Genomic DNA, 135,642 nt, shown 5'->3' with positions numbered 1-135,642 from the left:
TCATGTAGGTAGAGCAATACAAATCAAAATATTTTTTCACTGTGTAGAGAATCGTGATGTGACAATATTGGTACAAGCTGCAGATACAGATGTCTTAATAAAGCTTTTGTCGAACGTCCATTGAATGAGGTGCACAAAATTATAGATGAAAGCTCGAACTACAAAGAAAAGATGGTGCATTCCATTCCACACTCTTCTGAAGTTTTGGACTTTTTTTTTTTTTTCCATAAATTCATGAACTGAGACTGATTTTTTTTTTCAAAAACCGATCATATCTTCATTCATCGATTTTGAAACAAAAACAAGTCTTTATCCCAATATGTGAACAGTGCTCCCTAAGCTGTAATTATATTGTAAAATGTGTTTAATTCGGTTGTAGACCTGTTGTACCAAACATAACACGCACCAAGATACATTGTATGAAATAGTATATTCCTTTGATGTTTACACATGTTGTGTACTCCCTGATAATAGCGACGATATAGTTTGATCAATGACATCACGTGTTCACATTTGATTTACTAATTTTATTTGGTATTGGCAACTTTGCAAGGCTTTAACCGCGAGAGACGTCCCTGGTAATCACGCGAGTTTATGAGAGAGCTTGTAAGTCTTTGTAAGAGAAGTGGCTCGCTAAGGCTTTACCTCGGATGAATAAAGCTGCGCTATCTGCAATGAAATAATGTGTATTCCTAGAAATACAGTATATTCAAATTGGAAATAATTGCTGGCCAACTAAAAGATGTGTAACTTCGACGGATCTTTGTATATTTTGTTTTTGTCATGCTGGGCATAATCTCCAAAACAGAACTTGTCGAGATTCAGTCTCAATCACGAAGAGAACTTGTCCACAATTATCTACCGATGATGGATGAACTGAACATGAAATATCATCCGCATACATTACTGGCTTGATAAAATCATTATAGAAAGTAATGCCTTCAATAGCAGAATTACGTTACGGATCATAATTTCAAGCAGGTCAATGGCTGAAACGAATAGGTAGAGAGATAAAGGCAGGCACTGTGCCAGGCTGTGAAACATTTTGTATGGCCGTAGTAAGAAGACGGTAAAGTGGGTTTCCAAACAAATGTATTTGTAAATTATTGGCGTTGGTGAAATTACAGAGAGAGCTATAAAAAATGTTTATTTGTAAATTGTACACTGTCCCAAATGTGTCTAACATTGATGAAGTAAAACTGTTGTTCATTATGTCACACGAGTCTTTACCACCTACACGTGACTCACTACCCATTCAAACGAGCACACTATCTGGCATCCGTGTGGAGGCAATCTCGGCTGAATTCCCCTTCTGTCAAATTACCTGCCTTGGAATCAATGGGATGGAAAATACAAGTAGATGTATCGTTATCAATCTTCAGGTTTTTCCCACCGGTTCCATAGTTCTGTACTGAATTGGTATCTTGCACTAGCAAAACCGGATACAGAAACTTGCACTATAAATGCAGAAAGTCCAACCTTCCATGCACAGGAGCATGTAATTGGTCTGATAGAGGTTGTTAGACTATTCTAGAAAAAACACATCTGATACAAAAACAGCGTTCACGGATTTGACCAACATGCAATACTACAGCTTACAAATGTATTGAAAAATTACAGAACAAGAAACCATACTTTGCCACAAGGCAATTCTTTATTACACGTTCTCTTTTGATTTGTTCAAATATTGCAATAGATTGAGACTCTGCAGTGCAATTGCTCTGCCAATGTGATAGTATTACTCCTTCAGTACCTTCAGTCCCCACTTCCAAAACATCCAAAATGCGGAATAGATACCCTTTATAGAGAAGATTTCTGTGATTCGGACCATTTGAACATTACCTTTTTGGTTTTAAGGGAGTATTGCCAGCTGCACGTGTATAATGTAAACCCTATTGACACTGAAGCCTGAAAACAGATTCAAGACTCAATGGCTAAAAAAACGAACACTATTTAGTGACACATCCCTACGTGAGGTAACCCACCGACCCCATCCACTGGAACCATGGAATGATTCCCTGTCAATTTCCTGACATCTGAGTGTCAACGTTTGACAATTTTTACATTTTGATTTTAAATTATTTTTCGAAACAGTGTGCCAGGATATTTTATATGTTCCAGATATTTATAGTATATCAGTATAATGTACTATTTTTGTCAGTTTCAATGCTCTATACTGCTGCGTTTGCTTGACAACCTGCATCAGAAATGCTTTGCTATTTTACACGTAGTCACATGTACCGTATGTGACACTATTATCAAATATGTTTATTTCGTGACAACAAATTTAGATTTAATTTTAGTGAATATTGTTATTTATTAACAAATTCTGTAGTATTGTGATAGAACATTGCCACCACAGCGCTCTGGATTCTTTCAGATTTGTTTTAGTGAATAAATTTGTTCATTCATTCATTCAAACAAAAATAAATGTTTAATATTAATATGATATTCTGGTTTCAAAGAAACATGTCACAAACCGATAATACCAGTAAATATAATTCACTCTCATGCATTAGCATATTTTAAAAGAAATTTGAAGGTGACCCTGGTCTAAATCTAAAAAAAAATATACTCCAATTTTACTGACATTTTACCACGTTTGAATACGATTTTCAATTCTTTTTTCGGATATCTTTATTATCCAACTTTAGTATTTTCAAGCAGTTTAGTTCAAGCTGCTGAATTAATACTTAGAGTGCCCGTGAAATGGCTGCCATTTCCATGCCTAAAATCATTCATTGGTACATTAATATTATTAATTTTTATGTTTCTAATCATAAACTATTTTGTAAAGTGAAAAACTGCGTTTCAAACTCAGTCTAGGGCAACTTTATTTTTGTGTATTTTAAAACGAGACTCCTCCTTAACTTTCATTTGCATACAGAAATTCACAAGGGGAACTTGTTAGGCAGCATGCATTGCTGATACGTGTATATAACGCACATTTCTTGTACAGTTTTCTCATCTTTAACTGAATTGTCACTTATGTACTTGTTCGTCGAAGACGACTGGACCATAATGAATGCATAGTATCAAGTTTGTCGCATAGGGTTGAGTTAGATGCGAACTATGTTCTTTCTGGCGTAGCTGGTCACCGTGATCGTCACCGTCATCGGCGCTCGTTTATACACTAGTACCACAGGAAGCCCAGGGGGGTTATCGGCTGGTATCTTACACTAGATACCAGCCGATACCCCCGCCCCGCTCATAGGGACTGCGTACAGTTGATTATAGTCCCTGGGCTCCCTGTGGTTAGATTGGATAACAAAAATAATGGAGAACGACACATAATAACTTTATTGACATTATTCATTTTGAATAGAACATAGTCAAATACTATTCTAAGAAAAAAAAAGAGATGAAAATAAATATACTGTTGACACTGGTTTAGAAAATGTCACTTTCGTTAATATAAACTGTCATTTCTATATGTATGTTGCCCATAATATATATATATATATATATATATATACTTTGCTTCGTTATCTAACATATTGAAATGATGATTTGAGGTTTGTGCTAATTGAAATAATCTCATTCTCATATTAAAAATTTATTTGGTGGAAACACATTGACATCCTATACCCGTATTCTTATTCCATAAATTTACGCAGATCAAGCTACAAGTAAAGTAACAGAGGTGTGAATTCAACAACAATCACTAAACAATTCAGAAAATTCTAGCCTGCGAAATTGAAAACAATCAGCTTTATTACCAAACGCTTCAGCGTGGTATTAAGAGTTTGTTTTCAGAGGTGGGTGATACCAAGGTGGGAAATGGATGCACATATGGGGTTAATTCCTTGAATTGCAATATAGAGGGTTCAGGCTGAAATACAATATATAGTGTTTTCATGTTTCGTCTGATATTTCTGTGGTATTCGGCTGCTGTAAGTAATGCACGATTTGTTCCGAAATTCAGTATATTGTGTGTATTCCAGGGTTATTCGTTTTTTGCTGAAAACACCCCTATTTTTTAGTGGCAGAGTTTGAATAGTCTCACTCCCACTGGGAAATCTGCATTGTTGCTTGAATGTGAGTTAATTAAACACATTTTCCAGACCGGCGAAAGAGTATGCAACAGCCAATTTTAACAGCCTGTCACGTGATTTTAGTCTGAATGTCAACATGAAGAGGCTAGTCCATTTTACGCAGGAGTAATTGGGAGTAGAATATGTGAGGGATAGTATCAACAGAGATGTGTATAGTGAAAAGTAATATCTATCCTTCATTTACATCTCTGAGCATTTCTGTTTTAGTATATTGGTTTGAAAATGTTGAACTTGCATGATTTGCAATGTGTTTTTTTAATGGGACTCCCCTATTGATCGAATCCCGGGTTTGAACGAGAACGGCACACCACGTGATTCGTTTGAATACAATGCTGATGGCAAACATGCCGTGTTACTGCGGTACTCCACTGACGGGATGACTGCATGCTACAACTTCGCTTGTGATGTTGCTTGTTAGCCATGGATTACATGAATCTTGATTACCAGTCAAATGTTGCTCATTTGACGTTGGTAATCTTTATTTGGAACTGAGTAACTTCCTGGTACTTCGTACTATGATAAAAATCAGTCAACATACATCAAGTTCTCTCAATCGTAGTATTCCATGTGATGTACACCTAATATGCCAAAAATGTTGCTGAACGATTTGAACTGAATAAAAATAGCAGACGAAAATTTGTTTACAAAATAAAAATACTTCGGTTGCCAATGAAAACCGGTAAAAAACAAGCAATATGTTTTCGACTGTTATCATGGAAGGGACATGAACGTGAAGCTAACGTCTGTTTATAACTAAAACCGGGCACCTTATACGAGGTTTGCAAAATAACATGGCAGTCATTAGAAGTCACTTTATTTTATTGTTAGGACGTATTCAACCGTTAAATGTATAATTTCCAATCGTTTTGCGATAGTATTTTCTAGATTGGAAGCAGCATTTACATTTTATTCAAAGTTCAAAGCTGCGTTGGGATTCCGTTGACAGTGGTAACAATGTCGGCGCCGGTGATCTCTTACCAGTGCGCAACGTAGCCAAAATAAAAGGCATGATCATTTGGGCATTGCTATTACAAGACTTTGGCTGTTGCCATGGTAGCGGTGGGTCAGGATTGTTTTTCCAATTAGTGATGGTACGACCTGCCTGTCAAGTATGAACCGTGACAAAATCAGCCAAGCCAAAAAAAAAAATCACAGAAGAGTTAAAAAGCCATTCCTGCTGAACAGTTACTCTAACTTCGGGGTCAACTTTCTCATTAATGAAAAAAGATATCAAAAATTCAAATAGTAACTTTTTGCCCACACTCCAGCCGAGTACAATGAGCTATGTCTGAGGTGTTGTATCACAGGGAGTTGGACAAACTTGTGTATTTTAATAAATTATTGAATAATAAAATGTTATATAACTTTTCTTTTACCCCCCCCCCTTCCTGGTATCTATTTCAAGTATTTTTGTCAGGTTCAAATCGTTCACCAGCATTTTTGGCATGTTAGATGTACATCACATAGAATACTAGGATTGGGAGAACTTAATGTTTGTTGACCACCTGGAATCTGAGTTTTATAAATCTTGAAGGGCTCTCGGAAGAAATCACCCGCTGCCTGGACCCGCAGTAAAATCTCCGATTAATATGGAGCCGCAACCATCAACATCGATATACCCACAGGGAGCCCAGGAACTATAATCAACTGTATACGCAGTCTCTATGAGCGGGGGGGGGGGGGTATCGGCTGGTATCTAGTGTAAGAAATAGACAAGGGATGAAGGCTCCAGCCAGCTCACATTTTATAAACTCAAAAAAACAGACGAAAAGAATGAAAAATAAAATCTAAAAAAAATACCAGGTTGAAGAATATTAGTTGCTTCTTTAAATTTCGCCAAAGCCATACCTATATTTTACCGATATCTGCAGAATAAATCAAGAAAACTACACAAATTTACTCCATTTAGGAATTCCTAACGGTTTGCCCGAACGCACGGCACAGTTGGAGGCGTGGCCTGTTCAGCATTTGTCAACAACCAATCACAAGACTGGTTACGAACCACATCGAGGTCACGACTCGGTTAGCCTTGCTCAACTGGTTCGTAACCAGTCTTGTGATTGGTTGTTGACAAATGCTGAACAGGCCACGCCTCCAACGGTGTCGTGCGTTCGGACTAACCGTTAGGAATTCCTAATTGGAGTCAATTTGTGTAGTTTTCTTGATTTATTCTGCAGATATCGGTAAAATGTAGGTAAGGCTTTGGCGAAATTCGAAGGAGCAACTAATATTCCATCGTCCGCCTGCACGGTGTTGCTCCGTTCGGACATTCCTCCCTCTACAACACCGTGCGGTAATTCTATTCATAACCGTGTATGTCACGTGGTTGCGCAATAGAAAGTTTACCGACCAATAGAAAGCTTTGTTACAATGACTACCAGTAAGCCCTTGAAGCTTTGCGTACCCGATGTCTTTGGCTTCATTTCTGCCAATATATGTTTGCAGTGACATCATGGGCTTTGAGATATAACACCTACTCTTCTATATTACTCAGCAGTGACAACAACACTATTACCACGCTCGATGGTCGAAAGACCGGTAAACCATAATAACATAAGGATTTACTATTTCCAGTGCGACAAAAAACGAACACATCAGACTCGGCACTAAGTATAGTTTGAATAGCTTTGGTCTGAATATCTGTGAGTTGCATGATGTATGGACGTCGTCGCTGTATTGCCTCGACATCCAAGCCAAAAAAGCTTCCACTGTGCGCAGCGACATTCATTCTCAGGTCAGGCATTTTCACCGCTGGCAGAAAACGGTATTTTGGGACGGTTGTTGACACCCCCTGAACAGTGTAACAAGATTATCCCTACATATGCAACATATTTAAATTTGGTTGTTTAGGATTTCTTCAAATTTATGTTTGTGCTGTTTCCTCGATTTTAGCTATTTTCACCGGCTCGCACAGAGCTAGCCCTGAGTACAGTCCTGTAGGTTGGCCTCCTTCCGCTGATCATTCGGCCCCCACAGTCCTGAGAAGTCGCATAGATTCGACACTATTGTGAAGGAATGTATTGGGCGATTTAAGAGGCATTCAGCTTTGCAGTTAAAAAATAAGCAGGTCGTCACGTCTAGCTATTCTGAATGCCTTAACTGGAAGTGAAATTACATAAGATTTCCCACTCTAGTCGATCAAATCGACATTTTCCAACGTCAACCGAAAGTATACGCCGCCATCTTGTTCTTGACGTATTTATAAACAAAACGTTGTTTCGTTGCGTAAAACTAGTTTTTGCCAACGTTCCAGTGCTGTAGGTTCGTTTTTCGGCCACAAAAAGGGTATTTGTGATCGCTGGATTTGATCGATAGATGTTTTAGCTGGTTACAATCATGTAAACTGCAGAACGGTTCTCCGCCATAAATTTGTAGGCGGGTGTCGAATCCCTGGTCTATGCGACTTCTCAGGACTGTGGGGGCCGAATGATCAGCAGAAGGAGGCCAACCTACAGGACTGTACTCAGGGCTAGCACAGAGCCCATAGAAATACACGGTAGAGTGGTGCGCGTCTCGTGACTTTGCTCCGCCTTGAAGATTTTGAGAGCTTTCTAAGCGCGTTGTAGAAAGGAGCAATATGATTGGCTGTTGGTAAACTGATTCTAAACTGTGAGGGCATTGTCACATACACATAGTTCTAATGAAATACTTCAAGGTGATAGTGGAGTGCTTCGCCGGAACATTCACCTTGAAAATTCAAGATGCTTATAACACATTTTATCAACTCTATTTTAAAATAAACAAAAACTAAGCAATATAACTATTTAACCATCTTGTATGAATCCAGTGCCCGCCTACCTGTACTCTACTTGGAATCGCGGTAAAGGACGTGAATGACTACATAGTGTACAAGTGATTTCTTTCAAGGATATTACTAAGTGATCTGACTTTCAATGCGTCACCTGCTCCTGGAGATTGTATTGGCCAATCATGTTCAATTGGTTCTGTTGGTGTACACGTGTTTGGCTTAGTTTCCAATGTTAACACAAGATTCATATATCAAATATCGTAAGTGGATGACGATGTATTACAAACGTGGAATTTGAATTTGTGTTCATTTTGTAACCAAGTGGAGTGCGAGAAAAGAGATACTATCCATCACCTGGAAAATCTCAAGAGAATGTCCGTGCACTATTAAAGCAGAGAGTTTCTATTTTGCTTTGAAGCAAACTACAATGTTAATAACAGAGAAAGACATGGCCAAAAAAAATGTGCCAAATAAAACTGTTAATGCTACGTGATGAACAACTACCGAAATATACATAGATTTCGAAATAGAATCCAGAAGTAAAACTTGAGTGTAATCACATAAGTGACATTCAATGCAAGAAACTTACTTTATTACAAATATTTATCATACGTATAGGCAGAGCCAATACAATTGTACTTTATTACAAATATTTATCATGTAGGTAGAGCAATACAAATCAAAATATTTTTTCACTGTGTAGAGAATCGTGATGTGACAATATTGGTACAAGCTGCAGATACAGATGTCTTAATAAAGCTTTTGTCGAACGTCCATTGAATGAGGTGCACAAAATTATAGATGAAAGCTCGAACTACAAAGAAAAGATGGTGCATTCCATTCCACACTCTTCTGAAGTTTTGGACTTTTTTTTTTTTTTTTTCCATAAATTCATGAACTGAGACTGATTTTTTTTTTCAAAAACCGATCATATCTTCATTCATCGATTTTGAAACAAAAACAAGTCTTTATCCCAATATGTGAACAGTGCTCCCTAAGCTGTAATTATATTGTAAAATGTGTTTAATTCGGTTGTAGACCTGTTGTACCAAACATAACACGCACCAAGATACATTGTATGAAATAGTATATTCCTTTGATGTTTACACATGTTGTGTACTCCCTGATAATAGCGACGATATAGTTTGATCAATGACATCACGTGTTCACATTTGATTTACTAATTTTATTTGGTATTGGCAACTTTGCAAGGCTTTAACCGCGAGAGACGTCCCTGGTAATCACGCGAGTTTATGAGAGAGCTTGTAAGTCTTTGTAAGAGAAGTGGCTCGCTAAGGCTTTACCTCGGCTGACCGTTTGGATGAATAAAGCTGCGCTATCTGCAATGAAATAATGTGTATTCCTAGAAATACAGTATATTCAAATTGGAAATAATTGCTGGCCAACTAAAAGATGTGTAACTTCGACGGATCTTTGTATATTTTGTTTTTGTCATGCTGGGCATAATCTCCAAAACAGAACTTGTCGAGATTCAGTCTCAATCACGAAGAGAACTTGTCCACAATTATCTACCGATGATGGATGAACTGAACATGAAATATCATCCGCATACATTACTGGCTTGATAAAATCATTATAGAAAGTAATGCCTTCAATAGCAGAATTACGTTACGGATCATAATTTCAAGCAGGTCAATGGCTGAAACGAATAGGTAGAGAGATAAAGGCAGGCACTGTGCCAGGCTGTGAAACATTTTGTATGGCCGTAGTAAGAAGACGGTAAAGTGGGTTTCCAAACAAATGTATTTGTAAATTATTGGCGTTGGTGAAATTACAGAGAGAGCTATAAAAAATGTTTATTTGTAAATTGTACACTGTCCCAAATGTGTCTAACATTGATGAAGTAAAACTGTTGTTCATTATGTCACACGAGTCTTTACCACCTACACGTGACTCACTACCCATTCAAACGAGCACACTATCTGGCATCCGTGTGGAGGCAATCTCGGCTGAATTCCCCTTCTGTCAAATTACCTGTCTTGGAATCAATGGGATGGAAAATACAAGTAGATGTATCGTTATCAATCTTCAGGTTTTTCCCACCGGTTCCATAGTTCTGTACTGAATTGGTATCTTGCACTAGCAAAACCGGATACAGAAACTTGCACTATAAATGCAGAAAGTACAACCTTCCATGCACAGGAGCATGTAATTGGTCTGATAGAGGTTGTTAGACTATTCTAGAAAAAACACATCTGATACAAAAACAGCGTTCACGGATTTGACCAACATGCAATACTACAGCTTACAAATGTATTGAAAAATTACAGAACAAGAAACCATACTTTGCCACAAGGCAATTCTTTATTACACGTTCTCTTTTGATTTGTTCAAATATTGCAATAGATTGAGACTCTGCAGTGCAATTGCTCTGCCAATGTGATAGTATTACTCCTTCAGTACCTTCAGTCCCCACTTCCAAAACATCCAAAATGCGGAATAGATACCCTTTATAGAGAAGATTTCTGTGATTCGGACCATTTGAACATTACCTTTTTGGTTTTAAGGGAGTATTGCCAGCTGCACGTGTATAATGTAAACCCTATTGACACTGAAGCCTGAAAACAGATTCAAGACTCAATGGCTAAAAAAACGAACACTATTTAGTGACACATCCCTACGTGAGGTAACCCACCGACCCCATCCACTGGAACCATGGAATGATTCCCTGTCAATTTCCTGACATCTGAGTGTCAACGTTTGACAATTTTTACATTTTGATTTTAAATTATTTTTCGAAACAGTGTGCCAGGATATTTTATATGTTCCAGATATTTATAGTATATCAGTATAATGTACTATTTTTGTCAGTTTCAATGCTCTTTACTTCTGCGTTTGCTTGACAACCTGCATCAGAAATGCTTTGCTATTTTACACGTAGTCACATGTACCGTATGTGACACTATTATCAAATATGTTTATTTCGTGACAACAAATTTAGATTTAATTTTATTGAATATTGTTATTTATTAACAAATTCTGTAGTATTGTGATAGAACATTGCCACCACAGCGCTCTGGATTCTTTCAGATTTTTTTTAGTGAATAAATTTGTTCATTCATTCATTCAAACAAAAATAAATGTTTAATATTAATATGATATTCTGGTTTCAAAGAAACATGTCACAAACCGATAATACCAGTAAATATAATTCACTCTCATGCATTAGCATATTTTAAAAGAAATTTGAAGGTGACCCTGGTCTAAATCTAAAAAAAAAATATACTCCAATTTTACTGACATTTTACCACGTTTGAATACGATTTTCAATTCTTTTTTCGGATATCTTTATTATCCAACCTTAGTATTTTCAAGCAGTTTAGTTCAAGCTGCTGAATCAATACTTAGAGTGCCCGTGAAATGGCTGCCATTTCCATGCCTAAAATCATTCATTGGTACATTAATATTATTAATTTTTATGTTTCTAATCATAAACTATTTTGTAAAGTGAAAAACTGCGTTTCAAACTCAGTCTAGGGCAACTTTATTTTTGTGTATTTTAAAACGAGACTCCTACTTAACTTTCATTTGCATACAGAAATTCACAAGGGGAACTTGTAAGGCAGCATGCATTGCTGATACGTGTATATAACGCACATTTCTTGTACAGTTTTCTCATCTTTAACTGAATTGTCACTTATGTACTTGTTCGTCGAAGACGACTGGACCATAATGAATGCATAGTATCAAGTTTGTCGCATAGGGTTGAGTTAGATGCGAACTATGTTCTTTCTGGCGTAGCTGGTCACCGTGATTGTCACCGTCATCGGCGCTCGTTTATACACTAGTACCACAGGAAGCCCAGGGGGGTTATCGGCTGGTATCTTACACTAGATACCAGCCGATACCCCCGCCCCGCTCATAGGGACTGCGTACAGTTGATTATAGTCCCTGGGCTCCCTGTGGTTAGATTGGATAACAAAAATAATGGAGAACGACACATAATAACTTTATTGACATTATTCATTTTGAATAGAACATAGTCAAATACTATTCTAAGAAAAAAAAAGAGATGAAAATAAATATACTGTTGACACTGGTTTAGAAAATGTCACTTTCGTTAATATAAACTGTCATTTCTATATGTATGTTGCCCATAATATATATATATATATATATATATATATATACTTTGCTTCGTTATCTAACATATTGAAATGATGATTTGAGGTTTGTGCTAATTGAAATAATCTCATTCTCATATTAAAAATTTATTTGGTGGAAACACATTGACATCCTATACCCGTATTCTTATTCCATAAATTTACGCAGATCAAGCTACAAGTAAAGTAACAGAGGTGTGAATTCAACAACAATCACTAAACAATTCAGAAAATTCTAGCCTGCGAAATTGAAAACAATCAGCTTTATTACCAAACGCTTCAGCGTGGTATTAAGAGTTTGTTTTCAGAGGTGGGTGATACCAAGGTGGGAAATGGATGCACATATGGGGTTAATTCCTTGAATTGCAATATAGAGGGTTCAGGCTGAAATACAATATATAGTGTTTTCATGTTTCGTCTGATATTTCTGTGGTATTCGGCTGCTGTAAGTAATGCACGATTTGTTCCGAAATTCAGTATATTGTGTGTATTCCAGGGTTATTCGTTTTTTGCTGAAAACACCCCTATTTTTTAGTGGCAGAGTTTGAATAGTCTCACTCCCACTGGGAAATCTGCATTGTTGCTTGAATGTGAGTTAATTAAACACATTTTCCAGACCGGCGAAAGAGTATGCAACAGCCAATTTTAACAGCCTGTCACGTGATTTTAGTCTGAACGTCAACATGAAGAGGCTAGTCCATTTTACGCAGGAGTAATTGGGAGTAGAATATGTGAGGGATAGTATCAACAGAGATGTGTATAGTGAAAAGTAATATCTATCCTTCATTTACATCTCTGAGCATTTCTGTTTTAGTATATTGGTTTGAAAATGTTGAACTTGCATGATTTGCAATGTGTTTTTTTAATAGGACTCCCCTATTGATCGAATCCCGGGTTTGAACGAGAACGGCACACCACGTGATTCGTTTGAATACAATGCTGATGGCAAACATGCCGTGTTACTGCGGTACTCCACTGACGGGATGACTGCATGCTACAACTTCGCTTGTGATGTTGCTTGTTAGCCATGGATTACACGAATCTTGATTACCAGTCAAATGTTGCTCATTTGACGTTGGTAATCTTTATTTGGAACTGAGTAACTTCCTGGTACTTCGTACTATGATAAAAATCAGTCAACATACATCAAGTTCTCTCAATCGTAGTATTCCATGTGATGTACACCTAATATGCCAAAAATGTTGCTGAACGATTTGAACTGAATAAAAATAGCAGACGAAAATTTGTTTACAAAATAAAAATACTTCGGTTGCCAATGAAAACCGGTAAAAAACAAGCAATATGTTTTCGACTGTTATCATGGAAGGGACATGAACGTGAAGCTAACGTCTGTTTATAACTAAAACCGGGCACCTTATACGAGGTTTGCAAAATAACATGGCAGTCATTAGAAGTCACTTTATTTTATTGTTAGGACGTATTCAACCGTTAAATGTATAATTTCCAATCGTTTTGCGATAGTATTTTCTAGATTGGAAGCAGCATTTACATTTTATTCAAAGTTCAAAGCTGCGTTGGGATTCCGTTGACAGTGGTAACAATGTCGGCGCCGGTGATCTCTTACCAGTGCGCAACGTAGCCAAAATAAAAGGCATGATCATTTGGGCACTGCTATTACAAGACTTTGGCTGTTGCCATGGTAGCGGTGGGTCAGGATTGTTTTTCCAATTAGTGATGGTACGACCTGCCTGTCAAGTATGAACCGTGACAAAATCAGCCAAGCCAAAAAAAAAATCACAGAAGAGTTAAAAAGCCATTCCTGCTGAACAGTTACTCTAACTTCGGGGTCAACTTTCTCATTAATGAAAAAAGATATCAAAAATTCAAATAGTAACTTTTTGCCCACACTCCAGCCGAGTACAATGAGCTATGTCTGAGGTGTTGTATCACAGGGAGTTGGACAAACTTGTGTATTTTAATAAATTATTGAATAATAAAATGTTATATAACTTTTCTTTTACCCCCCCCCCCCCTCCTTCCTGGTATCTATTTCAAGTATTTTTGTCAGGTTCAAATCGTTCACCAGCATTTTTGGCATGTTAGATGTACATCACATAGAATACTAGGATTGGGAGAACTTAATGTTTGTTGACCACCTGGAATCTGAGTTTTATAAATCTTGAAGGGCTCTCGGAAGAAATCACCCGCTGCCTGGACCCGCAGTAAAATCTCCGATTAATATGGAGCCGCAACCATCAACATCGATATACCCACAGGGAGCCCAGGAACTATAATCAACTGTATACGCAGTCTCTATGAGCGGGGGGGGGGGTATCGGCTGGTATCTGGTGTAAGAAATAGACTATTTCTTACACTAGATACCAGCCTATACCCCCCCCCGCCCCCGCTCATAGAGACTGCGTAATAATAATAATAATAATAATAATAATAATAATCTTTATTGAAACCGTATCCCGGAGTGGGATCTTAGTTGAAAATATAATAAAGTAATACAAAAAAGATAGCAAACAAAAAAAAACAAAAAAACACAAGACATTCAAAGACAATAGAAAATAAAAAAAAAAAAAAAATTATTTGGCGGTTGGTTGAGGCAACTGGCATTTTAAGATTTTTTCTTGTCGTATTACAGTTGATTATAGTTCCTGGGCTCCCTGTGATATACCATGAGGTTTCTGCTGGCGACGTTGCGGCGTTACTCAGTTCCAAATAAAGATTACCAACGCCAAATTAGCAAAATTTAACCGGTAACCAAGACTCAGTCTATCCACGACAAGCAAGCAACATCACAAACGAGGTTGTAGTGTGCAGCTCACGAGTCAGCGACGACCGATTTCAACGAAAGTCATTCCGTCAGTGGAGTACCGCAGTTGCACGGCATGTTTGCCAATGTACAGATCTGTGGAGGAACTTTTAACTTCAACATCAACCGTGTATCGTAGTCGCCCAGTTTAAGTTCTGGTTCTGTCGTGGTCCCAACTAAAGGGCGACAGTCGTCGTGTCGCGTCCTGTTCGATATGGGACTCACAGCGACGTATACAACGCGTGTAAAATACATTGTTTATTTACATGAAATTCGAACACGCGCTGTGCTCTGACCACCGCGCTTTAACATCCACGAGTTATTTATTCGGACAATGACTTAAATTAGACGTCTGGTTATTTTATTTTCACACGCACAGCGACACGCGTTCTACACTGACAAGCGTTGCTAGGTCGCAGCACTGTCTTGGAGCATATTAATGGGCAATTGGGTTCCCCGATCTAAATTTCTATCCCGGTTTGTTGCACGTTCTTTTTTTAATATGAAATAATCAAATATGGGACATGTGTATAATAACAGAACCCCACACCCTCCCCGTGGCTTCGCTCGTGAAAGTACGGCAGCAGGATACACCGCATCACTCGTGAAAATAACTTCCATACGCAATGAAAGCCACGGGGAGGGTATCTGTTATAATACTTCATTATCACTGAAAACATTTTTCCCCTGAAATAAATTCCAGTGAATATGCCATTTCCCTCATACTATATTGAGACACAGCGCAGTGAAAATTAGATTCACATGTAATGCTTGAAAACATGTCAGCAAAAATAAATTAAGTGAAATTCTACCTGACTTCATAATAGTTGGAAATGAACACATTACACCCGACCCTACCACTCCATATACAATGTAAACTACACCCCAAAACATCCTTTCACCCACAGTCACTACCGTCTTTCACCAGTGTATTCTATTTGACGTCAGGAGAAATTGAAATAAACAAATTAATTATAATTTCAGCCTCTAGTTGACCACTGATTAAATAAACTACCTCGTCTTTATGTCAACTTGCAGTCATTCGTTGCCTACATCAGTGACTTCAAAATATATGTTTCAATCCCAGGAATTTCACTCGCTGTTAATTGCATGGGAGTGGCAGTCTTTAATGAATTTCTATTGTCATGTCAATTTCTTGCGATTACTCGAACATTAAGCTGTAACCACATACCGCCTAGGTGCTGTAATTAAATCCTGGTGTAAGCACCATATGAACTATGAACAATGCATGTGAAGCCAGCTGTGGGGTATATTCAATCCTATAGATTTCTCATTGTTTGGTAACTATTTGCTGCAAATGCAACAAAAATCAATATAAAAAAATATTACCCACACAGTATTCTACAGGTTACTTGTACTTACTAAGTATTTGCTAATCCCGCGACAGCGCCACCAATGGCTGCCTTGATCAATGCACAAGAGAATGCATTTCAAAAGTTTCAATCTTCGAAGCAAGTTATTTTGGGGATTTGAGTATAATTTTCTTATTTGTATTTACCATACAAATTGTCTACGTTTTAAAAGTGAACATAAAATCGCGAGCTTCGAACTTGGTCTCGTCACTGTAAGCAAACGTATTCAAGATTACTTCACAAAGTACTATGACAATTATTCGCCAGCACAGATTAATTTTATCGGCCCACGTGTATGATTAACAGCAGCCAGCAGTGAGTAACTCCACTTATGTATCTTTGGGTGTAAACGAGTGGTTATCTGCTTCCCAACCAATCATTGCGCTCATGTGCGAAACTTAAGTTACAACTAACACTTGGACATTTTAAGGTCGTACAAAATGACTAAGTTAGATGAAAACAGTTGAACAAATTAAAACAAAATCAGAGCAAAAAGGAATTGGATTTTAAATTATGCAATATCTTCTCGATATCATGATTTGTAGTAGCCAGACACTTCCATGCAGGTCTGCAGTAGCCTGTCACTTCTATGCAGGTCTGCCGTAGGCAGTTACATCCAAGTAGGTCTGACGTATCCAGTCACTTCCATGTAGGGGTGCAGCAGCCAGCCATTCCTATGCAGGGCTGTCGTAGCCAGTTACTTCCAAGTACGTCTGCAGTAGCCAGACACTTCCATGCAGGTCTGCAGTAGCCATTCACTTCCACACAGGTCTGCAGAAGCCTGACACGTCCATGCAGGTCTGCAGTACCCAGTCACTCCAATGCAGGTATGTAGTAGTCAGTCACTTCCATGCAGTACTCAGTCACTTCCATGCAGGTCTTCAGTAGCCATCCACTTCGATGTAGGTCTGTCGTAGTTGGTCACATACATGCTAGTCTGCAGCAGCCAACCACTTCCATGCAGGTCTGTCGTAGCCAGTCACTTCCATGCAAGTCTGTAGCAGCCAACCACTTCCATGAAGGTCTGCATATCTAGTCGCTTCCATGTAGCTCTGTAGTACCCATTCACTTCCATACAGATCTGCAGTAGCCATTCACTTCCATGCAGGTCTGTCGTAGCCAGTCACTTCCATGCAGGTCTGTAGTATCTAATCACTTCCATGTGGCTCTGTAGTACCCATTCACTTCCATACAGATCTGCAGTAGCCATTCACTTCCATGCAGGTCTGCAGTACCCAGTCACTTCCATGCAGGTCTGCAGTACCCAGTCACTTCCATGCAGGTCTGTAGTAGTCAGTCACTTCCAAGCAGGTCTGCAGTAGCCAGACACTTCCACACAGGTCTTCAGGAGCCATCCACTTTCATGTAGGTCTGTCGTAGCTAGTCACATCCATGCAGGACTGCAGTAGCCATCCACTTCCGTGCAGGTCTGTCGTAGCCAGTCACTTCCATGCAAGTCTGCAGTATCTAGTCACTTCCATGTAGCTCTGTAGTACCCATTCACTTCCATGTAGCTCTGTAGTACCCATTCACTTCCATGCAGGTCTGTAGTACCCATTCAATTCCATGCATGTCTGCAATAGTCAGTCACGTTTATGCAGGTCTGCAGTAGCCAGACACTTCCATGCAGGTCTGCAGTAGCCTGTCACTTCCATGCAGGTCTGCAGTAGCCTGTCACTTCCACACAGGTCTGCAGTAGCCAGTCACTTCCATGCAGGTCTGCAGTAGCCTGTCACTTCCATGCAGGTCTGCAGTAGCCATCCACTTCCATGCAGAACTGCAGTAGCCAGTCACTTCCATGCAGGTCTGCAGTAGCCAGTCACTTCCATGCAGGTCTGCAGTAGCCAGTCACTTCCATGCAGGTCTGCAGTAGCCTGTCACTTCCATGCAGGTCTGCAGTAGCCTGTCACTTCCATGCAGGTCTGCAGTACCCAGTCACTTCCATGCAGGTCTGCAGTAGCCATCCACTTCCATGCAGAACTGCAGTACCCAGTCACTTCCATGCAGGTCTGCAGTAGCCAGTCACTTCCATGCAGGTCTGCAGTAGCCAGTCACTTCCATGCAGGTCTGCAGTAGCAAGACACTTCCATGCAGGTCTGCAGTAGTCAGCCACTTCAATGCGGGTCTGCAGTAGCCAGTCACTTACATGATGGTCTGCAGCAGCCAGTCACTTCCATACAGGTCTGCAGTACCCAGTCACTTCCATGCAGGTCTGCAGTAGCCAGTCACTTCCATGCAGGTCTGCAGTAGTCAGCCACTTCAATGCGGGTCTGCAGTAGCCAGTCACTTACATGATGGTCTGCAGCAGCCAGTCACTTCCATACAGGTCTGCAGTAGCCAGTCATTTGCACGCAGGTCTGCAGTATACAATCACTTCCATGCAGGTCTGCTGTAGCCTGTCACTTCATGCAGGTCTGCAGCAGCCAGCCACTTCTATGCAGGTCTGCAGTAGCAAGACACTTCCATGCAGGTCTGCAGTTGCTAGTCATTTGCACGCAGGACTGCAGTACCCAGTCACTTCCATGCAGGTCTGCAGTAGCCAGACACTTCCATGCAGGTCTGCAGTAGCCATTCACTTACATGATGGTCTGCAGCAGCCAGTCACTTCCATACAGGTCTGCAGTAGCCAACCACTTCCACGCAGGTCTGTCGTAACCAGTCACTTCATGCAGGTTTGCAGTATCTAGTCACTTCCATGTAGCTCTGTAGTACCCATTTACTTCCATGCAGGTCTGCAGTACCCAGTCACTTCCATGCCTGTAGTAGTCAGTCAGTATTTTCTGTAGAAGCTGGTTTAAGCAATTCACAATTAATTGAATGTTCTCGTATATTAAAGGAATTATAAATGTGTTTCGCCATATCATACATGAACAAACTGCTTCTTTCCTCGGTGTATAATTGACAGCACGAAATGTTGCTCGTTCTGAATTTCTTTGATTTACCAACCTGAACATTTTCTATCAAAGATTGGTACAATACTGTACCTTATCTGTAAGTGATGGGCACTTATCCTCAGTTTGGGCATTATTTGCATGTATTTTTCTAATGAAAAATATGTTTTTAATTCTCTGTAAGTTCTCAGTTTATTTTTATGATTTGTGCCTTAGTCGCAATCGTACATAAATTCTTTACATCTTACCTTGTATTGAGCTTCAAGTTTTCAAAAAATATCTTTTATTAAAGCTTCACTGTATTTATAACAATCTGTTTTTTTTTCTTCAAATATTCAGTTTTTTCAAACCATCCAAACGTAACGAGAACAGAACTGACTGGTAACTTTGTAGTTTCTCTCGTCCACTGAAAATATGCTAATAACCGCAATCCCCTTGAGATTCAATAAAATAATAAAACATCCCAAAATGAAAATAAGATTTTGATTTTTACCGTTAATGAAAACAAAATGTCGCCACCGCAAGTATAACTTCAAAAATAAATTTAAATTACTTGCCGCCAATTCATCAATTGGAATTATTATTAATTCATTAGCCACGAACCTTTAAACAGTATCACTGGAATTATTATTAAGTTATCAGCCACGAACCGTTAAACGGTATCACTGGAATTATTATTAAGTTATTTATAGCCACGAACCGTTAAACGGTATCGCACAATACAGGACGACTGGTTTAATTACTGCATCAAACATCTCCGGGTGTTTTCGGAATGTGATACGTTATTCCGAAAAAAAAGTACTTGGTGCTATTTGAAGCATGTCTTATCTATCTGTTATATTCAATTTTATGAAATCTGAAATATAATTTTGAAAGGACGTTTCCATTCTATATTATTACTTTTGATTTGTTACAGTGTGATTACGGGGCGCTTAAAGCATAGTATTCTGTAGACAAGGTTTTGTCTTCGAGAGTAAAAACAAGTACATACAATAGAAATGAATGTCGATGGGTCATTGTGCGAGGAATTTATTTGTTCTGTAATGTCATTTATGTATATATTTTAAAAAATCACCCTGTTTAATAATGCATTTCTCAATATGGAAAGTATTAGCCAAACCATTTTAACTTTCCCAATCCCACAGAATTAGTATAAATACCTTTTATAGTGTTATAAAATTGTTTATTGACTCCATCTTTGTTTGCTGGTTAATTGTTTCCGTTAATTGAGATATGTACACTGTATATAGTATTTTTCATGTCCACCATCCATGTTCCTGACACCTTTGTCGTTGGGATGCACTCTGTCCTCGTATAAACACTTCTTTATGTTCCTACCTATTTCATGGTAGTTATTGTGCATTTTTTGAACTCGTAATAGTAGTTTATAAATAAATAAACGCTGCTCGGACTGATAAATATGATATTTAGAAGATAATATTTGGTAATCGTAATCCTAAATATCTATTAAAAATAGCTAGACGTTTCGAGCAATGGCTCTTTATCGATAGCATGGAAGAAAATGTCTACATATATTATCTTCTATATATCGTTTTTTGAACTCATTCAGTGGACCGTGAGTTTTGATTTTGATTTAGACAATGCCCTTGCTATATATAAATAAATAAATAAATAAATAAATAAATAAATAAATAAATAAATAAATAAATAAATAAATAAATAAATAAATAAATTAATTAATTAATTAATTAATTAATTAATTAATTGAAATGTCACGATGACACTGCAGTCGTCGTTGTGTCGTCACCGGAAGCGCTGTCCCAGCACAAACGTAGAAGACCCGACCTGCAGCGTCAATGTGCAGTCGTGGGATGTCAACAGCGCCACCACATGACTGTTACGTTACAATGAAAAAATAACGTTCGCATTTTCCTGAAAAAAATGAGTCATTCGTAGACAAATGTTAAAACATTTTACAAAGCAAAATTGTTTCCGAATTATTCAATAAGCTATCGAAGGTACCAGTCAGGTTGCGAAGATCATCGCTAAAGAGTATTTAAACACCAAACAAACTAACAATTGTATGAATCCGGAAGTGAATCGAACACGTTTTTAAATAATTGGCACGAGTAAGTTGTATAAACGTTGTTTCTTTTCCTCATAATTATCATCATGAAACTTACTGTAACAATGCTGACGGGAGAAATTTTCCCTTTGGAAGTGTCAAGCGATCTAGAAGTCGAAAATTTCAAAGCTTTGTGTGAATTTGAGTGCGGCTTTCCAAGTAGTGAAATGGTGGTGATGTTCAACGGGATTCCGTTACTCGAAGACAAGAAAACATTGCAAAGTTACGGTGTTAAGGACGGTGACGTTGTACTTTTACAACACATGGTTAACCCTCCACATTCCCCATCGTCAGTGACGTCACCACAACCCACTACAGGTAAGAATACTCTAAGCTCTACTGATCGTTTATATACCGGCAGTGACGTAGCTGCATGGTTACCTTTCTATTATTTTGTGTATCCTCGTCTTGGAGGACGGACGAAACAGTAGGAGGGTAACCAGGCTAACACTTGCCACATCATGCCTTGGTACAATTAATAGAAGAGTAACCAGGCTAACACTGACCACATCATACCTTGGTACAATGAGAACAATAGAAGAGTAACCAGGCTAACACTGACCACATCATGCCTTGATACAATGAGAACAATAGAAGAGTAACCAGGCTAACACTGACCACATCATGCCTTGGTACAATGAGAACAATAGAAGAGTAACCAGGCTAACACTGACCACATCATACCTTGGTACAATGAGAACAATAGAAGAGTAACCAGGCTAACACTGACCACATCATACCTTGATTTCCAGTTTCTAGTTCTGTATTCTTCAGCATTAATATTGGATTATTTGTAAGCTTAAGATTGTATTGTGAATTTCGTTCATTAATGGTATACTGTCTTCAGGGCCTACCTGTGGTTCAGAGTCCCATATTGACTACCGGTATGTCCTGGATCGTTTACTAGTACTTGTCGGTGTCTGACTGGTACTTGTACATGTATATACAAAATGTGACCAAGAACACAGAATAGTCAAAGTAGTAAAAAAATAGTAAAAATATGGTATACATGAACATGAACCCTAACATAATTATCAAGAGTGATTTTGAATTAGTTAAAATTTTGCAAACATGCTGTGACATTATATATAATTGGTGGTAGGAATTGCCAAGTCAGTTTATAAAATTGTGAACAAATATTATCGTAATCCACACTAACCAGGAAATACACCCATCATTGTCGCTGTCGACTTTGTCGAGCGGAGCTTATCATATGAGTGATTGTCCGTCGTCGTCCGTGTCAATGTTTTACTTTTTTGACTTCTTCTTGAAAACTACAAGCCTGAATGCTTTGATACTTGGTGTATATGTACCTTGGGCAGACCTCTCTTAGGTTTGTTCATTTCATGTTGATATCTTCAATTCTCTAATTTTGGTGAATATTTTTGTCATTTTTGGTAAAAAGTGATATTTTCGACTTCTTGTTAAAAACCGCAAGTGCAATTGCTTTGATATTACATATATAGGTACTACATGTGGACCTCTCTCAGATTTGTTCATTTTGTAATGATATCTTTAATTCTCTAATTTTGGTGAATATTTTTATCATTTTTGGTAAAAAGTGATATTTTCAACTTCTTGTTAAAAACCGCAAGTCCAATTGCTTTGATACTACATATATAGGTACTACATGTGAACCTCTCTCAGATTTGTTCATTTCGTGATGATATCTTCAATTCTCTAATTTTGGTGAATATTTTTGTAATTTTTGGTAAAAAGTGATATTTTCGACTTCTTGTTAAAAACCACAAGTCTGATTGCTTTGATATTACATATATAGGTACTACATGTGCACCTCTCTCAGATTTGTTCATTTTGTGATGATGTCTTCAATTCTCTAATTTTGGTGAATATTTTTGTAATTTTTGGTAAAAAGTGATATTTTCGACTTCTTGTTAAAAACCAATAGTTCAATTGCTTTGATATTACATATTTAGATACTACATGTAGACCTTTCTCAGATTTGTTCGTTTCGTGATGATATCTTCGATTCTATAATTTTGGTGAATATTTTTGTCATTTTTGGTAAAAAGTGATATTTTCGACTTCTTGTAGAAAACCAATAGTCTGATTGCTTTGATATTACATATATAGGTACTACATGTGGACCTCTCTCAGATTTGTTCATTTTGTGATGGTATCTTCAATTCTCTAATTTTGGTGAATATTTTTGTAATTTTTGGTAAAAAGTGATATTTTCGACTTCTTGTTAAAAACCACAAGTCTGATTGCTTTGATATTACATATATAGGTACTACATGTGCACCTCTCTCAGATTTGTTCATTTTGTGATGATGTCTTCAATTCTCTAATTTTGGTGAATATTTTTGTAATTTTTGGTAAAAAGTGATATTTTCGACTTCTTGTTAAAAACCAATAGTTCAATTGCTTTGATATTACATATTTAGATACTACATGTAGACCTTTCTCAGATTTGTTCGTTTCGTGATGATATCTTCGATTCTATAATTTTGGTGAATATTTTTGTCATTTTTGGTAAAAAGTGATATTTTCGACTTCTTGTAAAAAACCAATAGTCTGATTGCTTTGATATTACATATATAGGTACTACATGTGGACCTCTCTCAGATTTGTTCATTTTGTGATGATATCTTTAATTCTCTAATTTTGGTGAATATTTTTATCATTTTTGGTAAAAAGTGATATTTTCAACTTCTTGTTAAAAACCGCAAGTCCAATTGCTTTGATACTACATATATAGGTACTACATGTGAACCTCTCTCAGATTTGTTCATTTCGTGATGATATCTTCAATTCTCTAATTTTGGTGAATATTTTTGTAATTTTTGGTAAAAAGTGATATTTTCGACTTCTTGTTAAAAACCACAAGTCTGATTGCTTTGATATTACATATATAGGTACTACATGTGCACCTCTCTCAGATTTGTTCATTTTGTGATGATGTCTTCAATTCTCTAATTTTGGTGAATATTTTTGTAATTTTTGGTAAAAAGTGATATTTTCGACTTCTTGTTAAAAACCAATAGTTCAATTGCTTTGATATTACATATTTAGATACTACATGTAGACCTTTCTCAGATTTGTTCGTTTCGTGATGATATCTTCGATTCTATAATTTTGGTGAATATTTTTGTCATTTTTGGTAAAAAGTGATATTTTCGACTTCTTGTAGAAAACCAATAGTCTGATTGCTTTGATATTACATATATAGGTACTACATGTGGACCTCTCTCAGATTTGTTCATTTTGTGATGGTATCTTCAATTCTCTAATTTTGGTGAATATTTTTGTCATTTTTGGTAAAAAGTGATATTTTCGACTTCTTGTTAAAAACTGTAAGTTCGATTGCTTTGATACTATACATATTGTTCATTTTCTAATGATGTCTTCAGTTCTTTAATTGAAATGTGCACTGCTAACAGCGGAGCTATCTCAGCCGATAGGCTGCTTGTTTTATTTTGTTGTATTGCAACACATTAGTGATACAGTGACCCCTTGCGGGTGTCGGGATCCAAAAACTGAGACTTATCGGGGTTCGTGACTTACTGGTGGGGCCTTGTGAAGTGAAGTGGGAGTCATGTGTTGAAAACGGATAAAAAGCAAATATACACACATAGGTTTGTAGTAAGTTTTCTTTATTGAAAAACATCACAGCTTCCATCATGTTCGCATAGATTCAACTAATTGTAGTGAATTTTATAGAGCTACATCAAAGGCGGAGCATCAACAAAATATATAAAGTCGCGTCGTCAACACCTCGAGTCAGACGGGTGTCACCCTTTGTATCTCAGTATGTGTTTGACGAACAATGAGTGTTAAGTTGTCTCCTCTAGCCAATTAAATAATATATATATTATATATGTATGGTACATGTATGTCACTAAGCAGTTGAACAAAAATGCTATAAATGGTTAAATATTTCTCTGTCTAAGTAAGGGGACAATATTAGAGCATGGGTCTTATTTAGGAACTCCTGGCAAAGCAACTGCACAAATTACAGTATAAGGACAAATTAACAGCTCCTAAGGATGGTATTTGCAGATTAACACCAGTTGTTAATGACACAATAAACATTAATTAATTCTCCTAAGGATGGTATTTGCAGATTAACACTAGTTGTTAATGGCACAATAAACATTAATTAATTCTCCTAAGGATGGTATTTGCAAATTAACACCAGTTGTTAATGACACAATAAACATTAATTAATTCTCCTAAGGATGGTATTTGCAGATTAACACTAGTTGTTAATGGCACAATAAACATTAATTAATTCTCCTAAGGATGGTATTTGCAAATTAACACCAGTTGTTAATGACACAATAAACATTAATTAATTCTCCTAAGGATGGTATTTGCAGATTAACACTAGTTGTTAATGACACAATAAACATTAATTAATTCTCCTAAGGATGGTATTTGCAGATTAACACCAGATGTTAATGGCACAATAAACATTAATTAATTCTCCTAAGGATGGTATTTGCAGATTAACACCAGTTGTTAATGGCACAATAAACATTAATTAATTCTCCTAAGGATGGTATTTGCAGATTAACACCAGTTGTTAATGACACAATAAACATTAATTAATTCTCCTAAGGATGGTATTTGCAGATTAACACCAGTTGTTAATGACACAATAAACATTAATTAATTCTCCTAAGGATGGTATTTGCAGATTAACACCAGTTGTTAATGACACAATAAACATTAATTAATTCTCCTAAGGATGGTATTTGCAGATTAACACCAGTTGTTAATGACACAATAAACATTAATTAATTCTCCTAAGGATGGTATTTGCAGATTAACACCAGTTGTTAATGACACAATAAACATTAATTAATTCTCAACTCAGATGATTTAGCCACCATCTCCCATCTACACTTTCCTCCTTCATTTACAGGCATGCCACAGATAGACTTTAGTGGTATCCAGGTTCCTGGTCCTTCTAGTGGAGCATCAAGACCACAAGAACCTCAGAGAAACGATGATCCAGTTAAGCTACGTGAGATGCTGTTAGCGAACCCACATCAGTTGGCGCTATTAAAAGAAAGGAACCCACCTCTTGCTGAAGCATTACTGACAGGAGATATAAGTATGTCTTTCATTATATTTTGACAGATCTCTCTGAGTTACAGTTATTCCTTTTGGTATGTTTGTTCAACAGCAGCTATATTTATCTTCAAATATGAATGATAAAGACAATTGATTTCCAGTGTTGTCACAAAACATTTACCATATTTATCCGGGTAAGCGCCCAGGGTTCTGAACATGTAAAATTGACAAAAAAATAGGGCTGGGCCTATGCCTAGATATCCCCTGCAAAAAATAAAATTCAACAGTGAGGAATCATTTGAATTAGGATTTCCCCGCCGACGAACACACCCAATATGCGTCAACTCAAAATGAACTAAAATGTCAGGCGTTAAACTGCGTAAAATGATTAAAAAAAATTCGTCAAGGAAGGGGTTCGAATCCACATCAATGAATGGAGGTACAAGGCCGAAAAACTCACTCAAAGGTGTAGGTTTCAAGATTATAAATCCACAGTTTTATAATTGCTCTTGGGCTGGTTCAAAACAGTGGGTTTATTACTGTAAGCTGGTACTTTCTCGTGGTGTTTCTAATACATATTCTGAGTAGGGCTTCTGTTTGATATAAGGGGTTTCCATTTTCACATTTTGGTGTGTCAGAAAAAGTTTTTATTTTGTGAATACTACCTTCTTTGCTTAGTTTCTTTTCATATATTATTATATTATAGAGAAATTTACTGATGTGTTAAAGAAACAACAAAATGAGAGGGCAGAGCGTGAGATGGAGAGAATACGACTTATGAATGCAGATCCTTTTGATGCTGAGGCACAACAGAATATTGCTGAAGAAATTAGGTGAGCTATAAATGCACATTTTTGGTTAAATCTTTATAAATGACACTTTGTCTTAAATTAGGTGAGTTATAAATGCACATTTTTGGTTAAATTCTTATAAATGACACTTTGTCTTAAATTAGGTGAGTTATAAATGCACTTTTTTGGTTAAATTCTTATAAATGACACTTTGTCTTAAATTAGGTGAGTTATAAATGCACATTTTTGGTTAAATTCTTATAAATGACACTTTGTCTTAAATTAGGTGAGTTATAAATGCACTTTTTTGGTTAAATCTTTATAAATGACACTTTGTCTTAAATTAGGTGAGCTATAAATGCACATTTTTGGTTAAATTCTTATAAATGACACTTTGTCTTAAATTAGGTGAGTTATAAATGCACATTTTTGGTTAAATCTTTATAAATGACACTTTGTCTTAAATTAGGTGAGCTATAAATGCACATTTTTGGTTAAATCTTTATAAATGACACTTTGTCTTAAATTAGGTGAGCTATAAATGCACATTTTTGGTTAAATCTTTATAAATGACACTTGGTCTTAAATTAGGTGAGTTATAAATGCACATTTTTGGTTAAATTCTTATAAATGACACTTTGTCTTAAATTAGGTGAGTTATAAATGCACATTTTTGGTTAAATTCTTATAAATGACACTTTGTCTTAAATTAGGTGAGTTATAAATGCACATTTTTGGTTAAATTCTTATAAATGACACTTTGTCTTAAATTAGGTGAGTTATAAATGCACATTTTTGGTTAAATCTTTATAAATGACACTTTGTCTTAAATTAGGTAAGCTATAAAGACACATTTTTGGTTAAATCTTTATAAATGACACTTTGTCTTAAATTAGGTGAGCTATAAATGCACATTTTTGGTTAAATCTTTATAAATGACACTTTGTCTTAAATTAGGTGAGCTATAAATGCACATTTTTGGTTAAATCTTTATAAATGACACTTTGTCTTAAATTAGGTGAGCTATAAATGCACATTTTTGGTTAAATCTTTATAAATGACACTTGGTCTTAAATTAGGTGAGTTATAAATGCACATTTTTGGTTAAATTCTTATAAATGACACTTTGTCTTAAATTAGGTGAGTTATAAATGCACATTTTTGGTTAAATTCTTATAAATGACACTTTGTCTTAAATTAGGTGAGTTATAAATGCACTTTTTTGGTTAAATCTTTATAAATGACACTTTGTCTTAAATTAGGTGAGCTATAAATGCACATTTTTGGTTAAATCTTTATAAATGACACTTTGTCTTAAATTAGGTGAGCTATAAATGCACATTTTTGGTTAAATCTTTATAAATGACACTTTGTCTTAAATTAGGTGAGCTATAAATGCACATTTTTAGTTAAATCTTTATAAATGACACTTTGTCTTAAATTAGGTGAGTTATAAATGCACAATTTTGGTTAAATCTTTATAAATGACACTTTGTCTTAAATTAGGTGAGCTATAAATGCACATTTTTGGTTAAATCTTTATAAATGACACTTTGTCTTAAATTAGGTGAGCTATAAATGCACATTTTTGGTTAAATCTTTATAAATGACACTTGGTCTTAAATTAGGTGAGCTATAAATGCACATTTTTGGTTAAATCTTTATAAATGACACTTTGTCTTAAATTTGATCATCTCAACATTCTACCAATGTGTGTTCATTTAGTACAACATATGTTATTCTGGATAGTATTACGTTGATTATAAAATTAACTTGTATGTTTATTATTTATCAGACTTAGAAATGTTGAAGCCAATATGGAATCTGCCATGGAATATAATCCGGAAAGTTTTGGTCAAGTAATTATGTTGTATATAGATTGCCGAGTGAATGGACATCCTGTGAAGGCATTTGTTGATTCAGGTTAGTCATTTCATTGAGGTTAATTCAGATTAGTTATTCTGGTTAGTTAGAGGATTAAACAGCCAGTACCACTAACTGCATTCCTTGATAGGTTTCCTCTACACTACATCAGATGATTGTTGCCACAGCAATGTAAGCACAGCTGGCTCATTATTTCTGACATTGAAACTAGCAAACTAATATCAGCTTTACCAGATGCTGTGGAGAGGTTGAATCAGCAGAACACAAGTCATGTACACAGGCTATATGAACTAGCATTCCCTGTATTAAAGATAACTGGTATATGTGTACTTGAACTAAATTTTCTAGACATACCGTATTACCCCAGGCACGCGCCCAGGGGCCTAAACATACAAAATCAGGAAAAATTGGGGGTGGGCGCTTACCCAAGGACCACCCCAAAAAATATTTTAAAAAGTTGTTTTTGTGATCGTATGATAAGGTCAAATAAAGGAATGCTTTCGTACACTTTGTACACGTACTTATTTTTTGATTTATGCGAGGTTTCAATAAACGTGAGAACTGTGGGAACACTAAAACACAGGGTCGAATTTCAAGAATAAAACTTGTTTTATGTCAGCAAATGAAGTTGTATGTATTACTCACTGAAATTGGCTACAATTATGGTAAGTATTGTAATCACTGCACGGTTACTTTCTTAATAACCGTGATCAGTGCAAGTCGAAACGGCCGGGAAAAACTACCACTTGTAATCCAAGATGGCGATGACCTCAGTAGCATAATTTTGTTCACGCACGTATTGATACATCGCATCGTAATTACTGAAGAATAGCAGACAGTGTTATGAAACAAATAAACCTTTTATTACTGAACAGATGTGAAATATTTACAAACTATTGTGAATACATAAACATATCCAAATGGCGATACATAAAAAACAGACTGAAAATAAACTCTGGTCGACCTCATTAACATGATTTATTCACGCACCCACACACACGCTAAAATTATAATTGCAACAAGTTCCCACCGTCGGCATGCCTCATTATGGTTATCATAATGGACTTGAGGTCGGCAAAATGTTTTTTCTTCAACGACAGAAAAATAATCCACATGACCGTAATGCCATAGCTGTGATGAAGGATGGAAAGAAAGTAGCAAGTATACGACGTGATGGCTCAAAAGTGCTAGCTCCCGTTCACAGTCAGCTGGCATCGGTGTCGCTGGGTGTAGATGATGAAGGGAAGTTGTGCAACCAAATTTGCCAAGTTCACAGTTTTTCGCCAATAAAAAAATAACTAAGGCTTTTTGCCAGGTTTTCAGCATTTTTGTAATGAAGAAATTATTCTCTATCAATAATCCCAAAACAGGAACATTTCCACTAATTCTTGTGTTTTTTCGACGTTTTTTGAAAAACCTGTGATTAGGCTGCAAAAGTAGAACATTCCGGAGGGGGTGAAATGGAAGAGCCAAACTTAACGCGTAAAAATAGAACGCGTATTTTGACCTCTACGTGGCCAAGCAATGGCTGGACACGGATACGTTTGCGGTCATTGCCAAAAAGCCCAGCGTCCATCGCCTGACGATGCTCTTTCGTTATGGATTCAGTCAGCGAAGTGCTACGTTTTGAAACCAAAGCTAAGTGCTTCAAACCACTCACCAAAGTATGGATTATTGCAATATTGGATTCATCGTGAATGAAGAGAAAGCGGAACGTGTGCGCCAACATGCTGTGTGGTTCATCTTACGTCGTTAAGTTCCAATGAGTTTTACGTAAAAACATAAACAAAACGGCCCTTTTCAGGGCCACCACACACTCCAAAAAGAGAACTACCGTAACAAACACACTATTTAAATAAATCAAACGCGTTCGTTTTTGACAAATAAAACTTTATTGTTGACCCCATTCTTGGCTAAAAATCACCCTGGGCGTTTAACCGAGGATGTCCCCAACATGTAACTTTTGTGAAAACAGGGGGGTGGGCGCTTGCCCAGGGAGGGGCGCGTGCCCGGGGTAATACGGTAGTTGCACGTTTCATGTAAATAGGCCTGATACACCAAGAATGCAGAAATTTCTATAATTTGGGTTCAGTGTTTCTGTCCAGTAAGTTAGTGTATATCAGCTAATTTACATAACAATAGAATATTTCAATTACCTCTATTGTTTATCCAGAATTAGGGAAGGATGTATTTTTGACAAACATTGTAATATTTGATTATTCTGAAATTGTACATCCATGAGAATACTTTCACGTCCTGCTCCTCATCTGGGTGACCTCTCCTCCATCTGAGTTACCTCTCCTCCATCTGAGTGACCTCTCCTCCATCTGAGTGACCTCTCCTCCATCTGAGTGACCTCTCCTCCATCTGAGTGACCTCTCCTCCATCTGAGTTACCTCTCCTCCATCTGAGTTACCTCTCCTCCATCTAGGTGACCTCTCCTCCATCTGAGTGACCTCTCCTCCATCTGAATGATCTATCCTCCATCTGAGTTACCTCTCCTCCATCTAGGTGACCTCTCTTCCATCTGAGTGATCTCTCCTCCATCTGAGTGACCTCTCCTCCATCTGAGTTACCTCTCCTCCATCTGAGTGACCTCTCCTCCATCTGAGTGATCCCTCCTCTATCTGAGTGACCCTCCTCCATCTGAATGACCTCTCCTCCATCTGAGTGATCTCTCCTCCATCTGAGTGACCTCTCCTCCATCTCAGTGACCTCCCCTCCATCTGAGTGACGTCTTCTCCATCTGAATGATCTCTCCTCCATCTGAATGACCTCTCCTCCATCTGAATGACCTCTCCTCCATCTGAGTGACCTCTCCTCCATCTAGGTGACCTCTCCTCCATCTAGGTGACCTCTCCTCCATCTAGGTGACCTCTCCTCCATCTCAGTGACCTCTCCTCCATCTCAGTGACCTCTCCTCCATCTCAGTGACCTCTCCTCCATCTCAGTGACCTCTCCTCCATCTCAGTGACCTCCTCCATCTGAATGACCTCTCCTCCATCTGAGTTATCTCTCCTCCATCTGAGTTACCTGTCCTCCATCTAGGTGACCTCTCCTCTATCTCAGTGACCTCTCCTCCATTTCAGTGACCTCTCCTCCATCTGAGTGACCTCTCCTCCATCTGAATGACCTCTCCTCCATCTGAGTTATCTCTCCTCCATCTGAGTTATCTCTCCTCCATCTGAGTTACCTCTCCTCCATCTAGGTGACCTCTCCTCTATCTCAGTGACCTCTTCTCCATCTGATTGACCTTTCCTTCATCACAGTGACCTCATCTCCATCTCAGTGACCTCTCCCAACATCAATAAACCGCATGACAACCGCAGACTGACTGTTTAAAATAGAATTGTTTGTGAAATAAGAAGTATATTTTTTAAAATTTTAAATTTAAAGAGGTGATTACTCACATTAGTTTTTCCTAAATATTGAACATATTTTCAAATTCAAGTTGATATTAGGTTGGCTGAATAAATAAATGTTATCACTAGATTTCATACTAGTATCTCCTGGTACAGTTTCTTTGTGGTGAGTGACAGTAACGGGCAAAAATAGAGGATGTGACATCCACATAAACAGTTAGTGTATTATATGTATGTAGGAGACGTGGGGAGGGCATCAACAATCCAGTTTGTCCCATCCCCCTTCCTAAAGAATTATATATTTTTACTATAAATAACTTTGCCTAGAAAATATGGCGCAACTACATATACCATATCTGTTCTATTAATAGCGCAATGTGCTTATGTATGTCTATGGTCAAAATAAGTCATATTTTAAGTCATGTGTACTTGTATTGAAAATGTGCTTCTAATAGAGCAAATACAGTATGTGGTATTTGGTGCAAAACTTGTTATCTCAAACTCTGTGTAAATCATTATTATTAATGTACTCACCTTGTACAGTGTTTGATTTCATCTTATACACAACCTTAACAACATTTAATGATTTCAGGCATGTAGTGCTACAGTCTGATTGGTGAATCTAATCACCTGACTGTCACAAGGTAAATCTGTCAGCTGCCCTCTATAGGCCTCAATAGTAGATATATAACCAATACATGCAAAAGAAAATTGAATCAACAGGGCCCGCAGCTTTCGTAATATTGAACTGTTGGGTAGTATAAGATTCATACAGTTTTTTATAACAGATTTATGTTTTTTTCTTGACTTGGCCATATCATTGTAGTTGTCATGGTGATTAATGTGCTCCAGTATGAATCATTTGTTAGTTTTGATATGTTATAAAGTTTTGATCAAATATGCTATGTGTGTTCATTCAGTAACATTTAAATCAAACACTATCGACTGTGGGTTTACTTGGTATTTAAAGTTTAAAGCATGGTCTTTTATATCGTGTTGCAATTCAAGTCAAGAAGTTTCAAAATTTCCAACATATGGGATTGATCTGTATAATTTTTTGACAAGACAACCTACAATCATATCAACAAATTTTGCTTCTGGTGTCTGCTAAATGCATTCTAGAAAAGGTTTGTATTTTTTTTTAAATGAAGTGCCAAAATGAGTTGAACTATTTTATAAATTTTTAAAAAGAGCTTCACTTTGTATCAATTAATAAGGTTTTCCAATATGTGCATATTTGTCTTAATGAGCTCAGTTGATAGCCTTGGATGTTAATAATTATTCTAGTTTAAAAATAGAAGTGATAGTTTACAGTATTAACATTCATCATGCAATCTGGCAAATTGTTTTACATGTACATGTAATGTAAACTAATATTTTGTACATTGAGATGACAACCATGCTTATATTAGGCTCTATGAGTCTGAGAAAGTTCCAATGAGACACTGCATTAATTAAGTACATTTAGGATTTAAAAAATCTGAATAATATCACCTTGAATCAGCAGTTTTCAATGGTTATCAGTTAAGATGGTTCTATCTTTCTTCATGAGAAACTTCCTAATACCAGGTAGTAGGTCTCTTCCAGCTGCAAAATATCTTGTTGTAACCAAGGTTACCATGACTGCACTGCATATTCTAAAAGTCTGTTGAGAAATTTGTATAAAGGTGTGATGATTTTAGGCTATGAGTAAGTTTAGTCATTGATAAATTGTATGCAACATTTCATGAGGATTTTGACTCAGTTCCAGGCATAGCAGTTGAGTAATAAACATCTTAGTTTCATGTGCTCCTCTCTAGTGTGTTATTCTCCTTCCGGATTTGGTGACCAATGCTCACTTGGTTAACTCTGCTATAAGAAGTCAGCTCTCGATCTGTTTACAAATGGCAACACAATATCTTCATTATGACCTTAAGATACTAAAACTTGATCACAAATGAATAAAAAGAAATGCTTGGCTGCTATTTGCAAGAAACTTCTGATCCAAAGATCTTGTGAATACCATATTGCTTACACTTTGGTATTTAACACAATTACTTGTATTAATGGCTTCAAGGATGATGACTTTACTTATTTGTTCAAAATAAAGTATTGAATTGTTGACCTGTTCCAGGAGCTCAGATGACTATCATGAGTGCAGCGTGTGCAGAAAGGTGTAATATTAGGAGATTAGTTGATAGGAGATGGGCTGGTATTGCTAAAGGAGTCGGAACACAGAAAATAATAGGACGTGTACATCTAGGTGAGTAAGTAAGTAAGTAAGTCAGCTTAGAGTCTATCTTTAATAGTGTAGTTATTGCTACACCACATTATTACTCGATAGATCCAGAGTTTAAATCCTAACTGCAATGAACACCAAAATATAGTTGACTCTAACCTGGGTGAGTATGCCACAGACCCTATGGGTAGGTCAATTTAATGTGTTTCATTCACACACACACTCACTCACTCACTCACTCAGTCATCCCCAAATGCACACTTGTCATGTGGGGCGGCAACAAGGGTTCGCCACTTCTGCCTGTCCCAGGCTGGCTTCTGCATAGTTTATGTTTGAAGCTCCTCAACTCTGCTTCAGTAGTTCATCGCCAGGTGTTCTTGGGTTGTCCCCGATTAAGTCTTCCTTCTGGTGTCCAATGCCTTCTGATGATGTGACCAGGCCATCTACATCACCTTCACAAGATGATGGATTTCACACTGTCCTGGTTGCAGTGAGCGAGCAGTTGTTGGTTATAGATTATTTCAGGCCAAAATATCCGCAAGATTCTACTGAGGTTCTTGGTGAGGAAGGTGGACAGTTTGTTGAGGTTCCTTTACTTCATCCTCCAGCATTCCAATCCACAAAGCAAGGTGGAGATTATGCAACTCTGGTACAGTCTTAGTTTGGTCTTGGTGCTGTACTGGAATAACTTCCACACATTGTTCAGCATTCTGAAGGCATTTTGTCTCTAGCTGAGGCTGTTTTTGATGTCGCTGCCTGCAATAGGTGAACTTATCTGTCGTCGGTAGATCTTCTTCGTTCACTGTGAGAGGTGAGGGGTTCTTAATGTGGAGCAACAACACCTGTTTTCTTCCTGTTGATTTTCAGAGCCGCGTCGTCTTCTCCTGCATGTGTTGATACGTATGCCAGACCAATTCTAGATCGTCAACGAAGTCCAGTTCTTCAAGTGTTGAGAAAAGGGTCCATCTGATGCTTCTTGGTAGGTTCTCTGTCTTTCTTCTCATTACCCAGTCAGTTGATATGTTGAAGAGCATCACCAACATCCTTGTCTGATGCCAATCTTCACTTCAAAGCTTGATTCACTATTTCCAACTTTGAAGTTCCTGTAAAACTTTTAATGACCAGTACAATCTGCTGTACATGTGGAATTCCATATGCCTTGAGGATACACCATAGATTTTCTTGGTGTATGTTGTCAAAAGCCTTTCCAAAATCCACAAATTTGATGTACAACTGTCTCTGCCACTCTGTACACTGCTATGTTCTGTAAGGTGAAGATCTGGTCTATACACCCTTTTCTTCTTGAATATCTGCTTTTTCTTTCCTGAGCTTCTGGTTCTTTGCTAAGAAAGATCCTGGTCTTACTTGGAATTGACAGTAGTGTTGTTCCTCTCCAGTTGTTACAGTTGTTTAGTGATACTTTGGGATCTTCACAACTCCTTCTGTCCAGTCTTCTATTATTTGTTTCTCGTTCCATATGGCTGTGAGTAGTGGCTGAAGAACTTGTACAGCAAACTTTGGACCTACTTTTGAACAGCTCTGCATTGAGGCTGTCCTGACCTGGTGCTTTAGGAAATAGGAAACATAAATGTTAAAATACTGAGTAATCACAACTGTCTGGTGGCAGATATTATACATTCAGTTACCGTTTATTAAATGTTCTATGTCCACACTGAATGTTACACACAAAAAAAGCCCCAGTATGTCTTATTAGTCCCCGTTCGGACGAAGTCCGAAAACGGGGACTTATAATTCGGTCTCCGTGTGTCCGTCCGGAGTCATATCTCAGAATCCCTTGGACCGATTCCGTTCATTCTTTGCATGTGCCTAGTACTTTATGTGGGACATATGCACATGCAATGGTTTAGCGATTCGATTCAAAATGGCCGACTGGCAGCCATCTTGTTTTTTGAAAATGTTGTATTTTGGACATGCTTTGTCAGTTTTCATTCAAACTTGGTACATAGATTATACATGTTAGGATACATGTCCATGATGATTTATTTCACAATTGGATCAAACATGGCCGACTGGCAGCCATCTTGTTTTTTGAAAATGTCGTATTTTGGACATGCTTTGTCAGTTTTCATTCAAATTTAGTACATAGATCATACATGTTAGGATACATGTCCCCGACCATCCGTGAGTTCCTGAGGAAGTCCGTTCGACCGTCCGTGTGTCTGTCTGTCCATGCGTCAGTCTGTCCAACGTCATATTTCAGTATCCTGTGGACCGATTCCGTTTATTCTTTGCATGTGCCCAGTACCTTATGTGGGACATATGCACTTGCAGTGATTTCGCAATTGGATCAAAGATGGTCGACTGGCAGGCATCTTGTTTTTGTTTTTTTATGCGGTATCTTGGATGTGCTCTGTCAGTTTTCATTCAAATTTGGCACATACATGTACTTTATACATGTTAGGATGCATTGCCATGACAATTTGTTTCAAAATCTGGTCAAGGATGGTCGTTTGACAGCCATCTGACTTTTTGGCCTTACTACTATATTTCCACAATTTATGTACCATTTTCATTTGTATTTGGCACATACATCATACATATCTCTGTGTTTCATAATCAGATCAAAGATGGCTGAATAACGACTGTTTTTATTTTGGCCATATTACTATGACACGAAACACGTGTTTTCATGTAAATAAACAATCTGTTGTATACGCCACTTGGAACTCAAGTTTCAAGGACACGCTTGCGACAACCCCTCCGCTTTAATATGACAAGCACAAAGAGAACTTAACGAGGACTGTGTCATTTTCAATGACTTATTTATACATATAATGTCTTTATATAAAATTTAAATATTATTAAATACTAAAATTTATGTTTGAAGTTTTATGTTCTGTACCGTAAACTTATGTGTACACCACAGTAAAACTTATGTGTACACCACAGTAAAACTTATGTGTACACCACAGTAAAACTTATGTGTACACCACAGTAAAACTTATGTGTACACCACAGTAAAACTTATGTGTACACCACAGTAAAACTTATGTGTACACCACAGTAAAACTTATGTGTACACCACAGTAAAACTTATGTGTACACCACAGTAAAACTTATGTGTACACCACAGTAAAACTTATGTGTACACCACAGTAAAACTTATGTGTACACCACAGTAAAACTGGAGCTTTAAATTTATAAGTAGAGTCCTTTGTATTTTGTTTTTTTTAATATGTAATGTACAAATTTTTCTACTTTATATCCTGCAATAAAAAATTAATAATAATAACTTATGAATAGTAGATTTTGATGTAAAGCAAAATTGCATAGAATGGAATGCGCCAAACAAGCCACTAATGGCATAGAATGGAATGCGCCAAACAAGCCACTAATGGCATAGAATGGAATGCGCCAAACAAGCCACTAATGGCATAGAATGGAATGCGCCAAACAAGCCACTAATGGCATAGAATGGAATGCGCCAAACAAGCCACTAATGGTATAGAATGGAATGCGCCAAACAAGCCACTAATGGCATAGAATGGAATGCCCCAAACAAGCCACTAATGGCATAGAATGGAATGCGCCAAACAAGCCACTAATGGCATAGAATGGAATGCGCCAAACAAGCCACTAATGGTATAGAATGGAATGCGCCAAACAAGCCACTAATGGCATAGAATGGAATGCGCCAAACAAGCCACTAATGGCATAGAATGGAATGCGCCAAACAAGCCACTAATGGCATAGAATGGAATGCGCCAAACAAGCCACTAATGGTATAGAATGGAATGCGCCAAACAAGCCACTAATGGCATAGAATGGAATGCGCCAAACAAGCCACTAATGGCATAGAATGGAATGCGCCAAACAAGCCACTAATGGCATAGAATGGAATGCGCCAAACAAGCCACTAATGGCATAGAATGGAATGCGCCAAACAAGCCACTAATGGCATAGAATGGAATGCGCCAAACAAGCCACTAATGGCATAGAATGGAATGCGCCAAACAAGCCACTAATGGCATAGAATGGAATGCGCCAAACAAGCCACTAATGGCATAGAATGGAATGCGCCAAACAAGCCACTAATGGCATAGAATGGAATGCGCCAAACAAGCCACTAATGGCTCATTTATACAATACTGTCTAAAGATCATATGGAGAACTTGTAGTTGAACTCTGACCCATAGTAAGTGTTTTAATTTTATTGTTTCCTAGGTCAAATTCAGATTGGTCCTGACTACTTGCAGTCTTCATTCTCCATCTTAGAAGATCAACCAATGGATATGTTGTTGGGTTTGGATATGTTAAAGAGACATCAGGTATGGTATAAAAAACATACTCCAGTGCCATCTGTGTTGGTGGCAATCAATTACTGGTAAAACCTATATAAACTATTTTCTCTATTAATGTCAACAGTCTTCAAAGCATACTATTGGTAATGTCATGCACTTTTACAAGTTTACATGCTCTTCCACAGTCTATGTATTGTTCTCTGCATGTAGGCATAATAATAGGGGTACATTTCCTAGTTTTTAATTATTCTGATCTGTAAATAACTTGAATTCATTGAACACAAAAAAAGCATATCCCTTCATCAATTGTATATGATATATGTAAAATGGTTGGATATATATACATATACATATGACGCCTTACTAAACGATTTTGGCTAAAAATCCGTTCCGCCGCCTCTTTACAACAGTGTTTATACGCGGAACTTGATATTGCTTTTTACAATTTGGGTTGCCTTTGAATCACATATTTTAGTGAAATATTGTTTATAGAGTGAAATATTATTGTCATACATAATTCAATCTTTGAAACAACAGAAACTAACACATAATAACGATAATCAAATTTGTGTTTGAAGTTCGAAAGTAGTTGCGTTATTTCCAGTTTCAACTAGTTCGAAAATAGAACGTCCTTGAGCGCAATAAAATCACGCGTAGAACTCCATCGGAACCAGCGTAAACTTATTGCAATTTGCGCGATTTGGGCCCAGTTTGTTCTTACAAGCTTTCTAAGTTTCATTTATCATTATTTAGTAAACAGGTCTCTGAAACGATTTAATATATCCGTAAATCACGTGGCAATCGACAATTGGCTTCGAAACGTTCGAAATTTCGAACAAACTCCCAGCACACCAAGCGCGATATGCAGCGTCAATGATTGTTGGAGTTCTTCATCTCGTGATCAGTCAAGCCACATAGAAATATGGCGTTGAGTTCGATCGTCAGCATTTTCTCCGCATTCGTATTCGCACAGAGATCGATGTAAATTTTATTATAACAGGAGATAAGTAATTTCAAAGATAAATGCAACAAGTTTTCAACCCCAAATAGTTATTTAGAACGCCGTTAGAGACGTTTTCATTACAGCTACCGGGCCTTTAATGATTTCAAGCATGTAGTGATACAGTCTGATTGGTGAATCTAATCACTGTCACAAGGTAAATCTGTCTGCTGCCCTCTATAGGCCTCAATAGTAGATATATAACCAATACATGCAAGAGTAAATTGAATCAACAGGGCCCGCAGCTTTCGTAAAATTGAACTGTTGGGTAGTATAAGATTCATACATTGTTCTTTGCAAGTTACACATGTATCCCACAGAAAATGGTTTTGCTTAATGTTAGGGACGACGTCAAAAGATCGATGTTGGATAAAAAACTTATTTCCTTTAGTTTGGGGGTGGGGGGTTTTAACCTCAAAAAGTTTCCATCCTACAAAAACAATTTTATTTTTTAATGAAGTCAAAAAAATCTTATAGTATTTGTCGTTCGTTTTTTTTTTTCTATCCAATCATGGACAGAAATAACCGAAAAGGGAAAAAAACAGAAAAATGGTTTGGTTCGAGTGTAAATCTGTGCGTCAAATGAGGTGCATTTGTAAAATCTTTTTACACCCACCCGAAAACCAACGTCTATGCAATACTACTGTCCGTTTATCAATTTGTATTTAATGGTGAATGTAGTCCGACGCCATGACCAATATTTATCAATTAAGTTTCAGTGGGGGTAGGGGGGTTTGGAAAAAAACTAAAGGAATTAAGTTTTTTATCCGACATCGATCTTTTGACGTCGTCCCTTAAGAAAATTGAAAAATTATACAGTGAATTTTTTACCTTGTCTGTATCATTATAGATGCAAGGTATATAAGAGGGGAAATAATTTTCATTTGTACTCTGAAAAGTCAATATTGGATCGTCTAACATATTTATTTACTTGTTAGTGTACTATAGATTTAAAAAGAAATGTCCTGTCAATAGGAACAACTGGGAAAGAGACTCCTTTCCTTAGTGAGAGTGAGCTGCCGGAGTGTGCTCGATTAAACCGGAGTTTATCAGTGAGTGAAGAGGATGACAAAGCACTAGCAGAAGCAATGCAACAATCAGCTGAAGAAGCAGGTATGTATCCATGGCAACAAGACATATGCAACATCCATTGTAAAATGGTTATTTTATTTGTTTTTGAGATCTAGTGGATATATTTAAAAAGTAAATAGTTGAAATCTGAATAAAAAAACCTCAACTAATTTATTGAGGTAATAGTGTCTGTAATCATTTTATATGTTTTTAGGAATGTCTTAATAGGAACTGCAATGGTAAGACATGGATTGTGAAGTTAGCTGAAAAGATTGTGAAGTTAGGCATGAAGATTACAAAGTTAGATAAAGTGATTGTGAAGTTAGGTGAAAAGATTGTGAAGTTAGGCGAAAAGATTGTGAAGTTAGGCGAAAAGATTGTGAAGTTAGGCATGAAGATTACAAAGTTAGATAAAGTGATTGTGAAGTTAGGGGAAAAGATTGTGAAGTTGGGCATGAAGATTACAAAGTTAGATAAAGTGATTGTGAAGTTAGGGGAAAAGATTGTGAAGTTGGGCATGAAGATTACAAAGTTAGATGAAAAGATTGTGAAGTTGGGCATGAAGATTACAAAGTTAGATAAAGTGATTGTGAAGTTAGGTGAAAAGATTGTGAAGTTAGGCATGAAGATTACAAAGTTAGATAAAGTGATTGTGAAGTTAGGTGAAAAGATTGTGAAGTTAGGCATGAAGATTACAAAGTTAGATAAAGTGATTGTGAAGTTAGGTGAAAAGATTGTGAAGTTAGGGGAAAAGATTGTGAAGTTAGGCATGAAGCTTATTTTAGTCTATGCACCTAGGTTTAGCTGGCCTCAAACCATCAATTGTGTGACACCCATAAATTAAATTAAGTACTATTATTGAATTATTAGTAAACTTGTTATTTTAATGTCGTTTAAGGTAGAGATGCAGTTTACCTGACAGATATGTTAATTAGTTATTTAGAGAACCAAGATGACCTCCCTTGTCCACAAAACTATATATTTTCGAAGAGCTTATTGTATGAATTATAAAATTTTGTTAGTATTTTTTTTATGAACACTGTAGTTTGAAATATGCACAAAAATATGCTTTTTTGGTCAAAAGTGATTGAAAAAAAAATAGCTTCTAAACCATGCTTCTGTTCCCTGTCAAAATTGGTTTATGGGTACATCTGTTTGCTATGAAGAAAGTGGTGTCTTGAAAAAAAGTCAAAGCATCTAGGAGCTATTTTTTTAAAGTTCTGGGATGTGCACTAAAAAGAAGCTGAGATAATTGCTAATTTGCATAACAATACTCTCGGTAAAAAGTTTGCTAATGCTCATAATTAAAATGGCTGTAACAGTTCCACATTTGAATGTATTATCGTTTTGTTAAATAATAAATATTGTGCATAATATGGAGATCTCGTCATTTCTTTTTTTCAACATGTTTCTTTTTTATTATTTATGTACAGCCTTGCTAAATCTTGCTAAGCATTCAAAAGAGATAATGTTTGCACCTGTTATCTATATTTTAAAATTGTTTTTTGAGTATGTTCCTCTATTCACAATTCTACAAAATTGTAACAGTCTATAGCCAAGACTGTTTGGATAATAAAAAGCAAAAAAAAAAAAACTCACTCCCAAGTGCCCACGAACATGCATCTCTACCTTAAGTAAATTCTTGAATAAAAATATTTGATATAGGCAAAATTTAGTTAGTTAATTAGTTTTCATTATGCTCATTTCTCATGCTTCAATTTCCCATCTTGTACTATTAATTTGAAATTACCTTTTTGAAGTACTAGTATCTTAGTTTACTGATTTCAAAATTCAAATATTGCAGAAGTTTATTAGAATGAGGGTGATTGATTTGAGTAGCCTGCTGTAGCAATACTACTGTATGTAGACATAACAAATTATGTCACTGTACTTGTCATAATAGTAAATAAATCTGTATAAGTGTTAGTTAGGACACCTACAGTGGTAGCTAATAAAGAAGTTATTACTGCAAAGTACATGTGAAGACAGAACAGTGATTGTATTGACTAAAACAGATCAGAGGTTGATCCCATACTTCAATATATCGTTTGCAGTCAGTGATGTGATTATGTGCTACATTGTTGCTGTGTTTGATATAAACAAAGGAATACATTTGAATTTGATGCAAATATAGTTCAAAATAATGTATCAAACACGTCCATACATTATTTTACAGACAAATGAATTCCATTGTTTTTGCTGCCAGTTGTATGCATTGTCCTTCATTCCTGATTACCAACTTCATCTCTAGTAGCTTTGAAAACAGAATGCATTGTCCTTCATTCCTGATTACCAACTTCATCTCTAGTAGCTTTGAAAACAGAATGCATTGTCCTTCATTCCTGATTACCAACTTCATCTCTAGTAGCTTTGAAAACAGAATGCATTGTTCTTCATTCCTGATTACCAACTTCATCTCTAGTAGCTTTGAAAACAGAACAAAGATAACTTTATGAATTGTACCAAAATTTTATATTATGCATAATTGTTCCTGATGTTCCTAATTTTATTTAAGTGGAAAATGTTTTTAAATAACAATTTTCTGAAATTAGTCTTTTTCTGTGTGTAAAGTAATGAACAAGCCGATAATTCCTTTCAACAGCCGGGCCTAGTTCCAGTGACTCTCAAGAAGCTGACATCAAAAAATTAACAGACATGGGTTTTTCAAGACAAAATGTTTTAGAGGAGCTAAGACTATGTGGAGGAGATGTGAACAAAGCATCAGTCTCATTACTTGCAAAGACTTTACATGGACCTTGATGGTGTGGACTTTTATAACTAGTTTATATGTGAAATAATTGACATCACTTGAATGCTTGCATCCAGATGAATTTTGGAAACTTATTTCCATGTTTGTTCAAATTTTTATTAAAATTTACTGTCAATTTAGAAGTGACTAAATATAATATTGTGTGAAGAATCATTATCAAAGGTCACATTTATCAGTATTTTTTGCAGAAACAAGCAAGACAATTCTTTGCACAACACAATGTTACCATTTTGTCAGATAATATAAAACACTGCGACTCAAACACACTTGACTACACAAATTCATTTTGCCTGTTTTGGGGCTTAGTGTAATCTTACGTACATAGGTATTGTTTTGTCTGTCAAAATTGTACATGAAAAAGAAATAACCTTTACACAGTAGGGTGCCATATATGGTCAAGCATTATATTTAAACCTGTCTTAACTGAATGGGTTGTACACAAAGTCCTTGGTGTTCAGTATAGACAGGTTGCACTTGATGTATTTGCTCTTAGTTTGTGTCTCCAAGGACTGGTATAATTTTAATACTTTTGTCACCTTTAACAAAATAAAAATCACATATTTTTCTTTATCAATTTTTTTTCTGTAGCCAGTAAATAAGACGCATCATACTGGAAAATTGTCAATGATTTTGTAAAACTGTATCAATAATCTTTTGTTATAAATTAAAAAAAACAAAAATAGATGAAGAAAATGATGGTCCTCATAAGGGTTAAGTATACACAGAAATGATACAGCTATATAGGCCGCTGTACTATGTTAATTTTTTTTACATTTTGCCAATCAGCATGGTCAATGTCTGAATATATATCACTCATTGATCACTTGTGATCTGATGTGATGATATACGTGGAACGTAAACTAATGCAGCGGCCTATAGCAGCTGGTTGTTCGCCATACTGCTATTGAACATAATCTCATAGTATGTATGCATTACTGTGTTTTTCATGGAAAGTGGGAATGTCATTTTGCTAGGAACAAATCTACTCACAATGAAGTTGCACATAAAGTTGTCTCAGGCATCAAAAGGTTCATTTCTTAAGTAAATTTCACCAAAATGGTTTTGTTTTGCCAGCTTATGCAATTATTAATGGATGTCAGAAATATACAAGGTAATTGCATTAAAGGGTAGTGGTTGCACCATGTGTATGCATGTGTGAAATATTGGTCCCATATTAACAAAGAAGTCAACTTTGATTGCACACAAAAAACTGAAGGTTTAACTTCTATGATTGGAACTAACACCACCCTTTAAGTCCTTCATGCACTGCCATTTGTTTAGATTATATTTACACAAAACTCCAGAAAATTGTGAAGTGAAAATTAAGACATTTGAATGGAATTCACAGAACCAATTTCTCCATTCTGATCATTCTTGAGTGAACCATCTAGCTTGTTCTAATATAAACTGTGATATTTTTTCTTGTTAAGTGTTCTCATTTTATTTTTATGTTGCACATTATAAATCTATCTTGAGTTAATGTAGTCATTTATGGCACCCAGCAATTAGGATATTGTCGTACAGATTGGGCAGCAATGGTAGATTTAGTAAATATATACCGGTAAATAACATTTATCTCACAGGAACTGTGGTGGATTTGGTAGCAATGCAGGTGTTGACTAAAGTTAAATACAATGTTTGGATTATGTGTCGGCAAAATGTGTTTATACTGATACACCAACAAAAATTTAGCATTGTTCTTTCTCCCTTAAATTGCGAACAACAAACAATCGTGATGTAGAAACTATCAATTATCTTAAAAACAATGCTACCAATAGTAATAGGATGCACCATTATAACTGGGGGAGGGGGGTGTCAAAATATTTACTTGCTCCCTCCATTTTTAATGGTTGAATCCATATTGTCTGGCTTGATTGTTAATTCTAATCACAAATGCTTGCTACTCTTATGCATTGTTAAATATATTGTTCAAAGATGTATATCTGTTTTTTGAAAATAAATTTTTATTAAAATCATACAATGTAATGCTGACTTTATTAGTCCTCATTCGGAAGCAGTCAGGGACTTGTGGATTGGTGTTTGTGCATCCATGCGTCCAGACCTATATCTTGGACATGCCTGGACCAATTACATTCAAACTTCACACATACATCTGTCATTGTAACGTAATTTTGTGGTATTGCACTGGGCGTTTTCGCAAATTTCACATATGGAATGATTAAGTGCATAAGCGTCCTCTAATAAACACAAACATGGCTGACCCCACACAAAGAAGTTCGCTAAATCTGTTCTATACTTTTTGGATTTCGGCATTCCTATTATGTATTCCTGGTAGGCACATATGTTTCACTATCTAATTCATGATGGCCGAATAGTGGCCATTTTGTTTTAACAAATGCTGTTCTAGAGATATACAGATGTATTGGGTTGACTGTCGACTGGTGGCCATTTTGTTTAAAGTAATGCCATTCCAGAACAATATCTCTCAATATGGACTTGTTTGACGATCAGATACAAGATAACTGAATGTCATTTTAATGTTGAAAAAGCATCATAATCAAACATCAGCTTCTGGATCCACATTTCTATTACTATAAAAAAAACTATACATCTTAAATTTGATATCTGGGACTGTGCGATGCATGGCTTCTTTATCTATGTTTATATATTAAAAACATAGTATTACTTGGAAATCGGGGACAACACAAGCCTGACAAGTGAGCAGAATTTATTATTTTAACCGCTCACCAGTCTGATCTTGAAGACACTAGGAATACTAATCATTTGAGAATACATATGTACAGAGACCAATAGATTATCAGAAGATATTTTTATTTAAATGCTGAAGTTTAAAATAAAAATTAACTGCTAGGTTTTCAGTTTTATACTTTTGATGACACCAGCTCGAATTCCGGATATTTCACCGCCATATCGATCAACCTCCTTACGAACCTCTCTAACCTGTAATACAAGAATAGTATAAAAAGTTTGAACAAAGTTACACATTCAATTTAATTGCCATTTTTTATTGGAAAATTCTGATTTCCTAGTGTAGAAAGAAGAGATGCTGAAATGTTTGAGTTACGGATATCAAGTTACACAAATTACCATGCTTATATTTCAGAAACCACACCCAAATTTTAATTTATGTTCAGTTAACCGAACTTTGAGTTACAGGCAACATACATTTTTTGTTTTGTTTAACATTCAAATTTTAATTATCAGTTAACCGAACTATGTATATACAACTCTATATTCGTAACTTGAACACAGCATCTTGATTTGAATAATGTGTACCTGTCCTTTTCGTCTTATTTTGGCTTTCCTGTACTTTTCCCTGTGCTTTACTCTTGGGTTACGCAGAGACTTCTTTCTTTTTGGCGTCAAGCCTTTATTTTTTGCCATCTGGAAATGATAATATGAAATTAAAATTTGGCACCCATGTCCAGTCTCGGACCACACCGTCTCTGACCATGTCCAGTCTCAGACCACACCGTCTCTGACCATACCATGTCTCAGACCACACCGTCTCTGACCATACCATGTTTCAGACCACACTGTCTCATGAATCACTGTTTTCTGCTGTCTGGAAATCCACTAATTCGACAAATGTAAGTGGAATTGTTTAATGGACACTGAAGACGGGTACAGCATACAAACCATCAGTTTTATCATCACCATTGGATATGACGCCATGGTTTTAAATCTATGCACACATTACAGCGAGCACAAGATATTTACATACACTTAACTGCCGCACCTGGTGGGCAATTCCCGCTCATGTGACAGTTAATCAAAACACCGGATTCCCGATCACGTGACGCTTTTGATGTGTGGTCACAAGGGACGAGGGGTAGTTGGACTATTCCATTGCTTTGTAGGAACAAAAGTCATTGCTGTGTAACTCTCTATATAAAATATATGCAATAATACAAACATAAAACTGTGAATGATTAATAACATGAAATGATAAATGTAAATTCCTTTGATTGGTAGTTTGTTGAGATGTTGTAAATGGATTTATATTAATAATATTGGCATTGTCAGTGTCGCGTTCAATTTCTCGCATAATGGCATGTCTCATTGTCAGTTTGCCAGAACACTCATCACCCAGAGTCCATCTTTCCTGGAATATTCTACTTACCGTATTACCCCGGGCACGCGCCCCTCCCTGGGCAAGCGCCCTCCCCCTGTTTTCACAAAAGTTACATGTTGGGGACATCCTCGGTTAAACGCCCAGGATGATTTTTAGCCAAGAACGGGGTCAACAATAAAGTTTTATTAGTCAAAAACGAACGCGTTCTATTTATTTAAATAGTGTGTTTGATACGGTAGTTCTCTTTTTGGAGTGTGTGGTGGGCCTGAAAAGGGCCGCTTTGTTTGTGTTTTTACGTAAAAACTCATTGGAACTTAACAATGTAAGATGAACCACACAGCATGTGGCGCACACGTTCTGCTTTCTCTTCATTCACGATGAATCCAATATTGCAATATTGCAACGATCCATACCTTGGTGAGTGGTTTGAAGCACTTAGCTTTGGTTTCAAAACGTAGCATTTCACTGACTGTGAATCCATAACAAGAGCTAGCACTTTTGAGACATCACACCGTAAACTTGCTACTTTCTTTCCATCCTTCATCACAGCATGTGGATTATTTTTCTGTCGTTGAAGAAAAAAACATTTTGCCGACCTCAAGTCCATTACGATAACCATAATGAGGCATGCCGACGATGGGAACTTGTTGCATCATCGTTATTTTTGTAATTTTGTCACGTGTGTGAGTGCGTGAATAAATCATGTTAATGAGGTCGACCAGAGTTTATTTTCAGTCTGTTTTTTATGTATCGCCATTTGGATATGTTTATGTATTCACAATAGTTTGTAAACATTTCCCATCAGTAATAAAAGGTTTATTTGTTTCATAACCCTGTCTGCTATTCTTCAGTAATTACGATACGATGTATCAATACATGCGTGAACAAAATTATGCTAATGAGGTCATCGCCATCTTGGATTACAAGCGGTAGTTTTTTCCGGTCGTTTCGACTTGCACTGATCACGGTTACCGATACTAAAAAAGTAACCGTGCATTGATTACAATACTTACCATAATTGTAGCCAATTTCAGTGAGTAATACAACTTCATTTGCTGACATAAAACAAGTTTTATTCTTGAAATTCGACCCTGTGTTTTAGTGTTCCCACAGTTCTTGACCAAGTGCTCACGTTATTGAAACCTCGCATGAATCAAGAAATAAGTTTGTGTACAAAGTGTACGAAAGCATTCCTTTATTTGACCTTATCATACGATCACAAAAACAACTTTTTAAAATCTTTTTTGGGGTGGTCCTCGGGTAAGCGCCCACCCCCAATTTTTCCCGATTTTGTATGTTCAGGCCCCTGGGCGCGTGCCCGGGGTAATACGGTAGTTTCACCTCCACACCGTCACTGTACAGGCCTAATCACCATATACCATTTTCTAATATCCTTCAGATCTGAGACAAAATTCGATAAACTCATGATTTATTGTGTAACCTGTCAGAACGTATCCAACCGATGCGACAGAATTGCCGCACAATCCCTTGAACTGTTGCTCTCGCCTCACAGGAAGCGAATAATCTCCATCTCAGTGTCTTCGTCTACACGCTTTGACATAATAGCAATAATTGTTCAAAATCAGAAACTGCATTCAAGACTAAACTGTTCTCATGAAGTTAATTTAGGTAATTTCATTATATATTACGGGCATTTTTAAATATTTGTGTCAACTAGGTTTATTATTTGCGTGAAACGTTCAAAATAGAATTTATTAAATGAACGAGCCTATGTATGCATGAAATAATAGAATGTCCGATATCAACAATGAGTAAAACATAATTGTTTGATGAATATTTGACTGAACGCTTACGCATTGTAACAGTTGAACCCATCTGAAACCCTGGACCATTGTTTTGATTAACTGTCGCATAGGCAGGTACACAATGTATGTAACTTTATTGCGTCTACAACGGTCACTGGATCGTCTAGGAAAGTGTCTGGGGATGTTGCAAAGTCCCTCGGTAATTGCCTACCAGGTGTGGGATTTAGGTGTATGTAAATATCTTGCACCTGCTGTAACAAAATTACTTAGTACATGAACTTTATTAACTCTATAGATCCTAGATGACAGAGTGGAGGTGTTCATATTGGTGATTGTCTGTCATCAACAATTTCATTTTCATCTATTTGAAAACTCCAATTTGATACTTGATATATGTGTATCTTGGATGGACCTCTATTAGATTAGTTTCTTCTATGCATTAAGGGGACACTCACAACTTTGCTGAAACTATGGAACTATTTTCAACCACTGTCTCATTAGGTGCTGACAGACAGACCGACAAACCTGATCACCATGGTTACCCGGTACTATCAGCCTTAGTGGGTTCTTTAAAAAAGACTATTCCATCCAAATGTTTGTACTGACCTCGTATGTAATGGCTCTTTTTGTCTCTGGATCCATTTTTTCTAACTCTTCTGGATCAATTCCTGTTGCTGCGGTGATACTAGAAGTAAACAAAGAATGACATCTCAAACTTCAAACTGTTAGCTTGGGACATTGGGTGAAACCATTACAGTCAGCTATAAAGCTGTTCCACAGAAGTGTAACACACAACAAAATACTGTTTTTCATATTACAATGAAACTGAAGTTAATGGAATAGTCATACACCAATTTTCTCAAAAATTATTCGTAGGCTTTTTCTACCAGACATATAAAGACTTACTTCAAGTCAGTCACTTCAATTTTCTTCTTTTTTGCGGATTCTCTCATACTTTCATAAAACCGTAGAGCTTCCAGTTCCTCCGAGGTGAACATATTCTTACTTGCTTTACGTTTCTTGGTTTTCTGGTAAAAAAAATAAATGTAAGTCATTGTATGACCTAGGTTTGACATTTTACACTCAATAGCAAAATATGTGTATGATCAGTTCACAAGCCTTGCCTTAATTTAACATAGTGAAACTTTGAAAGCCTTGCCTCAGTTCAACATTGGGAAACAATTCAAGCCTTAAACTATCCAAGCCATGTCTCAACTGAACATAGAGAAACTATGCAAGCCTTGTCACAGTTGAGCAGGAACTATGCAAGCCATTGCTCAGATAATCAAAGAAATTATTCAAGCCATCCCTTTGTTGAAGAAATATGTTGGCCTTATCTCAGTTGAACATAAACTATGTAACCCATGCCTTAGTTGAACAGAAAGTATACAAGTCGTGCCTCAATTGAACATACTATAATACAGTTTGAAAGTCTACCTTTTCCTTTATGACTGAAGTATCCACATTTTCCTCATCACCATGGTAACCAGGTTTGTCTTCATCACTTTCATCTAGCAAAGATGATAACTTCTTTGCCTTAATCTTCTTGTGTGTTTTATCTTCTCGACTGCTGGTATCCTTTTTAACTGAACCTCTTTTTTTGGTTTTCATTACCATCTTTTCTCCAGCTAAAAGTGTTGTTATTTCCGGTTCTAGCTTCTTGTCCAGAGGTTCAAGTTGTTTAATGAGCTGTGCGGTACAATGTAACAATAAATTAGCCGTGGTCATCATGACATGTCGTGTTTAATACGAGTCACAAACAAAGTATAATTACATTTCTAATGGGTGATACACAATGAATGAAAATCTTGTCATAATTTTTATATTACTAATTTTTTCATATGATAATTATCATGGTGACTTGATAAGAAGAGAAGAAGTGTACTTACATTTCGGTATGCAACTAATCTTCCAATCACAGGGTGATTATGTATTGGTGTATGACGTGACTTCAATATCATGTAAAAACTTATATTTATACAATAACTTGAAAAAAATTAAATGTTCAATTAATTTCTATGAGTAAACAATATAGAAATATGCAAATATTACTATGGTTACACAAGGCAAGCTTTCTTCATTTTATCTGGAGTTTGTTTTCGTCATGTACCTGTCACTATTATATATGTAAACATCTAGTGAGAACACTGATTGTATGCATGGCAATACTTTTACATACACATAAAGTTACACCCCCATTATTGTAATATAAAACACTTACTTTAAATAAAGTTTATATTTAGTTTTTATGTACATTGCACCTTTATCTGTAATCTGATCATTCTGCAGGAGGTTCATAAGTGGCTGCAGTTTATCTATCACTTCTCTAAGCTGTAAATAATGTGAATACATGTAAGACGGGCTAGGGAATGTAAGCCAGTTCAGCAATCTAGTAATTTAAAACAAGTCATTGTCAATGACACGTCCCCGTTCCGTTCATATTTGAGTGACATATACATTCAAAGCAGATCATGACCGAAATGCACCTGCATATGTACAACACATTGTACTAAATTTGAACAAAATTCATCCATGCATGACTGAGATCCGGTTCCGGAATTGTGAAAATACGTGATTTTAATGCATTTTCGGCCTTAAAATGGCCATCATTCAGCTATTGTTAAGCGGATAATGAAACAAATGCACATATCTATTTGTGACATGATGCACCATGTGTGTGTGAAGTTTGAACTTGATCAATCCAGACATGTCTCGGATACGGATCCAGAACTGAATTCTTTAAAACAAAATGGCCGCCAGTCGGCCATTTCGAACTTGATCCGAAAAAAAAAAATGAGGTGCATCAAGGTCCTATGATGTTTAATGTATGTACCAAATTTGAACAAAATCCGTCCATGCATAACTGAGATCCAGGTCCGGAATGGTTAAAATGTGCGATTTCAATGCATTTTTGGCCTTAAAGCGGCCGCCATTTGGCTATCATTAATGAGATCATGAAACAAATGCACATACATATTTATGACATGATGTACCTTGTGTGTGTGAAGTTTGAACTTGATCAATCCTGACATGTCTTGGATACGGATCCAGAACTGAATTCTTTAAAACAAAATGGCCGCCAGTCGGCCATTTCAAACCCGATCCAAAAACAAAAAAATGACGTGCATCAAGGTCCTATAATGTTTAATGTATGTACCAAATTTGAACAAAATCCGTCCATGCATAACTGAGATCCGGGTCCGGAATGGTGAAAAAATGCGATTTTGATGCATTTTTGGCCTTAAAATGGCCGCTATTCGGCTATCGTTAATCGGATCATGAAAATCAAAGAAAGCTTAGAAAGAACTCCCATGTGCTGAGAGTATTGGAGACACATTAAATATAATTCGAAATTACTTAGCTGAAAACTAATTATGCAAATCAGAAAATTAATATGACCAGATTTGAGTGTAAAACTAATGAGGTCTGCGCAATGTAACAGAAAATCTATGTCTCCAAGTTTAATTGAAATGTGATTAGAACCAAAAAATTATGAATTATTATGCTTATTAGGGAATTAATATGAACAGATTTTTACCCCAAACTAATTAGGTTTGTACATTGTCCTAGAGCATCTTTGTACTAAGTTTCATTGAAATGGAATAATTAGTACCGTGAAAACTCCAAAATTTCGACCCCTCTAAAAATTCGGCCGCCTATTTATTTGCCGGGGTTCGGTGTTTTATTTACCTCCAAATTTTCGACTCCACTAAGAATTGCCGACTCATTCTTATTCGAAAATTGCGACCAGTTTTAGTTTTCCCCCAAACGAAAAAAAAACCGATGTGAGCGTTCAAACGGGACCTTCCTCGAAGGCATGAATCCGGGTTTCTGATTGACTGAGAGATTTTTATTTTATTGGTAACGAAAATATATTCTAAATAAACGAAGTTTCAAATAAAAACGAACACAAAAATCTCGGCATGCTGTGTTTCTGAATTGTTGATTATTACTGTACTCAGTAGTTAATATAATAATGTACACAAAATAAATTTGTTGAATGGTTATGAAATACAAATAAAAGTCAACTTAGTTTCATCGTAAGCGAATGATTCCGGTCTCGTATAAACGTTTGATGCTGTAGGATATCCGCCATGTTCTCTTAGGTCAAATAGGTCAAATCGCTAATTAACCAATCAAAAAGCTGGATGATGCCAACGTGTTCAAATTACCATAGCTTATTTAAATATGTTAATGTTATTGAACGCAATGCGGAAGAGATTGGTGTTGTAGTACGATATTTTGGCTTGGATTTTGATGCGAAAACGGCATGATTTTTTTTAAATAAAAAAATTAGTTGTTTTTAAAAAATAAACTGGTCATCTGAAGAATAATTTAACATTGTTCACAGTGATAACAGCTCATTCTCGAAAGGAAGCTTACCCGCTCACGCTAGTCACGATAAAAATCATACACGTGTACTCTTGAATAGACAGACGTCAATGACTACGGTAAAACTTACTCTATTTTAGCCGGCAGGATTGATTGAAATGTCCAAAAAATGATGCCAAAATACACCTTAATAGTCCCATTTTATTTTCTTAAATCCCATTTTATTTTTTAATCCAAGGGCGAATTTACGGCAGAATTTGGTCCCTCAAATAAGGGACACGTGAGCTTTGATTCTAACCGGATACATTGCACTGGGTCGGGGAGATAGTTTGCTAAACTTCCATGTATCTTTTGTCCAATGGGTACCTGTACTTCGAACATTCGCAAGTTTTCCTAGGTAGTGCGAGACAGCTTTGTCTTTTGACCTATTAGTTTTGTGCTGACCTCTTCTCCGCGTCTTGATGTTTTGTTTTGCTTGTCATAATACTCACTGATTGATGACTTTGTTTAGATTTTGAGTTACAACTCGGCCACGACCTTTGCTTTTACCGTGAAACACGAGGAAGTTTACGTCAATTGACGGACATTGCATTTTTTAAAAACTAATGAAGCACACTGTCTATCATCCCCATTTTTTCATTTGCTGATTTCTATTCTGAAAAATTCGACCGTCCGAAAATGCACCTTAATTTTGACTCTAAAAACACGTCACATTTCTAACACCAATTATTTAAAACCGGTCGAAATTTTGGAGTTTTTACGGTGCTTTAGATATCAGTGTGAAAGCTTAAAATTGGTTAATTATGCAAATTAGGTAATTAATATGTACAGATTTTAACCCACAATTATTCAGGTCTGTCTATTGTCCTACAGCATCCATGTACATTCATTGATATGTGATGTATAGTACCTGAGATATCAGTGTGAAAGTTGGTTAATTATGCAAATTAGGTGATTAATATGCACAAATATTTACCGGAAACTAATTGGGTCTGCATAATTCTAGATTCATTGAAATGTGATGATTAGTACTTTAGATATCAGTAGAAAAGCTGAAAATTAATTATGCAAATTAGGTAATTAATATGCACAATTATTTACCCTAAAACTAATCAGGTCTCTGCATAGTCCTAAAGGATCTATGTACCAAGTTTCATTGAAATGCGATGATTAGTACTTGAGATACCCGTGGAAAAGCTGAAAATTAACTAATTATGCAAATTAGGTGATTAATATGCACAAATATTTATCGAAAACAATCAATCTCTGCATAGTCCTTGAGTATGTAAGTACCAAGTTTCATTGAAATGTAATGCTAACTACTTATATCAAATGCTGAAAATTAATTAATTATGCAAATTAGGTAATTAATATGTACTGATATTACCATAAAAACTATCAGGTCTGTGCAGTGTCGTATGACATCTATGTACCAAGTTTCATTGAAATGTGATGATTAGTACTTGAGATATCAGTGGAAAAACCGAAAATTGACTAATCATTATGCAAATTAGGTAATTAGTATCCACGGATTATTACCAAAAACTAATCAAAACCTAGCATTAGTTCAGAGCATCTATGTACCAAGTTTCATCAAAATCCAATGAGTGGTTGTTTAGATATCAGTGGAACAGTCATGGAACCACTAAAAAATAGCTAATTATCATGCAAATTAGGTAATTAATATGCACGGATTTTTACCAAAAATTAATCAAATCTGCGCATATGTTCAGAGCATCTATGTACCAAGTTTCATCAAAATCCAATGAGTGGTTCTTTAGATATCAGTGGAACAGTCATAGAACAGCTAAAAAATAGCTAATTGTCATGCAAATTAGGTAATTAACGAGCATGGATTTTTACCAAAACCTAATCAAATCTGCGCATTGGCCCAGAGCATCTATGCACCAAGTTTCATCAAAAACCTATGTATGGTTCTTGAGATATCAGTGGAACAGTCGGACACACATACACACACACATACACACATACACACATACAGACACACTAACTGCAAAGACTCCCATTTTGTGCTTCGCACATGGGAGTCAAAAATGCATGTGCATATGTCCCATATAATGTGTGATGTATGAGTGAAGTTTGAACTTAATCGGTCCATGCATGTTCGAGATACAGGTGATCACGGACGCACGGATGCACACAGGGCAAAACATAAGTCCCCATTTTCGGACTACGTCCGAACGGGGACAAACAATTGTTAATATTTTGTTTTGTGCTTCGTTATAATTAAACGTTATTTTTGATGATATAGTAATATAGTACAGCCGTGAGCAAGGTTAAAGCACATCACGCATGTGATGCAAGAACTAATCAGAGAACAGAAGAACAATTATTATACGCCAAGCTCTGTAACCTCTGCTGCTGAGCAATATAATAATGTTCGTTATTGTACTGGTTGACCCTTGACCCCTCCACCTGATCAATGAAAACACAAACAAAATATTTGTGGAGCATAAATGCTGAATCGTACAATATACAAGAACCTAAATCCTGGTATTTTGTTAATAACCTTACTATTGTACAAAACGTTTTAAAGATTCTGAAACTAATGGCTAAAATATCAATTTTGCTTTTAGAAATATTTTGCCACAGGTGCTGTCAGTTACATATTCAAAATTTGTATAATCAAACGTACCACCAGCACTCCACTGATGCAATTCTGTGTGTTCTTTCTTACTTGATCAAACAATAAGAAGGTTCATAACCAATCTTAGACTTTCATAAAAGCTATAAAAACTATCTAGCCATTGTATTTGTGCTGTCAAGTTACAAACATCTCCAGAAAGCATTATAACATGTAATAACAACCAGAAGATGTAGTCAACTTTGAAAATCAGCAGCTGAGATACTGCAACCTTGATTCACGATATTTACTCATATATTGTACCAGATCGCGTTAGTGCCCATGCCAGGTCAAGCGCCCACCCCCCACTTTTGTGAAATTTTCATATTCGGGGTCACATTCAGCAAAGTGCCCGCCCCTTCAAAATGCCACTAATTTAAAACTTGGTCTATGATCATTGCTTAACAAATTTGATACAGCGTTGATATCGACTGCCGTGAATAAGTTGTGAATGCGTAGACCACGGTAACCGTGCATAAACTACGCTTCGACAATGACCTTTTAATAAAAGTAAAATGCGGTAAATATTTCATGCCATATTCAGTTCACCTATTAAAATTGCTAGTTACCAGTTTTTTGAAAAAATCATGCCATTTATTCGCCGAAATCAATTCCAACAGATTGCACTTCAACATTGATACCCGGTAATTCACTTTCGCATTGCGTTACCAGAATATCTTTGGGAATTTCCGAAGAAATGCATCAGTACAACACGGCATTCTCATTGGTTAATGACATACTTGACCCATTAAATCAAAGGACATTGTTGCAGGTCAGATCTTGTAGGAATACATCATGGCGGAAGATGCTTTTCATCGAGTGTACAATCCAACACACTTATCAGTAGAGATAATGATGAAGATTTTGACTGTAACTGTGTTCCAACAGACACTAATATTTTTGACCTTGTAAATTCAGGTGGTATGCAATTAATATTGTAATAAAATGTGGATATTTTTTGTGACCATTTCTGTTTCTTCATTGTAAAACACAATGACGACGCAACTAATTTTGTAATTTTATTTCGCCTCAAAGAAGTACGGTACTATCCCCCACAATCTGTCACATGGTGAATTAGAATTGTCATTTGCACTCGGGTAAGCGCTAACCCCCAAAAAAATCATGATTTTCTGAGTTGAGGACACTGGGAGTTAATGAGGCCCAGTACAGTAAATATGTATCTGTAGTCCTGGCAAATCATGTCCCAGTACACTGAAGCTCAGACTGATATTGAAACAGCAGAATAGCAGTGTGGGGATGGTGAAGCTGACGAGGCATTCCAGACATTATGAAAAGAAGTGTTGTCAGGCCCTAACTCAACACTGTACAAACATAACTTTAGACTGCTCAGTTTCATTTTTTTTTTATCATTTTAGTTCAAAAAATGCATATGATAATAGGTTATACACAAAATACTGGATTTTATGTCTTCATACATCGTACGCTACATTATTATTCGAATGACGTCTCTGGATAAAACTTCTGTGTACGATGCACTCAGACATAAATTCAGGTTTTTTGTGAATAACCTATTATTACAGAACATTAGAAAGTGCATATAGAGAATTTTAACTATAGTGCTGCTTTACTCTGTCACAGTGTACTCATCTCTAGGTTGTCACTATATTGGTAGCCATGGCAACCACATTTTATCATTGTCCACTAACAACTATAAGATGGTAGCTAGTCAGTTTTTTATTCACAATATTGCTACTTATATAAGGTTTACCTTTATCTTGAAGTCATCAATGAGCTCCAAAAGTTCAGGCGATTCTTTTTTCAGCAACTGTAATGATGGAAAATAATTTGTAGCTGGTTATCATGGAAAATATACAGGATGTTGCATACATTAACCATCATAATATTTCTCACCTCAAGTTTCTCTCTCTTTGCAAGTTTTGTCAGGTCCTTGATAACTTTTTCTTGTTCATTTTTATCTGTTTTTTTTACTTCCAGTTTGACTGTTGGTACCTGTATAAGACAATACAGTAAAAATTACATAACTCATTGATATTTCTATAAATTACTTTACACAAAGATTTCTCTTACCATACTTCCCTGATCATAAGCCCTTCCCTGGCTAAAACCTACCCCTTAGTTTTTAGAAATTTAACGAGTTGAGGGGTTTTGAAAATAGGTTTAATCTAAAATTAAAGATGTTGTCCATCAATATATGGGTGTAGAGAGTGTGTTTCATTGCACGAAACTTGTGAATTGTACTGTTCTTCTCTTTTTGGAGTGTGGGGTGGCCCTAAAAAGAGCTGTTTGATTTGCGAGTAAAACTTGCATACCGTAAATTATGTATGGCAAGCAACACCACAACTTTTACACTCTTTTTGTTCTGTTATTACTCAAGATGAATCCAGTGCTATACAATACTAGAAATCCAAAGTGAATGGAAAGAGGTGGCTTCCGAAACACAAAACATGTGGTCATAGGACATAGTTTCATTTTTCTCAATAATTACAGTGCATGACTATTGTAAATGCTTATTGACTAGAGGAAAAGGTGTTTAATACTGTTTTTACACTTTTCAAAATGGTTCACCTCTCAAAAAGTGTTAATCATGTTGGAGAACATTGCTTTCTGTTCAGAAAAAAATGGCTGAAATTGTATTGCATTGAAAATATTCAACAACAAAGATCTTGACTTGCACTGGAAATATTGATGGTACATGTTATGTAAGTAAATAATTTTGCTTGTGAACATTTTTTTCTCTACAAAAGTGTTGTGAAACTAATTTTTTCAATTTTATTTTGCCCGAAAGGACGTAATTTCCTCTAATCTGGCACATGGTGAACGATGGATAATTTTTTAAGAGGAGGGCATGGCTAAAATGATAATTAGGAATTCTTCATCTTTTCTGAGGTGGTCCTTAGGTGTATGCCTCCTTACAATTCCTCCAATTTTATATGTTGAAGCCTCAAGGCTTATGACCCAGTCAAGTATGGTACTTGTATACAGGTTTAGTCTCAGACCACTAATTTAAAACTCCTTTATACAAGGTACATTTATGCAATGGTATATCTGAATAAGCTTTAACAAACATACAAAAAATACTTCTTACTACTATGTTTTTTACATTACCATAGGCATACTAACTTTGAGTGTAAAAAGTTTTTGGGGAGATTGCCAAAGAAATCAGGAAATAAACACTGTTGACAGGAAATAAACACTGTTGATATAAAGACAAAAACAAATCTTCCATATAAAAAGCATTCAACATAAAAACTGGATTAACCCTTTACATAACAAAGGCTACCAGGCAACTCTATCTTATATTCAAATGTGTACCAACCTTGAATAGCTCCATCCCAAAATCTTCTTCTTGTAGGGTCTCTGCCATTCGTTGCTGCAATGCCAACGCTTCTTGCTCTTCTTCGTCTCGAGCAGCTTCCTCGTCTGACTCGCTCAAACCTGACAACCAAACATACTACATTTGAAATATTATCAAACTGTAGGTCAAGACAGATCTCTGACAGACAAGAACATGTTCCGATTAGTGGTACCCACAACATACATAATACATTATAATTGTGTGTTTGTTGGCGGGAAATTCAAATGATTTCTTACTGTCGATTTTTATTATTGGTTTATTTGTCACATTATAAGCAATAAATTATTTTTGTTATACTTCTAATGTTGCATATTGTTCATTTATTTCCGTTGTATGTTTTCATTTGCCATTCTATTCCCTGCCGCAGTTCGATCTATGCGTTGTCAATTTTCACGAATTTTCGTTTTTTTTGCAGGGGATGTCCGGGCATACGCCCACCCCTATTATTTTAAATTTTCCAAGTTCAGGACCCTGGGCTCTTACCCGGATAAATACAGTACTGTAAAATGACTAATTTTCACTAGGTTTAAATTTCACTGATTTAGCATTTCAGGCATATTCAGTGGGTTTTAAATTCACGGTTTTATCATTGAGATAATGTGTTCTATGCTAAATTTTACATAATCACTGGGTTTTAATTTAGCACATTTTCCATTCAGTGAAATAAGCAAAATTAAAACCCAGTGAATAATTAACCCCTTTACAGTAATATGCATAGGATTTCAATCCAAACTAATGAGTACTGCGCATTATCCCAGAGCATATACCAGTAAGTACCAAGTTACATTGAAATCTTTTAATACATTTTGTACTACATAAGGAACGGGTGAAAATGCTTAACATCGGTTAATTAATATGCAAATTAGGTAATTAATATGCAAATATTTCAACCTAAAACTAAGCAGGTCTAAGCATTATCCCAGAACATCTAGGTATTAAGTTTCATTAAAACACACACACACAGATACAATAACTGCAAATACTCCCATTGTGTGCTTTGCATACCTGGTAAATCATCATCTACATAGTCTGTATGGTAGAATATATTCTTTTTTTTCCCCCATGCCTTGGAGTCTGGAATATTATCTTTATTTTGATCCTCCAATTCATCACTTGATATGTCCGCATCATCTTCTCCAAAATCTTCATCATCTTCAGATAGTTCCAAATTAAGAACCTCCTAATTTTGATATTAAAAAAACATCATTTTATTTAATACAGTAATACAATTGAAGACAAAGCAACTACAACAAAAAAATGTCACATGGGTGTGGGTAATAAATCACCATGACAACATTCACAAATCATATAGTGGTATACTATAAGAAGTGCTAAAGAATCACACATGACCAAAAACTTAGTTTATTGTATATTGGAATATTATAATATGGTTTGATTATAGCTATATCATTTACATCATGGGGGAAGAGTTCCTTTCGTACCCCCCATCCCTAATTTTAATACTCCCTGTTACCCAATTCATTTGTATATGCCCCCTCTAGATAACTATAGATGTCCTTAGGAGGGCATGTACAATTAAATGGGGAGTGCTGGAGGGTAGGGGTAGGGGTAGGGGCAGGGATAGGAGGGTACAAAAGGAACTCTTTCCCATCATGGTTACTTAAAGACGGTTAGGAAATGCTTTTGTTAAATAGTGTGAATTTGCCTAACGATGTTGTATCTCCCACAAATTTAAAAAAAAAAACAGAATGTTTTTGATAGAGTATTCACGTTTTAGTGCCACAGTTCAACCAAGAAATGAACGACTCGGCTAAGTACTCTTTGTAATTGTGATAATCTTCAGAATCGAGAATCACTGGTAATCATTTTCACTGTTCCACTGCCGTGTGAGGCCAAGTACCGGGGGGTACCGGTAGAAAAAAATGACGAAAATTCCAATCCAAAAATCTTTTTCAGAATGTTTCACATATGAATATTATTGGTCCGATGAATTTATAGTACTCTTTTTGTATATTTTATGAAAGTTTTAGGTGATTTGGGAACTAATTGGAAACAGTTGTGTGCTTTTCCTTTCTCAGCATGGTGTTTTGTGTTAAGTCGCTACAATTTTTTTTTAGATGCCAAAAAATTCGCTATTGAATTTTTAATAATTTTTGTGTTCCAAGGTCCCATTTTTGTGTTCCATGGTCCTATTTTTGTGTTCCATGGTCCCATTTTTGTGACAACTTAATTATGTTGCAATATTTGAAGCCGTAAACTGTAACTTTAGTTGACGTGATGATTCTTGAACACAAAATTCCTTTGATTTGAATCTCTTTTTTTCTTTCCAACAAGATGTATGTGGTGTGATATCAACATTTCTATAATTCCTGTGATATCTTCTTTTCTGATCATGTGTTTTTTTTTATTTCAGTTTTCTGCTGATCTTGTTCTTAAAAGAATGCGATTTGTTCCTAAATGGTGTTTTTTAGTACCAGTAACAATGTTTAAATAAAGTACATGTGCTATTCATATCACAAATACTTTCATGGAACATGAATTAAGATAAAGGAGCACCAGGTTATTTTAGCATTCAAGTGAAGCTTGTATAATACTGTAAAATACTTTATTTTAGCTGGAATAAATTTTCGCTGAAAAGGCTTTTTGGGTGATGGAATCTATTTTCACTAATTTTTGATGAGTTGAATGTGAAATATAAGAAAAAAGTTATATTAGCTAGATTTTATTATCACTGAATCATCCCTTCAACAAAAATTAATTCAAAGCAAAAATAAAGTATTTTACAGTAGGCAACATCAACAGATCGATGTAGGAAAAAAAACTCTTTATTTTCTGTCAGCAATCCCCAAAAAATATATGCCCATAAATATTGATCATGAACATAAATTTTACCTAATTTTCAGGAATGGTGCTGAAACTATGTTTTTCATCATTTTATCATTTCAGGACTGGTTTATCATTTAATGTGTGTGTGTCAGATATTGAAATAAACAATATTTCAAAATATAAACAAGATTTTTTTTATAGATATTTTTATGGGCAACTCTCCCACCCAAACCCCAAACTGAAGGATTTAAAGTTTTTTTTTTTTATCTTACATGTCAATCAATCCTGAACAGTTATTCAACACATTACAGCAATCATAGAATTAGGCAAAATTTTGTTGATTGTTAATGTTCATTATTCTCATGGAATTAAAAAAATATTACATGCCGAGTAAGGTCATTTTTACCCACACGTAAGGAGAACATTTGCCTTCTTTACATCAGGTAACTCATGAGATGAGTAAAACTACAAACACCTGACTAATAAATGATTTTTTTTTTAAAGTTCAATATCAAAATGCTGCGCTTTCAGAAAGGAATATGACATTGAGATATACTTACTCCAGCAAAATTTACCATCTTCAATTGTTTTGTTCTGTTTTACATTCAATTTTATGAATTGAATGTGAATTCGCAGTGAATGGAAATATATATTTTTAATGAAGTTTTTACAACCCCCCCCCCCCCCATAATTTAAAACATAATACTCACATTCGAGATTACACAAAGATATTGTGTATGGTTATTCTTTGAGGTTAACAATTAGAAACCCAAAACATTAGTTAAAAAACATTTTATCAATTACAGCAACAACATTTTTTGTCATTGGTATAATAAAAAACAAATTTGAATGACCTTGGTGTTGTTCAATCAGCAATCAAGCTTGTGCATGAACGATACACAAAAACAATAGTGAATTACAATTTGAATCTACATACAATGTATATGTATATAAATATTTACAAACAAATTTGAGTTAACAACATCCATGGACAATACAAAATGAGAGATCAAATTGCTAAAAATAACTACATTGTATTAAGAAAGCCAAAAATTTTATATTTTTGTTTTAGAATATGATGCAATACCTCATCCTCAGAATCACTTGTGTCTGCAGGCTGTATTCCACTAGGATGATCTAACAATATTTTTTCTTTATCAGCATGAAATTCATCAACTTCATCATACATAAATTCTCTGGATTGTGGATCAGGATCTTCTATGTTCTCATAGGCCCTCTCATCATCACTGTCATACTCTTGTTTTTTGGGCTTTGCAAAACGCCCTTGGCTTCTAACAGGAAAATATAATATTCATAGAACAAGTTTTTGTATCACAGATGTCTTGAAATGGATTAATTGTTATTTTAATGATTGTTATTTTTTAAAAGCTTAAACATAAAGAAAAAAAAGACATGTCATTGTCTTTTAATGTAAATCAGAAAAAAAAAAGTTTTTTTAGTTTTTTTTTTATAAATTTGGCTATTTCATTAGCGTCAGCCAGTATCTAAGTATGGCTGTTTGGAACTAGCAGAAAATGAATAATTGTTTACAGCTTGGTAAATCATAAAAAAACACCCAAAATGTGGAAATATCTATTTTTGTATTGTTTCTTCTAGCCAAACAAAGATCGTTATGCTCCTGTGGTGTCAGATACACAATTCTTACAAGTAATAATGGGCCAGTTGTAAGGATAGAATAGGATAGGATATTTTATTTGGCACTTAAACAATACAGAGCTAGTGTAAAGTCCAAAATAACACAAACAAAATAAGCTAAAACAATTCTAAAACATGAAAAACAAATTTTGCTAGACAACTACAAATGATCAGAACTTGAAAAAATCAAAACAAAAATATCCTCTCTAGCTAATAGTTGTAGATGGCAGAATCTGTCTTCTCTTTTAATGCCTCTATGTCGACCTTTATGTGTTGTTATGTGTTTTGAAGATGTGTAACATAACACTCGGTACAACAAACACGATTGCTCGAATTGAAGAGGGTGATAGTACTTTGAATAAAAATTTGTCTGAGGGGGAAATAAATTTACTACCATTTCGTAATATCCTCAGTTTTGCATTGATAGTAAATTTCAACCCCCTTCAACAATAGTTACACGCAAAGAACAGTTCATGTCACCAAAACAAAACAGAAGTTCAGTTCATCCGTGTCCAAAGGAAGATAGTCATGCGTAGCTGTACCGTCTATTGCTTGGCAATCTTTTCAATTCATAAAGTTGCTCACCTTCTTTTCGGCATATTTTTCTATTAGTAAAGAGCTCGTAGGAATCGAAAATTGTTCTACGCACGTTTTTCTCTCGAAAGGTCAGAGTTCAGAGGTTAGTCACACGCCCTACAAAATCTCGTGTTTAACGAGACTTTGTGAAACTTAGCAACTATCAACAAACCTTCGGTTTTCGGAAATATACGCGAATTTTGAACAGGTAAGAACATCGTTTGAAGTACTTGTTATATTTTTAGGTCAAGCATACTAAGATGAGTATACAATGTGGTTGCCAGAATGTAATAACTGGTTGTCTTCCTGTAATCAGCCCAGTCGTACATCATGTTATTTAGACAAAACGTAACTCCAACAGTTAGGTTGTTCTCAAGACCATTCTCAGCTGGTGATGTGCTGTGGTGGCAGATCTCGGTCAGTTTGTTGGATATTCAGGTCAACAAACCTTACTTTTGTAACTTGAGCTGGAACACTAACTTACTTCACGTTATGTGTTGTGTGGCGTTACGTTGTGATTTGTTTCGTGTTGTTCATCGGTTATTAACAGTACTACATGCTACATTCAAGTTCAGTTTATTGCAAATTTTAGGTGGCTTCTAGTTAAAAATGTGTGTTCTACTGTATACTCTGATCCGCAGAATATTATTTTTGACTCCTGTGAGCACAAATTATTTTCGGAATTTAAAACAGTTATTCAACTATGCAAATTATTGTATTTTTATTTTAGTTTATGCATAGACCTTTTAGAGGGTCTATGGTTTATGCAAATTAGCTATGTTTCACTGATGGAGATGAATTTGTTCACTTGCTCTTCTTGTGTCGTTTTTTTGTCTTTTTATTGGTATTTTAGACATTTTTAATACATTTGGTGTCCTTAATAAATCCATTATACAGTAAATGTAGTTTTTGGTTTATATTCACTTTTAATATTGAAGATTCACTTCTCATATAGCAAATGCTGTAGTTGATATTTAATTTCTTTTTTTAAACAAAAAAAATTAAAATTGACTTTTTTTGACAAAGACGAGATTAGCTGAAACAAAAAGTGGCCATAACTAGTTTATCTGTTTTTTTTTAGTTTTATTCTGCGTCAAGATGTCTGATCCATCCAGTGTGCTTGATCGTTACACTGAAGTGTGTGAGGAGCTCGGTCAAGAGCCATCACCCTTCATTCTCAAGGTCATTGACATGGAAAGGGAAGACCAAATTTTGTAAGTCCACTTGACATATTTGTTATACACATTTTCTGACTGTAAAATACAAATGTCTGTTTATACATTCTGTTCCACTGACTTGCAGGTATATTTAATATGCCGATAATTTTCAACAAGGATGTGACAAAATATGATATATATCTGTTCTAGTCATTGTATATTTTATCTAATAATTAAAATAGTGATTTTATCTTTGAAGATTGTCTTTCCTTTGAGTAACTTTATATTACAAATCATCATGTTTTTCCATTGCTTCACCAATGCAGCGTTAGTAAGAGAATTTGCTAGTCAGTTTAAAATTGTCAAACGTGTCAGGGGAGATACCATTATTTTGAGGTCTAGACCACTATATCCTTTTAAAAAACATTTATAACATAAATATTTGTGTTTGTGTTATGCAATAAAATAAAACAGTTGTTTGAAACATGTTCCCTGTTTTATTTTTGGTCTCACAATTTTATTCTGTTATAACTGTTTCCTTTATATATATAGTGTATGCACCTGCATTTGCCCCTGGAGCTAGTCATTCTGTAGAAAAGATATCAGATATAGATTATATTGTAAAGTCCACTGTATTTAACGACACATTATGGACACACTGGTTTATCGTGTTCATACAAAATTTTGTCGGTGCCATTAGTAAAAGTACTGGACACTTGTCCGAAAGCAACATTGCTAACTGACTAGCAAATTTGTTCATGAATGTGCTGCATTGGTATTTGAATGCTGCGCTGTGTGAGGTAAATATCGATTGATTGATATGAAGCTAAATGATATGATGAATTGTAAACAATGTTAATGATAGAACGACAGTCTTGTCATAATCAATTAATTATTGCACTAACATAATATGTTTATTGTTATAATCAATTATATCTGTTTTTGTACTTTATTACTTATACTAATGACATCACCAGGAGAGTCAGAAAAGGGAAGTAAGTAAACCAGTATGTTTTATGGTGTACAGTATTTACTAACATATGGTATATTACACAAGTATTTGATAGATTAAGGTATGCATTTGTAATGTACATATGTGTGATATGCAGTGAAGATCCCATTCAATATGAGTTCAATGTACATTTATGTGTCAATCAAACTTATTCTGACCAATGGCATCACAGATTTTACACAGAAATAGAAATGTGCAAGGTTATCACAATTCTTTATGAATACATGCAAAACATTTTAAACTGACTCACACATTTTTATTTAGTATTTATAGAAATTATCATCTGACAATTCATGTGACTTCAAATTTGGATCTTCATTTCACAGCACACAAATTGCATATCCTTATCTAATAAATCCTTGATGCATATAAATATATACCACCTGTGGATTTATTGGTTGGGTTACTTACCTCATGTTTTTACCTCATGATAAGAGAGCTCTTCTAAAAGCTATGATACATAGGTCATCAAGATGCAACTTTTATTGACATGCAGTGTTGCAAATTGACCTGCAACTTGTTGCCATGACACACACATCAACTTTCAATTCATCTAAGGAATTTAAAGTATTAGTCATATAATTGGGTACTTTCATTCATCAATCATTCAAACCCTATGCATGCTGTAGATAACTATAGTTAATTTCACAGTGTTTGCCAAAAGTGAAAATAAATTTATGGTTTTCAGTTGAAATACAATTTAGATAAAGAAAATGTCCAACAGTATGCAAAGTTTTAGAATTGAGAAGACACCCATTTCTGAAGCCTAAATTTATAAAATGGTCGTAGCATATAATTATGTAATTGAAAATCAGATACAGTGTATGTAGTGGTTAAAAAACATATCAATATACATGGCTAGCTGAATCATAATGAAGGATATAGTGTCTTTTAAAAATAAGACGCATGGCGAACAAAATATAACTTTTATTGTATATCAATAAACAAGGCCTTGGAAATTACACTTGTGTATGAGGCAAGTGAAAACAAAATTAAACTCTACAGAGCAGAAGAGTTACTGTTTATGTTTTTATTTGCATTAATATTTTCGCATTTTCATAAATGTGAGAGAATTTGTGAAGACGAGATTTAATGAAAGACTCACTATATTATAGCATTAAAATAAATCAACTTGAAAAGTCCCAATTTTGAAATAATCACCAAAACACAACTTTTTTGATTAAAAGGACATCACATCCAATCATAAATTAACCCAGCCTTAAATGTTGATTAAACAGTTGCCATTGCATTCCTGTAAGTTGAGAGAAACGCATCATTAATTACCATAGAATTCACAATTAGAGATTAACCCTCCAAAAAACAAAACTATCTTTTGGTTTAATTATGTGTCACTCCTGAAATAAATAAAGTTTCTAAAAAAAAACTGATTGAATCATCGATTTGCTAAATAAAAAAAAAAAATTTGTTTGGTCAGTTTTCCCAAAAAATTCGAGAGTTTATAAAGTAACAACATGTGCTGCTATAGAGAATGCCTGGATGACATTAACATGAAACTGCACCAGAAAAGTTGTTTTTTCAGCCTTTCTAGCAGATTTGATGCCCCAAAGATCTCAAACAAAATGTTCACTACAAACTGGTTTCTCTGAAAGAATTTGTGAACGTTTGTATCGTACAAATTGAAATCAGCCTTATATGGGCAAGAGAACTATTAGGTGCCTTATATGGGCAAGAGAACTATAGGTGCCTTATATGGGCAAGAGAACTATTAGGTGCCTTATATGGGCAAGAGAACTATTAGGTGCCTTATATGGGCAAGAGAACTATTAGGTGCCTTATATGGGCAAGAGAACTATTAGGTGCCTTATATGGGCAAGAGAACTATTAGGTGCCTTATATGGGCAAGAGAACTATTAGGTGCCTTATATGGGCAAGAGAACTATTAGGTGCCTTATATGGGCAAGAGAACTATTAGGTGCCTTATATGGGAAAGCGTATTTTCTAGGCCTAATTGCATGTATGCTGCTTGTCAATTGCATGTGCTGACGTAAGGCTTATAACATTCATTTGTAAAAACAATTCATAGTAACTTGTGTGATTATAGATAATTTTTTTTAAAGATTTATATAGTGTTAATTTTATGTTTATGTTTAGTGTGTAAACTATAACATGGGTGTTTGCTGTGGAGTGTATTTTATGGCAGGGGTTTGTGTTTTTTTGGACAGTAACTTTTCTATTTCAGCTCTTGTACGGACATTATGCTTTCTATATTTGTTTCTGTATACTGTATACATCCAAACTATTTTTTATTTTAATATTCTCTAAAAAACAGAAAAGTACAATAATCAACACATCAGAATGGGACAGATGCTGCAACCAAAAATAAAAAAATTGTCATATTTACAACTGTATGTACAAAACTTGAAATTGAAGTATACTTTTTAAAAAATGTGCATAATTTGGATTAATATGCTGGTAAATCGATTGATTATTAAAGGAGGCTGGTTTTTGTGATTTATTTTACGATCTCAGTATTACAGCACAATTATACATACAGCCTGAATCTTTGGTATTTTGGACCCGATTACGGTAGCAAAGCCTATACTTATTAACAACTGTACATACAGCATGAATCTTTGGTATTTTAGACCTGATTACGGTAGCAAAGCCTATACTCATTAACAACTGTACATACAGCATGAATCTTTGGTATTTTGGACTCGATTACGATAACAAAGCCTATACTCATTAACAACTGTACATACAGCATGAATCTTTGGTATTTTGGACCTGATTACGATAACAAAGCCTATACTCATTAACAACTGTACATACAGCATGAATCTTTGGTATTTTGGACCTGATTACGGTAGCAAAGCCTATACTCATTAACAACTGTACATACAGCATGAATCTTTGGTAATTTAGACCTGATTACGGTAGCGAAGCCTATACTCATTAACAACTGTACATACAGCATGAATCTTTGGTTATTTAGACCTGATTACGGTAGCGAAGCCTATACTCATTAACAACTGTACATACAGCATGAATCTTTGGTATTTTAGACCTGATTACGGTAACAAAGCCTATACTCATTAACAACTGTACATACAGCATGAATCTTTGGTATTTTAGACCTGATTACGGTAGCAAAGCCTATACTCATTAACAACTGTACATACAGCATGAATCTTTGGTATTTTGGACCAGATTGCGGTAGCAAAGCCTATACTCATTAACAACTGTACATACAGCATGAATCTTTGGTATTTTAGACCTGATTACGGTAGCAAAGCCTATACTCATTAAAAACTGTACATACAGCATGAATCTTTGGTATTTTGGACCTGATTACGGTAGCAAAGCCTATACTCATTAACAACTGTACATACAGCATGAATCTTTGGTATTTTGGACCTGATTACGGTAGCAAAGCCTATACTCATTAACAACTGTACATACAGCATGAATCTTTGGTATTTTAGACCTGATTACGGTAGCAAAGCCTATACTCATTAAAAACTGTACATACAGCATGAATCTTTGGTATTTTGGACCTGATTACGGTAGCAAAGCCTATACTCATTAACAACTGTACATACAACATGAATCTTTGGTATTTTAGACCTGATTACGGTAGCAAAGCCTATACTCATTAACAACTGTACATACAGCATGAATCTTTGGTATTTTGGACCCGATTACGGTAGCAAAGCCTATACTCATTAACAACTGTACATACAGCATGAATCTTTGGTATTTTGGACCTGATTACGGTAGCAAAGCCTATACTCATTAACAACTGTACATACAGCATGAATCTTTGGTATTTTGGACCTGATTACGGTAGCAAAGCCTATACTCATTAACAACTGTACATACAGCATGAATCTTTGGTATTTTGGACCTGATTACGGTAGCAAAGCCTATACTCATTAACAACTGTACATACAGCATGAATCTTTGGTATTTTAGACCTCATTACGGTAACAAAGCCTATACTCATTAACAACTGTACATACAGCATGAATCTTTAGTATTTTAGACCTGATTACGGTAACAAAGCCTATACTCATTAACAACTGTACATACAGCATGAATCTTTGGTATTTTAGACCCGATTACGGTAGCAAAGCCTATACACATTAACAACTGTACATACAGCATGAATCTTTGGTATTTTGGACCTCATTAACAACTGTACATACAGCATGAATCTTTAGTATTTTGGACTCGATTACGGTAGCAAAGCCTATACTCATTAACAACTGTACATACAACATGGATCTTTGGTATTTTGGACCTGATTACGGTAGCAAAGCCTATACTCATTAACAACTGTACATACAGCATGAATCTTTGGTATTTTAGACCCGATTACGGTAGCAAAGCCTATACTCATTAACAACTGTACATACAGCATGAATCTTTGGTATTTTAGACCCGATTACGGTAGCAAAGCCTATACTCATTAACAACTGTACATACAGCATGAATCTTTGGTATTTTAGACCTGATTACGGAAGCAAAGCCTATACTCATTAACAAATGTACATACAGCATGAATCTTTGGTATTTTAGACCTGATTACGGTAGCAAAGCCTATACTCATTAACAACTGTACATACAGCATGAATCTTTGGTATTTTAGACCTGATTACGGTAGCAAAGCCTATACTCATTAACAACTGTACATACAGCATGAATCTTTGGTATTTTAGACCTGATTATGGTAGCAAAGCCTATACTCATTAACAACTGTACATACTGCATGAATCTTTGGTATTTTAGACCTGATTACGGTAGCAAAGCCTATACTCATTAACAACTGTACATACAGCATGAATCTTTGGTATTTTAGACCTGATTACGGTAGCATAGCCTATACTCATTAACAACTGTACAATATAAAAGAAAGTATCATTCAACTCAAAGAGTAAGAATGAAATAGAACAAAAAGATGCAAAAATTATTGCTTCTAAAAATAATTCTGTACAAACAGTGCATGCTATTGTAACTCTAAATGTAAATCACTTTTCATTGGGTAACTGTGCAAGCAATATCATCAATGATTGGCACATTCACTCTCACTGTTAGATCTCCTTGGGAATTATATGAGGTATAATAGGACATTCCAAGAATATACATGTATAAATTTGGATTTAAACATGGTCTAGTTCACACATGTAATTGTATGATATATGAATTTTAGTATGAAAACTAATCAGGTTTAGTTCTTAACATGGATCCTATAACTCACACAAAGTTCAGAATCCTAAGGTTAAATCAGAAATAGTACCTACTGGTACTACTACAGTAGTATAGCTGTCCACAACACAGATATACACAGACTACAAATGTGTTAATTCATTTATCTTGGATTTTATAGGGAACCTAAAGACTACATGGATTTAGTGTTGCCAGGTAACAATCACCTTATAACAAATATCAGACTGACTGATGATGATATGCGTCCATTATACGAGACATTAAAAAACAATGCATACATCCATTCCATGGATTTGAGATATAATAATATTGGAGATACAGGTGCAGAGTATATTGCAAAGCTTTTAGAGGTGAGAAAATATTCTGTGTTTATTGTAAATACTGTTATTTTGTTGTTTGGATGGCTGACTTTTAAACAATGTAGAAATAGTGTATGTTACAAATAACATCAAGTTAGTTTAATTTTGAAACATTATGTCATATATATTGTACATTGTTTTTACATTTTACATCTTTACTCTTTTTGTTATACAAGTATGGGTATATCAGTGAGTATAAAATCTATTGACAATTTATTCTCCCAGTGTATTTTTACACTTTTTGTAATATTATTGAATCAATAGTCATTATATTTAGTTGGATTGTATTCTTTTACTAAGCACTATTGCTTGGTTCACCATATTGTATGAAGCTTATGCTGACCACTAAATGATTTCTTGTTATTCATGTATTACAGGAAACTGTGGTGTTAAGATCTGTAAATCTCATGTGTAATGACATTGGAGAAGCCGGGGCTAAAGTCATTGCCAAAGCATTTCAGGTAGCGTAGAACTGATGTAGGAAAGTTTATTCAGTTAATGGCCACACAAACTCACTCATTTGAAGAGCAGTGGTTTTGTCATGCAGTGCGGGTTCAAATTTGGTGTAAACAAACAATATACATGTATTCCATGTTTTATATATGTTGTTATGGGGGATCAATGAAATTATTTACATGCATGGTGGTCTGGTCAAATTTCCTGGTCTGCTTGCAATTGATGGCTGTACAGAGATCATGAAACAAAGAACGCAATTTTTCATAATGTGTGTGTCAGCAGAATATGAGATTTGTCTGCTGCTTACTCATGGGAATGTTAGTAATTTAAAATGATTTTTAATGCAGGGCTGGTAACTTTCTGACAGGGCTAGTAAAATTTAAAACTTACTTGTCCTGATGTCGGCACACAGAAATTTCAAAAACTGTATGGGACCCATATATGACACAATGCGATGACCAACTTTTAAAGTTATGATGATTGTACTGCATGCAATGTAAAAATAATCTTCTTGTAATCCTTGTCAGTTGAATACACATACAGTTAATAAAACATCCTTCATCTTCTCGGGGGGGGGGGGTGTATGATTACAAATAATATTGTCTCGTGAAAAAAATGAAATAACATGTGACAGAATGATCTCAACTCCTGAATATATTTATTTCTCTTTATTTTCAGACCAATGAGACATTGGTATCTCTGAAACTAAATGGTAATAAGATTGGTAATAAAGGTGGAATGGCTTTTGCTGGTGTTTTACAAGTCAACAATACATTAGAAGAACTTGATTTAGGAGATACAGACCAGGTATGGTACATATACATATCTTTTTACTAGTAATATGTAATAATTCATATGCCATTTGAAAAGAATGATCACTCCACTCACCTATCACACTCCAAATACCAGAGCATGCCATTTGAAAAGACTGATCACTCCACTCACTTTTTACTCTACAAATACCAGGGTATGCCATTTAAAATACTTTTAACTAATCTTGATAAGTTATATAATTCCTTTGTCAACTTTAGGGTACAGAGAGTGTCATAGCATTAGCAACAGTTTTGAATCAAAATAAATCCATCAGAGCTCTTAACGTGAATAGACCACTATTGTTCAGTCACCAAGAAGAAACTACAGTACATATGGCAAGAATGTTAAAAGTCACCAGCACACTCCAAGAGTTACATCTTCAGAAGTGTGACATCAGAGATTTTGGAGCTGAACGACTATCTGATGCACTCATTGACAATTCATCACTTAAGTATCTTGATGTAAGCTGGTGAGTTACTACATTGTGCTCGCATCTTGGTAGTAGGCCCCTCACGTATGTTACATTTCATGTGCAAACCGGCATGCATGTGAGCCATATCAGTGTGCCTCATCATCTGACACCTGGAACACTGAAAAATACAATATGATAGTGGTTTATGAGAAACTTTTTATGACAATGAAGCTTTTGTATGGTTTCAGTAAGCAAATGCATCTTTTAATTTCCAATTCTTATCAACTCATATTTATTTATAGCAATCATGTGATTTATTTTATGTAGATCTGCATATACATGTAGAATTCTTGGGGTGTAAGGGAAAAGTCTACACTGGTGTGTGTATGTAATTGGACTCTTGAATTTATGTGTACTTGTTAAGGATGTTAGATTTTTTTTCTAATTTAGCAATCGTATTACAAGAGATGGTGCCAAACACTTATCAAAACTATTAAAACACAACACACCACTACAGATCCTAGACTTAGGATTTAACAGAATAGAAGATGATGGTGCCAAGCATCTTGCTGATGCCCTGGGACAATTTAACACATGTCTAACTCAGTAAGTTAATGTCTGTCACCCTAACAATACATGTAACTGTAATGCTTTACATTGGTTTTAACAAAATTATTGATGCCTGGATGACTGAGACTTTATATGGCTAGGAAGAAAATTCAATTTTTGTACAGCTTAATAAGACTATAAATTTATAAAATTGTTTTAAAGAAAAACAAAAGATATTAAATTATGTAGTGTGGGGGCACAATGGCTCTGCATGGTGCACTTGTTTTTCTGTTTTAATAGAAATCTCTGGTATGTTATATTACAAAGCTGGTCTTACTGAGAATTCAAATAGGTTGAGATTAGAGTATATATTAAGGTGGGAAAAGTCTTGCTTTGAGATATATGTTGTAACTGTTTCAATCTAAAATATAGATATAATTTATATCTTCTATTTGCTGTAGTTTGGTGATTACCACTAATCAAATAAAAGGACCTGGAGTGTGTGCGATTGCTAAGGCCATGAAGCTAAATATATCATTAAATAATGTATATATATGGGGAAATAATTTAGAGACACCAGCATGTGTGGTAAGTACACTAGCATAGATAAATATATCATTAAATAATGTATATATATATATGGGGAAATAATTTAGAGACACCAGCATGTGTGGTAAGTACACTAGCACAGATAAATATATCATTAAATAATGTATATATATGGGGAAATAATTTAGAGACACCAGCATGTGTGGTAAGTACACTAGCACAGATAAATATATCATTAAATAATGTATATATATATATGGGGAAATAATTTAGAGACACCAGCATGTGTGGTAAGTACACTAGCACAGAAAAATATATCATTAAATAATGTATATATATGGGGAAATAATTTAGAGACACCAGCATGTGTGGTAAGTACACTAGCACAGATAAATATATCATTAAATAATGTATATATATATGGGGAAATAATTTAGAGACACCAGCATGTGTGGTAAGTACACTAGCACAGATAAATATATCATTAAATAATGTATATATATGGGGAAATAATTTAGAGACACCAGCATGTGTGGTAAGTACACTAGCACAGATAAATATATCATTAAATAATGTATATATATGGGGAAATAATTTAGAGACACCAGCATGTGTGGTAAGTACACTAGCACAGATAAATATATCATTAAAAAATGTGATAATACTGTGATCTTGCAGTGAACATGTAAAACTTGAATTATTGTCACAACTAAGTCATTTACACACTTTCAGGCACTGTTTTACATCTCTTACATCCAGATGAAGAAAGATATCTTTGTTCTTATAGGCGTTCAATGAGTTGATAGAAACAGAGAGACTTGATCAGCGTAATACAGATGTGAAACCATACGTAGTGGATGGAGTTGTCTACTTATCTGAAATATCACATGGTATTCGCAGACACTACTATTGGACACCATTTTATGGGCCAGATGTTGAAAACAGTAAAGCTCGAGATCAATTGGATTTTTAAATTTAGATAACTGCCATCCCATTTGCCTTCAAACAGGAACTAAAATTTTCTATTTTGTGATTCCTTAGAAACCTGGAAGGAATTAGTGAAATATTACATTCAACACAAAACTTGTTTTGTGGAATTTCTGCATCCATTCATGTTACAATGTCCTTGATGGTATGAAAGATTCTCAATAATCAGTAAGTTGTAACATATTTATGAGTATTCAACACGGCCATTCTCTAGTTCTACTGTTAGCCCATATGTACTGAAAAGTATTAAGTTATTTATCAATATCTTTCAAACATGCAAATACTAAGAGGCATAATAGAGAATTTCATTATCTTGAAGTGATGAATACACCCTGCCACTTTGCTATTTGTATACAATTCTGATGTACAACCTAAAAGTCGAGAAAAAACAGGAGCAACAATATTAAACTCCATTGCTCTGTGAAACTTTTACAATATGGGGGTAATGGCGATACAGCGTCCTCAAACAGTGAAACCTTCCAAAGCTGGTTTATACAAATAGGTCCATCTAGAATGGTCTAAAATGATGTTCCCTCTAGATAGGTTTACCCAAGACTCAGTTTAGACAGATTTTGATCTGTTTGAACCTTATGTAAATACAATTACTGTCTATTTGTTGTTCTTTGTTAATTTTAATTTTTTGTTCATTGTGTAATTATATTTAAACTTATTTGTGCTATAAAATAAAAGGTACAGTTATTGATTATTATTATTAACAGATGTAATATTTTCTATTCTATTTCTACATTTGTCATTGAAGTGTTATATAGTGATAATGAATACCATCATTGTACAAACTAATATTGTCTTGAAATCACTTTATCACTGGTTATATAATGCTCTTTGCAAACTTGTATTCCATTCCACTTTAAATACTTTTATATTCTGTGTTTTCAATTTTAAACCAATTTGACTTATGCAGCTTCTAATATTTAAGCCTGATCAGTAATGGCTGAAGCGAAAACAAGAACATTACAATTTTGAAAGCAATTAAACTGAAAGTTGTAGCAATATTTTACAATGTCCAGTTTTAAGTTCTTTGGTTATTACGCCACTATGTGTGCACCAGTGTCGATTCTTATGAAGGAAATGGCTGTTTTCCCAGGTGTATGGATACCAAGTTGGCCTAGATTTTATTTGCCTTGCTTCTATTGTGTGCATGAATAAAGGAAGACACTTTTATTTTTGATGAACATAGGTTTACCTATGATAAAGCCAAGCCTTATGTCTTTGCTAGTTAACTGAAGGTGATATAGTGGTAGTACAAGTTTTGCATAAATATGTTTTTTTTTTGTAAACAAAGACAATAGACATCTGCTTTTCATATGTGCATTGTAGTCAAACTCTCTAAGAACCTGAAACTTCTGTTCTGAAAATGTTTCACCTCATCAGGTTTTGGTACAAGTTACTATTTTTTCTGCAATTTTCCCCGATTTCAATGTTAATTCACATCAAAGATATACATTTTCTTCTCATGTTAAGGTAACTCTTTTATGACCATATTTGTTGTACCCTTCAAATTGTAAGATTTTTTCCACATACTGTACTTGGTTTATGAGTGTATTTCACACAAGAACCTCAAATTTTTAGTCTTCATATGCTGGATCATTAAAATATTTGTTAGTTGCCATAGCTACACATGCAAACGTAGATCACTAATTATAAACAGTGTTATGAAAGGTGACAATGGTAATGATGAAAGAGTACCTATGGACTAAACAGTAGAATTAGACGTTACTTATATTATGTTACTTTATCAAATATCTGCTATTTGGTAGAAATACGAATGGGAAGTGAAATTTCTCAACTTGTTTCCATCATAAATATAATTAGAAACCAGTCTGTTTAGCTAAAAAAGATAAACACTGATGAAATAATTACACTAATATTTCCAGCCAAGGAGAAATCAGATGCTAGAGATAAAAATACTGTTCAATACATTGTATATTTAAAATTGAAATTTTTTATTAGAGTCACTATAATATAAATGTTGTTACAGTTTGGCAGATTATATTAATACTTTGTAAATAAATTATCTTGAGTAATTTGCATAGAAAGTAGAGATCACCTGATACTATTTTCTCTGGTAGACATATCTCTAATAGAAGGGCTATATCATTGACACTGTTCTTTTCCATAGTGCATGCTCTACTAAAATTACAAATACATGTGTGTTAATCACTTAACCACATATAGTGTAAGCAGTTAACTGTTGATGTCAAAAATCACAACAATTTGAGAGTTTAGCTGGGATTAGTCACTGAAACCAGAAAAATTTACACTACTCAAGTTATCCAGGATCAGATTTCCTAGCAAACATTTGTGGCTTGCAAAATTTGCAGTGGGGGTGTAGTGAAGATTTTTTCAATTTCTAAAAACGATAATTAGGGCTAGAGTTGAGAAGCAGTATGATTTGCTACTGTAACAATGAATGTTACCAAGGCGATTTTAAGATGAAAATTCTCTGAATCAAGTTCAAGGCTATTCTATTTTTTTTTTGAGGTATCACTCTTCAGGGAAATTAATCACAGGCTCATCAAGATTATGTTGAATAAAATTATGCAAATAATTCTTAGGCATCTTGTTCCTCAGCAGGAGCATTCAGTTGACCTTTGACCTGACTGGGTTCAATCGTGTCCATACTGTTTGGTTCATTTGGAATGGTAGAATCTACATTATTAATGTAATCCATGGTTTTCATTTTACCATCAACTTGGATAACATGATTGGTTTGATTTTTAACTTCAGCACATGGTGAACTTTGACTGTTGATCTCTACTCCTGGTTGATGTTGGTCTGTGTCACCATTTGGCATCAGCTTGTTGACCTCTGGAGAGACTTGAGTACTTGTTTGTAGTGCACTGCCAGACACATTTTCACACTGAGTATCAATTTCGGGTTGATTTTTGTCAGCTTCCACTCCCTTCATGCCATCATTGTCTATATCTAGTGCTATGTCAGCACTTGTATCTAGCACATTCTCTGTCACATTAATCCCATCTTGACTTTTGATCTCTGAACTTTGACTTTCAACAGTTAACACTGATTCTGCTTGACCACTCCCAGTATTCAATAATCCAGATACTTTAGTTTCATCTGCAGAGACATCATCTTGAGTTTCTGACGTCTTGGCCGAGGCAGTATCTACTCTCTGCCAAGCTGGGATAGGACTTGGGGTAGGAGCTGATGGAAATTGGTGCCTAATGAAAAAACAAAAAAAAAAACATTTATATGAGCAGAAATACTTTCCAAAAAAAATTCCATCCAGAAACTCAGCATCACTTGTATCATCAGTGCTTGATTGAAAGTGTTATTCTGTTGGATACAGAATTCAAAGCAGAAAATATAGAATAATTTGATTTTTATGCATATTATAAATATTGTTTTCAATATATGCCAACAGAATCTATTTCAGTTTGCACTAAAAAAGGATTACTGTATTTGCATCTGTATGTTTGTTATCCCTAAGATGGGTTGACAAAAATGCTTTCAAGATATGTCATAATATGCACGGCAGTCAGTCAGAAAATTCCAATACCAATAGGATATGTGGGAGAAAGTACTGTAAATTGGTGGAATTCCAACCACAATAACATTGTCATGCACGGAATTGTACATGTATATACATCATCAATTAACCAACACACATTGGCCAAACACAATCATCTCTACCACATTGAGAAAACAAGTTAACACTGAGGGCGCTGTCACCAAATACGACATCATCAGTGAACCATCACACTAGCTGCACAGCATCTCTATCATATTGAATAAACAATTTAATACCGAGGGCACTGTCCTTGAATATGACATTACCAGAGAACCATCACACTAGCTGCACAGCATCTCTATCATGTTGAATAAACAATTTAACATGGAGGGCACTGTCCTTGAATATGACATTACCAGAGAACCATCACACTGTCCCACAGCATCTCTACCATATTAAAAACAAAACAATTCAACACTGGGGGCGCTGTCCCTAAATATGATATTGTCAGTGAAAAAAAAACTTACCTGTTCAGTATAAGTCCTTTCAAGGATAATACTTCTGATTTAATTTCATTTATCGATTGCTGATCAATACTCCTGCCAATAATCTTTCCAGCAGATGCATCTTGTAATTTGTCATTGTTTTGTGTAAGGGCCTCTTGTAAGTTGACTAGAGTGCCACGTAACTCACTCACTGAAATACAAACAAATTACAGTTAGTCACAAGTAACATTACTAGCAATTTACAGTACTCACAAGTAACATTACTAGCAATTTACAGTACTAACATTACTGGCAATTTACAGTACTAACAAGTAACAATACTAGCAGTTTACAGTACTAACATTACTAGTAGTTTACAGTACCCACAAGTAACAATACTAGCAGTTTACAGTACTCACAAGTAACATTACTAGCAATTTACAGTACTAACATTACTAGCAGTTTACAGTACTCACAAGTAACAATACTAGCAGTTTACAGTACTCACAAGTAACATTACTAGCAGTTTACAGTACTAACATTACTAGCAGTTTACAGTACTCACAAGTAACATTACTAGCAGTTTATAGTACTAACATTACTAGCAGTTCACACAACTCACAAGAAACATTACTAGCAGTTTACAGTACTCACAAGTAACATTACTAGCAATTTACAGTACTAACATTACTAGCAGTTCACAAAACTCACAAGTAACATTACTAGCAGTTTACAGTACTAACATTACTAGCAGTTCACACAACTCACAAGTAACATTACTAGCAGTTTACAGTACTCACAAGTAACATTACTAGCAGTTTACAGTACTAACATTACTAGCAGTTTACAGTACTCACAAGTAACATTACTAGCAGTTTACAGTACTAACATTACTAGCAGTTTACAGTACTCACATTACTAGCAGTTTACAGTACTCACAAGTAACATTACTAGCAGTTTACGGCACTCACAAGTAACATTACTAGCAGTTTACGGCACTCACAAGTAACATTACTAGCAGTTTACAGTACTCACATTACTAGCAGTTTACAGTACTCACAAGTAACAATACTAGCAGTTTACAGTACTCACAAGTAACATTACTAGCAATTTACAGTACTAACATTACTAGCAGTTTACAGTACTAACATTACTAGCAGTTTACAGTACTCACAAGTAACATTACTAGCAGTTTACAGTACTAACATTACTAGCAGTTTACAGTACTCACATTACTAGCAGTTTACAGTACTCACAAGTAACATTACTAGCAGTTTACAGTACTCACATTACTAGCAGTTTACAGTACTCACAAGTAACATTACTAGCAGTTTACAGTACTCACATTACTAGCAGTTTACAGTACTCACAAGTAACAATACTAGCAGTTTACAGTACTCACAAGTAACATTACTAGCAGTTTACAGTACTAACATTACTAGCAGTTTACAGTACTCACATTACTAGCAGTTTACAGTACTCACAAGTAACATTACTAGCAGTTTACGGCACTCACAAGTAACATTACTAGCAGTTTACAGTACTAACATTAATAGCAGTTTACAGTACTTACAAGTAACATTACTAGCAGTTCTCAATACTAACAAGTAACAATACTAGAAGGTTACAGTAGTTTTGACAAGACCATAAAACAGTCAGTGTTTTTATAGCGATATTGTCACATTCTGTACACTTATGACTGACAGAACTGTTTCCAGAACCACAGACATACCCAGCAATTTGAGTCTTGCAAAATTAAAACTGTTGATAGTATAAACCAAGGCATGTACTTACATGCTTGGGTTACATTAGTGTTGAGTTCTTGAATGGAACGTTCCATTCTCTCCAGTCTTTCTATTTCTTCTTTTCTTGACTGAAGCAATGGTGCAAAATAAGCCTACAATCAAATAATAAAAATTGATTTTGATGATAACTGGTTGGAATATGGTAAATATTTAGGTTTTAAATATATACGGGTAATTTCCAAAATACTTATAGTATAAATAAACATTTTAAATGAATCTTTATTTTTTATTGAACAATTGGTGTTTCATTTTAATTTCAGAAAATACTATCGAGAACAATGCAATTTATTTTTCCACAATTCAATTCAATTCACTGATTTGTAGAGTTGAAAAAAGTAAATCATAAAACATGCTACAGGCAACAAACATCCTACATTGCTACATTTTAATTAACAAGTGAAACAAATTACTCAGTATAACTTTTGTTTTTGCTTCAGCATTTTAAAACTTCAACAGCAGTTTTAATGCTGTCTTCCCACGACACACTACAAATTGAAAAGAACTGGTTGCTATGAGGGCAACGTTTTCTGAGTGAGATAGCTGTTGGCACTCAGGGCCCTGAAAAGGTTCAGTGCCATTGAATCAACAATTTCTGAGTCCATAACAGGCTGAATAACACGCTAAAGATCCATACAATAATATAAAATACATTGACCAGGCGACGAGACAAGTACATGTACTATGCCATAAAGTCCGAAGACGAATGTTACAAGAAATAGTAACGCTACTTCACACAGGAATTATCATAACAATAGAGCGTATATAAAAAAACAAAAAAAACAGCCCACAATTAGTTTTTTCTTTTTTTATTTAGAAACAAGTGAAAACAATCAAATATATTTTGCCTCCTGCAAATCTTCAATCTATCTAGATGTTGGTAATTTTTGGAAACACCAGCAAACAAATACATATATATTTTTTTATTTTCACTTGGAAACGACCAAATATATTTCGTCTACTGTCGTTTTCACTTTAGATGTTTGCTTTTCTCTGAAACATGTACAAAACAAAGCAGAAACAAAATCAAGTACAGACACAAAATCAAGTACAGACACAAAATCAAGTAGACACAAAATCAAGTAGACACAAAAAACACCAAGTTTTTTTATTTTAATGTGAACAATTTAAATTTATTTTGACCGATATAATCTACGATCTGTGGACGTTGACAAAAAGAGTAAAATGACGAACAAAAGACAATAGGGTCATGTTTTGCCGTACATCAAGCTTCCCACTAGGTACTCGGCATGTCCCAGCATTCATAGTACAAGCTAGATCGATCAATACACAACAGAATAGATGTACAATCTGTCTAGACCACGACATAGTAAAATGTGTCAACTGACAAGTATGAGATCGTGTCTGTTTTGCAATACATTCGGTGAATATATTTCGATGAACGTAAACTCTGTCTGTCTGGACATCAACAAGTCAGAAAATCCATAAATGGAAATTTGAAACTTGACAAAACGGACATAATATATAAACAACAGCAAGGTCAATGATAATATTCAGCAAAATGATAAAAATAAATAAATAAAACAAAAAAACAGCTTGCAGTACCGCGGTATTCCTAGCATGTTAATTTTTAATGAATATTTAATCACGCTGTAATTTGCATTAGAATGGGGTCGGCGGGAACTGGCCCAAATACAGGCAAGGTGATTTTGATCTGCTCCCTAAGTCTGTATGATATTGAATCAATCATTGGTATGTGTCAATACAATCATACATGTACTGCTTTCACTTTGCTGTGTTCTTGTAATAACTTCATAAACCTGCATAATTTGTTCCATATTTTTTTCAACAATTTTCAACTACCGAGTAAGTCAATTATGTCCAAAATTGAAATTAAAAGAAATTATGGAAAAATATGTTTTGTCTGCAGAATATAAAACCTCACCTTAATTAATTTCATAATACCATACGTAGCACCACCAACAATAACTGCCACAGCTAAAAAATCTCTTGTCTTGGCCCAAGTGGACTTTGGAGAAGGTGATGGCAATGAGGCAGTAGCAGATGACATTGGAATTACAGCACCAGATTGAACAGGTGGTTGAGGTGGAGCATGTTCATCTGCTGCTGTTCCAGAACGCTGAATAGCGATCTCTATCTCAGCTGATGTTAAACCTGAATAGAAGATATTAAAACAGACAAGTCATTGAAAATGACACAGTCCCCGTTAAATTTTTGAAAGTTCTCTTTGTGCTAGTCATATTAAAACGGAGGAGTTGCCGCGAGCATGTCCTTGAAACGTGAGTCCCTAGTGGCGTATACAACAGAGTGTTTATTTAAATCAAATTCGAACATGTGTTGCGCGACGACCTCCCCAGTTTTAGACATAGCAAAGAAAAAACAGATCACAAGTGAAAGCATGTCCAAGTTATCACATTTTAAACAAACAAGATGGCTGCCAGTCGGCCATATTTGATCAAATTGCAAATTGAATTGACATGTACATGTATCCTCTTATGACATGCTAAATATCAATGAAAATTATACATGAGTGACAGATATATGGCAATATGGTCAAAAATAATCTGATCTGATTAGGAAACAAACTGACATGTATGATGTATGTGCCAAATACGAATGAAAATGGTACATAAATTTTGGAAATATAGTAGTAACAAGGGTTTTTCTAAACTGGGAGAACAGGGGCGCCTGGTACTCTCGGCTGGCGCCCTCTTACCGAATTGAACTTTAAAGGCATAAATATATTTCTTGAGCCATTCACTTCAGTGCTGTCGTACAACATTACCCCGGTAAATCTTTCTCAAATATTTTTTTCTCCATGAAAACTTCCCAGCAACACAAGCTGACAATATGTCTGGACACCAAATACACTGAAATTACTCCAACAATATTTCAACAGATAAAGAACAGAAGATATCATTAGAAAATGAACAATATGTATAGTATCAAAACGATCAGACTTGCGGTTTTCAACAAGAAGTGAAAAAGTTACAAAAATATTCATCAAAATTAGAGAATTGAAGATATCATCATGAAATGAACAAATCTGAGTTAGAACCACATGTAGTACCTATATATGTAATATCAAAGCAATTGGACTTGAGGTTTTTAACAAGAAGTCGAAAATATCACTTTTTACCAAAAATGACAAAAATATTCACCAAAATTAGAAAATTAAAGATATCATTACAAAATGAACAAATCTGAGAGAGATCCACATGTAGTACATGTATATGTAATATCAAAGCAATTGGACTTGCGGCTTTCAACAAGAAGTCAAAAATATCACTTTTTACCAAAAATGACAAAAAAATTCAACAAAATTAGAGAATTAAAGATATCATTACAAAATGAACAAATCTGAGAGAGGTCAACATGTATTACCTATATATGTAATATCAAAGCAAATGGATTTGCGGTTTTTAACAAGAAGTTGAAAATATAACTTTTTACCAAAAATGACGAAAATATTCACCAAAATTAGAGAATTGAAGATATCATCATGAAATGAACAAATCTAAGAGAGGTCTACCCAAGGTACATATATACCAAGTATCAAAGCATTCAGGCTTGTAGTTTTTAAGAAGAAGTCGAAAAAGTAAAACATTGACACGGACGACGACTGACGACGACGGACAATCACATAAGTAAGCTCCGCTCGACAAAGTCGACAGCGGAGCTAAAAAAACAAACAAGATGCCTGCTAGTCGGCCATCTTTGATCCAATTGCCAAAGAAACTGTCATGGACATGTATCCTAACATGTATAATCTATGTACCAAGTTTGAATGAAAACTGACAAAGCATGTCAAAAATACAACATTTTCAAAAAACAAGATGGCTGCCAGTCGGCCATTTTGAATGGAATCGCTAAATCACTGCATGTGCATATGTCCCACATAAAGTACTAGGCACATGTACAGAATGAACGGAATCTGTCCAAAGGATTCTGAAATATGACTCTGAACGGACGGACGGAGACCAAATTATAAGTCCCCGTTTTCGGACTTCATCCGAATGGAGACTAAAACATGCTTTTCTAGAATGAGATGCGGTTTAGATTGATGGAATACAGGACACATTCCATCTCACTGAATGAGGATGTCCTTATGTACATGCTCCATGGTGTACTATTGAAGTAATGTTTAAAAACTTCCAAAAATAACCATATTTATAAGTTTGCTAGTGATTGGCCAAATATTGTTGGAGTTGTCACATCCATAAGTAAACAAAATTTCGCCACTACTGTGACTTTTCCTACACTTCACTGGGGGCAAGTCAAAAACTAAAACCATTTTGAGTCAGATTTTGATCTTATGTACAATGTTACTGTGTAAAGTTTGATTTGACCCAGCTACAGAATCACTGAAACGATGGCTCTGATGCATTTTTAGTTTAAAAAGGATAGCATCTTGAATTGGATCATGAAATAAACTGAATGTGTGACACAATATATGATGCAAGTGTTGAGTTTATATATGACCAGTCAACGCTGGTCAATATTCAGTATAATAACCTACCTGTAATGAGTGAGGTGAATAATGAGTATAATGACCTACAAGTTATGAGTAAGGTGGATATTGAATATAATGACCTACCTGTAACGGGTGATGTGAATATTGAGTATAATAACCTACTTGTAATGGGTGAGCTGAATATTGAGTATAAAGACCAACCAGTGACAGAAAAAACAATAAAGCTTACCTTTTTTCTGAAGAAATGCCCTTCTTGTTGAAAATTGACTTTGTCTGACCTTTGGATTTTGCAAAAATTTAATAGCTGTGTTGATCTGAAATGAATACAACAAATATTAATTTAATATACCAATAATCTAGTTAATTTTTATAACTCAGACAAGATCAAAAAGTGTTTCTCCATTACAGATCCGAAAATAACATAATAATAAATAAATAAATAAATAAATAAATAAATAAATAAATAAATAAATAAATAAATAAATAAATAAATAAATAAATAAATAAATAAATAAATAAATAAAATAAATGAACATGTTGATGAGCATGCTTAAAGAATCTGAACTAAAAAGCACTGTATTTTTCACATATTTTGGATATTTTGTATAAACAATGTACCTTATTTGCTTGAAGAACATTTTCAAGAGAAGTGAATATAAACCAAAAAATGCATTTCAGTTGATGCTAAATAATTAAAATATTAATCTCTTAAGTGTTCATATAGGACATTATGTGTTTACCACAAACGTTTATTTCAAAGTATCACATGCATGTTATTAATAATATATAATGAAGATGTTTGATTCAAATATACAAATAGTAATTTTTGATGAAAAGACATTTTGTGTCTTTTGTATGAAATTTATTTTCACTGATTTTTGTCAAGTTGAATGTGAAATATAGGAAAAAGGTATATTCACTGGATTTTATTTTCACTGAATCATTCCTTCAGCGAAAATTAATTCTAAGCGAAACTAAAGTATTTTACAGTAAACAAAAATAGTGACAGATGCATTATAACTGTTGCAAGGGCTTTGTTCAAACTTTGGGGTTGAAAATGTCTTTATCATCTGCACAAGTCTGCATTTGATCAGTTCCATCATTTTGTAATCAGTATAAATGCTACTTATGTAGAGTTTCATTAATAAACTGGCAATAGCCTCAAATCCAGATATCATTTTGTAAGTTTGATTGACGTTGATATACATTGTACTTTCAGTAGGATACAATTATTAAGATATCAGATTTGTACTGAGATGACGATTTTGTATAACAGGCATCCAAGTTTGCAAAATGTTTGCAAAATATACTTTTTTAATTCATATACACATGTACACACAGAATGAAGCAGGAACAAATTTTAATTCAAGACATCTTACTGTAAAAACTCTAAAATTTTGATCGGTTTTATATAATTGGAGTTGGGAATCTGACATGTTTTTAGAGTACAAAATTAAGGTGCATTTTCGAGCGGTCAAATTTTTCAGAATAGAAATCAGCAAAATGGAAAAAAATAGGGCTGATAGACAGTGTGCTTCGTTAGTTTTTAAAAAATGGAATGTCCATCAAGTTGATGTAAACTTCCCCATGTTTCGCAGTAAAAACAAAGGTCGTAGCCGAGTTGTAGGGTAAAAAACTAATAATCATAACAAAGTGATCAATCAGTAAGTATTATGACAAGGAAAACAAAACATCAGATGCAGAGAAGAGGTCAGCACAAAACTAATAGGTCAAACGAGTTAATGCATCAATTTACCTCTCTCTGTGATTTATTTTTCATGGAAATTATTTGCTTGTTTTCAATTAATTTTAGCCACCTCTGCAATTTATTTTAGCATTGAGAGTTGTTTGCCTCATTGAACAAAGCTTTCTCACACCACCTAGCAAAACTTGTGAATGTTCGAAGTACAGATACCTATTGGACAAAAGATGCATGAAAGTTTGTATCTCCTCGACCCAGTGCAATATATCTGGTTAGAATCAAAGCTTACGTGTCCCTTATTTGAGGGAACAGATTCTGCCGTAAATTCGCCCTGGGCCATTAAACAGCAGTTTGGATTAAAAAAATAAAATGGGATTTAAAATAAAATAAAATGGTATTTTCAAGGTGTATTTTGGCGTCATTTTTCGAACATTTCAATCATTCCTGACGCCTAAAATAGAGTCTAAGTTTTACCATAATCATTGACACCTATTCAAGATGAGTATGATGTTTATTGTGACTAGCGTGAATGGGTAAGCTTCGATTCGACAATGAGCTGTTATCACTGTAAACAATGTTAAATTATTCTTCAAATGCTCAGTTTATTTTAAAAATATATACTCTGTATATTTAATGTAATATGCATTTTTTTTATTTTCTTCGTAACGAAAAGTATATTCTGACAGGAGTTTCAAATAAAACAAACATTAATGCATTGCTTAGTAGAAAATGATCATGGTACGGCACTAAAAAAGTACGGTACCGTGGCTACGGTAACGCAATCCGGCCATGCTACGGCTCACAAGTGAATACATTTTTGTAACTTACTTGTTTTCGAACTGTTAAAATTGTTGATCATTACTCAGTAGTGATTATTACAACGCACAAAAATTAAATTCGTTGAATTGTTATCAAATGCAAGTAAAATTTAACGTAAGCGAATTATTTCGGTCACATGTAAACGATCGATGCGACATCCGCCAAGTAGTTTGAATACACACGAGACATTACTTGACCGGGTAGGTCAAGTCGCTAATTAATCAATCAAAATGCTGGATGGTGCCCACGTGTTCAAATTACCTTAGTTCATTTAAATATGTTAATGACAGGTCATCGACTTCATGGTGAACGAAACCCGGAAGCGATTTACCGATAATGTAGTGCCATCTTTTGGCTTTGATTTCCATGGGAAAACGACATGACTTTTTTTTTTAAATCAAGAAATTAGTTGTTTTCGAAAGATAAACTGAGCATTGAAAAAGAATTTAACAGTTTTTTGGTGAGAACAGCTCATTGTCGAAAACTTGCGACACACGGACGTATTCATAAAGAGTATTGACACAAGTTGTCACAAGACAAAAGCAGTTCCACTGCGTGTTTGACATCTTAACACTACTGAACAATAAAGAGGTGTGAATATTTTTAGGCACGTTGTCGAAACAAATGAATAGGATTAGGGACAATGTACCAGCTCGTTGAAACAAAGTCGGTCACGGTCTTGTTGAATTGGGGGTGCGGTTAGTAATAGGTACTTTTCATGTTTTCAATTTTTGTTGAGAACTCTTTAACACTGAAGCCAAAATCAGGGGTGCGGTTACTATTAGATATGCGGTTTATAATAGGATTTTAACAGTACATGTGTTGTATAAGAAATATTTATTTCCCCAATAGAAACACACCTGTAATGTAATCAAATATATGCGCTTCTAATACACCAAATATGGTAAATAAATAAATTCAATTTGTGACAAACTAAGAAACAGTTTCACAAACGACTCAGACCAACCCCCTATTCTGTCATAGATGTATACTACAAACTCAAAACTTGTACTTAGCAGTATCCCAATCTTACCATGTTTTCACGAGGTGCTGTACTGACAATACTGGAATCTGTGTTGCCTGGAGAAGACTAATTCAAAGTAGACTAAATAAATAGGAATAAATACACAGTGCATGCAACAATTAATATTCTCTTTCCAAAATTGTTTATTGATAAATTAAGATTCACAATGTAAAATTGGTCAGCTCTTGTTGAAAGCAATCACATAAATAAATAAATTTCTTAAACACAGGGGGCTGGGTGACTAATAATCAACCAATGACCATTGGTAGCCCGTTCAATTTAAATGCCTTGCAAGAATCAATGACATTTTTGAAATACTTTTTTCTCAGGTTTGCCCTATTTGAGGGCGTGTTGTTTATCATTTTCATATAGCAATCTCCTCATAGGTTAACATTGTCGTCTATGGAGTTTCAATTAGTGGTATGAGCCCTACTGACTGCATCATCATCATGCCTAGTCCTGCGTACAGTGCTGTGTGTACAGGGACGCATTCGGTTGATAGATGACCCCCACCACAGCCCTGCGTACCTCCAGAGACAATGTCCAGGACTTTGAAAAATATAATTAACAGCACTCCCAGTTTGGTGTCCAATTGTGGATGATATCGGCTACTTTGTCCTAAAAACAAACGCATTCTCTTGCATGAATTAAATTAAAAATTGCAGCGTTTGATAGATGATTCCTTGGTACCTACGTCTTTACAATTTTTCCATCTTTATTAGTCGTTTTTTTTAAAGACATTTCAGTTTCAGATAATTTTGTAATAGTTGTTACGAATAACCATATCGTCATTTCAACTGATTGAAAACTACTGCTGGGAATACTGCTTATTTTTAACTTGCTTACCAACTCCGCGCAACCAGACTTTGTCTATGGAGGTACGCAGGGCCGTTGTTGGGTGACATTTATCAATCGAACGCGTCCCTGTACACACAGCACTGTATGGGGTGAGATACATGTAAGTGCCAAAAACATTTCTCTTAGTATTTTACCATTATGTTCATATTTTTTTTCCTTTTGTTAGCATTTTTACATTATTCCATCATTACATGTATCGGGTATGTTCATATTATTATGTGCACATTATGTTTTAATTTTGTTAGCATTTTTACAATATATGTCATCATTATGTTCACATTTTTATATTGTTTTTATATAGGTAGTAGAATTGGTAGTAGAATGGAAATTGGACGACTACCATTACTAGCAAAAATACAACTGAATGCAATCATATACTACCAAAATATTATTAAGAATGGCCCAATCAGTCTAGTATATGATGCAATAAAAGATCAACAACAAAACAAATATAATGACACATGGTTAATGAATCTGCATAAAATAAAACAGCTGTATGATATTAAGAATTTAGAAACAATTAAAAAAGACCAGTTTAAACAAAAAGTGAATGAATATTACAATTATAAATGGAACCAAGATAATCAAAGACCAGATTCAAAACTAAGAACTTATACATTACTGAAGAAAAATATAAATACTGAACCATACATTAAAATCCTTGATAATAAAGAAAACATTGGTCTATTAGCAAAATTGAGACTAAGTGCCCATAAACTAAACATCGAGATGGGAAGGCACAAAAGACCAAAAATAAAAACAGAAGACAGAAAATGTACTAAATGCAACCTACTTGAGGATGAAATTCATTACATCACAAAATGTGAACTTTACACAGATGAAAGAGAGTTGTTATATTCACATTTTTCAAAGAAAATTAACAATTTTCAACACTGTACAAACAAAGAAAAATTCATTCATATATTGAATACAAACAACAAATATTTACTAACAGAGCTTATCAAATTTATAAAAACAGCAAATACCATTAGAGAAAACCACCTAATGGGTCATTAATATTTTTTTTTTAACATTATTTCATGTAACTGTATTGTAGTAGATTTTAGATATCTAACTTGTTATGTTTATTTTAACACCTTTATTGCATTTCATAAACCAAAATAGATATGTAATTCATTCTATAAGGTTGTAATAAAGAATTATCTTATCTTATCTTATCTTATAGGACAACTACGGCATGTACTCGCGCCTAATCTAGGAAGTTTGTTCACCTTGCATAAATTATCATAATTAGACAGATAAATGTTAAATAATGCTAACATAATGAAAACATAATAACAAAATAATATATAAATGTGAACAAAACGATGAAATAATGTAAAAATGCGAACAAAACGAAAACATACAATAAGGATAAAATAATGATAAAAATGTGAACATAATAATAATAACTTTATTGCATCCTTAGAAGTACAAATGTTCTATTGGTTTACAGCAATAAATGAAATCAAAGAAAGCTTAGAAAGAACTCCCATGTGCTGAGAGTATTGGAGACACATTAAATATAATTCGAAATTACTTAGCTGAAAACTAATTATGCAAATCAGAAAATTAATATGACCAGATTTGAGTGTAAAGCTAATGAGGTCTGCGCAATGTAACAGAAAATCTATGTCTCCAAGTTTAATTGAAATGTGATTAGAACCAAAAAATTATGAATTATTATGCTTATTAGGGAATTAATATGAACAGATTTTTACCCCAAACTAATTAGGTTTGTACATTGTCCTAGAGCATCTTTGTACTAAGTTTCATTGAAATGGAATAACTAGTACCGTGAAAACTCCAAAATTTCGACCCCTCTAAAAATTCGGCCGCCTATTTATTTGCTGGGTTTCGGTGCTTTATTTACCTCAAAATTTTCGACTCCACTAAAAATTGCCGACTCATTCTTATTCGAAAATTGCGACCAGTTTTAGTTTTCCCTCAAACGAAAAAAAAAAACGATGTGAGCGTTCAAACGGAACCTTCCTCGAAGGCATGAATCCGGGTTTCTGATTGACTGAGAGATTTTTATTTTATTGGTAATGAAAATATATTCTAAATAAACGAAGTTTCAAATAAAAACGAACACAAAAATCTCGGCATGCTGCGTTTCTGAATTGTTGATTATTACTGTACTCAGTAGTGATTATAATAATGTACACAAAAAAAAATTTGTTGAATGGTTATGAAATACAAATAAAAGTCAACTTAGTTTCATCGTAAGCGAATGATTCCGGTCTCGTATAAACGTTTGATGCTGTAGGATATCCGCCATGTTCTCTTAGGTCAAATAGGTCAAATCGCTAATTAACCAATCAAAAAGCTGGATGATGCCAACGTGTTCAAATTACCATAGCTTATTTAAATATGTTAATGTTATTGAACGCAATGCGGAAGAGATTGATGTTGTAGTACGATATTTTGGCTTGGATTTTGATGCGAAAACGGCATGATTTTTTTTAAATAAAAAAATTAGTTGTTTTTAAAAAATAAACTGGTCATCTGAAGAATAATTTAACATTGTTCACAGTGATAACAGCTCATTCTCGAAAGGAAGCTTACCCGCTCACGCTAGTCACGATAAAAATCATACACGTGTACTCTTGAATAGACAGACGTCAATGACTACGGTAAAACTTAGACTCTATTTTAGCCAGCAGGATTGATTGAAATGTCCGAAAAATGACGCCAAAATACACCTTAAAAGTCCCATTTTATTTTCTTAAATCCCATTTTATTTTTTAATCCAGGGGCGAATTTACGGCAGAATTTGGTCCCTCAAATAAGGGACACGTGAGCTTTGATTCTAACCGGATACATTGCACTGGGTCGGGGAGATCGTTTGCTAAACTTCCATGTATCTTTTGTCCAATGGGTACCTGTACTTCGAACATTCGCAAGTTTTCCTAGGTAGTGCGAGACAGCTTTGTCTTTTGACCTATTAGTTTTGTGCTGACCTCTTCTCCGCGTCTTGATGTTTTGTTTTGCTTGTCATAATACTGATTGATGACTTTATTTAGATTTTGAGTTACAACTCGGCCACGATCTTTGCTTTTACCGTGAAACATGAGGAAGTTTACGTCAATTGACGGACATTGCATTTTTTAAAAACTAATGAAGCACACTGTCTATCATCCCCATTTTTTCATTTGCTGATTTCTATTCTGAAAAATTCGACCGTCCGAAAATGCACCTTAATTTTGACTCTAAAAACACGTCACATTTCTAACACCAATTATTTAAAACCGGTCGAAATTTCGGAGTTTTTACGGTACTTTAGATATCAGTGTGAAAGCTTAAAATTGGTTAATTATGCAAATTAGGTAATTAATATGTACAGATTTTAACCCATAATTATTCAGGTCTGTCTATTGTCCTACAGCATCCATGTACATTCATTGATATGTGATGTATAGTACCTGAGATATCAGTGTGAAAGTTGGTTAATTATGCAAATTAGGTGATTAATATGCACAAATATTTACTGGAAACTAATTGGGTCTGCATAATTCTAGATTCATTGAAATGTGATGATTAGTACATGTACTTTAGATATCAGTAGAAAAGCTGAAAATTAATTATGCAAATTAGGTAATTAATATGCACAATTATTTACCCTAAAAACTAATCAGGTCTCTGCATAGTCCTAAAGGATCTATGTACCAAGTTTCATTGAAATGCGATGATTAGTACTTGAGATACCCGTGGAAAAGCTGAAAATTAACTAATTATGCAAATTAGGTGATTAATATGCACAAATATTTATCGAAAACAATCAATCTCTGCATAGTCCTTGAGTATGTAAGTACCAAGTTTCATTGAAATGTAATGCTAACTACTTATATCAAATGCTGAAAATTAATTAATTATGCAAATTAGGTAATTAATATGTACTGATATTACCATAAAAACTATCAGGACTGTGCAGTGTCGTATGACATCTATGTACCAAGTTTCATTGAAATGTGATGATTAGTACTTGAGATATCAGTGGAAAAACCGAAAATTGACTAATCATTATGCAAATTAGGTAATTAGTATCCACGGATTATTACCAAAAACTAATCAAAACCTAGCATTAGTTCAGAGCATCTATGTACCAAGTTTCATCAAAATCCAATGAGTGGTTGTTTAGATATCAGTGGAACAGTCATGGAACCACTAAAAAATAGCTAATTATCATGCAAATTAGGTAATTAATATGCACGAATTTTTACCAAAAATTAATCAAATCTGCGCATATGTTCAGAGCATCTATGTACCAAGTTTCATCAAAATCCAATGAGTGGTTCTTTAGATATCAGTGGAACAGTCATAGAACAGCTAAAAATTAGCTAATTATCATGCAAATTAGGTAATTAACGAGCATGGATTTTTACCAAAACCTAATCAAATCTGTGCATATGTTCAGAGCATCTATGCACCAAGTTTCATCAAAATCCAATGAGTGGTTCTTTAGATATCAGTGGAACAGTCATAGAACAGCTAAAAATTAGCTAATTATCATGCAAATTAGGTAATTAACGAGGATGGATTTTTACCAAAACCTAATCAAATCTGCGCATTGGCCCAGAGCATCTATGCACCAAGTTTCATCAAAAACTGATGTATGGTTCTTGAGATAGCAGTGGAACAGTCGGACACACATACACACACACATACACACATACACACATACAGACACACTAACTGCAAAGACTCCCATTTTGTGCTTCGCACATGGGAGTCAAAAAGAATGTGAACGTAACGGTAAAATACTAAGAGAAATGTTTTTGGCACTTATCTCACCCCATAGCAGTGTACGCAGGGCTATGTCATGTTAATGTCCCAGGCCTCAGTACACTAGTACTGGGTTTTGTACAGTACGGTGTACTTTGACCCCGACCGCACACAAACGCATTGTCACGACCACCAATGCATTAGACTGTGTGTATTACGTTTGAGTGGCAAAGCATTTGGTTTTCAAAACAAAATGTTGCAATTGTTGTTGAAAAAATCCTGCGCAGATGAAGAAATACAAAAAGAAACAGATAAATGTAAACAAATCACTATTGTGTAACCTTCTTCAGTCCATCTTTTACCAGGTCAAAAACGTACAATACATATTTTAAAAAGAACACCAATATATTAATAATCTGAAATCTATATCCAAATAAACGAAACTCGACTAAATTGAAGACTTACCTCGCCAAGCTCGGATTCAACTTTCGACGACGCCATGTTGACTGGGGATGTCCTTTGCTATGACGTCGTATCAGATGATTAAAGTTGTGTATGAGACACGAAATGTGATTAGTCAAAATGCTGTACAAGTTTTTATTTTCTCCAATCAGAATACATCTAACATGAGAGCGTTTACATTGAACTGTACTTCCGGGTTTCCAATAAATCCCTTGCAAACACTTTCAATCGTGGTGCTACTTTGGTATACTGCCTTAGAAAACTTCAGGTAGTTCCTTTCTGTTCGGCTTGGGTAGCATTCAGGTGTGAGTTTGTAGAATAGAATATAATAATTTGTTTGCATTCTCTGCAATTCAACTGTTTTATCTTTTGATCTTAAAGGTTGTTTCCGTTATATAATCTTTCAAGTACTTTCTCTGATTAAATTATTCTAATTTTTGAATTCCTGCAGATTACCATGGCAACATCTCCCAAACCGTACAAAATATGGAATTCGTCGCGCACAGTTAAAAAATCTCTTGTTGCTAGAAGTCTAGAAGAACTAATAGAGAAAGGAAAGTTAAAATTAAACGTGGTCACCTCTGAAGCTACTGTTGTACTTGAAGATGATGGAACTGAAGTAGATGAAGATGAATATTTTCAACTGTTGCCTAGCAACACAGTCTTTATCCTGTTAAACAGAGGAGAGAGATGGACTCATTCAGGTATGTTGGATAAGGTGTAATATTCTCTACCCAGTGGATAACTTTGTGATAGCTATAGTGTAGAGTCCAAGTGTAATTTAACCCCCTAGCTGGTACAAAGTGTGTATGATTGTCTTTTGAACCGTATTTGACACTACAAAACATTAACCATAGAAATGCATTACTAAAATTGAGAACAAGCACACACAAACTTGAAATTGAAAAGGGCAGGTATACACACCCTAAAACACCAGTAAATGAAAGAAAATGCAAACAGTGCAACATGAATGTGATTGAGGATGAATTTCACTTTCTCATGATCTGTCCAAAATATGGAAACTTGCGCCAACAACTTATATCTGAATTTAATTTTCTATCACATGATGCACACAATACATTCATTCGATTGCTCAGTGCAGATGATTGTAAAATTAAAAAAAAGGTTTCACAGTTTATTTACAAAGCCTTTCAAGAAAGAATAGATAATTGATAGCTTTGAATTTTATTATTATTAGTCTTAGTTTTATTATTATTAAACTTATTAGTATTAGTAAAAAAAAAAAATTTAACACATTATATTTTACTTTTATACTTAACATTATAATATTTTCTCTTTCTTTATTATTTCATTATTATTATTATACTTTGTTATACTTTTATTGCTACTGTACTGATAGAAATACTGTATTTCTAAAGATGCAATAAATAAATATTATATATATATTATATTATAAACAATTTCAAACTAAGTGAATAACTATTTAAGCACATTACATTAGATACATGATGGTTTTGAGAACAAGCTAATAATACAAAATCAAAACAAATCCATTATCCAATAACATACAAGATGGCAAAAATCATCAGGTTCATTTTACGCACAATTCACCAACAGTGTAAGTTTGGACCATCTTGAACCACTCTACGTCTCTGTACAAGTGGTGGTACCAGGTGTCCGGAATGGGTACGCGTAGCCTGCTAGCATGCTACCCCCATCAAGATGATACCAATAACTCTGTATCTATCTGGGCAAGTTGTAAAATAGTTTATAAGTTAGCCTCAAGCCATCTTAAGGGAGAAGCCTACTCATAAATGAAAATACCCAGAAATTATTCATTTTGCAATAAATTGTATTCCAGGGTAATAAAAGGATATTGACTTGAAAAAAGTTAGGCGTGACAGGGCTCATTTTCGGGAAAACGTTGGTTATATTTTAGTGGATTGTGGTCACTTAATAATACATGTAGTAGTAATAATAATAATAATACCAAATTTTATTGCATCCTTGAAATAAATTTTCACTTTGTCAGTATTGTAACTGCATAGATTTCTATGGAAATGGTATTATGCCATAATTGCCCTGAATTATATCAAAAATCTGGGTTTAAATAGTGTTAAAAAATGCAATTTTTCTTCAACATTGCGTTGAATAATACTAAAAATAGTACAAGTTTCTCAAAATACATCAATGTAAAACACAAAAGAATCATGGTACCACAGGACAATAGCTCTAAGACTGTACATAATCAATCAATGAACAGTGATTTATGACTGTACATAATCAATCAATGAACAGTGATTTATGACTGTACATAATCAATGAACAGTGATTTATGACTGTACATAATCAATCAATGAACAGTGATTTATGACTGTACATAATCAATCAATGAACAGTGATTTATGACTGTACATAATCAATCAATGAACAGTGATTTATGACTGTACATAATCAATCAATGAACAGTGATTTATGACTGTACATAATCAATCAATGAACAGTGATTTATGACTGTACATAATCAATCAATGAACAGTGATTTATGACTGTACATAATCAATCAATGAACAGTGATTTATGACTGTACATAATCAATCAATGAACAGTGATTTATGACTGTACATAATCAATCAATGAACAGTGATTTATGACTGTACATAATCAATCAATGAACAGTGATTTATGACTGTACATAATCAATCAATGAACAGTGATTTATGACTGTACATAATCAATCAATGAACAGTGATTTATGACAACTTTCTCAAAAATTATTACTGGGTTTTGACCTTCAAGATTTTGATTTCAATAAAAGTACAAGAGTATTCCGGTGAAAATATTGTATAAATATTTTATAAATCTCTATATAAACAACTGGTCTTCCCTTCATTTAAATTCACTGTATGGCCATTTGGAGCATATATTTCAATCATTATGGTTGATGATAAAATTGAATAGTTATACAATGATTTCAAGTATCCAGGGATGTTGTTTACGAATAATTTTAAGGTATGTTTAATAAAAAAGCATTTACAAAAATCACAGTGGTGATTGAAATCCATCTGACAGTTAAAGATTGGTTGAATTCAGATTAAATAATTTTGCATTCTAGGGTGAAAACATTATAACTTCATGAATGGGGAACCTGAAACTGTTATACCATTAGAGGCATTGCATTACACCTATGATGCATTGCACATTATGTGAAGTTTTATTTCATAGAAGAAAGTGAAATTGATTTTATGTCCTTGAATAATATATTGAGTGGCCAGTCTAAGGCCTAGTGACGCTTTTGAAATAATCATTACATTCAAATTTATATGTTATTACATATAGTGGCAGTTTCATTAGCTGATGTTTTGGGTTGTTTTTTGAGTGTGTCTGACATTTCCTTAAAAAATCTACTACACAGTGTACTGGCATAATGTTTTCGATATATGCTCGCAATTATTTTTTGGTGAAATTTAATACAGCGATTACACTGTTCCCATATATTCCTCTTATTATTACAAAGATTTAAGTTTTTGAAGCTAAATGTTCAGATACATTCTTACAAACTTGTTTCCTTCATTTCTCTAATAAATATAACTTTCAATTTCTGTTGCATTTCACCAGTTGATATTCATATGGTGCATAGTGCTTTAAAATATAAATTGGTAACAAATTTTTCAATTGATTTCCAGATGCACAAAATACTAGTACTTCCATGGATGAAGTTGACTACTTAAAAGCGCCCTCCCAGTCCACTAGGACTGTAGAAGTTGATGGAGGTGGTGGGAGTATAAATCAGTCTGTGGTTTCCATAGCAACTCGTCTGAAAAATGACATTGCATCAGTGATCACGTTGTCCAATGAAGAATTACAGGTGTGTACTTACACCTCTGAAGAGAAATCTGCATATTTGATCAAATTACAAATATTCAAGCACAGATTGTATTTTAAATTTCTAATTATTTGTGTTTTCATTGGAAAAAAAAGTGAAGATCAATAATTAAATAAATGCTGCTCGGACTGATAAATATGATATATAGAAGATAGTATTTGGTAATCGTAGTCCTAAATAACTATTAAAAATAGCTAGACGTTTCGAGCAATGGCTCTTTATCGATAGCATAGAAGAAAGTATTATAACATACAGGTAGAACATAGGAACGTGAGAACGCGCATGAACTATAAGTTAGAATTGTTTAATGTTTAAGATTGTGATATCAATTGTGATATCAATTTTTTGTGATTCTAACTTATAGTTCATGCGCGTTCATACGTTCCTATGTTCTACCTGTACGTTATAACACTTTCTTCTATGCTATCGATAAAGAGCCATTGCTCGAAACGTCTAGCTATTTTTAATAGTTATTTAGGACTACGATTACCAAATATTATCTTCTATAAGATCAATAATTGTTGTATATAACAGTGACCAAAAAGGCCAAATAATCTATTGGCATTTAGTCTGAAGTTGTTTATGGCGTTGCAATTTATCAATCCAAGTATTATTTATGTTTAATATTTACAGGTGATGGTTGACTGTGATATCAAAACACTTGCAAGGTTATTGAATAATACAGAAGAGTTTGCGTCTGCATTGAGTAATGCATGTCAGAGATACATGGATGATAGACAGTCCTCAATAGAAGCTGTGGAAATATTACGGCTGTATCACAAAGCAAGGAAGAATCAAGAACTCAGTGAAAACATGCAATCTTAATACGATCATTAAACAATGTCAAAGTTTCATCACAACTTCTACTTGAGCAGCCTCAGATGCCCCGGGGAGTTCTCTTAATAAAATATGGTACACAAGCTGAAGTAAAAAACGTGAAAAAGGGTGTCATTTAGTTATTTCACGCATATACGTGTGTACCGTGTTTAGGGTCGAATATTTTAACATATATAAATAAAGTGTGAAAAAAAGGAATCTCATGAATTCATGTTACCTCAACTTGGAAACAATATAATTTTAGTATGTATATATGGTATCTATTTTAAGTTTCTGCACTTGAAAAGGGATATAAGTACGTGTTTAGAGGCTTTTTTGGAAAGCTATACTTCAGCATAGGTACCAGGTCTGACTTGGAGTACCCTCCCCCCTCCCCTGGCTTAGATGTCAGAGCGCCCTCATAATTTGTACTAGTGCACCCTCTGGTGTCAGAGCGCCCTCATAAGTTGTGAATCATACTTAATTTCATAGTGAAATATCAACATTTTCGGAGTTGAGATAAGATGCCTAAATTCCATATTCAATGCATTGGATTGTTGGTTAAATATGAAGACCACTTTCTCAGAAATGAAATGAGGAGCAAACAAGACATTGGCTTTTGTCATGACTGCGAATACAAACATGTCAGTCTGCATGCATGCATGTTTACATTGCACCCCATATATCTGGTATGTATGCATATATGTAGCGCTGTATCTTCAACTTCCAGGAAAGTAGTCTATTAGACCCAGACTGTTTGACATTTTGCAATGGGTTTACTCTACTATGTGACATTTTTTTCTCATTTTTAGCTCCACTGTCGACAGAGCAGAGCTGTTCATATTCCTGATTGTTGGTCAGCGTCAACTTTACATTTTGACTTCTTGAAAACACCAAGTGCACTTGCTTTGTTACTTGGTATATATATGTACCTTGGGTGAACCACTTTCAGATTTGTATATTTCATGAAGATATTTTCAAATCTCTAATTTAAGTGATATTTTGGATGACTTCTTAAAAATGGTTAGCCTGATTTCTTTGATATTACATATGTAGACACCTCAAGTTGACCTTAGTTAGATTTATTCAATTTGTGACAATATCTTCAATTCTCAAATTTTAGTGAATATTTTTGTCATTTTTGATAAAAAATTATGTTTTTGACTTCTTCTTTAAAATAGTTAGCCAGACTGCTTCAATATTTTATATGTAGACACCTTGTAGTGGACCTTGGTCAGATTTGTTCATTTTATGATACCTTCAGTTCTCCAATTTTATAGAATATTTTTGCCGAGAGACTGATTGATTTTAACATCTGATATATTTTTCTCTGTACTCTTCAAATAATTTGAAATGGTCCACTAACACCATGGCAATGATTATTCCAGGACATGTAAATAGTTTAAGTCTTTCATTCTAAGATTATTATTACAATCTGTTATATTTAGACTTGTGTATAATTGTAAATAAATATTTTTTAAGAATATGATTTTTAATAATTTATTATTTCTGGAATGTGTCCCAATTTGTAATGTTATTGTGGTGCAAATACAGATGGGGTTTGTTATTGATACAAGCAGGATAAAACTAAATCCTGGGTCTACTTTTGCATAAATTGTATCATACATTGACCACTACCAATATTTTTACCACATTTTTCCCACCAATATTGGCTGGTTTAAAAATCAAGAAGTACAAAACAGATATTTTATAATGTTTCATCGATCATGAATGGGTAAAAACATTGTACAACAATGTAGACATAAAAAATAACTTAAAACATAAATTAGTTAATAAAAAAAAAAGTATACAACATTTCAATCTTTCAATTTGTTTCAGACAGTGCTGTTATTAGTTATGATGATTATCGTACCTTTCTTGTCTGTTTGATAATTCAAAGAAACCATGTACATAGCGCAGAGGCATGAAATTATCACAACTGGGGGTAATTCTGAGACGTATTTATTGCTATTAATTCTTCATGATATGCAGTGAAATTATGGAACTTGTAGTGGAACAAATCCAAAGGAGGAAAGTAGACATGCACCTTGCATAAAGGATTCTATACGCCACGACATGAGTGCACTACAGTTGTGAAGAACAGGTTGGCAGCTTACAAGTCATGCTACTCAATAATATATTCATCAAAAACACTTTTCATACAAGGTAATAAAATTGTCAAAACTGGGTCAGTCTAGGGTTAGGATAGACTAGGATTGTAACATTACATACGGTACACGGGAAAGACACGTGTTAAATATCATGTATTGATATGGTGAATGCTGTATTGGAAAGTAATACAATAAAGGTGATACAACTTTGCAAACTTATATAAATACAACTTTTAATGAGCACATTTGATGTGTGATATATCACAGCACAAATTCATCAGAGGTTATATACCATTCTTAATTCATTTTCAGACATAGCTTGTTGTTAAACTCAAAAGAATGAGCAGTATTTATTTATAAACAAGTAGTCTTTGGGTGACAATGACTCTAGATTTAAATTTGTTTTATGTTACATACATTTTATTAACACAGAAAGATGGGATAGTACTCAAACTAGAGTCAGTGTCATTAACAGTAAAACACTGAGATGACAAATGTGACAAAACAGCATCTGTGATTTGCAAGTGAAAATACGACCATAGGATACACTTCATCACTCATGAAAATACCTTCCATTCCCCACACATTTTCAATGAAACATAAAATGGTAACTATGGTATATGTAATCACACTATTATAACCCACTACATACCAACCAATAAAATATGGCATGAATGCTTGTTTTACCAGTCTGTATTTTCCATGAAACATAAAATGGTAACTATGGTATATGTAATCACACTATTATAACCTACCACATACCAACCAATAAAATATGGCATGAATGCTTGTTTTACCAGTCTGTATTTTCCATGAAACATAAAATGGTAACTATGGTATATGTAATCACACTATTATAACCTACCACATACCAACCAATAAAATATGGCATGAATGCTTGTTTTACCAGTCTGTATTTTCCATAAAACATAAAATGGTAACTATGATATATGTAATCACACTATTATAACCTACCACATACCAACCAATAAAATATGGCATGAATGCTTGTTTTACCAGTCTGTATTTTCAATGAAACATAAAATGGTAACTATGGTATATGTAATCACACTATTATAACCCACCACATACCAACCAATAAAATATGGCATGAATGCTTGTTTTACCAGTCTGTATTTTCCATGAAACATAAAATGGTAACTATGGTATATGTAATGACACTATTATAACCCACCACATACCAACCAATAAAATATGGTATGAATGCTTGTTTTACCAGTCTGTAGTTTCCATAAAACATAAAATTGTAACTATGGTATATGTAATCACACTATTATAACCCACCACATACCAACCAATAAAATATGGCATGAATGTTTGTTTTACCAGTCTGTATTTTCAATGAAACATAAAATGGTAACTATGGTATATGTAATCACACTATTATAACCCACCTCATAACAACCAATAAAATATGGCATGAATGCTTGTTTTACCAGTCTGTATTTTCCATAAAACATAAAATGGTAACTATGGTATATGTGATGACACTATTATAACCCACCACATACCAAGAAATAAAATATGGCATGAATGCTTGTTTTACCAGTCTGTATTTTCCATAAAACATAAAATGGTAACTATGGTATATGTAATCACACTATTATAACCTACCACATACCAACCAATAAAATATGGCATGAATGCTTGTTTTACCAGTCTGTATTTTCAATGAAACATAAAATGGTAACTATGGTATATGTAATCACACTATTATAACCCACCACATACCAACCAAAAAAATATGCCATGAATGCTTGTTTTACCAGTCTGTATTTTCAATGAAACATAAAATGGTAACTATGGTATATATAATCACACTATTATAACCCACCACATACCAACCAAAAAAATATGGCATGAATGCTTGTTTACCAGTCTGTATTTTCCATAAAACATAAAATGGTAACTATGGTATATGTAATTACACTATTATAACCCACCACATACCAACCAATAAAATATGGCATGAATGCTTGTTTTACCAGTCTGTATTTTCAATGAAACATAAAATGGTAACTATGGTATATGTAATCACACTATTATAACCTACCACATACCAACCATTAAAATATGGCATGAATGCTTGTTTTACCAGTCTGTATTTTCCATGAAACATAAAATGGTAACTATGGTATATGTAATGACACTATTATAACCCACCACATACCAACCAATAAAATATGGTATGAATGCTTGTTTTACCAGTCTGTATTTTCCATAAAACATAAAATTGTAACTATGGTATATGTAATCACACTATTATAACCCACCACATACCAACCAATAAAATATGGCATGAATGTTTGTTTTACCAGTCTGTATTTTCAATGAAACATAAAATGGTAACTATGGTATATGTAATCACACTATTATAACCCACCTCATAACAACCAATAAAATATGGCATGAATGCTTGTTTTACCAGTCTGTATTTTCCATAAAACATAAAATGGTAACTATGGTATATGTGATGACACTATTATAACCCACCACATACCAAGAAATAAAATATGGCATGAATGCTTGTTTTACCAGTCTGTATTTTCCATAACACATAAAATGGTAACTATGGTATATGTAATCACACTATTATAACCCACCACATACCAACCAAAAAAATATGCCATGAATGCTTGTTTTACCAGTCTGTATTTTCAATGAAACATAAAATGGTAACTATGGTATATATAATCACACTATTATAACCCACCACATACCAACCAAAAAAATATGGCATGAATGCTTGTTTACCAGTCTGTATTTTCCATAAAACATAAAATGGTAACTATGGTATATGTAATTACACTATTATAACCCACCACATACCAACCAATAAAATATGGCATGAATGCTTGTTTTACCAGTCTGTATTTTCAATGAAACATAAAATGGTAACTATGGTATATGTAATCACACTATTATAACCTACCACATACCAACCATTAAAATATGGCATGAATGCTTGTTTTACCAGTCTGTATTTTCCATGAAACATAAAATGGTAACTATGGTATATATAATCACACTATTATAACCCACCACATACCAACCATTAAAATATGGCATGAATGCTTGTTTTACCAGTCTGTATTTTCAATGAAACATAAAATGGTAACTATGGTATATGTAATAACACTATTATAACCCACCACATACCAACCAATAAAATATGGCATGAATGCTTGTTTTACCAGTCTGTATTTTCCATGAAACATAAAATGGTAACTATGGTATATGTAATGACACTATTATAACCCACCACATACCAACCAATAAAATATGGTATGAATGCTTGTTTTACCAGTCTGTATTTTCCATAAAACATAAAATTGTAACTATGGTATATGTAATCACACTATTATAACCCACCACATACCAACCAATAAAATATGGCATGAATGTTTGTTTTACCAGTCTGTATTTTCAATGAAACATAAAATGGTAACTATGGTATATGTAATCACACTATTATAACCCACCTCATAACAACCAATAAAATATGGCATGAATGCTTGTTTTACCAGTCTGTATTTTCCATAAAACATAAAATGGTAACTATGGTATATGTAATCACACTATTATAAGCCACTACATACCAACCAATAAAATATGGCATGAATGCTCGTTTTACCAGTCTGTATTTTCCATAAAACATAAAATAGTAACTATGGCATATGTAATCACACTATTATAACCCACCACATACCAACCAATAAAATATGGCATGAATGCTTGTTTTACCAGTCTGTATTTTCCATAAAACATAAAATAGTAACTATGGCATATGTAATCACACTATTATAACCCACCACATACCAACCAATAAAATATGGCATGAATGCTTGTTTTACCAGTCTGTATTTTCCATAAAACATAAAATAGTAACTATGGCATATGTAATCACACTATTATAACCCACCACATACCAACCAATAAAATATGGCATGAATGCTTGTTTTACCAGTCTGTATTTTCCATGAAACATAAAATGGTAACTATGGTATATGTAATCACACTATTATAACCCACCACATACCAACCCAAAAAATATGCCATGAATGCTTGTTTTACCAGTCTGTATTTTCAATCAAACATAAAATGGTAACTATGGTATATGTAATCACACTATTATAACCCACCACATACCAACCAAAAAAATATGGCATGAATGCTTGTTTACCAGTCTGTATTTTCCATAAAACATTAAATGGTAACTATGGTATATGTAATCACACTATTATAACCCACCACATACCACACAATAAAATATGGCATGAATGCTTGTTTTACCAGTCTGTATTTTCCATAACACATAAAATGGTAACTATGGTATATGTAATCACACAATTATAACCCACCACATACCAACCAATAAAATATGGCATGAATGCTTGTTTTACCAGTCTGTATTTTCAATGAAACATAAAATGGTAACTATGGTATATGTAATCACAATATTATAACTAACCACATACCAACCAAAAAAATATGGCATGAATGCTTGTTTACCAGTCTGTATTTTCCATAAAACATAAAATGGTAACTATGGTATATATAATCACACTATTATAACCCACCACATACCAACCATTAAAATATGGCATGAATGCTTGTTTTACCAGTCTGTATTTTCAATGAAACATAAAATGGTAACTATGGTATATGTAATAACACTATTATAACCCACCACATACCAACCAATAAAATATGGCATGAATGCTTGTTTTACCAGTCTGTATTTTCCATGAAACATAAAATGGTAACTATGGTATATGTAATGACACTATTATAACCCACCACATACCAACCAATAAAATATGGTATGAATGCTTGTTTTACCAGTCTGTATTTTCCATAAAACATAAAATTGTAACTATGGTATATGTAATCACACTATTATAACCCACCACATACCAACCAATAAAATATGGCATGAATGTTTGTTTTACCAGTCTGTATTTTCAATGAAACATAAAATGGTAACTATGGTATATGTAATCACACTATTATAACCCACCTCATAACAACCAATAAAATATGGCATGAATGCTTGTTTTACCAGTCTGTATTTTCCATAAAACATAAAATGGTAACTATGGTATATGTAATCACACTATTATAAGCCACTACATACCAACCAATAAAATATGGCATGAATGCTCGTTTTACCAGTCTGTATTTTCCATAAAACATAAAATAGTAACTATGGCATATGTAATCACACTATTATAACCCACCACATACCAACCAATAAAATATGGCATGAATGCTTGTTTTACCAGTCTGTATTTTCCATAAAACATAAAATAGTAACTATGGCATATGTAATCACACTATTATAACCCACCACATACCAACCAATAAAATATGGCATGAATGCTTGTTTTACCAGTCTGTATTTTCCATAAAACATAAAATAGTAACTATGGCATATGTAATCACACTATTATAACCCACCACATACCAACCAATAAAATATGGCATGAATGCTTGTTTTACCAGTCTGTATTTTCCATGAAACATAAAATGGTAACTATGGTATATGTAATCACACTATTATAACCCACCACATACCAACCCAAAAAATATGCCATGAATGCTTGTTTTACCAGTCTGTATTTTCAATCAAACATAAAATGGTAACTATGGTATATGTAATCACACTATTATAACCCACCACATACCAACCAAAAAAATATGGCATGAATGCTTGTTTACCAGTCTGTATTTTCCATAAAACATTAAATGGTAACTATGGTATATGTAATCACACTATTATAACCCACCACATACCACACAATAAAATATGGCATGAATGCTTGTTTTACCAGTCTGTATTTTCCATAACACATAAAATGGTAACTATGGTATATGTAATCACACAATTATAACCCACCACATACCAACCAATAAAATATGGCATGAATGCTTGTTTTACCAGTCTGTATTTTCAATGAAACATAAAATGGTAACTATGGTATATGTAATCACAATATTATAACTAACCACATACCAACCAAAAAAATATGGCATGAATGCTTGTTTACCAGTCTGTATTTTCCATAAAACATAAAATGGTAACTATGGTATATGTGATGACACTATTATAACCCACCACATACCAAGAAATAAAATATGGCATGAATGCTTGTTTTACCAGTCTGTATTTTCCATAAAACATAAAATGGTAACTATGGTATATGTAATCACACTATTATAACCTACCACATACCAACCAATAAAATATGGCATGAATGCTTGTTTTACCAGTCTGTATTTTCAATGAAACATAAAATGGTAACTATGGTATATGTAATCACACTATTATAACCCACCACATACCAACCATTAAAATATGGCATGAATTCTTGTTTTACCAGTCTGTATTTTCCATGAAACATAAAATGGTAACTATGGTATATGTAATCACACTATTATAACCTACCACATACCAACCATTAAAATATGGCATGAATGCTTGTTTTACCAGTCTGTATTTTCAATGAAACATAAAATGGTAACTATGGTATATGTAATCACACTATTATAACCTACCACATACCAACCAAACAAATATGCCATGAATGCTTGTTTTACCAGTCTGTATTTTCAATGAAACATAAAATGGTAACTATGGTATATGTAATCACACTATTATAACCCACCACATACCATCCAAAAAAATATGGCATGAATGCTTGTTTACCAGTCTGTATATTCCATAAAACATAAAATGGTAACTATGGTATATGTAATCACACTATTATAACCCACCACATACCAACCAATAAAATATGGCATGAATGCTCGTTTTACCAGTCTGTATTTTCCATAAAACATAAAATAGTAACTATGGCATATGTAATCACACTATTATAACCCACCACATACCAACCAATAAAATATGGCATGAATGCTTGTTTTACCAGTCTGTATTTTCCATAAAACATAAAATAGTAACTATGGCATATGTAATCACACTATTATAACCCACCACATACCAACCAATAAAATATGGCATGAATGCTTGTTTTACCAGTCTGTATTTTCCATAAAACATAAAATAGTAACTATGGCATATGTAATCACACTATTATAACCCACCACATACCAACCAATAAAATATGGCATGAATGCTTGTTTTACCAGTCTGTATTTTCCATAAAACATAAAATGGTAACTATGGTATATATAATCACACTATTATAACCCACCACATACCAACCATTAAAATATGGCATGAATGCTTGTTTTACCAGTCTGTATTTTCAATGAAACATAAAATGGTAACTATGGTATATGTAATAACACTATTATAACCCACCACATACCAACCAATAAAATATGGCATGAATGCTTGTTTTACCAGTCTGTATTTTCCATGAAACATAAAATGGTAACTATGGTATATGTAATGACACTATTATAACCCACCACATACCAACCAATAAAATATGGTATGAATGCTTGTTTTACCAGTCTGTATTTTCCATAAAACATAAAATTGTAACTATGGTATATGTAATCACACTATTATAACCCACCACATACCAACCAATAAAATATGGCATGAATGTTTGTTTTACCAGTCTGTATTTTCAATGAAACATAAAATGGTAACTATGGTATATGTAATCACACTATTATAACCCACCTCATAACAACCAATAAAATATGGCATGAATGCTTGTTTTACCAGTCTGTATTTTCCATAAAACATAAAATGGTAACTATGGTATATGTAATCACACTATTATAAGCCACTACATACCAACCAATAAAATATGGCATGAATGCTCGTTTTACCAGTCTGTATTTTCCATAAAACATAAAATAGTAACTATGGCATATGTAATCACACTATTATAACCCACCACATACCAACCAATAAAATATGGCATGAATGCTTGTTTTACCAGTCTGTATTTTCCATAAAACATAAAATAGTAACTATGGCATATGTAATCACACTATTATAACCCACCACATACCAACCAATAAAATATGGCATGAATGCTTGTTTTACCAGTCTGTATTTTCCATAAAACATAAAATAGTAACTATGGCATATGTAATCACACTATTATAACCCACCACATACCAACCAATAAAATATGGCATGAATGCTTGTTTTACCAGTCTGTATTTTCCATGAAACATAAAATGGTAACTATGGTATATGTAATCACACTATTATAACCCACCACATACCAACCCAAAAAATATGCCATGAATGCTTGTTTTACCAGTCTGTATTTTCAATCAAACATAAAATGGTAACTATGGTATATGTAATCACACTATTATAACCCACCACATACCAACCAAAAAAATATGGCATGAATGCTTGTTTACCAGTCTGTATTTTCCATAAAACATTAAATGGTAACTATGGTATATGTAATCACACTATTATAACCCACCACATACCACACAATAAAATATGGCATGAATGCTTGTTTTACCAGTCTGTATTTTCCATAACACATAAAATGGTAACTATGGTATATGTAATCACACAATTATAACCCACCACATACCAACCAATAAAATATGGCATGAATGCTTGTTTTACCAGTCTGTATTTTCAATGAAACATAAAATGGTAACTATGGTATATGTAATCACAATATTATAACTAACCACATACCAACCAAAAAAATATGGCATGAATGCTTGTTTACCAGTCTGTATTTTCCATAAAACATAAAATGGTAACTATGGTATATGTGATGACACTATTATAACCCACCACATACCAAGAAATAAAATATGGCATGAATGCTTGTTTTACCAGTCTGTATTTTCCATAAAACATAAAATGGTAACTATGGTATATGTAATCACACTATTATAACCTACCACATACCAACCAATAAAATATGGCATGAATGCTTGTTTTACCAGTCTGTATTTTCAATGAAACATAAAATGGTAACTATGGTATATGTAATCACACTATTATAACCCACCACATACCAACCATTAAAATATGGCACGAATTCTTGTTTTACCAGTCTGTATTTTCCATGAAACATAAAATGGTAACTATGGTATATGTAATCACACTATTATAACCTACCACATACCAACCATTAAAATATGGCATGAATGCTTGTTTTACCAGTCTGTATTTTCAATGAAACATAAAATGGTAACTATGGTATATGTAATCACACTATTATAACCTACCACATACCAACCAAAAAAATATGCCATGAATGCTTGTTTTACCAGTCTGTATTTTCAATGAAACATAAAATGGTAACTATGGTATATGTAATCACACTATTATAACCCACCACATACCATCCAAAAAAATATGGCATGAATGCTTGTTTACCAGTCTGTATATTCCATAAAACATAAAATGGTAACTATGGTATATGTAATCACACTATTATAACCCACCACATACCAACTAATAAAATATGGCATGAATGCTTGTTTTACCAGTCTGTATTTTCAATGAAACATAAAATGGTAACTATGGTATATGTAATCACACTATTACAACCCACCACATACCAACCAATAAAATATGGCATGAATGTTTGTTTTACCAGTCTGTATTTTCAATGAAACATAAAATGGTAACTATAGTATATGTAATCACACTATTATAACCCACCTCATAACAACCAATAAAATATGGCATGAATGCTTGTTTTACCAGTCTGTATTTTCAATGAAACATAAAATGGTAACTATAGTATATGTAATCACACTATTATAACCCATCTCATAACAACCAATAAAATATGGCATGAATGCTTGTTTTACCAGTCTCTATTTTCCATAAAACATAAAATGGTAACTATGGTATATGTGATGACACTATTATAACCCACCACATACCAAGAAATAAAATATGGCATGAATGCTTGTTTTACCAGTCTGTATTTTCCATAAAACAAAAAATGGTAACTATGGTATATGTAATCACACTATTATAACCTACCACATACCAACCATTAAAATATGGCATGAATGCTTGTTTTACCAGTCTTTATTTTCAATGAAACATAAAATGGTAACTATGGTATATGTAATGACACTATTATAACCCACCACATACCAACCAAAAAAATATGCCATGAATGCTTGTTTTACCAGTCTGTATTTTCAATGAAACATAAAATGGCAACTATGGTATATGTAATCACACTAATATAACCCACCACATACAAACCAATAAAATATGGCAAGAATGCTTGTTTTACCAGTCTGTATTTTCCATGAAACATAAAATGGTAACTATGATACAGTAACTGTATATGTAATCACCCTATTATAACCCACCACATACCAACCAATAAAATATGGCATGAATGCTTGTTTTACCAGTCTGTATTTTCCATAAAACATAAAATAGTAACTATGGCATATGTAATCACACTATTATAACCCACCACATACCAACCAATAAAATATGGCATGAATGCTTGTTTTACCAGTCTGTATTTTCCATAAAACATAAAATAGTAACTATGGCATATGTAATCACACTATTATAACCCACCACATACCAACCAATAAAATATGGCATGAATGCTTGTTTTACCAGTCTGTATTTTCCATGAAACATAAAATGGTAACTATGGTATATGTAATCACACTATTATAACCCACCACATACAAACCAATAAAATATGGCATGAATGCTTGCTTTACCAGTCTGCATTTTCCATGAAACATAAAATGGTAACTATGATATATGTAATCACACTATTATAATCCACCACATACCAACCAATAAAATATGGCATGAATGCTTGTTTTACCAGTCTGTATTTTCCATGAAACATAAAATGGTAACTATGGTATATGTAATGACACTATTATAACCCACCACATACCAACCAATAAAATATGGTATGAATGCTTGTTTTACCAGTCTGTATTTTCCATAAAACACAAAATTGTAACTATGGTATATGTAATCACACTATTATAACCCACCACATACAAACCAATAAAATATGGCATGAATGCTTGTTTTACCAGTCTGTATTTTCCATGAAACATAAAATGGTAACTATGATATATGTAATCACCCTATTATAACCCACCACATACCAACCAATAAAATATGGCATGAATGCTTGTTTTACCAGTCTGTATTTTCCATAAAACATAAAATAGTAACTATGGCATATGTAATCACACTATTATAACCCACCACATACCAAGCAATAAAATATGGCATGAATGCTTGTTTTACCAGTCTGTATTTTCCATAAAACATAAAATAGTAACTATGGCATATGTAATCACACTATTATAACCCACCACATACCAACAAATAAAATATGGCATGAATGCTTGTTTTACCAGTCTGTATTTTCCATGAAACATAAAATGGTAACTATGGTATATGTAATGACACTATTATAACCCACCACATACCAACCAATAAAATATGGTATGAATGCTTGCTTTACCAGTCTGTATTTTCCATGAAACATAAAATGGTAACTATGGTATATGTAATGACACTATTATAACCCACCACATACCAACCAATAAAATATGGCATGAATGCTTGTTTTACCAGTCTGTATTTTCCATGAAACATAAAATGGTAACTATGGTATATGTAATCACACTATTATAACCCACCACATACAAACCAATAAAATATGGCATGAATGCTTGCTTTACCAGTCTGCATTTTCCATGAAACACAAAATGGTAACTATGATATATGTAATCACACTATTATAACCCACCACATACCAACCAATAAAATATGGCATGAATGCTTGTTTTACCAGTCTGTATTTTCCATGAAACATAGAATGGTAACTATGGTATATGTAATGACACTATTATAACCCACCACATACCAACCAATAAAATATGGTATGAATGCTTGTTTTACCAGTCTGTATTTTCCATAAAACATAAAATAGTAACTATGGCATATGTAATCACACTATTATAACCCACCACATACCAACCAATAAAATATGGCATGAATGCTTGTTTTACCAGTCTGTATTTTCCATGAAACATAAAATGGTAACTATGGTATATGTAATCACACTATTATAACCTACCACATACAAACCAATAAAATATGGCATGAATGCTTGCTTTACCAGTCTGCATTTTCCATGAAACAGAAAATGGTAACTATGATATATGTAATCACACTATTATAACCCACCACATACCAACCAATAAAATATGGCATGAATGCTTGTTTTACCAGTCTGTATTTTCCATGAAACATAAAATGGTAACTATGGTATATGTAATGACACTATTATAACCCACCACATACCAACCATTAAAATATGGCATGAATGCTTGTTTTACCAGTCTGTATTTTCCATGAAACATAAAATGGTAACTATGGTATATGTAATCACACTATTATAACCCACCACATACCAACCAATAAAATATGGCATGAATGCTTGTTTTACCAGTCTGTATTTTCAATGAAACATAAAATGGTAACTATCGTATATGTAATCACACTATTATAACCCACCTCATAACAGCCAATAAAATATGGCATGAATGCTTGTTTTACCAGTCTGTATTTTCCATAAAACATAAAATGGTAACTATGGTATATGTAATCACACTATTATAACCCACCACATACCAACCAAAAAAATATGGCATGAATGCTTGTTTACCAGTCTGTATTTTCCATAAAACATTAAATGGTAACTATGGTATATGTAATCACACTATTATAACCCACCACATACCAACCAATAAAATATGGCATGAATGCTTGTTTTACCAGTCTGTATTTTCCATAACACATAAAATGGTAACTATGGTATATGTAATCACACAATTATAACCCACCACATACCAACCAATAAAATATGGCATGAATGCTTGTTTTACCACTCTGTATTTTCAATGAAACATAAAATGGTAACTATGGTATATGTAATCACAATATTATAACTAACCACATACCAACCAAAAAAATATGGCATGAATGCTTGTTTACCAGTCTGTATTTTCCATAAAACATAAAATGGTAACTATGGTATATGTGATGACACTATTATAACCCACCACATACCAAGAAATAAAATATGGCATGAATGCTTGTTTTACCAGTCTGTATTTTCCATAAAACATAAAATGGTAACTATGGTATATGTAATCACACTATTATAACCTACCACATACCAACCAATAAAATATGGCATGAATGCTTGTTTTACCAGTCTGTATTTTCAATGAAACATAAAATGGTAACTATGGTATATGTAATCACACTATTATAACCCACCACATACCATCCAAAAAAATATGGCATGAATGCTTGTTTACCAGTCTGTATTTTCCATAAAACATAAAATGGTAACTATGGTATATGTAATCACACTATTATAACCCAACACATACCAACCAATAAAATATGGCATGAATGCTTGTTTTACCAGTCTGTATTTTCAATGAAACATAAAATGGTAACTATGGTATATGTAATCACACTATTACAACCCACCACATACCAACCAATAAAATATGGCATGAATGTTTGTTTTACCAGTCTGTATTTTCAATGAAACATAAAATGGTAACTATAGTATATGTAATCACACTATTATAACCCACCTCATAACAACCAATAAAATATGGCATGAATGCTTGTTTTACCAGTCTGTATTTTCAATGAAACATAAAATGGTAACTATAGTATATGTAATCACACTATTATAACCCACCTCATAACAACCAATAAAATATGGCATGAATGCTTGTTTTACCAGTCTCTATTTTCCATAAAACATAAAATGGTAACTATGGTATATGTGATGACACTATTATAACCCACCACATACCAAGAAATAAAATATGGCATGAATGCTTGTTTTACCAGTCTGTATTTTCCATAAAACATAAAATGGTAACTATGGTATATGTAATCACACTATTATAACCTACCACATACCAACCATTAAAATATGGCATGAATGCTTGTTTTACCAGTCTGTATTTTCAATGAAACATAAAATGGTAACTATGGTATATGTAATGACACTATTATAACCCACCACATACCAACCAAAAAAATATGCCATGAATGCTTGTTTTACCAGTCTGTATTTTCAATGAAACATAAAATGGCAACTATGGTATATGTAATCACACTATTATAACCCACCACATACAAACCAATACAATATGGCATGAATGCTTGTTTTACCAGTCTGTATTTTCCATGAAACATAAAATGGTAACTATGATACAGTAACTGTATATGTAATCACCCTATTATAACCCACCACATACCAACCAATAAAATATGGCATGAATGCTTGTTTTACCAGTCTGTATTTTCCATAAAACATAAAATAGTAACTATGGCATATGTAATCACACTATTATAACCCACCACATACCAACCAATAAAATATGGCATGAATGCTTGTTTTACCAGTCTGTATTTTCCATAAAACATAAAATAGTAACTATGGCATATGTAATCACACTATTATAACCCACCACATACCAACCAATAAAATATGGCATGAATGCTTGTTTTACCAGTCTGTATTTTCCATGAAACATAAAATGGTAACTATGGTATATGTAATCACACTATTATAACCCACCACATACAAACCAATAAAATATGGCATGAATGCTTGCTTTACCAGTCTGCATTTTCCATGAAACATAAAATGGTAACTATGATATATGTAATCACACTATTATAACCCACCACATACCAACCAATAAAATATGGCATGAATGCTTGTTTTACCAGTCTGTATTTTCCATGAAACATAAAATGGTAACTATGGTATATGTAATGACACTATTATAACCCACCACATACCAACCAATAAAATATGGTATGAATGCTTGTTTTACCAGTCTGTATTTTCCATAAAACATAAAATTGTAACTATGGTATATGTAATCACACTATTATAACCCACCACATACAAACCAATAAAATATGGCATGAATGCTTGTTTTACCAGTCTGTATTTTCCATGAAACATAAAATGGTAACTATGATATATGTAATCACCCTATTATAACCCACCACATACCAACCAATAAAATATGGCATGAATGCTTGTTTTACCAGTCTGTATTTTCCATAAAATATAAAATAGTAACTATGGCATATGTAATCACACTATTATAACCCACCACATACCAACCAATAAAATATGGCATGAATGCTTGTTTTACCAGTCTGTATTTTCCATAAAACATAAAATAGTAACTATGGCATATGTAATCACACTGTTATAACCCACCACATACCAACCAATAAAATATGGCATGAATGCTTGTTTTACCAGTCTGTATTTTCCATGAAACATAAAATGGTAACTATGGTATATGTAATCACACTATTATAACCTACCACATACAAACCAATAAAATATGGCATGAATGCTTGCTTTACCAGTCTGCATTTTCCATGAAACATAAAATGGTAACTATGATATATGTAATCACACTATTATAACCCACCACATACCAACCAATAAAATATGGCATGAATGCTTGTTTTACCAGTCTGTATTTTCCATGAAACATAAAATGGTAACTATGGTATATGTAATGACACTATTATAACCCACCACATACCAACCAATAAAATATGGTATGAATGCTTGTTTTACCAGTCTGTATTTTCCATAAAACATAAAATTGTAACTATGGTATATGTAATCACACTATTATAACCCACCACATACCAACCAATAAAATATGGCATGAATGCTTGTTTTACCAGTCTGTATTTTCCATGAAACATAAAATGGTAACTATGGTATATGTAATCACACTATTATAACCCACCACATACAAACCAATAAAATATGGCATGAATGCTTGCTTTACCAGTCTGCATTTTCCATGAAACATAAAATGGTAACTATGATATATGTAATCACACTATTATAACCCACCACATACCAACCAATAAAATATGGCATGAATGCTTGTTTTACCAGTCTGTATTTTCCATGAAACATAAAATGGTAACTATGGTATATGTAATGACACTATTATAACCCACCACATACCAACCAATAAAATATGGTATGAATGCTTGTTTTACCAGTCTGTATTTTCCATAAAACATAAAATTGTAACTATGGTATATGTAATCACACTATTATAACCCACCACATACAAACCAATAAAATATGGCATGAATGCTTGTTTTACCAGTCTGTATTTTCCATGAAACATAAAATGGTAACTATGATATATGTAATCACCCTATTATAACCCACCACATACCAACCAATAAAATATGGCATGAATGCTTGTTTTACCAGTCTGTATTTTCCATAAAATATAAAATAGTAACTATGGCATATGTAATCACACTATTATAACCCACCACATACCAACCAATAAAATATGGCATGAATGCTTGTTTTACCAGTCTGTATTTTCCATAAAACATAAAATAGTAACTATGGCATATGTAATCACACTATTATAACCCACCACATACCAACCAATAAAATATGGCATGAATGCTTGTTTTACCAGTCTGTATTTTCCATGAAACATAAAATGGTAACTATGGTATATGTAATCACACTATTATAACCTACCACATACAAACCAATAAAATATGGCATGAATGCTTGCTTTACCAGTCTGCATTTTCCATGAAACATAAAATGGTAACTATGATATATGTAATCACACTATTATAACCCACCACATACCAACCAATAAAATATGGCATGAATGCTTGTTTTACCAGTCTGTATTTTCCATGAAACATAAAATGGTAACTATGGTATATGTAATGACACTATTATAACCCACCACATACCAACCAATAAAATATGGTATGAATGCTTGTTTTACCAGTCTGTATTTTCCATAAACATAAAATTGTAACTATGGTATATGTAATCACACTATTATAACCCACCACATACCAACCAATAAAATATGGCATGAATGCTTGTTTTACCAGTCTGTATTTTCCATGAAACATAAAATGGTAACTATGGTATATGTAATCACACTATTATAACCCACCTCATAACAACCAATAAAATATGGCATGAATGCTTGTTTTACCAGTCTGTATTTTCCATAAAACATAAAATGGTAACTATGGTATATGTAATCACACTATTATAACCTACCACATACCAACCATTAAAATATGGCATGAATGCTTGTTTTACCAGTCTGTATTTTCAATGAAACATAAAATGGTAACTATGGTATATGTAATCACACTATTATAACCCACCACATACCAACCAAAAAAATATGCCATGAATGCTTGTTTTACCAGTCTGTATTTTCAATGAAACATAAAATGGTAACTATGGTATATGTAATCACACTATTATAACCCACCACATACCAACCAAAAAAATATGGCATGAATGCTTGTTTACCAGTCTGTATTTTCCATAAAACATAAAATGGTAACTATGGTATATGTAATCACACTATTATAACCCACCACATACCAACCAATAAAATATGGCATGAATGCTTGTTTTACCAGTCTGTATTTTCAATGAAACATAAAATGGTAACTATGGTATATGTAATCACAATATTATAACTAACCACATACCAACCAAAAAAATATGGCATGAATGCTTGTTTACCAGTCTGTATTTTCCATAAAACATAAAATGGTAACTATGGTATATGTAATCACACTATTATAACCCACCTCATAACAACCAATAAAATATGGCATGAATGCTTGTTTTACCAGTCTCTATTTTCCATAAAACATAAAATGGTAACTATGGTATATGTGATGACACTATTATAACCCACCACATACCAAGAAATAAAATATGGCATGAATGCTTGTTTTACCAGTCTGTATTTTCCATAAAACATAAAATGGTAACTATGGTATATGTAATCACACTATTATAACCTACCACATACCAACCATTAAAATATGGCATGAATTCTTGTTTTACCAGTCTGTATTTTCCATGAAACATAAAATTGTAACTATGGTATATGTAATCACACTATTATAACCTACCACATACCAACCATTAAAATATGGCATGAATGCATGTTTTACCAGTCTGTATTTTCAATGAAACATAAAATGGTAACTATGGTATATGTAATCACACTATTATAACCCACCACATACCAACCAAAAAAATATGCCCTGAATGCTTGTTTTACCAGTCTGTATTTTCAATGAAACATAAAATGGTAACTATGGTATATGTAATCACACTATTATAACCCACCACATACCAACCAAAAAAATACGGCATGAATGCTTGTTTACCAGTCTGTATTTTCCATAAAACATAAAATGGTAACTATGGTATATGTAATCACACTATTATAACCCACCACATACCAACCAATAAAATATGGCATGAATGCTTGTTTTACCAGTCTGTATTTTCCATGAAACATAAAATGGTAACTATGGTATATGTAATCACACTATTATAACCCACCACATACCAACCAATAAAATATGGCATGAATGCTTGTTTTACCAGTCTGTATTTTCAATGAAACATAAAATGGTAACTATGGTATATGTAATCACACTATTATAACCCACCACATACCAACCAATAAAATATGGCATGAATGTTTGTTTTACCAGTCTGTATTTTCAATGAAACATAAAATGGTAACTATAGTATATGTAATCACACTATTATAACCCACCTCATAACAACCAATAAAATATGGCATGAATGCTTGTTTTACCAGTCTGTATTTTCCATAAAACATAAAATGGTAACTATGGTATATGTGATGACACTATTATAACCCACCACATACCAAGAAATAAAATATGGCATGAATGCTTGTTTTACCAGTCTGTATTTTCCATAAAACATAAAATGGTAACTATGGTATATGTAATCACACTATTATAACCCACCTCACAACCAATAAAATATGGCATGAATGCTTGTTTTACCAGTCTGTATTTTCCATGAAACATAAAATGGTAACTATGGTATATGTAATCACACTATTATAACCCACCTCACAACCAATAAAATATGGCATGAATGCTTGTTTTACCAGTCTGTATTTTCCATAAAACATAAAATGGTAACTATGGTATATGTAATCACACTATTATAACCTACCACATACCAACCAATAAAATATGGCATGAATGCTTGTTTTACCAGTCTGTATTTTCAATGAAACATAAAATGGTAACTATGGTATATGTAATCACACTATTATAACCCACCACATACCAACCAAAAAAATATGCCATGAATGCTTGTTTTACCAGTCTTTATTTTCAATGAAACATAAAATGGTAACTATGGTATATGTAATCACACTATTATAACCCACCACATACCAACCAATAAAATATGGCATGAATGCTTGTTTTACCAGTCTGTATTTTCAATGCAACATAAAATGGTAACTACGGTATATGTAATCACACTATTATAACCCACCACATACCAACCAATAAAATATGGCATGAATGCTTGTTTTACCCGTCTGTATTTTCCATAAAACATAAAATGGTAACTGTGGTATATGTAATCACACTATTATAACCTACCACATACCAACCATTAAAATATAGCATGAATGCTTGTTTTACCAGTCTGTATTTTCCATGAAACATAAAATGGTAACTATGGTATATGTAATCACACTATTATAACCTACCACATACCAACCATTAAAATATAGCATGAATGCTTGTTTTACCAGTCTGTATTTTCCATGAAACATAAAATGGTAACTATGGTATATGTAATCACACTATTATAACCCAACACATACCAACCAATAAAATATGACATGAATGCTTGTTTTACTAGTCTGTATTTTCCATAAAACATAAAATGGTAACTATGGTATAAGTAATCACATTATTATAAAAAACCACATACCAACCAATAAAATATGGCATGAATGCTTGTTTTAGCAGTCTGTATTTTCCATGAAACATAAAATGGTAACTATGGTATATGTAATCACACTATTATAACCCACCACATACAAACCAATAAAATATGGCATGATTGCTTGCTTTACCAGTCTGCATTTTCCATGAAATATAAAATGGTAACTATGATATATGTAATCACACTATTATAACCCACCACATACCAACCAATAAAATATGGCATGAATGCTTGTTTTACCAGTCTGTATTTTCCATAAAACATAAAATAGTAACTATGGCATATGTAATCACACTATTATAACCCACCACATACCAACCAATAAAATATGGCATGAATGCTTGTTTTACCAGTCTGTATTTTCCATGAAACATAAAATGGTAACTATGGTATAAGTAATCACACTATTATAACCCACCACATACAAACCAATAAAATATGGCATGAATGCTTGCTTTACCAGTCTGCATTTTCCATGAAACATAAAATGGTAACTATGATATATGTAATCACACTATTATAACCCACCACATACCAACCAATAAAATATGGCATGAATGCTTGTTTTACCAGTCTGTATTTTCCATGAAACATAAAATGGTAACTATGGTATATGTAATGACACTATTATAACCCACCACATACCAACCAATAAAATATGGTATGAATGCTTGTTTTACCAGTCTGTATTTTCCATAAAACATAAAATAGTAACTATGGCATATGTAATCACACTATTATAACCCACCACATACCAACCAATAAAATATGGCATGAATGCTTGTTTTACCAGTCTGTATTTTCCATAAAACATAAAATAGTAACTATGGCATATGTAATCACACTATTATAACCCACCACATACCAACCAATAAAATATGGCATGAATGCTTGTTTTACCAGTCTGTATTTTCCATGAAACATAAAATGGTAACTATGGTATATGTAATCACACTATTATAACCTACCACATACAAACCAATAAAATATGGCATGAATGCTTGCTTTACCAGTCTGCATTTTCCATGAAACATAAAATGGTAACTATGATATATGTAATCACACTATTATAACCCACCACATACCAACCAATAAAATATGGCATGAATGCTTGTTTTACCAGTCTGTATTTTCCATGAAACATAAAATGGTAACTATGGTATATGTAATGACACTATTATAACCCACCACATACCAACCAATAAAATATGGTATGAATGCTTGTTTTACCAGTCTGTATTTTCCATAAAACATAAAATTGTAACTATGGTATATGTAATCACACTATTATAACCCACCACATACCAACCAATAAAATATGGCATGAATGTTTGTTTTACCAGTCTGTATTTTCAATGAAACATAAAATGGTAACTATGGTATATGTAATCACACTATTATAACCCACCTCATAACAACCAATAAAATATGGCATGAATGCTTGTTTTACCAGTCTGTATTTTCCATAAAACATAAAATGGTAACTATGGTATATGTAATCACACTATTATAACCCACCACATACCAACCAAAAAAATATGGCATGAATGCTTGTTTACCAGTCTGTATTTTCCATAAAACATTAAATGGTAACTATGGTATATGTAATCACACTATTATAACCCACCACATACCAACCAATAAAATGTGGCATGAATGCTTGTTTTACCAGTCTGTATTTTCCATAACACATAAAATGGTAACTATGGTATATGTAATCACACAATTATAACCCACCACATACCAACCAATAAAATATGGCATGAATGCTTGTTTTACCAGTCTGTATTTTCAATAAAACATAAAATGGTAACTATGGTATATGTAATCACAATATTATAACTAACCACATACCAACCAAAAAAATATGGCATGAATGCTTGTTTACCAGTCTGTATTTTCCATAAAACATAAAATGGTAACTATGGTATATGTGATGACACTATTATAACCCACCACATACCAAGAAATAAAATATGGCATGAATGCTTGTTTTACCAGTCTGTATTTTCCATAAAACATAAAATGGTAACTATGGTATATGTAATCACACTATTATAACCTACCACATACCAACCAATAAAATATGGCATGAATGCTTGTTTTACCAGTCTGTATTTTCAATGAAACATAAAATGGTAACTATGGTATATGTAATCACACTATTATAACCCACCACATACCAACCAAAAAAATATGCCATGAATGCTTGTTTTACCAGTCTTTATTTTCCATGAAACATAAAATGGTAACTATGGTATATGTAATCACACTATTATAACCCACCTCACAACCAATAAAATATGGCATGAATGCTTGTTTTACCAGTCTGTATTTTCCATAAAACATAAAATGGTAACTATGGTATATGTAATCACACTATTATATCCTACCACATACCAACCAATAAAATATGGCATGAATGCTTGTTTTACCAGTCTGTATTTTCAATGAAACATAAAATGGTAACTATGGTATATGTAATCACACTATTATAACCCACCACATACCAACCAAAAAAATATGCCATGAATGCTTGTTTTACCAGTCTTTATTTTCAATGAAACATAAAATGGTAACTACGGTATATGTAATCACACTATTATAACCTACCACATACCAACCAATAAAATATGGCATGAATGCTTGATTTACCAGTCTGTATTTTCCATAAAACATAAAATGGTAACTGTGGTATATGTAATCACACTATTATAACCTACCACATACCAACCATTAAAATATAGCATGAATGCTTGTTTTACCAGTCTGTATTTTCCATCAAACATAAAATGGTAACTATGGTATATGTAATCACACTATTATAACCTACCACATACCAACCATTAAAATATAGCATGAATGCTTGTTTTACCAGTCTGTATTTTCCATGAAACATAAAATGGTAACTATGGTATATGTAATCACACTATTATAACCCAACACATACCAACCAATAAAATATGACATGAATGCTTGTTTTACTAGTCTGTATTTTCCATAAAACATAAAATGGTAACTATGGTATATGTAATCACATTATTATAAAAAACCACATACCAACCAATAAAATATGGCATGAATGCTTGTTTTAGCAGTCTGTATTTTCCATGAAACATAAAATGGTAACTATGGTATATGTAATCACACTATTATAACCCACCACATACAAACCAATAAAATATGGCATGATTGCTTGCTTTACCAGTCTGCATTTTGCATGAAACATAAAATGGTAACTATGATATATGTAATCACACTATTATAACCCACCACATACCAACCAATAAAATATGGCATGAATGCTTGTTTTACCAGTCTGTATTTTCCATAAAACATAAAATAGTAACTATGGCATATGTAATCACACTATTATAACCCACCACATACCAACCAATAAAATATGGCATGAATGCTTGTTTTACCAGTCTGTATTTTCCATGAAACATAAAATGGTAACTATGGTATATGTAATCACACTATTATAACCTACCACATACAAACCAATAAAATATGGCATGAATGCTTGCTTTACCAGTCTGCATTTTCCATGAAACATAAAATGGTAACTATGATATATGTAATCACACTATTATAACCCACCACATACCAACCAATAAAATATGGCATGAATGCTTGTTTTACCAGTCTGTATTTTCCATGAAACATAAAATGGTAACTATGGTATATGTAATGACACTATTATAACCCACCACATACCAACCAATAAAATATGGTATGAATGCTTGTTTTACCAGTCTGTATTTTCCATAAAACATAAAATAGTAACTATGGCATATGTAATCACACTATTATAACCCACCACATACCAACCAATAAAATATGGCATGAATGCTTGTTTTACCAGTCTGTATTTTCCATGAAACATAAAATGGTAACTATGGTATAAGTAATCACACTATTATAACCCACCACATACAAACCAATAAAATATGGCATGAATGCTTGCTTTACCAGTCTGCATTTTCCATGAAACATAAAATGGTAACTATGATATATGTAATCACACTATTATAACCCACCACATACCAACCAATAAAATATGGCATGAATGTTTGTTTTACCAGTCTGTATTTTCAATGAAACATAAAATGGTAACTATGGTATATGTAATCACACTATTATAACCCACCTCATAACAACCAATAAAATATGGCATGAATGCTTGTTTTACCAGTCTGTATTTTCCATAAAACATAAAATAGTAACTATGGCATATGTAATCACACTATTATAACCCACCACATACCAACCAATAAAATATGGCATGAATGCTTGTTTTACCAGTCTGTATTTTCCATGAAACATAAAATGGTAACTATGGTATATGTAATCACACTATTATAACCTACCACATACAAACCAATAAAATATGGCATGAATGCTTGTTTTACCAGTCTGTATTTTCAATGAAACATAAAATGGTAACTATGGTATATGTAATCACACTATTATAACCCACCACATACCAACCAATAAAATATGGCATGAATGCTTGTTTTACCAGTCTGCATTTTCCATGAAACATAAAATGGTAACTATGGTATATGTAATCACACTATTATAACCTACCACATACAAACCAATAAAATATGGCATGAATGCTTGTTTTACCAGTCTGTATTTTCAATGAAACATAAAATGGTAACTATGGTATATGTAATCACACTATTATAACCCACCACATACCAACCAATAAAATATGGCATGAATGCTTGTTTTACCAGTCTGCATTTTCCATGAAACATAAAATGGTAACTATGATATATGTAATCACACTATTATAACCCACCACATACAAACCAATAAAATATGGCATGAATGCTTGTTTTACCAGTCTGTATTTTCCATGAAACATAAAATGGTAACTATGGTATTTGTAATGACACTATTATAACCCACCACATACCAACCAATAAAATATGGTATGAATGCTTGTTTTACCAGTCTGTATTTTCCATAAAACATAAAATAGTAACTATGGCATATGTAATCACACTATTATAACCCACCACATACCAACCAATAAAATATGGCATGAATGCTTGTTTTACCAGTCTGTATTTTCCATGAAACATAAAATGGTAACTATGGTATAAGTAATCACACTATTATAACCCACCACATACAAACCAATAAAATATGGCATGAATGCTTGCTTTACCAGTCTGCATTTTCCATGAAACATAAAATGGTAACTATGATATATGTAATCACACTATTATAACCCACCACATACCAACCAATAAAATATGGCATGAATGCTTGTTTTACCAGTCTGTATTTTCCATGAAACATAAAATGGTAACTATGGTATATGTAATGACACTATTATAACCCACCACATACCAACCAATAAAATATGGTATGAATGCTTGTTTTACCAGTCTGTATTTTCCATAAAACATAAAATAGTAACTATGGCATATGTAATCACACTATTATAACCCACCACATACCAACCAATAAAATATGGCATGAATGCTTGTTTTACCAGTCTGTATTTTCCATAAAACATAAAATGGTAACTATGGCATATGTAGTCACACTATTATAACCCACCACATACCAACCAATAAAATATGGCATGAATGCTTGTTTTACCAGTCTGTATTTTCCATGAAACATAAAATGGTAACTATGGTATATGTAATCACACTATTATAACCTACCACATACAAACCAATAAAATATGGCATGAATGCTTGCTTTACCAGTCTGCATTTTCCATGAAACATAAAATGGTAACTATGATATATGTAATCACACTATTATAACCCACCACATACCAACCAATAAAATATGGCATGAATGCTTGTTTTACCAGTCTGTATTTTCCATGAAACATAAAATGGTAACTATGGTATATGTAATGACACTATTATAACCCACCACATACCAACCAATAAAATATGGTATGAATGCTTGTTTTACCAGTCTGTATTTTCCATAAAACATAAAATTGTAACTATGGTATATGTAATCACACTATTATAACCCACCACATACCAACCAATAAAATATGGCATGAATGTTTGTTTTACCAGTCTGTATTTTCAATAAAACATAAAATGGTAACTATGGTATATGTAATCACACTATTATAACCCACCTCATAACAACCAATAAAATATGGCATGAATGCTTGTTTTACCAGTCTGTATTTTCCATAAAACATAAAATGGTAACTATGGTATATGTAATCACACTATTATAACCCACCACATACCAACCAAAAAAATATGGCATGAATGCTTGTTTACCAGTCTGTATTTTCCATAAAACATTAAATGGTAACTATGGTATATGTAATCACACTATTATAACCCACCACATACCAACCAATAAAATATGGCATGAATGCTTGTTTTACCAGTCTGTATTTTCCATAACACATAAAATGGTAACTATGGTATATGTAATCACACAATTATAACCCACCACATACCAACCAATAAAATATGGCATGAATGCTTGTTTTACCAGTCTGTATTTTCAATGAAACATAAAATGGTAACTATGGTATATGTAATCACAATATTATAACCCACCACATACCAACCAATAAAATATGGCATGAATGCTTGTTTTACCAGTCTGTATTTTCCATAAAACATAAAATAGTAACTATGGCATATGTAATCACACTATTATAACCCACCACATACCAACCAATAAAATATGGCATGAATGCTTGTTTTACCAGTCTGTATTTTCCATGAAACATAAAATGGTAACTATGGTATAAGTAATCACACTATTATAACCCACCACATACCAACCAATAAAATATGGTATGAATGCTTGTTTTACCAGTCTGTATTTTCCATAAAACATAAAATAGTAACTATGGCATATGTAATCACACTATTATAACCCACCACATACCAACCAATAAAATATGGCATGAATGCTTGTTTTACCAGTCTGTATTTTCCATGAAACATAAAATGGTAACTATGGTATAAGTAATCACACTATTATAACCCACCACATACAAACCAATAAAATATGGCATGAATGCTTGCTTTACCAGTCTGCATTTTCCATGAAACATAAAATGGTAACTATGATATATGTAATCACACTATTATAACCCACCACATACCAACCAATAAAATATGGCATGAATGCTTGTTTTACCAGTCTGTATTTTCCATGAAACATAAAATGGTAACTATGGTATATGTAATGACACTATTATAACCCACCACATACCAACCAATAAAATATGGTATGAATGCTTGTTTTACCAGTCTGTATTTTCCATAAAACATAAAATAGTAACTATGGCATATGTAATCACACTATTATAACCCACCACATACCAACCAATAAAATATGGCATGAATGCTTGTTTTACCAGTCTGTATTTTCCATAAAACATAAAATAGTAACTATGGCATATGTAATCACACTATTATAACCCACCACATACCAACCAATAAAATATGGCATGAATGCTTGTTTTACCAGTCTGTATTTTCCATGAAACATAAAATGGTAACTATGGTATATGTAATCACACTATTATAACCTACCACATACAAACCAATAAAATATGGCATGAATGCTTGCTTTACCAGTCTGCATTTTCCATGAAACATAAAATGGTAACTATGATATATGTAATCACACTATTATAACCCACCACATACCAACCAATAAAATATGGCATGAATGTTTGTTTTACCAGTCTGTATTTTCAATGAAACATAAAATGGTAACTATGGTATATGTAATCACACTATTATAACCCACCTCATAACAACCAATAAAATATGGCATGAATGCTTGTTTTACCAGTCTGTATTTTCCATAAAACATAAAATAGTAACTATGGCATATGTAATCACACTATTATAACCCACCACATACCAACCAATAAAATATGGCATGAATGCTTGTTTTACCAGTCTGTATTTTCCATGAAACATAAAATGGTAACTATGGTATATGTAATCACACTATTATAACCTACCACATACAAACCAATAAAATATGGCATGAATGCTTGTTTTACCAGTCTGTATTTTCAATGAAACATAAAATGGTAACTATGGTATATGTAATCACACTATTATAACCCACCACATACCAACCAATAAAATATGGCATGAATGCTTGTTTTACCAGTCTGCATTTTCCATGAAACATAAAATGGTAACTATGATATATGTAATCACACTATTATAACCCACCACATACAAACCAATAAAATATGGCATGAATGCTTGTTTTACCAGTCTGTATTTTCCATGAAACATAAAATGGTAACTATGGTATATGTAATGACACTATTATAACCCACCACATACCAACCAATAAAATATGGTATGAATGCTTGTTTTACCAGTCTGTATTTTCCATAAAACATAAAATAGTAACTATGGCATATGTAATCACACTATTATAACCCACCACATACCAACCAATAAAATATGGCATGAATGCTTGTTTTACCAGTCTGTATTTTCCATAAAACATAAAATAGTAACTATGGCATATGTAGTCACACTATTATAACCCACCACATACCAACCAATAAAATATGGCATGAATGCTTGTTTTACCAGTCTGTATTTTCCATGAAACATAAAATGGTAACTATGGTATATGTAATCACACTATTATAACCTACCACATACAAACCAATAAAATATGGCATGAATGCTTGCTTTACCAGTCTGCATTTTCCATGAAACATAAAATGGTAACTATGATATATGTAATCACACTATTATAACCCACCACATACCAACCAATAAAATATGGCATGAATGCTTGTTTTACCAGTCTGTATTTTCCATGAAACATAAAATGGTAACTATGGTATATGTAATGACACTATTATAACCCACCACATACCAACCAATAAAATATGGTATGAATGCTTGTTTTACCAGTCTGTATTTTCCATAAAACATAAAATTGTAACTATGGTATATGTAATCACACTATTATAACCCACCACATACCAACCAATAAAATATGGCATGAATGTTTGTTTTACCAGTCTGTATTTTCAATAAAACATAAAATGGTAACTATGGTATATGTAATCACACTATTATAACCCACCTCATAACAACCAATAAAATATGGCATGAATGCTTGTTTTACCAGTCTGTATTTTCCATAAAACATAAAATGGTAACTATGGTATATGTAATCACACTATTATAACCCACCACATACCAACCAAAAAAATATGGCATGAATGCTTGTTTACCAGTCTGTATTTTCCATAAAACATTAAATGGTAACTATGGTATATGTAATCACACTATTATAACCCACCACATACCAACCAATAAAATATGGCATGAATGCTTGTTTTACCAGTCTGTATTTTCCATAACACATAAAATGGTAACTATGGTATATGTAATCACACAATTATAACCCACCACATACCAACCAATAAAATATGGCATGAATGCTTGTTTTACCAGTCTGTATTTTCAATGAAACATAAAATGGTAACTATGGTATATGTAATCACAATATTATAACCCACCACATACCAACCAATAAAATATGGTATGAATGCTTGTTTTACCAGTCTGTATTTTCCATAAAACATAAAATAGTAACTATGGCATATGTAATCACACTATTATAACCCACCACATACCAACCAATAAAATATGGCATGAATGCTTGTTTTACCAGTCTGTATTTTCCATGAAACATAAAATGGTAACTATGGTATAAGTAATCACACTATTATAACCCACCACATACAAACCAATAAAATATGGCATGAATGCTTGCTTTACCAGTCTGCATTTTCCATGAAACATAAAATGGTAACTATGATATATGTAATCACACTATTATAACCCACCACATACCAACCAATAAAATATGGCATGAATGCTTGTTTTACCAGTCTGTATTTTCCATGAAACATAAAATGGTAACTATGGTATATGTAATGACACTATTATAACCCACCACATACCAACCAATAAAATATGGTATGAATGCTTGTTTTACCAGTCTGTATTTTCCATAAAACATAAAATAGTAACTATGGCATATGTAATCACACTATTATAACCCACCACATACCAACCAATAAAATATGGCATGAATGCTTGTTTTACCAGTCTGTATTTTCCATAAAACATAAAATAGTAACTATGGCATATGTAATCACACTATTATAACCCACCACATACCAACCAATAAAATATGGCATGAATGCTTGTTTTACCAGTCTGTATTTTCCATGAAACATAAAATGGTAACTATGGTATATGTAATCACACTATTATAACCTACCACATACAAACCAATAAAATATGGCATGAATGCTTGCTTTACCAGTCTGCATTTTCCATGAAACATAAAATGGTAACTATGATATATGTAATCACACTATTATAACCCACCACATACCAACCAATAAAATATGGCATGAATGTTTGTTTTACCAGTCTGTATTTTCAATGAAACATAAAATGGTAACTATGGTATATGTAATCACACTATTATAACCCACCTCATAACAACCAATAAAATATGGCATGAATGCTTGTTTTACCAGTCTGTATTTTCCATAAAACATAAAATAGTAACTATGGCATATGTAATCACACTATTATAACCCACCACATACCAACCAATAAAATATGGCATGAATGCTTGTTTTACCAGTCTGTATTTTCCATGAAACATAAAATGGTAACTATGGTATATGTAATCACACTATTATAACCTACCACATACAAACCAATAAAATATGGCATGAATGCTTGTTTTACCAGTCTGTATTTTCAATGAAACATAAAATGGTAACTATGGTATATGTAATCACACTATTATAACCCACCACATACCAACCAATAAAATATGGCATGAATGCTTGTTTTACCAGTCTGCATTTTCCATGAAACATAAAATGGTAACTATGATATATGTAATCACACTATTATAACCCACCACATACAAACCAATAAAATATGGCATGAATGCTTGTTTTACCAGTCTGTATTTTCCATGAAACATAAAATGGTAACTATGGTATATGTAATGACACTATTATAACCCACCACATACCAACCAATAAAATATGGTATGAATGCTTGTTTTACCAGTCTGTATTTTCCATAAAACATAAAATAGTAACTATGGCATATGTAATCACACTATTATAACCCACCACATACCAACCAATAAAATATGGCATGAATGCTTGTTTTACCAGTCTGTATTTTCCATGAAACATAAAATGGTAACTATGGTATAAGTAATCACACTATTATAACCCACCACATACAAACCAATAAAATATGGCATGAATGCTTGCTTTACCAGTCTGCATTTTCCATGAAACATAAAATGGTAACTATGATATATGTAATCACACTATTATAACCCACCACATACCAACCAATAAAATATGGCATGAATGCTTGTTTTACCAGTCTGTATTTTCCATGAAACATAAAATGGTAACTATGGTATATGTAATGACACTATTATAACCCACCACATACCAACCAATAAAATATGGTATGAATGCTTGTTTTACCAGTCTGTATTTTCCATAAAACATAAAATAGTAACTATGGCATATGTAATCACACTATTATAACCCACCACATACCAACCAATAAAATATGGCATGAATGCTTGTTTTACCAGTCTGTATTTTCCATAAAACATAAAATAGTAACTATGGCATATGTAGTCACACTATTATAACCCACCACATACCAACCAATAAAATATGGCATGAATGCTTGTTTTACCAGTCTGTATTTTCCATGAAACATAAAATGGTAACTATGGTATATGTAATCACACTATTATAACCTACCACATACAAACCAATAAAATATGGCATGAATGCTTGCTTTACCAGTCTGCATTTTCCATGAAACATAAAATGGTAACTATGATATATGTAATCACACTATTATAACCCACCACATACCAACCAATAAAATATGGCATGAATGCTTGTTTTACCAGTCTGTATTTTCCATGAAACATAAAATGGTAACTATGGTATATGTAATGACACTATTATAACCCACCACATACCAACCAATAAAATATGGTATGAATGCTTGTTTTACCAGTCTGTATTTTCCATAAAACATAAAATTGTAACTATGGTATATGTAATCACACTATTATAACCCACCACATACCAACCAATAAAATATGGCATGAATGTTTGTTTTACCAGTCTGTATTTTCAATAAAACATAAAATGGTAACTATGGTATATGTAATCACACTATTATAACCCACCTCATAACAACCAATAAAATATGGCATGAATGCTTGTTTTACCAGTCTGTATTTTCCATAAAACATAAAATGGTAACTATGGTATATGTAATCACACTATTATAACCCACCACATACCAACCAAAAAAATATGGCATGAATGCTTGTTTACCATTCTGTATTTTCCATAAAACATTAAATGGTAACTATGGTATATGTAATCACACTATTATAACCCACCACATACCAACCAATAAAATATGGCATGAATGCTTGTTTTACCAGTCTGTATTTTCCATAACACATAAAATGGTAACTATGGTATATGTAATCACACAATTATAACCCACCACATACCAATCAATAAAATATGGCATGAATGCTTGTTTTACCAGTCTGTATTTTCAATGAAACATAAAATGGTAACTATGGTATATGTAATCACAATATTATAACTAACCACATACCAACCCAAAAAATATGGCATGAATGCTTGTTTACCAGTCTGTATTTTCCATAAAACATAAAATGGTAACTATGGTATATGTGATGACACTATTATAACCCACCACATACCAAGAAATAAAATATGGCATGAATGCTTGTTTTACCAGTCTGTATTTTCCATAAAACATAAAATGGTAACTATGGTATATGTAATCACACTATTATAACCTACCACATACCAACCAATAAAATATGGCATGAATGCTTGTTTTACCAGTCTGTATTTTCAATGAAACATAAAATGGTAACTATG

General features: G+C 33.9%; 6 protein-coding genes across 8 annotated transcripts; 4 read left to right on the top strand and 2 right to left on the bottom strand.

Moving 5' to 3' along the window:
- Positions 1-21,023: 21,023 nt before the first annotated feature.
- LOC102808572 (protein DDI1 homolog 2-like) lies at positions 21,024-44,153 on the top strand. Of its 2 annotated transcripts, none has more exons than XM_085490754.1 (8): positions 21,024-21,377; positions 25,951-26,142; positions 26,809-26,935; positions 28,689-28,816; positions 34,253-34,381; positions 38,543-38,646; positions 40,558-40,732; positions 43,293-44,153. In XM_085490754.1, the coding sequence occupies exons 1-8, from the start codon at positions 21,107-21,109 to the stop codon at positions 43,448-43,450; spliced, it is 1,284 nt and encodes a 427-aa protein (XP_085346880.1). In that variant the 5' UTR covers positions 21,024-21,106; the 3' UTR covers positions 43,451-44,153. The 2 variants fall into 2 exon arrangements, with proteins under 2 accessions (XP_085346880.1, XP_085346881.1); XM_085490755.1 differs by lacking the exon at positions 43,293-44,153 and adding an exon at positions 40,905-41,044.
- Positions 40,914-41,624, top strand: LOC146734339 (uncharacterized). Its single transcript, XM_085490756.1, has 2 exons — positions 40,914-41,289; positions 41,311-41,624. The coding sequence occupies exons 1-2, from the start codon at positions 40,977-40,979 to the stop codon at positions 41,532-41,534; spliced, it is 537 nt and encodes a 178-aa protein (XP_085346882.1). The 5' UTR covers positions 40,914-40,976; the 3' UTR covers positions 41,535-41,624.
- A 2,083-nt stretch (positions 44,154-46,236) lies between the features above and the next one.
- On the bottom strand, positions 46,237-64,720 carry LOC100375125 (something about silencing protein 10-like). 2 transcript variants are annotated; one of them, XM_002733782.4, is made up of 13 exons: positions 64,625-64,720; positions 63,471-63,675; positions 60,602-60,776; positions 59,558-59,676; positions 58,132-58,230; positions 57,989-58,045; positions 51,505-51,614; positions 51,173-51,269; positions 50,721-50,972; positions 50,190-50,311; positions 49,890-49,968; positions 46,719-46,826; positions 46,237-46,382 (listed from the first exon to the last, which is right to left on the bottom strand). In XM_002733782.4, the coding sequence occupies exons 1-13, from the start codon at positions 64,636-64,638 to the stop codon at positions 46,290-46,292; spliced, it is 1,530 nt and encodes a 509-aa protein (XP_002733828.1). In that variant the 5' UTR covers positions 64,639-64,720; the 3' UTR covers positions 46,237-46,289. The 2 variants fall into 2 exon arrangements, with proteins under 2 accessions (XP_002733828.1, XP_006815322.1); XM_006815259.3 differs by having other exon boundaries at positions 63,471-63,672.
- A 37-nt stretch (positions 64,721-64,757) lies between these two features.
- LOC100374522 (leucine-rich repeat-containing protein 34-like) lies at positions 64,758-76,338 on the top strand. The gene is made up of 10 exons (XM_002733778.4): positions 64,758-64,823; positions 65,697-65,829; positions 66,750-66,767; positions 72,135-72,324; positions 72,711-72,794; positions 73,468-73,596; positions 73,821-74,071; positions 74,465-74,620; positions 75,025-75,151; positions 75,900-76,338. Exons 2-10 carry the CDS (start codon positions 65,714-65,716, stop codon positions 76,083-76,085), a joined length of 1,257 nt encoding a protein of 418 aa, XP_002733824.1. The 5' UTR covers positions 64,758-64,823; positions 65,697-65,713; the 3' UTR covers positions 76,086-76,338.
- A 2,194-nt stretch (positions 76,339-78,532) lies between these two features.
- LOC100375268 (uncharacterized) lies at positions 78,533-95,997 on the bottom strand. The gene is made up of 7 exons (XM_002733783.4): positions 95,926-95,997; positions 89,887-89,943; positions 86,562-86,646; positions 83,783-84,012; positions 81,869-81,971; positions 80,117-80,285; positions 78,533-79,299 (listed from the first exon to the last, which is right to left on the bottom strand). Exons 1-7 carry the CDS (start codon positions 95,959-95,961, stop codon positions 78,672-78,674), a joined length of 1,308 nt encoding a protein of 435 aa, XP_002733829.1. The 5' UTR covers positions 95,962-95,997; the 3' UTR covers positions 78,533-78,671.
- Positions 95,998-96,089: 92 nt separating this feature from the next.
- Positions 96,090-102,069, top strand: LOC100375419 (DNA fragmentation factor subunit alpha-like). The gene is made up of 4 exons (XM_002733784.4): positions 96,090-96,190; positions 96,374-96,626; positions 99,570-99,751; positions 100,403-102,069. The coding sequence occupies exons 2-4, from the start codon at positions 96,380-96,382 to the stop codon at positions 100,592-100,594; spliced, it is 621 nt and encodes a 206-aa protein (XP_002733830.1). The 5' UTR covers positions 96,090-96,190; positions 96,374-96,379; the 3' UTR covers positions 100,595-102,069.
- The last annotated feature ends 33,573 nt before the right edge of the window (positions 102,070-135,642 follow it).

The sequence above is a fragment of the Saccoglossus kowalevskii genome, chromosome 15, assembly GCF_978046115.1.
Source record: "Saccoglossus kowalevskii chromosome 15, keSacKowa6.1, whole genome shotgun sequence".
NCBI lineage: Eukaryota > Metazoa > Hemichordata > Enteropneusta > Harrimaniidae > Saccoglossus > Saccoglossus kowalevskii.
This window is presented reverse-complemented; position numbering and strand designations above follow the sequence as displayed.

Bases quoted from the DNA above. Each gene is read 5' to 3' on its own strand.
- LOC102808572 (XM_085490754.1), top strand. From the start codon at position 21,107: ATGAAACTTACTGTAACAATGCTGACGGGAGAAATTTTCCCTTTGGAA. The intron at 26,143-26,808 runs GTATGTCTTTCA...ATTATATTATAG, and splicing joins ATTACTGACAGGAGATATAA to AGAAATTTACTGATGTGTTA. The intron at 28,817-34,252 runs GTTAGTCATTTC...GACCTGTTCCAG, and splicing joins GAAGGCATTTGTTGATTCAG to GAGCTCAGATGACTATCATG.
- LOC146734339 (XM_085490756.1), top strand. From the start codon at position 40,977: ATGAAGATTACAAAGTTAGATAAAGTGATTGTGAAGTTAGGTGAAAAG.
- LOC100375125 (XM_002733782.4), bottom strand. The intron at 59,677-60,601 runs GTATGCAAAGCA...TTTGGTTGTCAG, and splicing joins TGTAGATGATGATTTACCAG to GTTTGAGCGAGTCAGACGAG. The intron at 46,827-49,889 runs GTCAGTACAAAC...TATCATTTCCAG, and splicing joins AAAGAGCCATTACATACGAG to ATGGCAAAAAATAAAGGCTT.
- LOC100374522 (XM_002733778.4), top strand. From the start codon at position 65,714: ATGTCTGATCCATCCAGTGTGCTTGATCGTTACACTGAAGTGTGTGAG. The intron at 72,325-72,710 runs GTGAGAAAATAT...CATGTATTACAG, and splicing joins ATATTGCAAAGCTTTTAGAG to GAAACTGTGGTGTTAAGATC. The intron at 74,072-74,464 runs GTGAGTTACTAC...TTTCTAATTTAG, and splicing joins AAGTATCTTGATGTAAGCTG to CAATCGTATTACAAGAGATG.
- LOC100375268 (XM_002733783.4), bottom strand. From the start codon at position 95,961: ATGGCGTCGTCGAAAGTTGAATCCGAGCTTGGCGAG. The intron at 86,647-89,886 runs GTAAGATTGGGA...TATTCATTTCAG, and splicing joins CAGCACCTCGTGAAAACATG to ATCAACACAGCTATTAAATT. The intron at 80,286-81,868 runs GTAAGTACATGC...TTTGTATTTCAG, and splicing joins CACTAATGTAACCCAAGCAT to TGAGTGAGTTACGTGGCACT.
- LOC100375419 (XM_002733784.4), top strand. From the start codon at position 96,380: ATGGCAACATCTCCCAAACCGTACAAAATATGGAATTCGTCGCGCACA. The intron at 96,627-99,569 runs GTATGTTGGATA...ATTGATTTCCAG, and splicing joins AGAGAGATGGACTCATTCAG to ATGCACAAAATACTAGTACT. The intron at 99,752-100,402 runs GTGTGTACTTAC...TAATATTTACAG, and splicing joins TGTCCAATGAAGAATTACAG to GTGATGGTTGACTGTGATAT.